The sequence below is a fragment of the Polypterus senegalus genome, chromosome 18, assembly GCF_016835505.1.
Source record: "Polypterus senegalus isolate Bchr_013 chromosome 18, ASM1683550v1, whole genome shotgun sequence".
NCBI lineage: Eukaryota > Metazoa > Chordata > Cladistia > Polypteriformes > Polypteridae > Polypterus > Polypterus senegalus.
Genome location: NC_053171.1, coordinates 43,768,053 through 43,912,231, shown reverse-complemented (window position 1 = coordinate 43,912,231; position 144,179 = coordinate 43,768,053). Strand labels below are relative to the sequence as shown.

The 144,179-nt window shown below is 42.1% G+C and overlaps 1 protein-coding gene across 5 annotated transcripts; it reads right to left on the bottom strand.

The window, feature by feature from the left end:
• Positions 1-81,685: 81,685 nt before the first annotated feature.
• Positions 81,686-142,690, bottom strand: jag2b (jagged canonical Notch ligand 2b). Of its 5 annotated transcripts, none has more exons than XM_039742364.1 (26): positions 142,339-142,690; positions 140,466-140,798; positions 117,697-117,760; positions 105,960-106,214; positions 104,425-104,485; positions 99,815-99,945; positions 99,368-99,487; positions 97,331-97,444; positions 96,912-97,025; positions 96,025-96,138; positions 95,511-95,557; positions 94,758-94,931; positions 92,644-92,794; positions 90,953-91,117; positions 90,523-90,636; positions 90,326-90,439; positions 90,102-90,215; positions 89,860-89,976; positions 88,272-88,299; positions 87,672-87,757; positions 86,209-86,322; positions 85,411-85,526; positions 83,712-83,963; positions 83,495-83,626; positions 83,119-83,266; positions 81,686-82,739 (listed from the first exon to the last, which is right to left on the bottom strand). In XM_039742364.1, the coding sequence occupies exons 1-26, from the start codon at positions 142,399-142,401 to the stop codon at positions 82,255-82,257; spliced, it is 3,726 nt and encodes a 1,241-aa protein (XP_039598298.1). In that variant the 5' UTR covers positions 142,402-142,690; the 3' UTR covers positions 81,686-82,254. The 5 variants fall into 5 exon arrangements, with proteins under 5 accessions (XP_039598298.1, XP_039598297.1, XP_039598302.1 ...); XM_039742363.1 differs by having other exon boundaries at positions 94,758-94,934; positions 142,339-142,689; XM_039742368.1 differs by lacking the exon at positions 90,953-91,117 and having other exon boundaries at positions 94,758-94,934; positions 142,339-142,689.
• Positions 142,691-144,179: the final 1,489 nt, after the last annotated feature.

Below are 144,179 nucleotides of genomic sequence, written 5' to 3'. Positions count from 1 at the left end.
CCGGTTTCTGCGCCACCACCACCACCTATTCAAAGCATCATGATGCTCCGATGGATGGATTAAAAGGCAGAAATCTACGTGACCATCATCATCAAGTTCCTTCCGTGAGAACCCTAAATCCAAAGAGGACTGTTTCATGTATGTTAGGTAGAATGCCCAGAGGGGACTGGGCGGTCTCATGGTCTGGAATCCCTACAGATTTTATTTTTTTCTCCAGCTGTCTGGAGTTTTTTTGTTTTTTCTGTCCCCCCTGGCCATTGAACCTTACTCTTATTCGATTTTAATTAATGTTGACTTATTTTTATTTTTTACTGTGTCTTCTATTTTTCTATTCTCCATTTTGTAAAGCACTTTGAGCTACATTTTTGTTTGTATGAAAATGTGCTATATAAATAAATGTTGTTGTTGTTGTTACAGGGTCACGGGGGTCTGCTGGAGCCAATCCCAGCCAACACAGGGTGCAAGGGAAGAAACAAACCCCAGGCAGGGCGCCAGCCCACCACAGGGCACACACACCCACACACCAAGGACAATTTAGGATCGCCAATGCACCTAACCGGTATGTCTTTGGACTGTGGGAGGAAACCGGAGCACCTGGAGGAAACCCACACAGACATGGGGAGAACATGCAAACTCCACGCAGGGAGGACCCGGGAAGCGAACACAAGTCTCCTAACTGCAAGGCAGCAGCGCTAGCCACTGTGCCACCATGCTGCCCTAGCGAATCGTGAAACAAAAATAAGTTTATTTAGATATTAATAAAAGTAGTATTCTGGAAGTGCAAATTATTAAAAAGTGCATTTTTTTGACAATTAAGTGGAAGAGAAAATGCTTGAAAGATTTCATCAGAATGATGCAACAATAGAAATGGGAATTGATGTAAATTGAAAAAACAGAGGATCGTTTTATGCTAATAATTGGAAGCAGTAGAATAACTAAAGCCCCCATCACTTCACATGACTTTTCCAGTGATTTTCTGTCGTAGCCTTCATTTACATACAGTAACTTTCGCCAGTCAGGGGCAATCGTGACATCCCCAGTGACTTTGAGCCCCCAGGGTTCAAAGCCCAAACAGGAAGGCTCAGGGAGGCAGCAGGTTTCTTATTTTGTTAGTTACGTTGTATTTTATTTTCCTCCCTTGTTTGCTTTATTTTATAACATACAAAACATTTTTGATGTTTGTGCCGTCTAGCTCGGTGAAGATGATTACTTGTGTTCTGTTTGTATTTACCCCAATGAAGTAATCTAATTTTTTCACACCCATTGCCCATTCAACCTAGTTATCTTTGTATTAGAATTGAAGTAGAGAGCATTTCACACGATACTGAGGTCCAAGAAGTTTTGGTATTTTTCCTACCAAAATGCCCAGTTTTGCTTTAGCTCCAGGTTGATGCATAAAGTTCTATGTCATTTGTCACTCTGAGCAATACTATAGGACAACTAACAATTTCTACTTGACCCTACACTTCATTAAAATCTTTACACGGTCAAGCAGCTGAGCAGTGTTGGCCTTTGTCACATATGTCATCTTCCTGGCTCTGCTGAGGTAAGCAGTACCACCTCGATGATGAGATGGGTTTCTCTTACTAACGCTACCTTCTTTCTCACCTGCAGTTCTGACAGACAGCCGTAGGAGGATGCCTAGTGCCCGCCTTAAGTCCGGAGTTGACTCCGCCCCTTTCAGTCAGGACCCAGTAAAAATGGGCGGCTCAATTTTTGCCCAATGGCAATCGAGGCAGAGCTCTCACTGACAGATCCTTTTGTTTATTTGACTACTTTAGTTGGCATCTTAGGCCAAACTTTCGTTGAGTTCCTGAGCACAGAAAGTGGTTTGTGTATTTTATTTGGCTCAGTGGCCACAATTAAATAAAATAGTCCAGCTAGTGGCCCAAGTATTTTTTTCTGGTTCTCTCATAGTCTGTCCACCGGTCATACTTTTCACATGTCAGAGTTACAGTGGGGCTCTCCTGATGACCGCTTCATTCAGTGGCTTCCCAAAGTAAAGTCACTCTGTCCACAGCTTGCCCCTTCAGTGACACTCTGGGATACTCCTTTTGTATCCCTTGAGGGTCCCTGCTTCTCTGCCACATTTATGATCTCCTTTTTTACACAATACCATCAGAAAATATTCTGACTCCTTCACTTTTTTCACATTTTGTTGTGTTGCAGCCTTATGCTAAAATCACTTGATTTTCCCCAAATGAAACAACACTCAGTATCCAAGGATGACAAAGTGAAATTGCCAATTTATTAAAAATAAAAAGCTGAAATATGACACCAAAAAAAAGGATTCAGACCCTTTCCTCAGTACTTAATTGAAGCTCCTGTTTTACAACGATTCAAGTCTTCTTTGGTCTAAAAAGTGCAGCTGGATTTGGGCATTCTCTGCCATTCTTCCTTGCAGATCCTCTCTGAATTGAAATGATTTTAGCACAAGGAAATAACAAAATAAAATGTGTTAAAATGAAGGGGGCTGAATACTTTCTGAAGGTGCCCTATATTATCCTGGACCAGCTCATTAGCTTTCCACAACTGACCACTTTTGACAGGGCACAAACCCAGTAACCGCACTTTTCCTTTGTCTGTAGGCCACTAAATGGCTCTGGCTTGGTGACAGAGTTCAGCGGACAGATTTTATAATCTGCTTTTCTTGCATTCTAACTTTATTTTTCTTTATGTCCGGCATTGAGCAGTGAAATCTGATTGGCTGGTTTCCTTGATGATCTCCCAGAGAGCAAGCAATTAGTTGTGAGTGACGAATGAAGATGAGGAACATAAAAAACTGATTGGGATGGGATGGGATTGGGGTGGGGTGGGGTGTACGTTTATGAGTCCTTTGAAGGCATTACTAAAATATGATAATTGTTGAGTTAGTGTGCCCTAGGCGCTATCACAGGTATACATTATAATGAGCCATTGTTCTGTTAGCTCTTATCTTTATGAGATAAACCAACAAGTGTTAATCATGCCCCCCCTTCCCAGTCCCACTCATATTTTAACTCTTCTTTATTTAATTCCCAATTTGGAGAAGCCCAGATGTAATTAGTTTTACTTAGTTAGTGTTCAGATTATTTTGTCAGATTTTATTTAGTTATCAGACTAGAATAAGTAACCAAATGCTACATAGCTGGAGATCAACAGTGTTTGAGGAGCATGTCATGAGAATTTATAATGGCCTGAATTAATTTTTGGGGGTTATGCTTCACTTTAAGTCCAAAATCCTCACTGCACTGCCGGAGGGTGGAATATGGCAGGCCACTCAGGCAGAAGTGAAGAACCAATGGTTTGATTTATAAAACTTGCATACACACACAAATGTGCATACGCAGCTTTCCACACAAAGTCATAATTTAAAAAAGAAAAATTGACAAGAGCACTTATGTATACGTATGGCAACTCTGACCTATCCACATGCAATATTTTGGAGAAGCTGGGAAATGACGCCACCTTTGATCAAGTAGGGAAATGCAGCCAAACCAGTTCACATGTGTAATAATTCATATCAATGAGCCATTATTCTGACATGACAAACATATTACACCACAGAATTGATGAATATGATGTACAGAATCTACTTTAGTTCCTTTTTAAAAGGGCCAATGCTGCGTATTTGCACTGAAGAACTTTCTGAATTATCGCCAGTTCTCAGGGGACTGGCTGACATGTCAGTCTAACTTCACTCCACTATGCCTGCTGTTCTGGAGGTCATTAACCGACCAACGAAGCACAACGTTCAGTTTTCATATGGTGTGGGTGCACATACAGTTAAACATAATTTTTTTTTGCCAGCATGAAAAGGCAATAGGCAGCAATGTCTGGTTCTCTTGATGTAATTGGAGCAATTTATTGCGCTTATATTGCAATAAGGGCACCTAGTGAGAATGAAGTTGCTTTTGTTAAATATGCCATGATATTCCATGAACGCACAAGATGTGACTAATAAACATTTACATTTCAAATATTTTGAGGGAAAGTAGCTTTGATAGACGTGATGGTGCTTTACGTGATGGGTGACTTGTTCCAAAGGTAACTGGCTAAGTGAGCCCTTAGTGTTTCGTATGGCCAGTACTGTTGTTTGTAACAGCAATCATGTCATTACATGTGCCAGGTGATAGTGGCTACCCGCTCAGATGTTGGTACCTTATGCCATTCTTCAAACCCCAAAATGCAGTGTTAAAATTGTGTACGTGATTTTGCTTGGTCAGTTGTGTAGTGTAGTCAAATACTCTTGAAAGCAGGTGGTGGGGTCATAGTACATCCATAGGGAGGCAGCTCTGCCAGCCAAAGAAGCTGCAGCCTCGTGATTACACCTGATTAGCCTGCTCCATATCTGGTTGTTTCACAGTGGCAACCAGGTGGGGTTTGAGGCACGTTCACATAAGCACATTTATAAGATGATTGTGATTCATAAAGACAAATTGCACAGAAATGTGCATATGGCAGGTTTTATAAGTCAGATTTTTTTTCTCCCTATGCATTTTCTTGTCTTTTGGTGGTGTGCACATATTTTCACACTTGAATCCATGCAAAGTTTCATAAATGGGACTCAAGGAAATGAACACTGTCCTAGTTAACAAGCAGAGATCAAGTTCCAGCAAAACTTCACCAAAATAAAAATAGGAGACAAAAATCACAGTGAAAATAAAGTCCGGCCAGAATTTTGAAACTAAAAGGCTTTCCAGAAATGATCACGCAAGGCAGCCTGACCCCAGCCTCTACTAGCTAGCATTGACCTACATGGGCCTTGAAGGGTTTTTGGCTTTAACTGTGCAAAATCTACTTTAATGTCCCAATAAATATCAAAAATGCCCTTAAAGGGAGAGGAACTGAAGGACAAGGCCTAAGCAGAATCTTGACAAGTAAATATATTTATTTGAAAGGCACAATATGGCAAAAAAGCAAAAGGATTGCTTAAAGAGGTATTCCAAAACAAACAAGTCCAATCCACAGTCAAGTACAGAATTATCCTAAAAACAGCAGCAAGAAATCTCATAACCACAATTAACAAAGAAAAGCAATCCTCACAAAATCTGATAAACTAAAGGACCTGCTCGCCAGCTTCAGATATGCAGACTGAGAGAGGACCTTTAGCAGTAACATCATGGTGGTCCTGCCTCCTTGGGTACTACCCCAAAAATACAAGGAGCATAGGAGAGCAACAACACAAAATCTGTAACAAAACAAAATGTACTGTACATGATTAATGAAAACACATACCCATACATCAGAAACAGCAAAACAAAATGAAAATAAACATAAGCCCTGGAGCAAACCCTGGCTAAAATCTAACATGCCCACATAGAATAACTGTAAATACAAAAAATAATGATACTAAAAATGGACTTTGAAGTAAAGGAATATGTCATGAAATTTACCATAAAATCAGAATAATTAATATGCTTTGGAAAACATGCGTTTCAACAGTAAAACATTTTCAAAATTTTAACACTCATGTATCCAAATGCAATTCAAATTAACCAGAGTGGTGACCCACCTTTCTCCTGAAGACACCCATAAATGAGGCTAGTCCTAAAAGGCACCATGTAAAGTAAGGACAGGGTCAGCACTTATGTTGATTAACACACCAAAGCCACCACATCACATTTACTGCAGGAAATATCAGCATGTAAATAACCTGCCTGTTGTTTTGGAACCCTTGAAGAAAAGTCATATATGGGACCACACCACCACCCACCATTGACAGTATGAAGTAAAGATGAAGAAGCCTCTTGGAGCAAAGGTTACTCTGATGCTTCATGTATGCTTCCATGTCAGGGCCTCCAGAAGTCTTCAACACCTGGAATTGTGCTTTCCCAAATCTGTCCTCTTCTACTCACGCCTTCTCTTAGTGGCTGCCTGGTACAAAGCAAATACACCTCTGCCTCCTATCAATACCCTTCCAGTTGGGTGAGCCACCTTCTTTATTTAAGGATCCTTGGCTCATGGCTTTTTCCACAAATCACCCCAGTCCCCCAGTTTTCTTTGGGTTGTGGTGTAAGGGTTTGTACAAAACCCATGGCTCATCTAAGAAGACCTCTTCCCCCTCTCTGTCCAATCACTCCTTACTGGGGGAATCCCATAACAAATGTCTCCTCTATGGGTTAAGGATCTAGATTACGGTTCCTTTAGGATTAAACAGGAGAAACCTTCCATCTGGTTTCAAGCATAGTGATATTTGGATAGCAACTGATCTCAAAGAGTCCATTTCCCATGTGATAAACTGCAGAGCTGCAGCATTTTTAAGAGTTGGCAACCTCTGCCTCCCTTGTGGCCACAGAGCCCACCTTTGTGCTGCTCCATTGTATGGCCTCCTAGCACCAGAGGCTGCTTTAAATAAATTTTCATCAGTTAGCAGCATAGGCGCCCATACCTGCACGGGTTAAGTCACCTTAAGGGTACAGAGACGAGTAAGCGGCATGTCTCAGCCGGGGCTGGAATGCACTAATCCACAATTACTCTTCAGCATTTACCAACTATCACTTGTTTATAGATTGTAATGAGATCCCAGCCATCTTTAGTCTGAAGGTCTTGGCAAGTTAAGTGGTGCTTTGATCTGCTCAGGGCTTGTCTTTTTATTTCATTTTAACATTGGGCAAGGTGGACCCTGAGTCCGAATGGCCTGGCTCTCTGATTATGACAGAGACTTACTGGTTGGCAGGGAGCCAATGCTGGAGCCCTAATATGTCCTAACGCTAGACAACGATGACTAATTTCTGTGAGTAAATGACAAACAGACAGCATAGCACTTACTGTTTACGGATGTGAGTTTCCACTCTTCAATATCACTAGACCTTAAATTGACTCGGAGTCCAGTCAAGCTACTGAAAGAATAAATGTGAATTCTTCCGCTATTCCACTCAAGATCATCTCAAATCCCCATGAGCTTTCATAAGCTATAGAATAAAAGTGGTCTGGGTAGTTCCCTCAGTGGATACCAGGTAAACAGATGTACTATGGACTTGACCAGTAACTGACTGCAAAGAGTTGACTTTTACCCAACCAGAAACCAGACAAAGGGGTAGAAAGTGAAGCTGGCCCTTAATTGACACCATGATGACAAACAAAAAAGTGGACTCGACCACAAAATAATCTCACTAATGATTCCTCAATAAACACCACATAAACAAGAAAAGAATGGAATTAGTCTACACTAGGACTCAGATAGACGAGGCTTCAAATGATAACAAATTAATGTGCAAAAAGATGACTTAGACCTCACCCAGAACTACACAGATGAGCATGCAGTTGACTTGGGCCTCACTAAAAAACAGACAAAAGGAAGGAGAGTGAAGCTGACACATAACATGGACTAAGCTGTAATAGAAGCCCCACTAAAGGAACAAGAAGTGGATTTCACCTTCAATAAATGCCACAAAAACAGGCCCAGATGGACCTAGCCAACATTAAAAACACAGAGGCAGGTGTGAAAGGAATCCACTCCCACTAAAGACCTCACTAATAAAGACACCGCTGACTTGGCTTTCACAAAAAATATAAAATTAGGCACAACATGTTCAATTAGGGGGTCACAAAGAGTACTCGGCCTGTACGAGAAACCATTCTGGCAAGTATGGAGTGAACTCACTCCCAGTGGAAATGACAAGGACAGGGCCTAAATGAACTCGCCCTTATTAGAAAGCTTACTGGTGGCCATAAAGTGGACTTGGCTCTTGATAAAAATCTCATGATGTGTACAAAGTCCATCTGATTTCCACTAAAACTCACACAAACAGGAATACTGGGGACTCAACCCTTAACAGAAACTCCACAAAGGGAAACAGAATGGACACGACCTCTACTGGAAACCACATGGGAAGGAATGGAGTGCACTCATCCCCACTAGAAATGTCACTAATAGGCACAAAGTGGACTAAAACTTGACTAGAAACCACAGTAAGAGGTAAAGATTGAACTCGCTCCTCACAAGAAGCCAGATAGAAGTCCATATACAGTAGAGTCCATATCCCTTAATAAAAATCACATAGGTTGTTATCAAAATTAAAACCTACACAGATGAGTATGGAGTGGACACAGCATTCACTAGAAGCCATACACTCTTGTAGAGCAAGAATGGACTGAACCATCAGCTAAAACCATGTGCATTGATATAGTGTAGGCTCAGCCATTTCAAGAAACTACATAACTGAGCATCATGTGGACTTTACACTCATGAGCACAGAATGAACATGGCCTTCATCAGATGAGGCTTGAAGAGACAGAACTCTCCCCATAAACCATACAGACCACTGGCTCTAAGCTGATGAATATGGTTGCCAATCCCATAGTTGACAGGGGGCATGAACTACACTTTCATTAATCACATGGCCTAATTATAGAATGTAATGAGACAGATTGACATGACAATTAGTAAACCCTCAATCTGAATACTTGAAAACGGCTGTGAATTTTAGTAATAATAATAATACATTTAATTTATATAGCTCCAGACACTCTTCACTTTGTATTCACCTAGTCATAAATGGTATCACAGTCTATAGGGTGGAATCTTAAATTCTGCAATACTGCTATCATTAGAACATTAGGACAATCCAGATGAGAACAGGCCGTTCGGCATAACAAAGCTCACCAGTCCTATCCACTTAATTCTTCCAAAGTAACATCAAGTCTATTTTTCGCAGTCTGAACCTGGATGTACACATAACTGTTATCAAAAAGCCCAGGAGCGTATATATGTTTTTTTCTCAATTAACTTACAAAGTATAACCTGGATTACTGGCTGTGAGACCAATTCTGCCTTGAGAGCATAAAAAATTTGACAAACAAGAGAAGACCATTCAGTCTGTCATCCTTGTTGGTTTAGCTAATTGTTAAATTAGCTAAACTGTCAAATGTTTTATATATTTAGGTTTTGTGTGATGTACTATTATTCACTACTTCTGTGTATGATGGTGTCATCTTTTGTGCTGTTAGTTGTATTTGTTTTGTCATGTGTATTGATACAACGCCAAGAGAAATTCCTAACAACTATGTTCAAATGGTGGCTGGCTCTTAGGAGATGGGTGTGGAGTGGACGGAGCCTTCAGCCATCACTATACCTTACTAGTAATCGTAAGGAATACAAGGTGAATCTTAAGTGCACTGCTCTGAGTAGTTGGCGGGACCACAGGTAACAGAAGAGCAGAAGTCTGAGGCTCAGTGCTAATTTGTTCATTGGCATTCACAGCTCTGGTGCCAGGTACACTCTCTGTTTGTTCCACACAACCTTCTCCTTTGCTCTGAATGTATTACCTTAGTCCAGAAGGGCCTCCAAATTGACAGAACCCCCAGAATGATTAACGTAATTGGAATTTGAAGAATTGCGCAAATGAGAACTACAAACATATAAAAGGAGATCATTGAATCCATTAAGCTTGTTTAGTTAGCTATGGGCTAATTTCCCTCATTTTCCTATTCAGCTGAGGTCAGCGGTGAATCTTCTCCTGTGTGTGGATTAAATTTAGTCTCTTATGACTTCCCTTTTCTCTCTAATTTTGTTTTCTTGTCCTTTGTTGGCTCTTTGTGATCCACTCTGCCAGCTTCACCATGCAATGTTTTATTTCCTGTGTATTTTGGAGTACTGACTGGGATATGAGGGACTGATTTCTAAAAAATTTGTAAAATCATAAGGAACAAGCAGACCTTCAAGTTCACTGCTCCAGGCAGCTGCTGGACCACAGGTAATAGAAAGGCAGAGCTCTGAGGCTCTACATTAATCTGGTCAGCCACTGTGAGCAGTACTATAGAAAAGAAAGCTGGACTCTTTCTTTCGCTAGATGTGAGTTTGAGTCTACCATCTGCTCTAAAAAGCTCATAAATGTACCGGCAGTGGTCCAGGATGAGCCCAGGCCTGCCACTTCCCATTACTAGCAGGACGCTCCCTTTACGCAAGTGGCAACACTGTGGTTTTGATCTAATATATGCCTGCAGGACGGCATGTCTTCCCCTCAGGCCTGTTGAGTGTGATTCCATCATCCTGATGCCAAATTCCATGTTTGATAACACTTTCCACAAGCCTTCTATCTCGCCATCCTGGCAGAAATCACTCAACGGGGAACATTTCAGCAAAGGGAAATACGTACTTGTGATTCCAGGTCTGTGGGAATTTGGTGTTGCACTTTTATATCTTAAAGTAGGCGGGCCAAGCCCCCTGGCACCTTCAGCACCCAACCCCCAGTTGCGGCCAGAATATTAGTAAAATCTGTAAATGTACAAAAGAAAAATTATTATTTGTTGGAGTCAAAATCGTGAAATTCTATAAATATGTAAAACAAAAATTCATTATTATTTAAAAGAGTAAAAATCATGAAATAACAATAAAATATTTACTCTCTTACTGATTTTAGTATTCCTGTTAAACTGAGGTCCACTATGCTCGATGAGTATTTATAAGAGACTAAATAAAAAACTCCATTTGTTTCAGCTGACATTCTTATAGATAAAAAAAACTTTTTAAAAAAGATGACTCATTTAAATAACAAATGGGCCATCGTAACTCAACCTTCAGCTAACTAAATCACCTAAATACAAACATTGGTGTTATGAAAAGATTTTTATTTTTTAATAGTTTGTTTCTATGAAAGAAAGTTTACTCGATCAAAAATAAAAACCACGACTTTCTTGATATTTTAGTTTATAATTTAAAAGCAGAATAAGAATCTGTAAATCTAACAACATTACATTAAAGATCGATAAACTGAAAAGAATGATACCAACAATATATATATATATATATATATATATATTTATATATTTATATATATATTTATTTATATATTTATATTTATATATATATTTATTTATATATTTATATTTATTTATATATATATATATATATTTATTTATATATTTATATATATATATATATATTTATTTATATATTTATATATATATATATATATATATATTTATATATATATTTTTTTATATATATATATATATATATATATATATATATATTTTATATATATATATATACAGTATAAAGGTCTGAGGAGCCGGGGAGGAAGTCCGCTAACAGAGGGCAGGAGGGGGGTTTGAAACATACTTCAAAATACCACCTTGTATTTAAAAAAGAAGCCCAGAAAAACACAACATGCAAAGATTTGTTTTTTATTCCTGCCGACACCTAAAATTGCCTAATTGGCTGGGAAAACTGCAGGCCTGGCAACACTCCGAGTAAAACTAGTAGTGTTACAATATTGGAAAGAAAAGTAACTAAGCCAAATCTTCATCCATATTTTGAACACTCCTAGCACATCTTGCAGGCCACATTCTTCTCATACCACTTTAGGGTGTCCATTTTGTGAGGAAAAAATTGGAGCTCCCAGAAAAATGGGGAAAACATGCAATCCCTTCAGAGACAGGGGTCAGCCCTTGAAATGAACCAAAGTTTCTCAAGCAGTGAGTTGTTAGCACTAACTTTTGTACCACTCCAAGACCAGTTACTCATGTTGCCAGTCCAACATCTTGAACCCTGGTAAACAATGCGGCCTCCCCATTTTTCCAGTTCTTCTGAATTGTTTGGAGCAATTACTTCTAAGAACAATATCATGCTCTGTTTGTAGAATCAATTCTTGGGTACAATTCAAACCAACGCTACAGATACTATCAGAACAACATAGGCCGCTATTCACATAAGATTACAAACTAAGTAGTGTTACCTGGGAGGAATGTATTCTCCATCTACTCTGTTAACACAAAGGCCACAATCCTTAAGAATTCATGCAGCAAATATCATATCATAGGAACACAGTCTGGGTGGGCAGTTAAACCAATGCAGGGCCAACATCCACATAGATGTACACATAAAATGTGTTTATGTATCTAGTCATCCATTTTCTTAACCTGCTCAACCCAAGCCACAGTCAGCTGTAGCCCATTCTAGCAGCACTGGTTTCAAGACAACAACTACCCTATAATATGTTGCAAGCTCTTTTTGGGTACACTAACTCAAATTTGAAAAATATAGCACTTCTTTGACATATGGAAGCCCCCAAAACTCATAAAGATAAAGGCTAAGGATCCAGTAGTCCCTAACCCTGGTTCTGGGGAACCGCAGTGGCTGTAGGTTCTCATTCTAATCCTTTTCTTGGTGATCAATTTTTGCAGCTAATTAACTCCTCCTTTTCCTTTCATTTTAATTGATTTGTTTTTTTAAGATTTGTTCTGCTGAATTTCTTCATCGTTCCTCTGAATTCCTTCATTTCTTTTCTTACACGGCACACAAACAGAAGTGAAATGTGAAGTGAGTGAGCCAAAAGGAGACCAACTAAGTCATGGCCTGAAACTCCAACCACTTTCAATCCAACCAGTTGCTTAGTTAGGCTCTGAGTCTTGTTGTTAATTAAATCTTTCATTCCATGGCTTGTTGCTGCTCTCATTGTGCAATGGCAGACATTTCCAAAATTGCTAATTTTCTTTTTTCTAAAAGCACTGTTAAAATGTTTTGGGGACCTGAGCAGATTAACATTTCTGAGACCTTCATCTTTCTTTATTTTCAGATATGGTATGATGGATACAGTTTGCTGGTGCTGTTTTGGCTCATTTTGTATCTCACTATTGTTTAGCTGTTAATTAAGGGAAAAGAAACAAGAGGTCTGAGTCTTCAAGAGCAAGTCAATTAAAATGAATTCAAAAAAAAGTTAATTAGAAGCAAAAACAAGTCACTAATTAACAAAAGGATTAGAATGATAACCTGCAGCTTCTGCGGCCCTCCAGGACTGGAGTTGGTGACCCCTGTAGCAGTCTGAACCCAGTGGGCACCATTTCACGGCCACATTATTTAGAGAAGCTAGTTGACCTGACATTATATCTCTGAAGTATGAGAGTAAAATCACTTGAATGAGGGGAGAACATGCAGGCACCATTCAAAAGGCAGATCAGTCCTGGGTGTAATATTACAGGATTAATAAAAATGTCTGGTGGAACTGTACATAAAGTATAGAACAGAGCTTGTTAGGGAAGAGAAAGATCCAGAAACTCCACTCATTCGCCAGCATCAGTGTCTCAACCCCCAGCTGACCAGCAGGGCTATACTGGCTGTGGTGAGGTTTGGCATGCCCTGAAAGTGCTCTTCACCTACCCAGCTCAAGTAGAGGATTGCTGATTATCCTTAATTCCTTATCTCCCTGGCAGGCACTCTAACAATAAACATGGAGATGCTAGCAATTCCCCTGATGAGGTTAGCTCAGGTAAAAAGCCTTCAGCGGAATCCAGCTGCTGACATGCTTACACGGCACACTGCACAAAGGTTAACAGGCCCATCAGTGTGCCCTCCGCAGGAAGCTGCACTTACTAGAGGTCACACTCAGGAAGTGAACTTGGGCCTGACAAAGCCTCTTGGCAGAAGAAAAGAGTCATTCTATGGGGGCCTACCACAGGTAGAAATTCAATAAGAGCTGTGTAAGGAAGCCAGGTGATCAAACACCTAGACTAGCCATGTGTTCAAAAATCCAGAGTGCTTAGCTGTGTAATCTCAGGCTAAAGATAAGCCATTTGCTTCATTCCTCCTACAAAGCTCCCCAAAGCAAACAGGGGCATTAGTTCAATCTACTGTAGGTGGACAGTCTCTGTGATTGGGGTGGATGAGCGGGTTCTAACATTCTAAAGTAAGGAACATCAGTTAAAGGCTTTTTCATATTAGCCGACTAACTAATTTGAAGATCTTTAAAAGGACCTAAGGAATCCAGTGAGAAGTTAAATAGTCCAGGGGCAAAGTTACGAATAGAAAACCCAAAAAAAGATTAGAGAAACAAATAACTGAGCTGCACAATTCTATCTTGAATGCAGAAGCCTTTCTGTCAAACACAAAGCATTTGATCACCAGTTTGATCACCACTGATTTTTTAATTGGCGCAGCCAATTGGTATTACAAGTCAAAAAATTTTTTCAAATATAATTTACCTGTCTGGTAGTTTAAATTCGTCTTATCTGGAAGGCCTAACTTGTGGTCTGTCAGTATGGCGGCCTCGCCTACACAATTAAGACAAAAGAACACTCCGAGCAACACCGTGAAAAGGGGATTGAAAGGCACAAGTCAGGGGATGTAAACAAGAAAATATGCAAGTCACTGAATACCCCTTGGAATCCAGTTAAGTCAATTATGAAGAAATAGTAACAGTATAGCACAGCTGGAAATATTCATTTATGAGGACTACTTGTGAGGGAGGCCACCAAGACACCTATGAGAACTCTAAAGGAGTTACAAGCTACAACAGTAGGACTGGAAAGATTAGGCAGCTTGGGTGCTTCACCAGTTGCAGCTATATTGGAGAGTGGCAAAGAGAAAGCCAGTGTTAAAAATTCACACAGAATGCATATTGGAGACTCTAATGTTAGGTTGAAGAAAGTCCTATGTTCTGATGGGACCAATATTGAGTTTTTGTGACAATCAGGCTAAAGACCATGTTTGAACACTGCAGATTACCAAAAACACACCATCCCCACCGTGAAGCATGGTGGCAACAGCAACATGGCATGGGGATGCTTCTCTGCTGCAGGCTCCAGCCTGAATGAATACAGCAAAATACAGGGGAATCCTGGAGGAAAACCTGATGAAGCCTACAAAATAAACCTGAGCCTTGGGAGAAGATTTGCTTTCCAGCAAGACAACAACTCCATGTATAAAGCCACAATTACACAGGAATAGCTTTGAAACAGGTCGACACAGTGGCACAGTGGTAGCACTGCTGCCTTGCAGTAAGGAGAGTTTGTTCCTGCCTTGCACCCTGTGCTGGCTGGGATTGGCTCCAGCAGACCCCGTGACCCTGTGTTAGGGTATAGAGGGTTGGATAATGGATGGATAGCTTTAAAACAAGAATATTAATGATATGAAGTGGCCAAGTCAGAGTCCAGATCGCAACCTAATTGAGAATTTGTGGTTGGACTTGAAAATGGCTGTTCACACATAATCTCCATGATGCATCACTGAGCTCGAGTAGTTTTACAAAGAAGAAGAAGAATGGGAGAAAAATGGCAGAGTCCAGATGTGCACAGCTGATAGACTGAGACCTGAGCACACAGACTCAATGCTGTCATGGCTGCCAAACGTGCATCTGTTAAATACTGACTTGATGGGGAGGAATGCTTATCAATTATTTAGCATTTCCTATCTGTAATTAATTTAGACCTCTTTGCAGAAATCTGTTTTCACTTTCACATTTAGTGTTTTTTTCTGTTGCTCACCGTCAGTAAAGCTAATTTCAATCAATTGTGACTCAATATTGTACAACAATAGAATGTGAAAACTTCCAAGGAGGTGAATACTTTTTAAATGCACTGTAAATGCTAACTTCATCCAGTCATGGCTTAGCATAACCAGTTTGTAATTTCTGCATTGACACAAGAAACTACAAAAACTGAGAAATAACAGTTTGCTTAATTAATGCTGGGGTCCAATTTAAAAGAAGATTTTGGGTGGGACGAAAACCTGCAGCCATGGATTGCAGGGACCGCACAGGGCTGAACTTTAAAACCTCTGCTCGAGTACAAAACTTGGCTAACCACTCAGCTTTAGGGAAGTGCTGTTACCAAGAATCACAGTGTCATTTTTGATGGAGAGGAACATACTTGAAGACGTGACCAGAGGATGTCCAGATTTTCTTAACCCAGTTTTGCAGAGTAGCAACGTTTCATTACTCAGGTGTCTGCTCGTGAGGAGAGAGCTCAGTCAGGCGAGCAGTTAACATGTTCAGATGTCGCCCGTAGCTCCGGACATAGCTGATTAAAGAGAGTTTGTGGTGCTAACATCCCTGCAGCTTCCCAGACTCTTTTCATCTGGAAGACCTCAGCTGAAACTGACACAGTGGGATCTGTCAAAGTAAACTGTCCGCGAGCCAAAAACATCTGCATGAGTTCAACAGGGGGGAAAAAAAGGGGGCAGAGTGAAGCCCCTGGGGAGTACGTAGGCTTCAGTTGTATCCATAGAGAGGATCACTGCAAAATGTTCTATATTTATTTCAGACAAATTCAGGAATCTTACTTTTTTGAAGTGGCCAAAAACAAAATAAAGTTTATTAAATCTATATTGAAACTTCATTTTACAAAAATAAATCTAAATAAAGAAAAAGGTGATTTTTTTATTACATTTTTTGACATATTCATTAGAGTTTGTGTTTACAATATAATACATATCTACATAAGCACTGAACACATTTAAAAAGCAAACCAAAGTAAATCTAGCAATTAAAAGACTACAAAAGATGTACTTTAAACAAAAATATGGAATAACTGGAAAGCAAAAAGCAAGAAGAGGTTTAAGAAAGAGCAAATATAACCTTCAAAAACACACAGCAAAGATCATCAGAGTGGTGGCGTCAAGCAGTTCCACTCATAGATGAGGCGGATACTTAATTAACAAAAACTGGTCAGTTACAGTAAGATTCCATTAAAGCTCCCTGTTAGACGCATGGATATTCACTGTACGTGACAAAATCTCAATTGGTGGCACCTCATCCTATCATGCTGGATGTTTGGAAGGCCCTGATTGGCTGAAAGAATATGTAGTGTCGATGGAAGCAAAGTGGTGATCACCGCACGCTGGACAGGAAGCGCAAATATCGAGCAGTAGACATGTCATGTTTTTCTAAAATATGATTGCAGCAATTATCTTCCCCTAACAGTTAATTTAAAAAATGGTGTTGATTACTTTCCAGAAGGAACCTCTTCTAATGCCCTGTGCTTCAGAACTCCAGTGCAGATTAAACCCTGGGCATCTTGTAGTTCATGGCTGACCGTAACTAGCATGAGGGAGAGGCATAGACAAGTATGTGAGGTGCAAAAAGAGCTCCTCTTTTATTGCAGCAAGTCAAAAGCCAAAAACAAAAAGCAACTGTTTTCAATTACAAACCAAACCCAAAATAATGGGGAAAAAAACAAGCAAGAAAGAAAAATCTGGACAACTGCACCCCAAAACATTATGCAGTAAAAGAAAAATGGTTTCCTTCTTCCAAGGATTACAAAGCAGTTCTGGTAGGAATCCAGAGGAGAATTAAAAATAACAAATGAACAAACAAAATGCTTCCCACCTCTTCCTCCAATACACCTCCACTTCTCTCAATAACTTGGTGGCCTTTACCGCACTCCACACTCTCTTCTCCAGTAGCTGAAGGCAAAACACCAAAACTTGACATCTAAGGCCACTTTGTCATTTCATACGTCCACAAACAATCCCTTCAGACACTCTCAAGAATTCTATCAGAATTCATATCGTGACCCTTGCTATGCGACGTGTTTCTCCCAGGAAAGGAATCCCTAAAATTGTACATTCAGTGTCCTCCCTCTCCACTTACTAGTATCCTGCTGAACTTCCATGGCCTCTTTATTTCTGCCAGCAACAACTCTCACTGCAATGCTGCTTTTCCCGTAGTGGCAGACAACCGCTGGGATGTCGGTTCCTTTAACCCTGGAGATGTGAAGAGACTTTTAGGCATCCAAGTCCTGTGCATGCTTCAGGTGAGCCTCAGCCAAAGCGTGTCCTTATGCCATTACTGAGCCGTTTTATTGGTGTTCCTCTCTGCATTATCCCATTTCCATCGATGTTGGTCAGAGGGCTAATCCTCAGCCATTACCATGGATGTTAAGTTAAATGGATAGGACTGGTGAACTTTGTTGAGTTGAATGGCTTGTTCTCATTTATATTGTTCTCATATTCTATTCCTGCTTTAACTCCAGGTAAGTGCACTCTAATAATTATTTACAATGTCTTCCTGGCTAACAAACTGAAAATTTCACTGACTACTAATGGTTCAGTGATGCGGTTGATCACAAGTCCTTGTTATGAGCAGACCATTCAGCCCAACAGCACTAATAAATCATAACCACCTAAGTTCTCCAAAATAACATTGAGTGAAGATTTGAAGGTTGCCAAAGCACTAATATCTACCACAATACTTGGTTCCATGAGTCTTGGGTTTTCTGTGTAACCAGTTGAATGACGTTTACCCTTATCCAGTTTTGACCAGTGTCCCCAGGCTCAAGCTGAACAAATGACTTTAAAGTAACAGCTGGGATTCACTCTGCTGATATCTATAAACAGTCTGTCAACACTTCAATCACTTCTTAATCTCCATTTGGTTAAACAGCACAGAGTCTATGAAATATCTTTACTGTGCATTATATAAAACAGAGCGATTTATATGTCCAGGACTATACTCTTTATTAGACAGAAGCACGGGGATAGGAATAACAACTAAAATGATGTCCTCTTTGATTTTTCCAAAGGGTGCCCTGGGACACCTGCCATGCTTCTAAAGTCTGTCTCACAGATGCAGGAGACCAGATCTGAGTCCCAGCCTGGTCTGTGACTGAGGGTAGATAGCAGTTCTCCCCATATCTACCGGTTCTAAGGGTGCACTAACTTAAACACACAGACTCATCTGTGGTGCCCTCAGGAGTCCTCTACATCTTCTGTGCATTGCTGGAAATTCTTGGATGCTGCACTTTTCCAGTGATGGCTGTATGTTAGATTGCAAGAAAAGCAGCCGCTTCAAGATTATGGTATAGCTGGACAATGTGCTGTAACTTTGGGGATGCCAGTATGCTCACATACCCATTTTAGAGGTTTGGGGGCATAGACAGCAGCTTTGAAAAGCTTATAATACTCTCTCCCTCTCTCAAGCTGCACACTAATCAGTTGTCCATTCGCCTGATGTGCTGACCTCTCAAGCCCCCTGGATAATCCAAGACTACACAGAGAAAATGAGAAAGGGATAGGCGGGCATTAAAGAGTAACTGAGATAATTCCCAGCTTGGAGAAGAGGCAATCTGTTTAGTCTAGGAGAGAGAAGGCTTACTAAGGTGTTTAAATCTCCAATCTCTACTCTAAACACTGGCGGCCCTCCCCCTCTGCTTGGCTCAGCGCATCTCCTCGCATGACAAGGAAAGACACAAAGAGTCGCTTAAAAGTGAGAGCACTGAATGACCTTCGCTATGCCCTGTAAGCGGGTATGCTCAACCAGCGCCACAAATACACCCAGGAGGAACAAAAACATTATAGGGTGAACATTCATCATCTGCAGGAGGGTCTCGGGGACAAAGCTAACCTCAGCAGTGACACTGATGGGAAAGAATGAAGTGCTTCAGAGGAACCAACATGGGACTTCTGACTTGCAGCAGTACACCACTGTGGAAGGACCTTTAGTATTTAATTCAGGCTAAGATCCAAAGAAGTTGGATCAGACACAAGTCAGAGACATAAGTTTGAAGCAATAAATGAAGAATTCAGGCCATTAGGAGAATAGAATGCGTAAGCTACAATAGGAACTCAAACAATCTCGATTTGGTGGGAGTGACTGGGGACCGCAAAAGTAATCCATTACAAATTACTAATCTTTTCTGTCAAATTGTAATGGTGTGCTTTACTCATCACTTCCTGCAAAAACAATCCAGTCACTAATTACTTTTATATTCCTCTTTAAACCCATCAAATGTGTACCAACAAGGATAACACCCATACGTCATTTTAATATTTTAAATAACTATTTGAACAAGTAAACTACATTACTTCTATTAACACTGGGCCATTTTAAACATTGGAGCAAATAGAGGCCTTTACTTTACTATATATATATGTTTGTGTGTGTGTGTGTGTGTGTGTGTGTGTGTGTGTGTTACATAGTTAACTGTCAAAATAATGCAAAGAGTACACAAAAGTACTGATTCCAGATTGTGATTCAGACTTCGAATACTATGTATGTAATTACCCCGATGGAGTTAACCACCATATATATTATAATTAAAAATTAAGCTGACTTAATCACTAAAATACCTGATAATAGTGATAACTAAAATGATTGGTGCAAACATGTTTTAATTCCATATGCATCCACCTGTAATTTAGCATTTAAAAATCATTATTGGGGAAAAAAAAAATATGTATCCTTATATATAATTTGATACTATCCGTAAGTATGGTGTTCACGTCAATACCTTGACTCAGTACAAGTTAGAACCATACAATGGGACTCTGCCTCTGTAGTTAGAACATAACATGGCAAACACGGACGCAGTATTTCATGATTGGCTAAGAATGTTCGAATGCTTCAGTGACGCCGCTGGACGGACGAGTATAGTAAGTCGGTGTTGGTTCGAACAGATAACAGTAAGTTCGGCTGGTTTTAGGAACGTTGGTTTGGTGGGGCGTACTTTCTAGGACTAACATCGTCGACTGACTTAAACCCTTCGACAGCTCCGGAACCGTAAGTAATTTAGAATGTATCGCCATTTGCTTGGTACTTCGAAATCTATCTTTGGGCAGTTTGGTTTTGGCATCCGTCCTTCTGACATCTATTGGCAAACCGAGTAATGACGGTTGGGTATCAACCAAAGTCATTGTTTAAATTTTAGCCGATGTCAGATCTAAAATGAGTGACGATCACAATGCAGCCAGAAGAGCAGCGGCCGTGGAAAGTTTGCGTAGGAAACAAAGTCACATGACTGACAAGAACACCGAACCTTTCGATAATCCAATGTATATTGATTGGGATTTTATAGAAACGGTTGTTAAACCAAATGTCAACATTGTGGTTGACGTTAATCAACCATGCACCCATCGGGGACTGGCAGAACATGATCCGCCACACCAACATAAATACGGTTTGTTTTGAAAATTTGTTTGCCGGAAAACATCAAATGAGCTGCGCTGAAGAGCTGAGTTCACATCTCGCAGCCCCATTTAAACAGGAAGCTTTTCATTACATCGGCCTAAAAGGTCTATTTTAAGCACAAATCATCAAATTTTGATAACAAAATCATTTCAAGGACTTAAAAAAACAGGTAGAATTGGTAGTCCGAATTGATCGGGCTCCCAGTCACTAGTATGTATATGTATATGTATATGTATATGTATATGTATATGTATATGTGTATATATATATATATATATATATATATATATATATATATATATATATATATATATATATATATATATATATATATATATATATATATATATAATATCAGGTTAATTTCCTGTTTCATGTAGACTTCTGTTGAGCCTCTAGACTTGTTCTGGTAGTACGATGCACACTTTGCCAATTATGAGGGCAATCTCGGTGATCACAACCCTCAAGATGCATTAGAGACAGAAACATTCTTTGAAGCTCCATGGCACTTGAAAAACAAATACCCTCATCTTCTGCTGCCGGAATGAACAAAAGGAAGCTGCTAGGTTACAGTTCCAGTTTTCCATGTAATAAGATTTTCATGTGGAGAGAAACCAGTGCACGTTGTTGTGTTTAAGGTGTCTTAAAAATAGCCAGTATGTCACGTTTTTAAAAAATGTATCGCAAATCTTCAGTGAAATGAACAAGAGACATAAAGAGAATTTGAAAGAGATAACAGTAGTACCTCAGAACACAAATGGCGCTTTTCCACTGCATAGTACGGCTCACTTTTGGGGGGTTTTCCACTGGGAACAGTACCTGGTACCTGGTCCTTTTTTTAGTACCACCTCAGCCGAGGTTCCAAGCGCGCCGAACCGTTCCCAAAACGTAACGTGTAAACTCTGCTGGTCACTGATTGGCCGGAGAAAATCGTCATTACTGCGTCACTGAACTTGCGACACGAGACACAACAGACCCGCTAGATTTTTAGCACAGCCAGCGAAGGTTCGGACGCACCATTTTGTTTTAACCAAAAATGGCTGTTTCGTGGTCTATTGAGGAAGTACAGACGTTCCTCGCTGGTAGCCGAGGAGCGGATCCAGCGAGAGCTGGATGGGGCGACGCGGCGCAACTATAACGACACATGAATAATCCCGCCCACTCTAAAGCGGTACTAAACTGCAGTCGAAATGCAAACCGAGCCGAACTGAGCCGAACCAAGGTGAGCTGTACTGAACCGTGCTGTGCCGTACTATGCAGTGGAAAAGCGCCAAAACTTCATCTGAAGGCTGATTGAGTTTCGATTTGATTTTGAGTTTTGAAGAAATAATGTAAATAGGATTGATCCATTTCATATTCCCAAATGATTGTTTATTTATACCTACAGTATATACATACATAAATAATGATTAAAATCATTATACAATACAATACAATTTATTTTTGTATAGCCCAAAATCACACAAGAAGTGCAGCAATGGGCTTTAACAGGCCCTGCCTTTTGACAGCTCCTCAACCTTGACTCTCTAAGAAGACAAGGAAAAACTCCCAAAAAAATCCCTTGTCGGGAAAAAATGGAAGAAACCTTGGGAAAGCCAGTTCAAAGAAAGACCCCTTTCTGTGTAGATTGGGCATGCAGTGGGTGTCAAAGAGAAAGGGGTCAATACAATACAATACACAGAACAGAACAAATCCTCAATACAGTATAAAAATAAAAATATTACAACTACAGAGCAGAATTTAACAGTAGATGATATCCCATAATATGATCTGGATTTGTTTAGAGTCCTGGAGACCTCATCCATCAAGCTGCCTCCCCCATTTGGCCATTCCACAGCTGAGACAGGGCTGAGCCAGCCAATCTGATGAAAGGACCCCTCTTTTCCATGATTCCTGCGATCTTCCATCAGGGATGACTTTACCTTAGGCAGGCAAAACAACTTGGCAGATGGGCCGTGGCACCAAGTGCCACATTTGAGTACCGAGAAGTGAAACCGAATAGGTGAGGGTTAGTAGCAAATTATAACTATCATGTTAATTAAGTTTTAGTGCTAATGACTAACAACAGAGATGCAGTCTGTACAGTTAATCAGCAGCTCTAGTCAGGATATGCTAAACTGAAGTAGTGAGTCTTCAGCCAGGTTTTGAATGCTGAGACCGAATATATATTGTATATTATAAAACCATTGAAATGAATGCACAGAAGAGATAAACATAAAACAAATAGAAATGACAATTTAATTGCATGTATCAATCTTGCTTTTCGCAAAGGATTGCCTCAGAATGATTGCCTTCCGCTAGCTGTGACTGGTGAATCCATGCTAACAGTAACTTTTCTACTTCTTCAATAATTGTCCCTCTCTGTTTTGATAATGTTTTGACACCCTTTGCAACATTAACACCTTTAATTGCACCTATATTTTTCAAAAATGTGCTTATCGTCAGCTTTTCTGCAAGAGTAGACACATGTGAACCACTTTCATGTTTTGTTTTTATTTCCCTTTTTTGCTCAATTGTAACATGTATGAGCTTCCTCTTTGCTTTGCTGCTGTTTCTGCTAACTTTCTTAGGAGCCAAAGTAATTACTTTCAACAGGAACCAACATAAAAACAAATAACACGTTCACAGAGAACACAGTTTCAGCATACCTTTACAGCAGGGAATACTGAGGCAGAGTCATAGGCATATACAGTATGGCGTACGTAGGCCTGCAGCAGTTTTTGCTTGAGGTTGGAGGAAAAAAAAAAAAATATCGAATGACCCGTTCGTGTTCTGTATTGCTCAAGTCTGGTGATGTTCGTGTTCTAAGGTTCTACTGTATATGTATTATTAAGATGAGGAAAAAATACAGGCAAATTCAGAAGTGTGAAGAACATTTTAGTTGCCTTTCTTCCACCCATATAACCTCTAAAAAACTCATTGTAGTGAGTTTCAAAATTGCAAAATCACCGGCAAAATTCATTTACTGTGAGTTTCATCAATTGAAACTCACCTGTTCTGCTGACCACTACTTCCAAACATGGAGTTAGGACACAGTATACAGTGGTGTGAAAAACTATTTGCCCCCTTCCTGATTTCTTATTCTTTTGCATGTTTGTCACACAAAATGTTTCTGATCATCAAACACATTTAACCATTAGTCAAATATAACACAAGTAAACACAAAATGCAGTTTTTAAATGATGGTTTTATTATTTAGGAGAAAAAATCCAAACCTACATGGCCCTGTGTGAAAAAGTAATTGCCCCTTGTTAAAAAATAACCTAACTGTGGTGTATCACACCTGAGTTCAATTTCCGTAGCCACCCCCAGGCCTGATTACTGCCACACCTGTTTCAATCAAGAAATCACTTAAATAGGAGCTGCCTGACACAGAGAAGTAGACCAAAAGCACCTCAAAAGCTGGACATCATGCCAAGATCCAAAGAAATTCAGGAACAAATGAGAACAGAAGTAATCGAGATCTATCAGTCTGGTAAAGGTTATAAAGCCATTTCTAAACCTTTGGGACTCCAGCGAACCACAGCGAGAGCCATTATCCACAAATGGCAAAAACATGGAACAGTGGTGAACCTTCCCAGGAGTGGCCGGCTGACCAAAATTACCCCAAGAGCGCAGAGACGACTCATCCGAGAGGTCACAAGAGACCCCAGGACAACGTCTAAAGAACTGCAGGCCTCACTTGCCTCAATTAAGGTCAGTGTTCACGACTCCACCATAAGAAAGAGACTGGGCAAAAACGGCCTGCATGGCAGATTTCCAAGACGCAAACCACTGTTAAGCAAAAAGAACATTAGGGCTCGTCTCAATTTTGCTAAGAAACATCTCAATGATTGCCAAGACTTTTGGGAAAATACCTTGTGGACTGATCAAAGTCTAGTCAAAGTGAACTTTCTTGGTCCAGATCTAACTATGCAGATCCAGATCATCTGGATGACTTTGATTTATACGGGGACAATTCCAGTTCGGTGCGAAGATGATTCTTCATGTCGTCAGTTTGCACATTTCTCGATGGTCCTGGATTTTTTGGGTGATTTTCTATGCAATAAACTTAATAAGTTATAGCGTAATAAAAATTGCATAATTCGATCTGGACCACCCTATACAAGTCAGGATGAAGTGTGAGGGAGACACAGGAGGGAGGCTCCCGAAGATCAAGAACAGTAATCCTGAGATAGGGGTCTTCAGCCTCTGCAGATCCCACCCCTAATGACACCACTGCCTTAGCTTCCCAGTTTCTCAGGGTCATGCTTTATTTTTAGCCTGGCCAGTTGGGTTTCTGGCCTGTTTTTCTGGCTCAGTTTTGGAAGCTTCACATCTCTGCCATTTTTTGAGAGCACTGAGTCATACCATTGAGGGGAATGAAGTTTTATAAGCCAGCATCACGTGCAAACGCATCTGAGATGACACATAATCTTTGAAAAAAACAACTAGTATGAAAATTATTGTTATTTCTTTGTTTTATAACTTCTAAGTATGTGTTCTCTAGCTTCAGATCTGGTTTAGAGGCCTGTCCTTCTGGTTTAGACCTTTCCACATTACTGACTACGTTTATCTGTTATCTGTAACCTGAATTTTAAATCGCATATTCATCAGACCACTAGGACAGCATTTTTTCACTTAAAAATATAGCAAAAGTTAGACCTCTTATATCTTTGAAAGATGCTGAGAAATTAATTCACGCTTTTGTTTTCAGTAGACTAGATTACTGTAACGCACTCCTCTCAGGAACACCCAAAAAAGACATAAATCATTTGCAACAAGTGCAGAATGCAGCTGCTAGAATCCTAACTAGGAAAAGAAAATCCAAACACATTCCTCCAGTTTCGATGTCACTACACTGGTCACCTGTGTCTTTCAGAATTGACTTTAAAATTCTGCTTATGGTTTATAAAGCCTTAAATAATCTCGCTCCATCTTATATATCGGAATGCCTGACACGTTATATTCCAAATCGTAACCTTAGATCTTCAAATGAGTGTCTCCTTAGAATTCCAAAAGCAAAACTTAAAAGAAGTGGTGAGGCGGCCTTCTGCTGCTATGCACCTAAAATCTGGAATAGCCTGCCAATAGGAATTCGCCAGGCTGATACAGTAGAGCAGTTTAAAACACTGCTGAAAAGACATTACTTTAACATGGCCTTTTTATAACTTCACTTTAACTTAATCCTGATACTCTGTATGTTCAATTCATCATAATAACTATTCATGGTGGCTCTAAAATCCGTACTGACCCCAACTCTCTCTTCTGTTTCTTTTTCCAGTTTCTTTGTGCGCCATCACCACCTACTCAAAGCTTCATGATGCTCTAACAATGATGGATGGATTAAAAGGTAGAACTCTACGTGACCATCATCATCAAGTCCTTCCGTGAGAACCCTAAATCCAAAGAGGACTGTTTCATTTATGTTAGGTAGAATGCCCAGAGGGGACTGGGTGGTCTCATGGTCTGGAATCCCTGCAGATTTTATTTTTTTCTCCAGCCGTCTGGAGTTTTTTTGTTTTTTCTGTCCTCCCTGGCCATCGGACCTTACTCTTATTCTATGTTAATTAATGTTGAATTATTTTATTTTCTTACTGTGTCTTTTATTTTTCTATTCTTCATTATGTAAAGCACTTTGAGTTACATTTTTTGTATGAAAATGTGCTATATAAATAAATGTTGTTGTTGTTGTTATCTCCTCCTTCGATGTTTCTTTTGTCCTATGACCTGCTATATTACATTCTCTAACGGTACAGTTAATAGCTGGATATGTAAAATAAAGTGAAAACATGAAAAGTAGGGCAAACTGGGTGTGTCTAACAACACAAGAACAGGAGGCTTTCGACATTGTAAGCAGACTTGTTGTATGGGGGAAGGTGTAGTGTGGTCTTAGTGGCAATGATAGAAGGTGAGATCCTTGAAGCTCTGCAGCTCTTAACTATCAGAATGTGGTCATAGATGGTGCAGTCTCACCGACAGAGATGTGGCAAAGTGGGACCTGAACTGCCCAATAAAACACAGAAAGGTTTACCTGGGTAATTCTGCAATTGCAGACATGTCAAATGCTCAGAGGTTTTTCCTTCCTAGTCACACCCAATGGCACACACTTAAATTGAGGACAATGGTGTTATGTAATGTACAGGAAAAAAGACAACGCTAGACAGTAGTATGGATTCCTTAAATTCATTCTTTATTTTTGCTTCTTGATTCTACCCAAGCACCATTTTATCATCCATTGCTTCCACTGCCAACTACTAATAAGCTATTCCACAAATGGTGCAAAGCTAAAGGTAGCAAGCTAGTTTGCAGTGAGCCCCAGAAAAACAAACCCCCTAGCACCTCACATCTGTGCTTGACAGGCTGGCTGCTGGGTTACCGGAGGGACACTCTGAGAGGCAGCACAAGGCTGTGAGAGGTGCTTCATGACACTCCACTCTTCTGAATGCCAGGGGAGTGCCAGTGTGTGAACTCTCAAGCATGTTCCCAGCATCACAGATCTGTGATCGTATCATGGCGAGCAGTGGTATTGCCAAGGTATTCCCAAAGAGACAGATGGCTTTGACAGACATCAAGCTTACAGAAGGCAAGGAGAGATGTGCCAGTAAGATGTCTATACCACTACGAAATGGTAACCATCTGCATATGTCACAATCTGCCATTCCATTTGCTACATTATTGTGCCTAAAGAGACTGTTCACGGTAGAGTAGCTGAACTAATAACATAGACATGATGCATGGAAGCCAGATACAGGTGTGCATAAGAATAGCTATTGTATCAAGAACATTTACTAAAATTGAGTAGGGATGATTACAGGGAGAGTGTAGGAAACCAAAACCTACACTTTTGGTTGCTTTGGTGTTTGTCCAAGCTTATTTCTTATTTGTGTAATATTTTTGTTGTTAACACAGTATTAGTCTTCACATTTTTTTATTATGTAAATTTTGTTAATATCGTTCTGTTTATTATCTGGTATTTATACTTTGTGCACATACTCTACTTTCTATAGTTCCTTGAGTTTTGTGGGTGGAGCCCCAAAAGGCGGGGCCACCCTGACATCACTGCTGAAGGTCCGCCCACAGCCTTTAAATTTCAGGCTGGAGAGTTAGTCCTTCAGCTGCTAATTGTGAGTGTGGAACTGTTCATTTCTGTAACTATTGTTTTTTAAGGAATTTTGGCTTCTTTCTTTGGTTTTCAATTATTGAATTTCAGATTAGGATTGTTTTACTTTCTGTTTTGCCTCATTTTCTGCCTTTTTTTTTGGCCATTTATGTACTTCTTTTGTGATATACAAATGAATTGATGGATTTTGAATGATTTCTTGTTGGGCTTGCCTCTTCAAGCCAGGCGTTTCATGATTTCTTACGCCTAGAGCGAGTTTTTGTGCATTTTGGGACTTTTAAAATATTTTTGAACTTTTAAAGACAATTCCACATGTTGGGCCTTTACAAACCAAAGCCTGCCTGTTGTTATGATTAAAGTTGTTTATTTAACTTTGTTTTTTACTATTTTTCATATTTTCATAAGTCTGAGTGCTTGTTTTTTTGTCCCTGATTCTGAATCTGGTATTCATTTTTTGGATTGGATCTTTATTTAAGGATTTGTTTGTGCCTTTTTCTCCACTATTTTTGTTATATTAATTGCAGCCAGTTCTGTTCCCCGCATCATTAGGAAAACACCTAATATTGTTAGGGGTGCGTCCTCAGAGGTCATAACCTTTGGTTATCGATGTAACAGGTTTAAAAGGTCATTAAAGGAAGCATTTTCTATCAAAGTTTGCTGACATCTAAACCCTTCTCTGTTGGTCGTTATTCTACTCTTTAAAAATGTTTTTCTAAAGCTTTTTCAACTTGTTCTTGATTTTTGATTTGGCTTTGGTAATGGTGCAGCTGATTTCCTGGATTTCAACTACTGTTTTTTTGCTTAGATAATTTAATGTCTGCTCTCCCAGGTACTTTCAAATATCTCTGTTAGCTTTCACCAGCAAAACACCTGTGGAGTTGGGGTCAGGCTGCGTGGAGTAAGACCTATCTTTAGGGAGGCCAGTGAAGGTCCTGGCCTGGTTTGTGGCTCTTTTGGAGGAATCACATGTTTGTTTGCAATGCTTGTGTCACCTACTCATAACATGTATGTGTATTTGTGCTCGAGCATTATGCTCTACATCCCATTTGACATTTTAATTACATCTTGCATGGATTATTGTTGCCGTCTCACTACAGCACTCACTTGTATTTCCGGACCCGAGTTCAGCCATGCAACGGGTGACACCTCAGCACCACACTAGTTCAGATGGAATGAAACAGTGTGAGGTTTTTTATGGTGGATTCTTCCATCAACCCCCAGATTTTTCCCTGTAGGTTGGCGGGCATACATCCAGGGCTGGATGCAAATAAACGTCATACCCAGGACAGAGCAATTGCAGATTAAGGGCCTTGATCAAGGGCCCAATGGAGTACAGCTACTTTTGGCGTTTTATGGGATTCGAACCGCGACCCTTCTGAATGCCAGAGTAGATTGCCTAACCTCATAGCCACCTCTCTGCTCTATACTCGTAAATTTGTATACTTGTGCGCACATGTGGTTTTGCTGCTGCATAATTTGTATTTCTTTACTCTTGTTCAGAAGCTTACAGATTGTAAAGAACTCTAACAAAGCTAAGCAGGCACAATATTTAACAAATGGCAACTCGTTTTATTCATTTTGGGCTAATGCCTACCTATGCTATGGAAATGTTATAAAGGACAAACACCTTAATACTCAATAAATGATTTGAGCATTAAATAAGACACATTGAGAGATGAAAGGGCAAGATGGAAGTACATTAGTAAAGGCAAAGATCAGACTGTATGCAGTTAGTTTGACATTGAAGCCCGAAGAGTTATTGTCTACCAGAGCAACACAAAATGAAATGAACTATAAGTGTATATACTTTTTCCAAAAGTTAAAATATTCAATTAACTTGCCTTTCTTTTTATTACACTAATATGCATCACTCAGCAGATGAAGTAGTATTGTTAAAATTAACAGCTGTGGCCCTGATGTTTACAATAATAGGTAAGATGAACACAAAAATCACAAGATGAAAAATTAGGCATGCAGGTCAAGACCGAAGTGGAAAGTTGAATGGATGAAAGTTCAGTTCCACAATTTGGAAAATCAGACAGGGTGGAGGGCCAGGTGGGGACTGTAAACTCAAGGAATGTGTCCCATTGTGCAGAACAGGAGTTGGGTCATAAAATGACCTTGTGCACTGCCAGTGGTGACATCTGAGAGAGAGAGAGAGAGAGAGAGAGATGGGAATGGCACCGATAAGACACAATAGACACACAGATAGATCTTTACCCCTTTGGAAGTTTTCACATTTTCTTGTTACACAACATGGAATGGCAGTGGATTTATTTTGAGTTTTTTTACTCTAATCAATAGAAAAATATTCTTTAATAGCAAAGTGATGTAAATTAATTACAAATGTAAAACTCGCACTAATCCATCTCATAAGTATCCCCCGCTATCAAGTCAGGATTTAGTAGATACACCTTTGACAGCCTTGTGTCTGTGTTCACAGGTCTCTCTCTGGGAGCTTTACACCTCTGCACACCTCTCAAGTTCATCCAGATTGCATGGGGGATCGTGAGTGAACAGCCTCTGTCAAGTGCAGCTCACAAATTCTCACATTTTTTTTTTTTTCTTGAGATCTGGACTCAAATTTGGCCACTCAAAGACATTCACTTTGTTATTTTGAAGCCATTCCTGGGTAGCTGTGGCCTTATCCTTGGGGCTATTGTCTTGCTGGAAAACAAATCTCCCAAGGCGCAGGTTTCTTGCAGACTGCATCAGGTTCTCCTCCCGCTTTTCCCTGGGAGAATCAACACAGCCTAACATTGACACCACCATGCTTCACAGTGGAGATGGTGTGTTTTTGCTAATATACAATAAGTCAAACACGTCATTTATTCTGATGGCCAAAAAGCTAAATTTTGGTCTCATCATACCTCATAATCATCTTCCAGTTGACTTCAATGTCTCCCATGTGCCATTTGGTAAACTCTACCATAGATATCATGAGTGTTTTTTTTAGCAATGGCTTAACATAAAGCTGCAACAGGTGAAGAATCTGGTCACAGTTTTTCTATGCACAGTCTCTCCAAACTGTTCTACTGTAGTTAAAGAGTTCTTGTAGGTCTTTTGGTGGTCTCTAGTCATCTTCCTCTTGCTGATCACTCAGCCTGATCTTGTAGATTTCCAGCTCTGCCATACTCTGTGCTTTTCAGTCCCCTTTTCACAGAGTTTCTTGGCATGTTCCTTTGTCTTCATTGTGTAAGTTAGACCACCGTACTGACTCCCCACAAGCTGGCCCTTCCAGGTAAGGTGCATTTAGACCACAATCAATAGAAACTCCATACAGGTGGTCTCCATTGAACTAATTATGGGACTTCTAAAAGCAGTTGATGATTTAGGCGGGTCAGATTAAAGGGATGAATAGTTATGCGAAACACTATTTTCTGCTTTATCTTTAGAATTAATTAAGAACACTTTGGTAAAATCTGGTTTCACTATGACATTGATTTACAATAAAATGTAAAAACTTCTAAAGGGTTGAATACTTTTTATAGGTACTATAGTTTGTCATTATAAATATGATGTACTCACAAGTTTACAGGGATTTTCTGTATAACTATGGGTTTCTTGCAGACTCTTTGGATAAAGCGTTGAACATGCCTGAAGTTCCCAAATAGTGCAGGCCCCACATCTTATAAAACGTAAAAACTTCCAAGGAGCTTTCATAGGCACGATAGATAGATAGATAGATGTGAAAGGCACTACATTAGATATTTTATAGCTGATTTGGATAAACATAGCATTATAATAAGCCAGCATTGCGAAATGTCAGACTGATGGCAGCGCTGCCCCTGTTGTAGCTGTTGACCTCACTGGCACGCTAATAAAATCTCCCAGGCTGCACGGGGTTGATTGAGTGAATAAATGGATGCAATCCACCCAGTGAGTGCGCTCGTGTCAGCTCCAACAAGTATGAGTGAATTGGAGACCAGCCAGCACGTCACGTGACTCGGATCAGTTTCTTTCTCATTCTGTGCAGCCAAAAGTTGAAAGCCTAGAGCATAAACTCAGCATTAGTTAAAAAAACTCCTCATAAATCCACAGTTTAGAAGAAAAGAGGTGTCCCCATGGAGCAGTCAGGGCAGTGAACATAATTATTCACTAATTATTCCAACAGTGGCTGATCATGCATTATTAATGGCAAGTAAGTAGGCGGAGGAGGAGGAGGAGGAGGACACATCTCTCATTAAATGAATCCAGCTTCAGTGTAGTTCTAAACACACACTACACACACTTTACTGCTCTGTGGTGCTGAGAAAAAGCTGACAGACCACCCAGACAGATGCGCCCGTCCCTTGCCCTTTTCTTTGCGTAAACTCCTTTACAGCCTCCTGACATTTTTATTGCATTTTTCTGCCCCTTGTATGCTTTGTGTTTTGAAGGGAATTGTTAAATGGCCACAATAGGGAAAACAGCGCAGGGTATTGTTAACATTGCACTGTGCCACCAGTACTGATAAGAAGACAATGCGCATCTGAAAGTAAGGAGACAATGAGCTCAATTGGGCTGACGTCTAGGGAAGCACACAGTGGAGACCCAGAAATGGTGTCGGCGTGTGGGTATGCACGAGTAGACGCAGTTAGCTTAGAAAGAAAGGTCTTCTGGAGGCTTGTTAACTATAAGCCATCAAAGCGGGCAGAGCAGTCTTCTCTCCCTCAGTTTGAAAATCGTAGCAGCAAGGCCAGTGAAAACTTTGCAGATTTGGAAAAATAAATCTGATTTTAGTTCACCTATGAAAATTGAGCAAATCACTGATCTGTAAGCTTCAAAGATTGTGGGTTCCGTCCTCAGGACTGTGTCACCCCGTGACGGTTTCTTATCTGGCAATTGAAGGCCTATGGAAACAGCTGCATCAGTGTGCTTTGTAAGTTGCTTTGAATAAAACCATCAGCTGAACAATTATTTTAGAAATAATACACAGCACTGAGGAGGATAGCAAAAAGCAGCAGTAGCATCAATCCACCAACATTCACAGCATGCAGGGAACTACCAACTGGAAAATGTAGTCCGCCACGTAGTCTTGTCCAAGGCTTTGGCGTCTGTGACAAAGGACCCTACAAGTGGGAAACTGATTGAAACCGGCATGGAGGTTTGAATCAGTATGTCACACTCTGAATTGGCAAAATTGTTTGATGGATACCTTTACTTTTTCTTTTATGTCCATCCATCTATTGATTATGGAATTCACATGTTACAGAAACCAATTCTGAAAAGGACACAAGTTCATTGAATGGCACATGTGTTCTCATTCCCATTTAACCCAATTCACATTTCTTTAGGATATGGGTGGAAAGCCAGAGCAGCCTCAGAACATGCCAACTCCACACAAAAAGTAACCAAGCTATCATTAATATTCTGGAGATATGAGGCACTGCCACTAGTCAGACCACGTCTGGAGTGTTGTGTGCAGTTCTGTCCTCCACACTACAAGAAAGACATAGCGGGACTTGAAGCCCTGTAGAGGAGAGCAACCATGTGCACTCTAGGATTTAAGGACATGCCATACTCTGACAGACTTGTAGAATTAAACTTCAAGCAGAGGACACCTAATCCAGGTTTTCACAATATTCAAAGGCATTCATGAAGCAGATCCAGCAGAATTCTTTCAATGAAATGGTCGCTGGTGTACTCAAGGACATCAGTGGAAATTATGGGGAAGTGCATTAAGGACTGAAGCCAGCAAGCACTTCTTAACTTTTGGGAATCTGGAACAAACTACTGAGACATATAGTTGAACCTTGACAGCCTTCAAGAAGCATCTGGATGAGATATTGGGATAGCTTAGATATTAACTAAACAGACAAGCTTGATGGACTGAATGGTCTCCTCTTGTGTGTAAAATTTCTTAGGTATCCAGGATATCACTGCCTTATCCATTATCAGTCATATGCAACAGATACAGACCAAGAGTGGGTGACCACCAAAGAGTGGCCTCCACGGACAAGGAGAAAGCTGGACTCCCCCAAATACAGGAGAACCTTTATATCCATTTTAGGTAACACAAACCTGGACACACCCATTGACACTCCTATGGCCACACCTCCTCTCTTCTTTGGTCACACCTCCAAAATGCAGATTTCTCCTTGACAATGTCTCTTAATTAAAATTGCCTGAGCCACTGCATTTCACTGGAAGTCATTTTGCCATTCTGCTGGGTCCATGTCGACACAACTATGTTTTAATTTTAAAATACAGATTTTAGTCTTTGTCTTTGCCTTTGGTCCACACTGCCCCAGTGTTTTTAACCCTTGGAAATAAAGACTTTTGAAAATTGCTCTCAAGAACCATATACTTTTGAAAATGCTGGCTCGACTTTGCAACATAGATGGGGGAACTGAAGACTTTCAAAAACACAGACCCTAATGGTGCTCTGATTTGTTCGTGCTTCCCTTTTTAGATTCTGCCCTTTTACAACGTCTCATTCCCTCCAAAGACAAAAACCATATTCCAACATGGCAGACATAGAAGATTTTTTTATGGGACTTGTTGTGTTGCTTACTTGTATGCCTCTAAAATGCGTTTTGTACCCTTTCAATGCTGTGTATTTGTGCAAAAGACTAAATCATTTGCTAGTCATAAATCATTATTTCTCCAAGGATTTTTCTGCTGATGCGTGCACATACCAGTGTAGGGGAAGAGGCACGTCATAATGCGCTTTTGGTCATTTTAGTGTTGGCAGATGTACTGTTCAAGAGTGATGCAAAAACGCTAGTGCAGGCATAGGTTATATTAGTTTAAAAGCACCATTTTTAAATGAAAACATAGTACTGAGGATGTAGCCTGAGTCTCTTTCTAAGTTTTATTGTCTCGTGTCCTCTCCACTTTACTCCATTTCTTGACTAAATGGTATCTAATGATCTTATTTGTGCTTTGCTGATTTCAATGTTGAGCTCTATTTTCACATATGTCCTTTTAGCTCCTTTTTAATTTTGACCATGTCCACTGAAAAGGAGGCCAAGAAATTGGACAAGAATGAAGGAAGGGAGTTCCTTAACTTTTTACCAAGAGATTGGTAGAAGGTGCCAGCACTTCAACAGGGATGCTGGCATCCTGCAAGGCCTCGATCAAAGATCTGGAAGCGCAGGGGGAGATGATGTATGTGAATTATTTGCTTCCCCAAAAGACAAGATGGCAGCATCCCTGGATGACGGTACCTACACAGTCACCTGCGAGGCATGCTGGGAACTGTAGTCCAATGTACTGGCTCTGTTGCATTGCAGGGGAGCTGCCAGGTGGTGCTGCAGGGCCTTGTGCTTTCTACTTTTGTGAGGCTCTGAGTATTTCCTATAGACAATCTTTTATAAGAGGAGCAGCTCTGCCTCACTTGGACTGAGTCAGCGTTGGGAGAGGAGCTGGACAACACTCACTTGAGAGAAGTGGAGGAGAGAAGAGAAAGAATTCCGCTGCTCTGCTGTGCTGTGTTAACAGAAAGGTAGTCAGTTCAATAAATATTAATGTTTTGAACCTGGGACTGTGTGGTTGTGTTTGGGGTGTTGCAACACCCCCTAGTGGTCACACCACCATATCATTTATAACAATCCACTGTGCCATAATATCCTTAGCCGCTCTCACCCTGTCAGGCACAGACCCAAAAGGGCTCAACTATAAGTTCTGAGGAAGACCTGACCATCCATTTTGGTAAGGGGCTTGTAAGCAGCTGACTTTTTAGTTTTCTGGGTGGAGAAGTCTTTCACAGTGCGATACTAGCAGCAAAAGCATCATGTCATTAAATGAATCGACATGTGCACAGTATGATTGGTGGGCTTCAGCCTGCATGGTGTGGAGTCTTCATGTTCTCCCTGTGTCCATGTAGCCAGCGTAATTGGCGTCACAAATCCTGTTGGTGAGGATTCCTGCTGAGCACCCAAAGGTTAGTTTGTTTGAATATTTTACATTTTCTTCAACTTTGTTCACAAAATATTAACTGTGCTTAATCCGCTTCAAAGTGATGATGGAGGCAACCATAGAGTAGACATCAGTATTTCACAGCGCACACTCACCAACAATGGGTTCACTTAAACTTCTTTTTGGGATGTGGAAGGAAATCTAGAATACCCTCAGAAAAAACCCTCTAGATCCAGGGAATATACAAATGCCACACAATATCCAGCTCAGGATCCAAAGAAGTCTGGTCACAAGCCACAAGTAGCAGTGCCACCCCTACTCAATAAACTTTTAAAAATCCTCTGTTCTGGAAAAAGCAGCCTTGCCAATATACGGTAGCATTTTGGAAGACTAGCATTAATCAAGTCAGTAGTCAAAATAAAAAAAAGAAAGAAAGGAGTAATGGAATGAAAGCCAGTGGCGTCTCTGAAGGGCGGGCTGGAGATCTGAGGCGCAGTTACAGTAGCAAGTGGAACAGAAAACACAGCAGTAACAGTAACAGGATCTCCCAACAACAAACTGGAACAGCAGCCAAGCGTTTCGTTCTGCATCTGCGTCTTCAGGAGATAAAAAGGCCACAGTCACGGGCATACTCAAGAGCCATTCCAAAAGCCTAATAACGGAACGTGTTTAGACTGAACTGTGTTTTAATAATGGGCTTATGTGAACAAACAAGGCTGACGTGTTTTTACTGGAGCTTGAGGTTAACACTTTATAAACAAGCTACCCGGATTCCTCTCCACTAATACATTGCGGATAAATTGACGTTTATATAAATGGCGTATGATGGCATAGTGGACAGTGCTGAGGCCACACAGCTCAGGAGCCTGGGTTTGATTTATGGCTTTCTGGAATTTGAACAGTCTCTGCATAGCCCCTGAGGACAACAAACATTCTATCTATCTATCTATCTATCTATCTAGCCGGCCTATGAAGCTCCTTGGAAGTTTTTACGTTTTATAAGATGTGAGGCCTGTACTATTTGGGAACTTCAGGCATGTTCAATGCTTTATCCAAAGAGTCTGCAAGAAAACCATAGTTATACAGAAAATCCCAGTACACTTGTGAGTACATCATATTTATAATGACAAACTATAGTACCTATAAAAAGTATTCAACCTTTTAGAAGTTTTTACATTTTATTGTAAATCAATGTCATAGTGAACTTGTCAAAGTGGACTTAATTAACTCTAAAAATAAAGCAGAAAATAATTTTTCGCACAACTATTAATCTGACCCGCCTAAATCATCACTGGTGCAGCCAACTTCTTTTAAAAGTCCCATAATTTGTCCAGTGGAAACCATCTGTATGGAGTTTCTATTAATTGTAGTCTAAATGCACCTTATCTGGAAGGGCCAGCTTGTGGGGAGTCAGTACGGTGGTTTAACTTACACAATGAAGACAAAGGAACACACCAAGAAACTCTGTGAAAAGGAGATTGAATCTATCTAATCTGTCATTTTGTATGAATTTTCTCCCAGTTCCACCAAAAAATGCAGGTTAAGATGAGTTAAATCTCCGTATTGGTCTGGTACGTCTGTGTGTGTGTGTGTGTGTGTGTGTGGCATACAATATACTAACAGTCGACCTTCAAGATGGTTTCTGCTATTACAAGCTTTGTCTCCCAAATGAGTCTGCAGAAAATGAAAAGATAGACATGTGTGTTTGAACACTAAGGGGCTTACAAATCACAGTGGCATCTCCGTTTCTCTGTCGTCCCCGTCATGGTGAGTTAGCACATTTTTCCTGTCTCTCTGTGAATTTTTCTCTCCCATCCCAAAAACTCACAAGTTCAGCTCACTGGTTGCCATACACTGGTCACTCACGAGTGAACCCAGGTATATACTTGAGTGTGCTCTATCATGGACCGGTCTCTCTGCAGGGTTGGCATCAGCTCAGTGACACCATTCAGATAACCCATAGAAAGAAGGAGATAGACAAATTCAACAAATGCTTGTATCCAAACTACCTTACAAATGTCAGTGGCATTGTTCACGTGTTTTTATAGCTGGCACACTGGCGGATTGAGTCACTAGCTAAGGGTCCCACAGTCAGATAATGATGGGGATTAGACTACCAAACTTTTGTTTTACACTCATAAGCACCTGGGTAGCCACATTAATCCCCACTTCATCTTATATTGCGCCTTGCCAACACCATCCTAAGGCTTTTCACAGTTACTGGATGTTGCAAATGTTTCCATATTTCTACAATAGCAACAAAAGCACGTAAAGTGATTCACAATTGGGGCTGGTAGAGAAGGAGGAGACCGCTGTGGTACAGAAGCTCCTTGGCAGCCTGGAGGACCTGCAGTACACTATTGGCTTTGCCCTGGGAACCAGAGGGTCCATTTGATTGCTCGAGCAGAAGAAGAAGAAAAGAGTTGGTCTGGGGATAGGATTGAACTGGCACCCTAATGCTTTAAAGCCCCTGAGCCATGGTGCCCAGACAAAAAAAAAAGATCAATGAATTGTCATTTTCTCTGAGACACTATGGCTATAGAATTTACAATATTTGAGCTATGTGCCACTATTCATGCACGAGTGGGTGAAGCAAAGGCAGCCTGGTGCTCATTCCGTATCATTTTAGATGCCTTCTTTTCTCATGAATGTTACCAAGGCCTTTGTCTTGACTCGTTGCTGACAGGAAAGACATGGCAAAGGGCCATTTCGCTCACAGTGAAAGTCTACTGAGTAGCAGCCGTTTGGCACCATACGCATCTTTAAAACATTGCTTTAGGAGAAATATTGTGATCTCTGGACTGGTTATCATGGGAAAGGAATTTACACTGTGAAATAACCCAAGTGTGAATTATAAGATAAAAGATGCGCTGTTTGGAAAATTCAAATAAATGTTTCCACATAGCAGATGCTGTAGCTGGGAAAACTGTTAAAGGCACTGGGCTGCCCAAGGCTGTGCACAATGAACACGTGAGCAACACTTTAACACGAGGGCCAGGGCTTCAAAAGTGATCTACTGTGACATAAACCAGACATATTAGAGTGCAACTTAGTCTTTGGGGTCTTCAGTTTATTTCCTTTTTGGAATAGCTGGCCAGCACCCTTGGTTGTTGGGGCAGACTCTGATGCTCCCTTCCCAAGATGACTGGAGGGATTGAGGAGACAAGAAAGAGTATGTTTGTGTTGTCCTCTCTAAATCGGCTTCTGCAAGGCCGGTGTCTTAATTATCTTGTTGTAATTGTCTTTCTGTTCTTTCATCCCTAAACCCTACCGGCACTTTTCCTGGTTGAGTCAGATGATTCATACCCTTTCCTGTTGACATGAGATATAAGGCAGGAACCAATGATGAACAGGAAACTTGTTTAACATTTTCTAATTTTATTGCACTTATTGTGAAAGCATTTGATCAAGATCCTACATAACTTAACATTCTCAGACCCAATTGGGTTGACTTCAGATGTGGGGCATTGGCCAGAAGCTATCCCAGCAGCATTAAGTGCATGGCAAAAAGCAGTCCATCACAGAACCATCTGCACTCACAAAATGTGGATTGGCCAGTTAACACGACCTGCACATCTCTGGGGTTTTTATGAGGAATACACAAATGGCCACAGGGAGAAGGTGCAAACTTGCCAGGCTGCTATGGAACCCTGATATACAGTAGATCCAATACAATACAGATGATCCCAATGCCAACGGGAACTATAAGCAGAATGTCTTGGAAAAATAGTAACATGCTAACACAAAGAGTTTTTAGTGAATGTGTACAAATTTAGGCAATGAAGAAGTGCTAAAGCTGACCATTATATCATTACGTTAATGACGATACTCGGTGCTGGGTCAAAGGTCTTCATTTCATTCAAGTCAGATCCATGGCTTCAGAGGTGTATGTGTTTTCATGAAGTTATGTTTCCTTTGAGGGAATTTCACAGGAGAGGAACTGTTAATTACCAGCACCAAACCACATACCAGTTCCTTTTAAACGTGACATATATGGGCACATCTTTTTGCTGGTGGCAGTAAGCACTAACATGAATTATATCATCACCATGCACTGTGTTCATGACCTCTGATGACAGGTCACAAAACTGCAGATCAGAACTCCTTTCAAAATACTGAAAGATGTTTGTGAATTTATTGTTCTAGCTTGTTCACCTGCCAGGGGATGGCACAGACAGAACGGCCCCTATCTTGTCACATCACAAGGAATGAACCCAACGGGAGCCATTTAAAAAGAAAGAAGTCCTCACCAGAATCTGGTGATCCCCTCACAGTGCCTGCAAATGCAAACAGAGGCCATCCATGGATTTTAAATCATGTGTGAGCAGAGAACATAGTGAGGAACACCAGGATGGTGAATGAGAGGTCCTGGTAGACTGATACGAAGCTGGAAAAACTCAGCCAAGAAGGTACACAGCAGTTGGTAGATCCAGGAAGACATCTCAGAAGACTGGAAGTTCAAAAATCCCCTTAAGAGCCAACCATGTAAGGATAAAGCAAGTTCAGGGGATCACTTCTTCCAGAGGTGTCTTATTTTAAAACGTTTCTGGTGGTTATTGAGATTCAGAGGATCGCTGTGGAAGTGATGGCTGCTCTTTGAAATGCCTGTATTGTCAAAAAGTGAATTGTGGAGAAGCCTAAAACGACAGAGAGGAAAGGTATGAAGTTAGAAGGTTTTGGGTGAGCGGGTTAGCCACATTCGTATCTGATAACGGTTTATGCTAACCTCCTTTAGCGCACTCAGTTTTTCACTTATGGAAATCTGAATAGATAACATTTATTCTTCTTCTTTTGACCTGCTGTCTCCTAAATGTAATACCCCATCTGATTTTTTTGTATATAAAGTAAAATGCTGTACAAAATGCCTAACTTTATCAGTTTTCTCTAATCACTATTTCTGAAGCAATACTGGCCAGCGTTGATTAAGATATGGCTTATATGTCTAGGATTTTACAAGGAGCTTTATGGAATTCACGCTTAGAAGATCTCAGGGGACAATGAGAAAATTATCTTTTGATTAGAAGTCCAAGCAAGGAATGAAACTTAGCTATTTAGAAAGTATATTGTGGGTCAATTTGTGTTAAGCATACTATAATTTAACTAAATAGGCACATTGGGCACACATACATCTCACGTCAAATTGTCTCAAATGTGTCGAGTACAAGCTCCAGACTGTGCCTGGCCTACCAAAGTCGGATGTTTTAGGAGTGCTCTACTCTCACCCCATTCAGGCCTGCACTTTTTGCTTATCATCTAAATTGCCGTGGATCAATCATCACTCCCACCTCCTTGACTTTAGTGAATACTGGGAGTAGCACCAGCTGGGAGAATATTCTGTTCTTGTGACCCATTTTACACTGCATGCATAAAGGCCCGTCTTGCTTAACTGATTGAATTCTAATTACCTGTCGCTCTTCAATTGGAAGCCGATGTCTTATATTACTTTAAAATGGAAGAAATTAAATTCTCACTCAGAGGACTTCTTCAAGAACTTTTTTTAGAGGGTGACAAGAATGCATCAACTTTATTGTAAAACAGCTTAACTTGATCTTTAGTGCTGTTTTAATATACAAGGACTCACATTTTTTCCAGCTGGTTCTCTGATGTTGATAAGTGAAGGAGTCTGTGCGTCATGTTTTTTTATTAATTTGATAGAATTTTCTTGTGCGTGTGTATTTTTTCTCTTTTTCACCTGAACTGCTCTATTGGTAAATGACAGAACTGTGCAGTACTCTTTCTTCTTCTTTCGGCTGCTCCCATTAGGGGTTACCACAGCAGATCATCTTCTTCCATAACTTTCTGTCCTCTGAATCTTGTTCTGTTACACCCATCACCTGCATGTCCTCTCTCACCACATCCATAAACCTTCACTTAGACCTTCCTCTTTTCCTCTTCCCTGGTAGCTCTATCCTTAGTATCCTCCTCCCAATATACCCAGCATCTCTCCTCTGCACAAATCCAAACCAACACAATCTCTCCTCTCTGACTTTGTCTCCCAACCATCCAACTTGAGCTGACCCTCTAATGTACTCATTTCTAATCCTATCCATCCTCGTCACACTTCAATAAATTTAAATAAAAAAAAAAATGGAACACTCTTCTTCTGGACTAATATATTGCAGATGGAGAACATCTTCCTTTCCTCATTCTAAGATTGAGAGATTTTTCCATTTGAACTAGATATGCAAGACATGATTATTTTGTTCAGCATATTTGAGGAGTTACAATAGTTTTCTCTCCCTTAAATTATACTGAAATTGGGGCAATCTTGTTTCAGACAGAGCTGTGATAACCACTCATTTACAATAATGAACATGAGATACATTTTCTTTGCAGTGTACTAGGGGTCCTCAATCACGGTCCTGGAGGGCTGCAGCGGCCTCAGGTCTTTATTCCAGCCGGTTTCGTAATTAGAATTCAGTCCTTGCTGAAAATGAAACTTGGTATTTAACTCTATTTAATTCTCATTAGCACTTTCATTCATCAAAGACAAATTTTAGTTACATTGTAGATCAGAGGTCCACAACTACAGTCCTGGAGGTCCACAGTGGCTGCAGGTTTTCACTTCAACCAATTTCTTAATTAGAACCAATTTATTTATTACTAAAGTTATGCATTTCTGGGCTTAATTTTAGTTATCTTACCTGTTACAATTTATAACCCTTAATTGCCTATTTTAGTTTTTAGCAGCTGTATTTCAGTTTTAATTGTTGCCTGTTTAATTAACCAGATGTGAGTTATTAATGAAAACCAGCAGCTTCCAGCTAATGTGTTTCCTTGTAAACCTATGTATATGCACCATGAAATATCTGTGTTAAAAATGTTTAGAAATAAATGAGAAGGGAATTATTTAAATCTGTTCTGGTCCAGAAAACACATGGATAATGTTCTCAGAGAAGGAAACGCTACAGATGCAATTACAGTTTCTCTTGGATGAACGGAAGCTCTAGAACATTAGAACAATCTTGATGAGAACAGACCATTCTGCCCAACAAAGCTCGCCAGTCCAATCCACTTAATTCTTCTAAGGTAACATCAAGTTGAGTTTTTGAAAGTCCCTAAAGTTTTGCTGTCTACTTGGTAGCTTATTCCAAGTGTCTATGATTCTCTGTGTAAAGAAAAACTTTGTAAAGTTTGTGTGAAATTTACTAACAAGCCAAATGGCTAAACACCAAGTTTCATTATTAACAAGGACTGTTTAGGAAACTAGCTGGACGGACAACCCGCAGCCACTGCATTTTTATTACTCTTTAATTTAATATTGTTTTTTGTATCAGTATGCTGCTGCTGGATTATGTGAATTTCCCCTTGGGATTAATAAAGTATCTATCTATCTATCTATCTATCTATCTATCTATCTATCTATCTATCTATCTATCTATCTATCTATCTATCTATCTATCTATCTATCTATCTATCTATCTATCTATCTATCTATCTATCTATCTATCTATCTATACAGAAAGCTCTTCTTCTAGTTAACAGATTGAGGGGCACGTCCTGTTTGACAGAATGAAGCCATCAGTCTTTCGATCGAGTTGTCATTCTGAGGACGAGGAGCTCTCCTGTACACTTTGACCCCCCCCCAACCACACACACACACACACACACACACCCACACCCACACAAGCTCTGTAAGCACCTCAGTTGAAAGAAGACACGGCACTCCTCCCTCAGTAAATGGATTATAAATGGGGCAGCCTGCCTCCGTCTAGCACATCAGAGAAGAGAAACACTCCACGTACTTTAGATGATGGGAGCTTCCTCTCCTTAATCCTCCTATTAAATTGAATGTCATCTTTTATGCTTAGGGTCAAATCAAACCCAGCAGCTAAAAAAACAAGAAAATGGTTCTAAGTGGATGTATTTTTTCAGCTTTAATGAAGAAGTTTTAACATTCTCCCGCTGAACCGCACAGTTCTTTAAAATGTAAGAAAAGCAACTCACATTTTCTGCCATCCATTACCTGGCTATTATTATAATCATCACAAACAAGAAAACCTTTCATTCCAAACGTTTTGCCTGAACAAATTGCATGTGGCCCTGCGGTGGACTGGCACCCTGCCCAGGGTTTGTTTCCTGCCTTGCGCCCTGTGCTGCCTGGGATTGGCTCCAGCAGACCCCCGTGGCCCTGTAGTTAGGATTTTATGGGTTGGATAATGGATGGATGGAACTGAATGTGGCAGACTATCTGGAGCACTTCAGTAACATTTTCTCCTAGTTGTCCTAAAATCTGAAAAGAAACTAAAATGGTACCATTGAAGATCGAGACATTTATTATGTTGGATCAAATTGACTCAAATCAACTATTCCAAAGTTTCAAAACAATTTTATACATCAGGATTAAAAAAATATTTTAGATTCATAATAAACATAGTATTCAGTGACCACAAATAAGTAAAATATTATATATAAGTAAAATATTACTTACTGTGAAAGTGAAAAAGCAGAACCAAACTCCTTCACCTGGCCAGTGATGATGGAAAGCCAGGGAGGAAGTGACAAAATCTCCTTTCCATGGCAGGACCCAGACATGGAAGGACATGTGGATGGGCCGGTGTTCTAACAGCCACTGAGCGACACCCAGGATGGGCTTGAAAACCAAGCAAGACGGCACTGTGGGTGACCACCTGCTATAGGCAGAGGATATCCCTGTACGCTGGGTGCCAGCATCCCATCTGGCAAGCCCCACTATAGATGACTGCAGGGCAGCATGGGAGTTGTGGTCCCATGGGCCAACCCTGTTAGGATCTTTTGGGGCCACCATGGCAAGCTCTCAGATACGATACAAGGGCCATTGTGGTCCTGCCCGATCTGAAAGTGCTTCCAGGAGGCAAAAGATGAAGCACCAGAGGTATGCCCAGGTCTGGAGTTAAAAGAGCACTCCACTCAGTGAGAGAGGATTCCATTAGGAGAAAGAGGAAGGAGCAAAGGGGGCGACTGATGGTATTATTGAGCTGTACTGTGGTTTGAGATCTGCTATGACACAGAGGAAAAGAAACCTCTAAAAGGTACACGTTATTATAAATAAAATACTGGATTTGAACCCGGACTTTGTGTGTGTAGTTGTGTCTGGGGTTTGGGGTGCTGGTACCATCCCTAGTGGCCACATTACATAACTGTGAATAATGCTATTGAGAAGAACTGGCCATCTGATGAATCTTCTCCATAGCCCAGTCGTCCCTTGCTGAGAGTGTCAGTGTGCTTTTGTACTTCTTACATTTTACACATGTGATGCTGCTCTCATTGTCATTTTAGTGGGGACAAGTGTGGCACGTTTTCTGTTTGTAGCTTGAACCACTGGAAGACTCGACATTTGAATGTCTCTTACGATAGACACAACAGCTAATGTTCTTAGAAGCTGTCATCTTCTCTCAAGGCGAGGCATTACTAGGGCTTTACCCAGCTGCTGCAAGATGATCCTCCTTAAATTCAGTTTAATTTATTTTTATATAATGATGGCATCACAGACACTCACATCAATAATGTTGTAGAAAAGAACAAGTGAGCAATGGGCAGACTTGCAGTGGTAGGCGTATGTGGCTCTGACCTGATCCAGGTTGTCAACACCTCCCCAGTTGCATTGCCGTCCAGTAACGTCTGCCTTGCCTGCTGCTCAGGGTGTCACTTTGGTGCAGCATATTTTTCTGTTGCACGTTTTAGTTTTTTTGGGGCAGTAGGATATGACAGTAGTGCTTTTAGCGATGGCAACCTTGGAAGAAGTTACCTTTAGGCCTTTGAACCAAAGTCACGTGGAGCCCATATGTATAAAAACGGTGACTTTTCAACCCGTTAATCCCACGTATCTTTTATTGTAGGAGTTTGTCATGCTCTCCGCTAATCAAACCTTATTTGTGTGACGTCAAACCGTCTGATCCTCTATGTAGCTAGTAATATGGGCCTGCCAACATTGGCATTTTACAGGCTTGATGATGTCTTCAATTTAACTCCAGCTTGTGGGTTAGCTTTTGTTTCATAAACTTATTTTGGGATGGTCAAATTTTCCCGTTCTAAATTTTTATTAATTTATTTATTTACTAGCGATTGGGAGCCCGATCGAATCGGGCTACAAATTCAATGTTTGTGAAATAAATACTTTCTCTGCAAAGAATTATTTGTTTTGTTAAGTCCTTGAAATGATTTTGTTATCATGGCACTGATTTGTGCTTAAAATAGACCTTTTCGGCCACCGCAAGGCACGGGCTTCTCGATTTCTTTCAACCCGGGCTGCATTTGCTTCTTCAGTCGCTTGTGCACGGCTGGCACGATGTCTGTCAGCGTTAGTAGCATTCTGTAGCGCATGTTCTTCATCTGTCCTTTGTGTCCGATCTGCACCATTTATTTCAGCGTTAGTAGCATTTGTAGCCGTACGCTGCTCATCCATTTGTTGTGCTCGTTGTGTACGTGTGGTCGCATTAGGAAGTCTACGTTCCGCGTCAGTCATGTGACTTTGTTTCCTACGCATCCTTCCCATGGCCGTTGCTCTTGTGTCTGCTCGAGGTATTGCTGTGAACACCATACATACGGATAGTATCAAATTATGTATTTATTTATTTATTAATATGGGGAATCCAATTGTACCTTTATTTTCTGTAAGTAACTTATTTTTAGAGTTACTGCTTTATTTTAGCTGTATGTTTTGGAAATCCTGTGATGCCATTTTGTTGTCTTGTGAGTGCCACCATTTTCTGGCTTTGTTACCTTATTACATGCAATGATCAGTTGCTGGATGCATCATGGTGTCATTGATGTGATATTATTTATACGGACATCATGCCATTATGTGTTGTTCGTGATTGTGGATACGTCTCTGACCTTTTTGTTCTTGTGCTTCCTTATAAACCTTCAGTTTATGAATATAACAATCTGTTTTTGAGTTTGTCTTTGGTTCAACAATGTGCCTTTGACCCACGTTAGAAATGACTTCCTGGTTTCAACTCTCATTTTGTTACATTGACGACTTTATTCAGCTCCTCATTCATTTCTCTCCTCTGCTCTATACCTTGTAGCAGTACAGAGCCAACATCATCAACTCAACGTAGGCTCGTAAATATGTGTGATTAAGCCCTTCCCAATTATCATTATCTGTTTATCTCCCCCTATAGACTGGTCATCTTACAGATGGTCTTCTCTACTGAAGGCAGTACGGACCATTCAGATGCAGATTTGTTGTCTTGAACATGAGAGACTGTGTATCTGTACATTCTGAAAGAGACAGATAAGTTATTTTCATGAAAGAAGACCAAGAGATAAGTGTAGTCAGATATTGGGCCAAACATTGTAACCAGGGAGCCAAACAGCACAGACATTGAAGACTGAATACTAACCAAAAGTCAAAGTCTTTAAAATATAAAGAAATATTGAGAAACCAAATATATCTCAACTAGAATTGCTAACCAAGCATGCATGAAGTTTATCTAAATCCTGGATTATTACAGGCTGCATGAACCAGCCTTTATATGGTCACTCTGATAACATCACACCCAGAACATGCCTGGGTAATTCCAGGGAAGGTTACCATGACAACAACCAACATGAAAGTACTGAAAATGGCGGCACCCACTGTTATGATTTAAGTGCACGACTGTAGCAGACAGTGCATTGGCCTTCTAAATCTGCACACAATTCTTTAATATTCAAAAATATAACACCCAAAATATACAAAAATGCATCCATCACATCACATCTTTACAAATCCAAAAAATATTTAGAAATAATAAAAAGAAATAAAAAGAAAAAAAAAATACGAAAAATAAGGAAAGAAGGCAAAAAGAAAAATCTAGAGCAAACAATTCCCAATATGTAATCCAAATATCCAAATCCTACACAAAAGAAGAAAAATCCAATACTTACACATGTCTCCACTCATTGAATGTCAATGCACCACTGAGCTGTCTGCTTCAGAATATAAAGGTGGAAGGCGGAGCTTCAGTAGTGACATCAGGGTGGCCTCGCCTCTTGGGGTTCTACCCACAAAATACAAGAAATATACGAAGTCTGTACACTGAAACTAAAAAGTAAACAATAAAGGCAAAAGTAACAAAAATGTATAATTACAAGACACATTTGAAAAGTAATACTTCCCAATTAACAAGAAGACACTGAAAAAGGAAAATAAACAGAAGCCTGGGAACACACTCTTGCTGAAACAGTCAGAACAAAACAAAATGGTAACTCAATATAAAATGTCGTCTTTACAGAGACAAAGCAAATGCTACCATTGAATTTCTTGAATATGAAAAACCCCAAATGGATGTATACATTGAATAAAAAAGGTTTCTGAATAAGAATTAAAATTCAAGATCACCTGATCTCGGCAGCACCATTTAAACACAAAACCCACCTCGACATTCAGAAGGAGATTATCCAGGACTGGTTCGCATGCAACGTGCCAGGATCTTTTCAATCGTAGGCACAACGGTATGGGAAATGTTTTATAAAGATTAAAGATTGTATGGCAAAGTGTCATTAGAACCACTCAAAAAAAAAAAAGAAAACTTCTTAACTTTCTGTTAAGTGTTTTGTGTTTTCTCCGTTTTTTAACACATATGTGAGGCTGGGAGCAAAATAACCCCAAAAATCGCTTGTGATGTGAGTCAGTATGCAGGATGTTGAAACATGTTGGTTATGTGTTTTTATTTTTTAAACCTCTGCTGTATCCAGTTCTTTTTTTTTTTTATATATGTCACACACAAAATGGGATCAAGTTGACCCCTAACCTACTTGGAGGGTTAAAGCTTTGCAGGTATTCCGTTTTAAGCCAGCTTCTTTGCCCACAGTAATAGCCAATCTTAGAGAGTTAATGTTAATGTTAAATTCACATCTAATTTCAGTAGAATAGCACTTTCTTTTAGTTACACAGATGATGGTATAGTTTTTTACCACCTGTTATGTACAGAGCCAACATCATCAACTCATTGTTAAAGATAAAGTTCAAGTTAACATGAAAATGAACTTTTGTACTGTTAATAAAGTTCGTTAGGAAATGGTCTCACAGCTAGTATGGCCTGTTAGATACGTTTACAGATGGGAGATGGGCATGCAGTTTTCTGACCATTCCACACATAATATGACTGTATGTCCAAACTTAGAGAGTGTGGAGGTTGGCCCGGACACAGACAGACAGACACGTTCATTTCACCCAACACACCTTTATTTACACTATTTACAAAAGTCATAAGTGCCACACAAACCCCACAAGTCCCCAAAGTCCTGGCCACAAAATGCCTTCACTCTCCTCTTCAGGCCGCCTCCTTGCCTCCTCCAGCAAGCTCAGTCCACTCCGCTCCCGACTCTCACCTCAAAATGAAGGGAGGCGGCCCCTTTTATTCACACCCGGCTGTGCTCCCCGGCAATCCTTTACCAACACGCCCCCATGTGGCGGAAGTGCCGGCAGTATCCCCGGAAGCACTCCGGGTGTCCCTGCTCCTCTTCCCAGGGCTCCAAAGGCACGGACCACGGGCCCCTACAGGGTGGATCTTCAAAGCTCTGTACCCGTGGCCCCCAAAGGAACCAGGGCGGTCGCCCCCAGATGGTCTGGGGAAGGCGCAAGCCCTCCTCCGGTCCTCCTGGGCGTCCCGCCCGGTCACCACCCCAGCCACCTGCGACAAGAGCAATGAGCCAAGATAAATAAGCCTTAAACAGAACTTTCTTTAAACGAGAACATTTCTTTTCCTTGTAATATCATGTTTTTTCTCTATTTTGGTGTGAACTGTTTTGCTTTGAATTTTACTAAAACTTTGCAAACGAAGATATCTGGATTGTGGAATTATTTGAAAACGTGTCCAACCATTGCCTATGGTGCAAGCTAAAAGCTGACGAACTTTGGTAATTTTGAACAAGCGCAGCTACACCCACAAATCACTGAGGAAACGATTGGCTGCCTGGTGCTCTGAGGAAAATTCCGCATATTAAAATTCACCTACAGCAAAAAAACCGTAGTGGAGTAATATGAAAATGTTAGAGCTTGTAAAGTAATCATGTCAAGGTAATGTTTTATGAAGGTTTCAGAAGTGTGCATGCAGGCATTTATTGTGAATGAGCATGAGACAGAAGGTAATTCAACAGTGGCATGTTGTATGTATTAGATAAATATAGCTTTATTTCTTGATTTAGTCTGACTCACCCATTGAGGAAGTCTGCGTTTGGATTTTCTTGATCTGTGCTAGTGTCTCTGTTGATTCTCGATGGTTTAATCATTAATGATCATTTCAGTTGTGTGGGTGGCGATGTGTCTCTTTATTTTGTTGCAATCACGTTAGTATGGCATGGCAGGAATCCCAGACTCCATGTGTTGCCCAGGCTGACACTGTCTTGAGAGGTGTGAACATGACTCCATCCATCAAAATAAAGATTGTGCAAGAAAGAGTCTGTCTTCAGGTGCCGCATGTTGAAATATTAGTGGGTAAGAAACGTTAAGTAAAGGCTTTCACTTTTTTTTTTTTTTAAAAAACTATATTCCATTTATTAGCATTGTAATAGCTCAGACTGCAAAAATTGTAACAAAAATCAGACAAAGTGATGGCCCAATTTCTCTGTTGTTGGCAACTGCAACTTCCTGGCCAAGCATTGAAGCCGTTCCTAAGAAACGCAGAACTGGAAAACAGGTGGGACGGCATCCTGGATAGGGCTACTGGCTTCTCGGGAGCATCACAAAATCAGCAAATTCCACACCAATTATTCATCCTCTATTGTGTGTGGTGATTGCATTTGCACAAAGACATGTAAGGCCGCTTTCTCCCTCCATGAATCAAAACAATGAATTGAGATCATTGACTGAAGGAAAAACAGGAAAAAACAATAAGCACAGCGTGGCAGGGTGAGCTAGAAATGGGCCCTAAATGAGCAAACACCGCTCCCTTCCACCCTCCCAAGGTGGACTTGTTGTAAGAGTGAAATATGTTCTTAGACGGAAACAAAAACACAAGGGTGAAACAATACCACTTGAGGAGTTTTTTTATTTTTTTTATTTAATTTTTATGAGGTAGCTAATAGGCCGAAACAATACGAATCTGCTCGAGCAAACAGCATTAGCAAATAAAAGGGGCCTTTCTGTAAGAGAATGTCAAGTAGCATTTCATCACATGCTGTCTGACTTTCATAAAAAAATATTCATATAAGCTTCAGTGTATAAGATAAAATCTCCAAACTTCACATTTCTCTGAATGGGTGTAACCCATAGGATTGAAAAATAAAAAAGAAATAGATCTCCTTAATATATTTTTCCTTTCTCCAAGACATCCATGAGATCAGAAAGAAATAAGATGGCGACCCTCTCATTTGTCTCAGACTTCTCAGATTTTTCTCCAGTATTCTGACAAGTGTCTACCCTCGAGTTTCAGCAGAGATCTCAGTAAACTCACCCAGTGGGCTCAGATTCTCAAAGTAGTGCATTGACATTTTATATTACAGTTTGAAAGTATTTGCATTGTGTGCTCAGTTATACAGTATATACTGGAATGTATGGACAGTGGTAATGAAACACCTCACAGAGATTACGAAACTGTAGTCTTTGCTTCTGTATCATATTATTAGCTGTTCTACTTTATATTGCTGTGCTCCAGTTACGCCATACTCATTCTAGAAGAAAAGAGTGGCATGGTGGTTAAGACTGCAGACATCAAACCCTGAGGTTGTGAGTTCAGATCCCACTTCTGACACCAATGTGGGGCTGTGATCTTTATCTGCCTGTGCTCCCACTGACCAAAGAAATGTAACCAATTGTATCTCAGATGTTGCAAGTCACCTTGGATAAAGGCATCAGTCTGATAATAAGTAAAAATGAGAGGTAAGAACAAGACTAGAAAGAGTTCTCACAAAATAGAGCGTGCTTTTCAAACCAAATTCTCAAGTTTGACTCGTTTTACCTCAGTTGTATCCTCACGTCTCCTTTGTGTCACGAGCTGTTTCTTCTAAGGAATTTCAGGAGAAGCTTCTGTGGCAAAGGTGATTTTTAAATGAAGCATAAATGAGAAGTCTCATGAGCCATCAAAGATAAACCTTTGAGGAGCAAAATCTTCTTATGGGAAGAGTTTCAAGTCCGACAACACACTCAAGAAGAAGAGGCGTATGAGACATACTTTAATACGTAAAATACAATTTTGCCTGGAGGACAGCATGTGCAGTTTTAAACTGTAGAACCATTTCCTTATTATTATTAGTAGTAGGCGTACATATTGTAGTAGTAGTTGTTGTACTACTGACTCCTCTTTGTTTCTTCATACAAAATATCTTTATATTTGCAACACATACAATAACAAATCGTTGCATAAGTTGCGAGTAACCAATGGAAGTCTCCAGATGACTGGTCTCTGCAACTGGTTCTCTCAGCCTTTCAAAGTTTTATTCTTAGATGTTATTTAAGTGTAAAAACTACCCTGTGGAATAAAAGCATCTCTGACGGGAATTGTTTTTTTGCCTCCTGAACAAGGCCCTAGATATTCTGGAGTGATGTAAGGACCTAATAGAGATTCAGCTAAAAATAGGCTTTGTTAATAGCATTATTTAAAGACTACTTACACTTGGGACTGAAAAATCAGAAAGGCCACTTAACAAGCTGAAGGTCCCACCGCTAAGTAAAGTTCAAACAAAAGATGAGCAAAAGAAAAAAAAGCAAGTCAACTTTAAAGGCGTTCTCCTGCAGTCACCATTGCATTATCTAACAAACTATTAAAAAGTAATTTATTGTTTGTGTCAGTTGGCATGGATTCCAAATCTAATCCTCCTGGGTCTGAGCCACATTTAAATTCACAGCTGTTGCTATATTTCCGAGGTTTAGTATTACCTTCTTCTTAATGAAAACAGGCAGCTGCCACAAAGGCTCTGTTTATTATTTTTTTGGACAGAATTTGCAGTGAGGAATTAAGGCGATAAACAATTCTCCTCTTTCCTCCTTTTGACAGAGAAAACAAAAGACGGGCCTTTCCCCGAGCTTTGGTGAACTCTGGAACTTGCTTGGTTTTATTTTGCTGTCCTGATTTTGAAAGAGTAAAGTGTTGTCCTGTGTGGGGAAGGCGCAACATGGGGTCAGGGGACGGCAAGGTTGCCACATGGGGTGTTTAAGGCCCCAACAGTGAAGCTGTACACTCTACTCTGGAGAAATTAAAGCAGCGTAAGAATCTGGTAGGACGGTGGCCTTGGTCCTCTTTCCTTGTTGAGCTTGCTGCCTTTGGGTCTTACTTCTAGCGCTGCTCAGTTTCTGGCAAGTTTAATATACCCCCACCCTGCAGTGGGCTGCACTCCTCATTCCTTCTTTCTCATTTCATCTCAAGCACTTTTCCTGGTCAGGCTTTCAGATTCTTTCTTTTATTATTAAATACAAATCAGGACATTGACGGGGTGCTTTCCTCTGGCTAAAATGTTCTGCCATTTGTTTGCTTGCCCAGGATTCACCTGCACTTTGCACTTTCTGCCCTCCTAATCCTGCTATGCTTCCCATCTCCTCTCTACAACCTGATGCTGTCATCACAGTTGTTTTGTGGTGAGATGTTGTTGACTCAGTGGTATCCATATGAAGAGCTTGCACCACATTTTATGCCCCAGATCTTGGCAACACAGCGCAGACTTTGTTGTGCCCGCCTGTTAAACCATTTCAACACATGTCTGCAATATCATTTACTGTACATGATTGATCTCCAAGTACATGTGAGATTTTCAATGAGCCATTGTCAGCAATGGCTTCTTCTTGACACTTGCCCAAAGAGAGAAGCTCTGCTGCATGAACACTGGCATCAATGTTAGACAAAGTGCTTTATAAATCTTCACAAAGCCCACCCTATCCATCCTCTTTGTACGGCTGCTCATTTTGGACACTTGCCCAATCTGCGCAGGGACCAGACACTGACGCACATCGCAATTCTTAATGGCAGACTCACAAAGACCCTTATTAGCACCAATGTTTATCCTTAATAATGGAATTGGGTTTAATAACCAGAATTTAGTGGCACCTCACTTGCTGCTGTTCGGCCTAACTGGTGTAAATTTGTGAAAATACCAAACATTGAGGGGTACTGTCAGTGGGTCCTCGAACATCAGAAGGAGCTCAGGAGAGCAGAATAATAAAACAATTAATTATATGGTGGGTGTTAAGGATGGTCCAGTGACTGTGAGAGAGGGAGAGACCCTCCCAGCTGCTGCTTTGATGAGAAGTCAAAGGTCCGCACACCCACTTGTGCAGAAGGAGATCTTCTTAAGAGCCACTGGATAAGTGGCTCAAAGGATCTTGGTCTGTGGGCATGAAATGAAGCGGGATGGAGTCCTGAGCGATTTCTCACCAGTGAATTAACAAAAGGGAGGGATCAATAAAAGTGAAGACACAAAGCCCCCAAATAAATATACTCCCCCAAACCCAGTGTGGTGGCTTATCCACTGGTCTATTCAATAAACGATACACAGTACCCCTATATTCCTTCCTCCTTTCTTTCTCGCACTGTCTGGCCCATCACTTTTTCCCTTCTACCTAACGCTTCCCTCAGCTCAGTTCCCAACTTGGAATTGTAAAATGGTGCTGGGGTGGCTTTATACCCCACCCCAGGATTACTTCTGGAGTAGCTCTTACAACCACTAGCAGGATCAGAGATGTCCTCAGTAAGTCCTGAGGTCATCTCTATTGACCACTCTCTAGCAGTCCCAGACATCCCTACACCGACTTATTTACAGCACGGAGTCTCAAAAACAATTTACCAGATTCTGACTCTCTTAGAGCAGTGCCACTGTGCCTGGGTGTTGTGATTGCCAGGCTGAAACTCACAAAAGGCATCAGCTTTAAAAACTAGGCCTTGAACTCTAAGAAGGCATAAAAACACAAAATAGCTCAAATTCTGGAACTCCAAGGAAGTCTAGCTACCTAGCCTGCTCACTCAAAAATGGTCAAGTCTATAAATCCTAAAAGGGAGAGGAGATCTGTGAAACCCTTGGCCCCAAGAAGGAAGCAAAATATCACAAAGATGGCTGTAACATTGGGAATGACTGCTACTGTATCTAACCGGCTGGAGATAGTGCCATCTCTGGAGTTCCCACCCTGGTCAGTTGGCAGCACGATGATTTTGTTGTGATACGGTGCTTTGCAACAGAAGATCTTCAGTTTAATAGTCACTTTGAGAATTCCGAGTACACAGAAGAACAGAACAACAGTGTTGACTACAAATGCATTGAATATTCTTATTTCATCAGACTTCTGTAAATTTAATTATTCATCATACTATGAAAACAGGCAACACCTGCTGCCATGCGCCAGCTCTCGAGTTGCTGATTTTTTTCTTTTTACAGAGGCCTGCTCCAAGATCCTAAGATCCTCCACAGCATCAGGGTCTTGTGTGAGTTTACTGCCAACTGATCTCAGGGCATAGTAGTGCCACCCCTAGGTTTTTCCCAGCCTGACCCTTGCTTCAGGTGAAAAGGTTTTTGTAGAATCGAGCGATGGGTACAGCCTTCCCTTACTGCTAAAAAAAGATGAGCATGAATATTTCAGTCATGTAAAATGTATTACATTATAAAGATCTCTAATTTACCCTGACTGTAATGTGTACTTAGTCAAGCAGTACCGGGCATCTTCTGGAAATAACCTGACTGCAGCTACAAGATGTTGTGGAAATGTGCCTCTAAATTATTTACTTAGGTGTTTGGTGGAGCCGCAAGAAGAGCTGCTTCTGCTGAGGCACACAAGTGCTGTCTTATCATGAGGAGGCTGAACAGAAGCTTGGCGTATAGTAATCATGCCAGAGACATGTCACACATGCTCTACAGGCAGATCTATGTATTTTAACACAAAGATATGAGGATAGCCTTTCAGACATGGGCTTGCACAGAAGGACTTACACACACACACACACACACACACACACATTGCACAGAGACGTGCATGCGTATTGACATACATACATGTCTGCACTCAAAAACAGACAGACATGCAGGTACATCTAGGCTGGTGATTCCCAGAGAGGGGCAGTTTGATTTTTTAGGCGGGCAATTTGAGAATTTAGGTACATTAAACTATTTATAAAATGAAAAAACAGAAATTCACTGTTAAAAATCATAGAAAAAATAAACAAATATTTTTTATATTTATTTTTTACAGAGACGTTTATAGATTTCTATAAACATAGAAGGGATGGTGAAGAACCCTTTTTAATTTATGATTTTACAACCAGCTTGGGTTTTTCTACTTAGAAATCATTTTTACCATTAAAATAATATGAATTTTAGCAAAGATTATAAAATTTTGCAATATAACAAAAAATATAAAATAATCAAAATATTACAGAAAAAGCTGTCATTAAAGTTATTTTATACTTATGAATATCACGTCTCTTATTCTATGTTTTCAAAACTGTATTTTCATATTACTTCAGTCAGTCAGTCATTGTCCAACCCGCTATATCCTAACACAGGGTCACGGGGGTCTGCTGGAGCCAATCCCAGCCAGCACAGGACACAAGGCAGGAACAAATCTCCAGGCAGGGTGCCAGCCCACCACAAGGCATACACACACCCACACACCAGGGGACATTTTCAGATTGCCAATGCACATAACCTGCATGTCTTTGGACTGTGGGAGGAAATCGGAGCACCTGGAGGAAACCCACGGGGAGAACATGCAAACTCCATGCAGGGAATACCTGGGAAGCGAACCCAAGTCTCCTTACTGCGAAGCAGCAGCGCTAGCACTGCGCCACCATGCCGCCCCCATATTACTTCATATTATCCATCCATCCATCCATTATCCAACCCTCTATATCCTAACTACATATTTTTTTTATCAATTTCTTAGTGATTTCTTTGTCAGTACTTTAACTATTCTTTCCCTCTTTTGTTTCCATGTTCTTTGGAAGCTTGTTTAGACCAAATTACTGACGTTATGAGCTTCCTCCACGTGAGTAGGTGTTTACTTTTTGAATAGGTAATAATAAGAATAAGGTATATGTTACAGTGGGGGACATCATGATATTAGAGAGGCCTAGGTGGGCAATGGCCAAAAAAAGGTTGGGAACCACTGATGTAGGCAGACTTGTGCCCACACGGGTGCTTATGCACACATAACATCAGTCATACATGTGCACAGATGCACATAAACTTACAAAAGGGATACAAATTCACAATAGGTCAACCGCCCCGGGCCCCAAGCCTAAGGGAACCTCGCTTTTGAGATCTGTGTGTCCTGTTCAAGTGGATTTGTCAGGTTATATTCTCCAGTTATATTTTGATAAAGTCTGCGTGTTATCTTGCAAAATGTAGCTGAATACTGTAATGAGAAAATCCGGTGTATGTTAACATTAATTTTTTTAATTCTTGTGCAAATTTATACAATCCACACATACCGGTAACAGCGTTTGATGTAACCGGCCCCGTGTGGGGTTGGTCAGCCCTGGGCCCTGCACACTCCTAAGGCCGCCTCTGCTCATGGCCATATTATCTGCGCATTATTATTAAACAACGAACGTTATCAACTTGCAGCTGAAAATTACATTTTATTTTCAGTGTTAATTTTTAATTAGAACTAGCTACAAAAATATGTCATTAATTAACTCTTTGATGAAGAAACCAAAAAGTAAAATGCTTCAACTTCCATATATGTTGACTACATTGCCGAACACATCTGAACATCACACCATACATACGTGACATAGTGCAATACATTCATATTCATACAAGGGCTTATGGGTAGCTCGAACACATACAGCACAGCACTCTGCCGTTAGTCTAGTTGAAGCCAAAATCATCTGAACATGGATGTTGCGCTGTGGGATTGCACAAATGTTGAACAATGCGCCACAGTGAGATTTCTTTCAGCAGAAACAGTGAAACCTGCTGAAATTCACTGAAGGATTTTGGCTCAGTATGGAAATGAAAACAACGTAACTCCGCCAAAACTTTAAGAATGGGTAGAAAGGTTTAAAGTGGGAAGAACAAGTCTAATCATGTAAGGTTGATCTGGTTCACCATCAACATCGTGCCCACTACTCCACATTGACATGACGAATGCCTGCATCAGAGAAGGCCACAGAGAAGATTACATGTCTGCTGTTGCCGTACATCAGGATATCGGCTCTGCACACAACATAGTGCATGAAGAATTGAGGTACCACAAAGTCTACACAAGATGGTTACCCAAAGAGTGTACTGACCTGCACAAGCCAACATCCTTCTGTGAATTTCAACAGGTTTCACTCCCTCTGCCGAAAGATCTCTCACTATGGTGAATTGTTCAACAATGGTGTGATCCTGCAGCTGAGTATCCATGTCCATTTGACCTAATGGCAGAGTGCTGTACTGTGCATTCTTGAACTACCCATAAGCCAATGTGAATGTATTGTATTGCATCAGCTTCAATCTGTTGTGGTTACCTTGTGATTTTCACATTGTCTTTACTTTTTGATTTACCCTCATATTAGCAGATTTCTATATCTTTTATCATTTAGATGTCACTTTGGTGTCATCTTTGGCTATCATTTATTTTTTGTGGTTGTTTTCTCATGGTGATTTTGTTTATAATGGGGCTGCTTACATGGTTGGCACTGTTGCAACGTGTGATGCCATGATTTAGATTTTATGTAAGATACTGGTGTACAGCATTGAGTTACCAAACATCCATCCATCTTCTAACCCGCTGAATCTGAACACAGGGTCACAGGGGTCTGCTGGAGTCAATCCCAGCCAACATAGGGCACAAGGCAGGAACCAATCCCGAGCAGGGTGCTAACCCACCGCAGGACACACACAAACACACACTAGGGCCAATTTAGAATTGCGAGCCCACCTAGCCAGCATGTCCTTGGACTGTGGGAGGAAACCGGAGCCCCCAGAGGAAACCCACGGGGAGAACATGCAAACTCCACACAGGGAGGACCCGGGAAGCAAACCCTGGTCTCCTAACTGTGAGGCAGCAGCGCTACCACTGTGCCACCGTGCTGCCCTTACCAAGCATCATACCTTAAAAAAGAACTTAGGAGGATTATAGATAAGGGCAAATAAAAGTGTAAGGAGCAATAAAAGTGTAGCAAGTGTAAGGAGTTTGCAACATTTCTTTGGACTTGGATTTGGCTCGGGCTGCTTGGCTTGTATGGAGATCGAAAGAAAAAAATTAAAAAAATAAAATAGTAGTAGTAGTAATAATAATCTGCGGTGGATTGGCACCCTGCCCAGGATTGGTTCCTGCTTTGTGCCCAGCAGACCCCCGTGACCCTGTGTTCGGATTCAGCGGGTTAGAAAATGGATGGATGAATAATAATAATAATACTAAAATATAATATCTCAAGAGAATTGAGGTTAAGAAGTGAAGAGCAGTCTCAGAAGGACGATCTGGCCACCTGGAAGCAGAAGGCAATACGAGCTGGTGCCTCACTAAGTAGGGTAGGCTGTGGCGCTCTAGGGGCTGGTTTGCCCCACTGAATATTTGCGAGGAGTGGGGTGAGCATGGCGGATGGCCTCCCTATGGATCCGAGGAATGACTGCAGGTGTATGAAGAGCCGAACTCGGACAGTCTGGCTGCATGGTTTGAGGCAGCCAAGACTGGGGTCGGAGGAGTGAAGTTCATGGCTGCCGAGTCCCCGCCGGCTATGTGGCTGATGGGAGATGAAGAAGGAGGTGGGCTGAGAACGGAAGGAGTTAATGACTGCATTTTAATGGATTTATTTATTATGGATTTTTATCCCCACTTTTCACTTGGTTTTTATGGATTTATTTAAGTACTGTTTGTAGAACACCACACAGCGGACATTTTTGGTTTTGTTTTTAATAAAAGCACCTGAGCACTTTCCACCATCCCCTTGCTCCATGTGATATTTTTTCAGCTCATCCCAGTCATAACTATCGATGGTCTTGGGTTCTTGAGGCTCCTATATGTGAAGAGGGAGTCTGGAGTGGACCCACACCGTCACAGAATTGATTTCAGAAACAAGCAGGGATTTATTACAGAAAGATCAAAAACTCCAAAGCTCAAAAATTACAGTCAGATAACCAAAGCCAAGAATCCTAAATACCTTGAAAACATTAGCCTTCAATAACTTAGCCCTCTGATGATTTGTTTAGCCACAGATTTAGGAGCCTGCACTTGTGTGTTGCCATCTTAAATGCATTACATGACGGTGATTGTGAGGTAGCATCAATATGGCTGTGGCTCCACAGAAAAACATAAAATTGTCTGTGATCAGGAGCCGAAACCATCAACGAAATGACAGTTGCACAGTAGATCTAAAAGAGACGCTTATCACGCAGCAGTGACATGTGAGATTGACACATTTGGGGTGCCCTTAGATGTCCAGGGCTGCATGCACACTACACTGAATGGGTCAATGTTGGTCTGACTGGTGCTGAGAGGGGTGGGTCAGCTATTGAACCCCAGTTCATGATGGGAAACAGGGCTTGGAATTTTTACCCATCAACAAGGAATTCCCAGTAAGTACCTAAAAGAATGTAATAAGTTCCCATATTTATTAAGTCCTTACCCTTTGTACACATTACACACTGCTCACCACTACTACCAATTGGATGGTTTAGTGAGGTCCTCGGACCGGCCTTGCCACGGTCATTTGGGGCTTCTTGCAAAGTGCCGAGAAGACTATCACACTTGACTATTAAGAAGGAGTAGAAACTGCAACAAGGCTTCTGTAGGTGGACCTATGGATGGATCATTTCTGAACCTTGATGGGCCAGAGGGTAGGGGAGAGATCCTAGTCCGGTATACCCTCACCTACCCGCATCATACCCCACGAGTCCTGGCAAACAAGTTGGAATGGTCATAATGCCTTGGCAATCCTTGTGAATTCCACTGTGTTAACAAGTCTCCACGTTCTGATAATATACCATGTGTTTTCAGTGCTTTACTCCATTTTTCTGATAAAAGTATTACATTTCAACAACGGCACTTTGCAGACACTTTCAATCACACACAAGACAGACACGTACACACACGTCCGTTTAAAGTTCTTGTTGTGTGTGTGGTTGCATGTAAGTACTACGAGAAAATGACAGAAACTGACAGACCCAGACAGACTTGTCCACTTGATTGAGCTCAGGTATAAATACATAAACACATCAAGTCAGTCATGAGTGTGCACAGAGTGAGACGATTACTCACATTTCCAGCCAGACAGACAGCTGTTCAGCAGGCAGACACATACGCTTGCACACACACTTTCGTGCACACTTACTGTATTCCATGTCTTGCTACAAGCAGGCATTGAGCAATGCTGCACAACAACACCAATCTCGATTGTGCAAACAGATAGACATACACAACAAGACAGACAGACACAACACACTTATTTAGGCAGACACTAATGTGTAGCTGTTGGGACCTCAGTGGTCAGTCCAGACAGCCAGGTCACCAGCTGTCTGACCACTCAGTCTGGGTGATGACGGGATTCTAAACAGCTGGGAACGCTAATTTTAACAAAGGAGTAGCGGCCTTCAGACTGACAGCATGCCCCCCATCACTGTGAACATTTCATCCCAAAGCAGGAAGCCCGGCCGGCCCTCACATTGCCTGCACTGACAGGTCCAGATAGACAGCATGAAGGCACCACGTCCATACACCATTGTCCAGGAGCAGTGGGGGTGGACCCTGGCCACTCCTTCACACCTCCGGCATTCGGCTCCAACCTGGCTTCAGCGGAAGACAGCCAGCAGGGACATGAGAGTGGTGTGTCACCGAGAGTTAGCACGACAGGACATTTCTGATCTTGTTTATGCAACCGCCAAAAAGCTTTTGTATTCACAATCGCTGAGCAACAGTGCAGCGCCTTGCATTGTTTCCACACAGAGCACTTCCAGGCGCATTCCGTGCGTGCTTCTTACCATTGTCTGAAGAAACAGTCCCAGCAGGAAGTGAGAATCCAGAAAGCAAGGGGCCACGGGGCGCAGAGGGAGTCCAGAGAGTCTTAAAATAACTTCTGCTCAAACCACTTGATGCCCACTGTCCCAGCATGAGGCTCAGGGGGTCCTGTAGTGTGTCAGGAACCAAGGAGGGAAAATGGCTGATGGATATGGTGAGCAAAGGCAACGAACTGAACTGGAAACTGAGGTCAGACAAATGAGCTGTGCAAGGCAGCCTACCCCAAAGTGCTGGGCGACGCTTGACACAGAGCGGCAACAGGGCAGCCACCCCGTATTGTCGTCATCTGCAAAAAAAACACTGAATGTGCAGATGGTGTTGGCATGGTGGTGCAGGAGTCTGGCTTCAAATTCCACTCCGGTTTATTTAGTGTGTTCTCCCATGTCTGTGAGGGTTTCTGTCTGACTTTCCCAGTTTTCCTTCCACATTTTAAGCCTAATGGGCAAGTGTAAATTACCCCCAATGTGAGTGAGTGCCCTGCGATGGACTGGCATTCATTCCTGCAATAGATGAGTGAACGTGAAGAAGGTGACGAATAAAGGATAAGGCATTATCATCCAGTGATCTCATGTTACACACTTGCTAGTCAGCTCAACATCTTCAGTTCATGCTTTCTAAGTGTAGCCATACTGCATGTATTTGGGAACACAGTAACACAAGATGGGGAGCGAATGAGTCGAAAGGTAAATTTAACGTCCTGGCCACCCACTGGTGTTTAGAGAGGGTCCCAACCATGATGTCGACTGATTGTGGATCAACCATCAACTTTATAATCCTCAGCATTTGTTTGCTTTGTTTCTTTTGCCAATCACAAAGCTTAAAACTTTGAAGAACAACAAGTTAAATGACTGGGTGTGTGCAGTGCCAGCCCTGCAGGTGTAGGGTAGCGATGTCTGCTTTGTGCTTCTCTCCAAACGTTTAATTACACTCTGTAAACTAAGTGGGCGCGCTTGTGACTTCGGCCGTGACCCTCTCTTGGTGTCGTACATTTTATAGGGATAAACAAGGAGCAGTTGATCTAGGATAGCTTGGTAATGGAAAATGTGTGATTTAAAAGTGGCTGGCACTGGAGTGTGGAGCACTGGCACCACCGCCAATCCCTGCATATAAAGTCTTGGCTCACGTTCACATTCGTTTATATAAAGTGAGTTACAAATCACAAACACAATAGGAACAAATTTCCATATTTCTACCGTTGCAAACCTGGAGGGGTAAGTAACTTAAGAGATTAAGCCCACAGTTTTGATCTGCCTGCCTGTAAGTGGGAGAACAGCGGCTTCGTAAAAACTAAAGAAAGGACCAAAGATGAATCAAAATCCCGTAATGAAGTAGAGTCAGACCAGAACAGACTGCCATCTACCATCCAAACCAAAACACTAGGCACTAACTAATGTCAAAACGGTGAATTGTAAGAGACCAGAGCCCTAATAAAGCTAACATCACGTGTGAAGTTGTTATTTTTACTAAATCCACAATCCCGGACGCCAAAACCACGTCACCTACAATGCATTGTGGTAACTAGTGAAGAGAGAAACGATTCACGTGAAATTGAATTTGTGGTGAAACTCTGTGCTTCACTTCAAATGTACAAAGTAAATCACCCTTGGCTTTCAACGAAATTTGAGTCATTTAAAGAAGAAGAAAAAGCATTTCATACCTGTCTGGAGGCGTCTTCATGAATTAATTCTGAATTCATATAGCTGTAATTTTATTTTTAAATATAGATCTCTAGTAAGAAAGAAAAAACAAATCACCAGAGCCGTGCATATCCTCACTGGCAATTCCCTTAGACGAGGGGTTTGGTAGCAGCGGCTTTTGTGTAGCGAGACTTTCCTGAGGAGAGGTGCATGATGGTGTGTCTGTTTGTGGCAAAAAGGCAGCGTATGACATTTGTTGAAAACGTACTTCACTCCTCCGTGGTGATGTGAACAAGAAGCACAAATATAATTGATTTTACTGGAGTGTAACAAATGACGTGCTTCACGCAGCTAGCAGAAAAGAATATGGAGGTAGGTTTTAGGCAAAAGTATTTCTTGTTATCAACCCAAAAAAATTCTTTAGCGGGTTCTACATTTTGCTATTTCAAAATTGCTTTCAAAATTCATTTTAGTGCCAGTTTTGCAAAACTATTTGTAAATCAAAAGCTTCTTGTTTTGCTCATCACCAGTGGTAGCCATAATATAAAATGGTGGCTGTCATTTCGTGGACTCAAAGGGCAGTCTGGGACAAGAGAGCTACACAGGCCAATAACTCTAAGGCTGTTCCCAGAAAGTTTTAAAAGATATGGACTGTCCAGACACCAGCATTCCTTGCAATAAAATACAAGTCGCCTGGCCCTAGCCCAACTGGGGAGGTCTACATACATGGAAAAGAATTGGAGATCATCGATCCCAACTGGGGAAGTCAGTACAAATACTGCCTAGCCAAAACACTCGCTGTCTTTACCGTAACCACTCCCTGCACAAGCAACTTATGCCTAAAAGAACCCTTAATAGGGGCTGCCTAAGGTTACAAATGAACCCTAACAGAATCAGGGAGTGGATGGGGAAGGAGATGAAGCCAAAAGGAAAGACTGCAAAGTAGAGTGGAGACTACACAAGCAACTGGGTGGCTGGAGTGGCTAGAGAATATAAAAACCTATCGAGATAATGGAGCTGTCATTCTGGGGTTTATAAAAGTCTAAGAATTGATTTGGGTGGCAGGGGTAGTGCTGCTGCTGCTTTACATTTGAGAGACCAGGGTTCACATCCCCAGTGGACCCTGAGTGTTGTCTATATGTTCTTCACATGTCTGCATGGGTTTCATCATGCAGTCCAAATACATGCATGTTTTTAGTTGGACCGGCAGTTGTAAATGAGCTCTTTTGGGTTAATGGACTGGCACGCTGTCCTGGCGTTTCTTCGTATAATGATTGCTGTGATGTGCTCCAGCTTCCCTGTGACACCCAGCCCTGGATAAGCAGGTTAAGAAAATGGATGGAATTTACCCTGTGTTAGGATATAGCGGGTTGGATAATGACTGACTGACATGTTCATACAAATGATGTAGCTCAAAGTGCTTTGCAGGATGAAGGCAGAGAAAAAAATTAGACAATAATCATTAACATACAATAAAAGTAAGGTCTGATGGTCAGGGAGGACAGAAAAAAACAAAAGAAAACTCCAGCGGGCTGGAGAAAAAAAACAAAATCTGCAAAGTCACACAGCATCAGTGTTGGGAATTGAACCCACAACCAAAGGTTCAAAGCCATAACCACTGCATCACACATCTGTCCATCAGCTAATTGTAGAACCACAGCCAGATTGTAGAAAAGGAGCCTTGGAGACCTTGGCCAACAAGCCGCCTCCCCCTACTGGCCACTCCGATGCCAATCAGCCTATTGGATGGAAGGACCAATCTACCAGTGCACCTCTATCCCTATATATGACTTTTCCATAGGCAGTAGAGTAATTTAATGTGTGGCCATCTTAGTTTGCTGTTCATAACGCAGGTTTGCCATGCTACTGCTCCGCAGGACCACCGGAGTGAGCGACATCTGATGTCTTTATCGTGATGGAATAAAAGTCAGTATCATCCACTGTGCGAATGTACAAATCGTGTAGATAAATCAAAACAAAACATCCTTGTGTCGTTGATGTTAAAACTCTCTCTAGGTTACAACTTCTTTTTTGTTCTTTGACTTTGATATCTTCTGCTCTGACTTTGGCTACATGAAATTCTCTGGTTATTGATTCTCGCTCCCTTTTGCCTCACATCTTTGTCTTTGTTTCCTTTTTTTTTTTTGTATTCGTGCCCTGTCGGTTATGACCTTGGCTTGTTGTTACAATTCCAATCGACCTTCTGATTCCATCTTACACCCACAGAAAACAAGAACAATAAAACAAGAGCAAAATCCACTACTGATTCGAAGAAAAGTTTAATCCAAATGACCATAGAATCAGAATCCCTGATATCCAAAAGGCCCTAAAAGCAGTATTTGAATAACAGAAAAAACATATTTAACCCCAAAAAAATGATGTACTATTTCTTTGTCCATAACAGGCTTGTTGCGCAGGACTCCATATACAATCAACTATTTAACAAAGCGCCTTTAATCCCAAACAACAAGAGAAATTACACGTAAAACATTTAATGGCCCTTCTCCACCTCATTCACAGGCCTGGCAAAATAAGGGAACACTAATTAACATAGGATAAAAGTAAGGTCCGATGGCCAGGGAGGACAGAAAAAACAAAAATAAAACTCCACACGGCTGGAAAAAAAAATCTGCAGGGGTTCCAGGCCACAAGACCACCCAGCCCCCTCTGGGCATTCTACCTAACATAAATGACCTCAATCAGTCCTGATTGTATTCAGGGTTCTCATGGAAGAACTTGATGATGACGGTCATGTGGATTTCTGGCCTTTGATCCATCAATGTAGGGACAACACAGTGCTTTGATCAGGTGGTGGTGGCGCAGGTCACTACCCCAAAAAAACGGAAAAAGAACAGAAGAGAAAGTAGGGGTTAGTACGGATTTTGAATATGAATACCATGAATTATAATAATAATTAATAGAATATCCAGAGCATCAGGATTAAACTAAGATGAAGCTGTGAGAAAGCCATGCTAAAGTAATGTGTTTTAGCAGTTTTTTAAAGTGCTCCACTGTATTAGCCTGGAGAATTCCTATTGGCAGGCTATTCCAGATTTTAAGTGCATAACAGCAGAAGGCCGCCTCACCACTTCTTTTAAGTTTAGCTTTTGGAATTCTAAGCAGACACTCATTTGAAGATCTAAGGTTACAATTTGGAGTGCAAGGTGTCAGACATTCAAATATATAAGATGGAGGGAGATTATTTAAGACTTTGTAAACTATAAGCAGGATTTTAAAGTCAATTCTAAATGACACAGGTAACCAGTGTAGTGACATCAAAACTAGGGTGATGTGCTCGGATTTTCTTTTCCTAGTTAAGATTCTAGCAGCTGCATTCTGCACTTGTTGCAATCGATTGATTTCTTTTTTCGGTAGTCCTGAGAGAAGTGCGTTACAGTAATCTAGTCGGCTAAAAACATAAGCGTGGGTTAATTTCTCAGCATCTTGCATGTTATAAAAGGTCTAACTTTTGCTATATTTCTTAAGTGGAAAATTCTGATTAATATGTGATTTAAAATTCAGGTCAGAGTCAATAGTTACCCCTAAATTCTTTACCTCCATCTTGACTTTTAATCCTAATGCATCAAGTTTATTTCTAATAACCCCGCCTTCGGGTGGGGGGAAGGGTCCTGACTGTTGTTTGTGCGTATGCGCCGAACAGCAGTTTGGAGTATCCACCCTTTTGGAGTCTCTGGAGAGGTTGCTAGAGGGCATACCTTCTGGGATTCCCTTGTTTTGCTGGGAGACTTCAATGCTCACGTGGGCAATGACAGTGAGACCTGGAAGGACGTGATTGGGAATGGGCCCCGATCTGAACCCGAGCGGTGTTTTGTTATTGGACTTCTGTGCTCGTCATGGATTGTCCATAACGAACACCATGTTCAAGCATAAGGGTGTTCATATGTGCACTTGGCACCAGGACACCCTAGGCCTCAGGTCGATGATCGACTTTGTGGTCGTGGTCGCCGGACTTGCGCCATATGTCTTGGACACTCGGGTGAAGAGAGGGGCGGAGCTGTCAACTGATCACCACCTGGTGGTGAGTTGGCTTCGATGGTGGGGAAGATGCCGGTCAGACCTGGTAGGCCCAAACGTGTTGTGAGGGTCTGCTGGGAACGGCTGGCAGAGTCCCCTGTCAGAAGTAGCTTCAACTCCCACATCCGACAGAACTTCAACCACGCCCCGAGGGAGGTGGGGACATTGAGTCCGAATGGGCCATGTTCCGTGCCTCTATTGTTGAGGCGGCTGACCGGAGCTGTGGCCGCAAGGTGGTCGGTGCCTGTCGTGGCGGCAATCCCCAACCCGTTGGTGGACACCGCGTGAGGGATGCCGTCAAGCTGAAGAAGGAGTCCTATAGGACTTTTTGTCCTGTGGGTCTCTGGAGGCAGCTGATAGGTACCGCAGGCCAAGCGAACGCTGCTTCGGTTGTTGCTGAGGCAAAACTCGGGCATGGGAGGAGTTTGGAGAGGCAATGGAGAACGACTTTCGGACGGCTTCGAGGAGATTCTGGTCCACCGTCCGCGCCTCAGGAGGGGAAGCAGTGCAGTGTCAACACCGATATGGTGGGGATGGTGCGCTGCTGACCTCGACTCGGGACGTTAGGGTCGGTGGGAGGAGTACTTCAAGACCTCCTCAATCCCACCAACATGCCTTCCATGAGGAAGCAGAGCCTGGGGACTCTGAGGCGGGCTCTCCCATCTCTGGGACTGAAGTCACCGAGGTGGTCATAAAACTCCTTGGTGGCAGGGCCCCGGGGTGGATGAGATACCGAGTTCCTTAAGGCTCTGGATGTTGTAGGACTGTCTTGGTTGACACGCCTCTGCAACATCGCATGGACATCGGGACAGTGCCTCTGGATTGGCAGACGGGGTGGTGGTCCCCTCTTTAAAAGGGGACCGGAGGGTGTGTTCCAACTATAGAGGGATCACACTCCTCAGCCTCCCTGGAAAAGTCTATTCGGGGTTCTGGAGAGGAGGGTCCGCCGGATAGTCGAACCTCGGATTCAGGAGGAACAGTGTGGTTTTCGCCCTGGTCGCGAACAGTGGACCAGCTCTTCACCCTTAGCAGAGTCCTGGAGGGTGCATGGGAGTTTGCCCGACCGGTCTACATGTGTTTTGTGGACTTGGAAAAGGCATTCGACCGTGTCCTTCGGGGAATCCTGTGGGGGTGCTCCGGGAGTATGGGGTACCGGACCCCCTGATAAGAGCTGTTCGGTCTCTGTACAACCGTGTCAGAGCTTGGTCCGCATTGCCGCAGTAAGTCGAGCCCGCTTCCAGTGAGAGTTGGACTCGCCAGGGCTGCCCTTTGTCACCGATTCTGTTCATAACTTTATGGACAGAATTTCTAGGCGCAGCCAGGGTGTTGAAGGGGTCCGTTTGGTGGACTCAGGATTGGGTCACTGCTTTTGCAGATGATGTTGTCCTGTTTGCTTCATCAGGCCGTGATCTTCAGCTCTCTGGATCGGTTCGCAGCTGAGTGTGAAGCGGCTGGGATGAGAATCAGCACCTCCAAATCCGAGAGCATGGTCCTCAGCCGGAAAAGGGTGGAGTGCCCTCTCAGGGTTGGGGAGAGATCCTGCCCCAAGTGGAGGAGTTGAAGTATCTCGGGGTCTTGTTCACGAGTGAGGGAAGAATGGAGCGTGAGATCGAGAGGTGAATCGGTGCGGCATCCGCAGTGATGCAGGCTCTGCATCGGTCTGTCGTGGTGAAAAAGGAGCTGAGCCATAAGGCAAAGCTCTCAATTTACCAGTCGATCTACGCTCCTACCCTCACCTATGGTCATGAGCTATGGGTAGTGACCGAAAGAACGAGATCGCAAATACAAGCGGCTGAAATGAGTTTCCTCCGCAGGGTGTCTGGGCTTTCCCTTAAAGATAGGGTGAGAAGCTCAGTCATCCGGGAGGGGCTCAGAGTAGAGCCGCTGCTCCTCCGCATCGAGAGGAGTCAGATGAGGTGGCTTGGGCATTTGATCAGGATGCCTCCTGGACGCCTCCCTGGTGAGGTGTTCCGGGCACGTCCAACCGGGAGGAGGCCCCGGGGAAGACCCAGGACACACTGGAGGGACTATGTCTCCGGCTGGCCTGGGAACGCCTTTGGGATTCTCCCGAAGAGCTGGAAGAAGTGGCCGGGAGAGGGAAGTCTGGGCCTCTCTGCTTAAGCTGCTGCCCCCGCGACCCGACCTCGGATAAGCGGAAGAGGATGGATGGATGGATGGATTATATCCATTATTGCCAATCACTAACATTTCTGTTTTCTCTTTATTTAGTTTGAGAAAATTACTACTCATCCACTCAGAAACACAAGTAAGACACTGTGTCAGTGAATCAAGAGAGTCGGGGTCATCAGGTGCTATTGATAAATACAGTTGTGTGTCATCAGCATAGCTATGGTAGCTCACATTATGCCCCGAGATAATCTGACCTAACGGAAGCATGTAAATCGAAAAGAGCAGCAGACCCAGGATAGAGCCTTGTGGAACACCATATAGAATATCATGTGTCTTTGAAGTATAATTACCACAACTAACAAAGAATTTTCTACCTGCCAGGTAGGATTCAAACCAATTTAAGACATTACCAGAGAGGCCCACCCATTGAGTAAGGTGATTTCTAAGAATCTAAGAGGATGGGAACAGATAAACAGCCTCTGTCTGCATTTACCTGCAAGTCATTTACTACTTTAACAAGTGCAGTTTCTGTACTGTGATTTGTTCTAAAACCCGACTGAAACAAAGAATAGCATGTTTATTGAGGTGGTCATTTAGCTGCATAAGAAAGGCAAGTTAGAAATAGGTCTAAAATTTTCAAAAGCTGAGGAGACAAGATTATTTTTCTTGAGTAGGGGTTTAACTACAGCAGTCTTATGACAGTCTGGGAAGACCCCAGTATCTAATGATGAGTTTACTATGTCAAGAATACTATCAATTAGCACGCCCAATAGTTCTTTAAAAAGACATGCTGGTATTGGGTCGAAGATGCAGGTGGAGGGTCTCAGTTTGTTTTATATAAATCAGGTAAATCTATCCTGGTGAAAGAATTTAATTTGTCTAAAATGGAGCACCATGGTTTAAGAGGATCAGTATTGGAGAGATGTACTATATTATTTCTATCATTCATTTTTTGATTAAAAAATACAGCAAAACCCTTACAAGTTTCACTGGAGATTTTTTGGAGGCATTCCATTGAGTGACCTGGATTTAGCAGGCGATCAATCATAGAGAATAAGACTCTGGGATTACTAGCATTGTTATTTATAATTCTAGAGAAATAGCAGCGCCTCTCAAGACGGACTGTGTTGTGGTATTCTGTTATTTTAACGTTCAATATTTCATAATGGACAGTCAGTTTAGTTTTTCTCCATTTACGCTCAGCTCTCCGGCATGTTCTCTTAAGATCAGACACTCTTTGGGTCTTCCATGGTATAACAGTACTAGAAGATTTTTTAACTGCCTTTTTAAGTGTGACTATGTCAGCAGCAGCTCTCACCTTCATATTAAAATTTTCCATCTTACTATTTACAATATTCTCACTATTGTAGTTGGCACTATAAACGGACTGATTGCTTAGAATGTTTGTAAATTTTGAAGATGTTGATGAATCAAAGAAGCGTTTTGTAACAATATGCCTCTCGTGAATATTTTCTATCATTATTTCTATATTAAATAGTAACAGAAAATAGTCAGATAGATCAATATTAATGATCTGTGTCACATTGATTTTCAGTCGTTTGGTAATTACTAAGTCTAACGTATCACCTGCTTTATGTGTAGGCTGACTAATGTGCTGGCTCAAATCAAAAGAGCCCAGGAGGTTCATGAATTCTTTTACTTTCACGTCACACTGATTATCGATATGAAAGTTAAAGTCACCAACTATTAGGAATGTGTCATAATTTGTAATTACAATTGACACCAAGTCTGAGAATTCCCGAAAGAAAGACGCATTGTATTTAGGAGGTCTATACACAGATAATACTAGAAACTGACAAACTCCACAAACAACAATGGCAAGATACTCATCTTTACACTTTAACTGGCTCGAGTAAATGTTTGCTAAACCGCCGCCTTTCTTACCATGGCGATCCGCATGAGCAAAGCTGTAATTCGGAGGCGCAGATTCAATTAAAACAGCCGCACCATCAGAGTTAAAGCAACACAAGCCTTACAGGGTCTACACCTGCTGGTGCAACAAAACAGCCAGACACGAATCTTAAGGTTCTCTTTAATGCAGGCATGACTGACTTCCAAATGAAATCAAATTGGTCATCCCCCATATTTTATAGTTTCTTCTATCATCCGTAAAAGAGCAATGGAGATGTGCTCCTCAAGTTACACAGCACTTGAAACGCGAGTCGTATTGCTATTTATCGGATGCAGAAACACCGAATGAAACATCAGGGGTGACCGATTTTGTTTCATGCCACGTTTGAACCCAGGACCGTGGATCTATGAGGCAGCAGAGAAACACCTAAGCTACAGAGAGACTCTCGTAAAAAGGGCACGGCCTCTGTGGAAAATCTAGGCAGTGAACTCTTTGAGATCCTCATATCAACACCCCATCTTTTTGTTTGCTTCATTCCTCCCATCTGGAAAGTCTTCAGATACAGTGGGCAGCTCTGTGCCCTCCTACACCAAAAGACACAAACAAGAGAACATGCCTCACATTTTGATTCCTGGTAGGCAGTTTGTAGCTGCTTGGCATGGCACACCGGTCCACCAGTACCTCTAAAGGTGTGGAGTTAAGAAAACATTTTAGCTAGACACAGGTACGTGAAGAGGCAAGTGGGTTCTCCTCCTTTTTCCCTGCAGCCTCCACTGTTCTGCAGGGCTGTGTGGTTTCGTGACTTCACAAGTGTGGGGTTGCTGTCTCCAGGCCCATGAGCTTAGTAATTCTGTACATAGCCGAGCCTTTAATCAGCTCCGGTCTCAGGAAGGTCCACGCTGGAGGCACACAACACTGCAGCTCCTGCTGACGTCACTGGCACCTCTCCATCGCTCTCCTTCTATTCAGAATGGAAAGAGGGAGGATCTGGAGTACAAACCTCTCTAAAAGCTGACGAAATGTTTGTTTTTATGGCCCCCATTATCAGTCATTACCCTTTCGCTCACTCTGTAATAAAAGTGCAAGTCACTACTCCCACCTCCACCCCCATTCCCAACCCCACTATTCTGAAAGCTTTTCTGACACTGAACAGTGCAGCTTTAAGGACAATCCGCCCAGTCAGCTGCCAGTCTTCAACCAGAATCCTGGCTGGCAACCTAAGAAAGTGAGATGTACCAACATGCAAGGCTGGCATCCCCTAATCCCCATCTGCTAGTGAAACAGTTAACCACAACCTCAGTCCCTCCTTTGAAGACAGCCCGAGGCTAAAATTTGTATCTTGTTACAGGCCAAGAGTCCCTCGAATCAATTGTTATCAAGGATAATGAATTTCTGTCAGTCGGCCAGGCTCACATGAGCAAAGACACAGGAGCCATAAAAGAAGTTCAGCTCATCGAGACAGCCTTCGGAATGCCAGCCTGACTCGTGATGAACGAGTGAAGCAGGAGGAGGTTTGTCTGCCATTCATTCAAGGGCAGTGAGAAGTCAAGATCGTCAAGCAAAGGGTTGACAAAGGAAGCCGCGGAGGATGAGGGGAGGCACTCAGAGCCATTTTGTACTCAGGGTGAGGTTGAACAAGAGAAAGAAAAGGAAGTAAATCACTTTGAGCATTCAAATTGGAATAAAGCTTCCATTGCCCTACATCCTGTGGTGGGCTGGCGCCCTGCCCAGGGTTTGTTTCCTGCCTTGTGCCCTGTATTGGCTGGGATTGGCTCCAGCACACCCCCGTGACCCTGTAGTTAGGAAATAGCGGGTTGGATAATGGATGGATGGATGGATGGATTGCCCTACATCACAGGTGTCGAGCTCCGGTCCTGGAGGGCCGCAGTGGCTGCATGTTTTCATCCTAACCATCTTCTACATTAGTGAGCCATTTTTACTTCTAATTACCTTCTTTTGCCTTCATTTTAATTAACTTGACTCAGGCCCCTTAGTTGTCTCTTTTTCCTTAATTAGTAGTCAGACAATAATGAGACATCAAACAAGCCACCATATGACCAGCCCATCTGTGCCCATCACATAATATCTGAAAATAAAGAAAGGTGAAGGTCTCAGTAAGGTTGATCTCTCAGGTAACCAAAACGTTTTGATGGTGTTCTTAGAAAAAACAGAAACATCAACAGATTTGGAAATGTCTGCTGTGGCAGAATGAGAGCAGCAACAAGCCATGAAATTAAATAACGGACTTAATTAACAGCAAGTATCGGCTTCTCATTAAGCGATTGGTCAAAGTTTGAAATCCCAGTTTAGTTGGTCATCTGTTGGCTCGTTTCACGTCTCATTTCTGTTTGGCTGTCATTTAATGAAGAAATAAATCCATTCAGAGGACTGAATCCTTAAAAACAGGGCTATTGAAATGAAGGGAAAAGGAGTTAATTAGCAGTGAAAACTGGTCACTGATGGGTAAAGGGTTAGAATAAAAACCTGTAGGCACTGCGGCCCTCCAGGCCCGGAGTTTGACACCCCTGCTTACAGCCATTTTCACTCATTGTCTTCACTTACAGAATTTGACTGAGCTGTGGACCTCCAGTCATGGAGTATTGTGACATCCCTGACAAAATCAGACCCACAAGTCAGATGGAGGGGCTACTGTGTGTAAGCCAGTTGATGATCAACCAGGTGAACAAAACATACAAAGAGAAGCAGCCAACTGAGTCTGCAAAAAAATGAAGAGCAATGATGGCATCAATATATGAAGACAAATGAGCATTGTGGACTGTGCAAAACAGAGAATGGACATGCAGGTCTATTCAAAGGTCTCATCTTCGCTGAACTACAATACGGTAGAACAATAAAAGAAGTGATCTTCCCCTTTTGGGGCACAATAGGAAGTTTGAAACTGTGTTGAGAAATTGATAGATGGTTGTGTAAGCTGCCCTCTCCCATTGTTCCTAGTCAAGTAATCTGTCATCCCCAAGGACAAAGATCCAGCAGTCATTAAGTATCAAAGTTGTGTAGCATGATGCCAGCCCTAAGCCATTTCGATCCAAGGAGAAGTTAACCAAAACAAAGGCCAACTAAGAAACCATTTATGAATCAAGTGTGCTGTTCCTCAAGAGGATGAGGTAAAGGACTCAGAGTAAGCAGGCGCTGAGGTGATGCAGCTGAATAAGAACAGAAGAAGGAAAGACTTTGGGAACAATGCATCCAAAAGAAAAGCCCAGCCATTTTGCAATAAGGAGGAAACATTCAGAGAAATGAGCTGAGGGACACAAAGTATCAGTGCAGGAAGTATCAGGCCATGAACTGAGCATCAAAGTCAGCCTGCTGCTTCACACCGTTTAGAAATACACACGGGCCACATCACACCTGAAGGGATGGCAGAGCTTCCTAAACTTAATGAAAGTGGGCCCCAACGAGGCTGGCGTCATCATACTAAGTTTTTAGAAATTAGGGTGTAAAAGGTGATGGGACCTAGTACAGAGGAAACATATCAGACAGCAAACATCTCACATCTCACGAACTACAAAGAGGTCCCAGAAATTCCAAGCGTGTTATGAAATCTTGGAGTGGTACCAGAGACCGAGCGCTCCAAATCATACACGACTGGGTGAGAATTTCCATTTGTAAGGCCTGGGTTATACTTGACACTCAGAACGCTTACGTGCACACTTCATGGCAGTCGCGTGTTCCCAGCACTCTTTTGGTGACAACTAAGAAGTTGTCAAGTTTGCTGCATATTTGCAGAATAAAGTCCAAACACTGCTCCTTCAAGTGCTAGAATAAAGTTCTCTTTGCCCAATTCTCACCAGCCTGCCTTTTTTTATGTAACACAGAAGTCCAAACGTGACATGTGGTACCAAAAGTGGGGTGTTGCACAAAAAGATCCTTATTAGCAGGCAGTGGCAGGGCCAGTTCTCTCCTGCCCAGTGGCATAGGTAAGGGTGGATCTGGCTGGGCTCAGGCTCACCCTGATTGGCCATAGGCCTAGCCAATCAGTTCATTGTATATGATGAATTTTCTGTTAAATTGTCTAATTGATTGGGTTTTTGCTATTTTAGCTTTCCTTTGGTTTCGAAGTGGTATGTCAAATCCCATTGGTTTACTGAATTTTCAATAAATAAATAAATGGGGCTGTGTTACGGTGTATGTGTAACCTCATTGGTAGTAGTCATTAGACAGCTAACAGAACCTTGAGTTGCTGAATTCGACAAACATAAAGAGATAGTTTCATATTTTGAGTGATTATTTCTGACATGGAAATATCACGGTTTTTCAAAAAGCCTTATTTAGATGAAGAGGAATGCCCGGGCACAAATGAGACAAACAATATGCAACAATGTGCAGCTGAGAAAATGACTGGAGCAAACATCTTCATCTGAGGAGACTCTGGCTCTGGTGGCCCTCCAGGATTTCACTTTGGAACCTTTTGTTCTGCAGAGCGTGTTGCTACTAACCTATAGACGGTGTCCAGTGTTTTCATACGTTGTAAGAGGTAGCCCGGCCACAGACAGACACGACAACGCAGTGTCCACAACACACACGTTTATTCACAGAAATAGTTACAACTACTATTTACAGTGCACAATCCTTGGTTCGTTTGGCTGCCCCCACTCCTGTCCTGCAAGCTCCATCCTTCTTCCACCCGACTCCAGCTCCTCTTTTATCTAGCCCCGGATGTGCTCCAGGTGCCTGATGATGGACTTCCGGCAGCACTCCCCAGTGTGGCGGAAGTGCTGCCCTTGCACCCGGAAGCACTCTGGGCATAAACCATCCATGGTCTGTCAGCACTTCCTGGTGTCCGGGAAGTGCTGTCTTCCAGGGATCAAGGACCGTTCAGGTGCCCAGGGAAAAGAAGTGCCACTCTACCGTTCCGTCCTTCCTCCAGACGTCCCGGAGGGGCAGGATTCCTGGCCGTCTATCACAGAGCGTATAGATTGATTTTCTGAAAAACTGAAAACTGTCCAGACCTTGCAAAGGTGTATACACCAAGTTCTGAATCCTGCACAAACGGTAAAATGAAATTCTTATCATTCTTTTCAGTGATCTACACCAAGCAAAGCATCACCATCATCAAATCCAAACCCATTGAATCCAATTCCAGTGTCACAGGGGACTGCAGCTTACTGGCCCACAACAAGGTGCCAGTTCATCAGAGGGCAAAATTTGGAATCACCAGTCAATCTTTGGAGACACGGGAAGAATGTGCAAACGCCACGTGAATACTCATCCCAATTAGAAGCAACACAGGCGTTTTCATCAGGGGGCTGAATCTTTGGGGATGTATCACATGCAGATATACTTCAGTGGAGACCCTTGAAGTTATCTTGTAGCATGAAGCCAAAAAGCACCACAACCCCAACTACGCTACACCGCTATCAATGTGCGATATGAGGTACATGCCAGGCCGGCTCATGCCATCTTTCTGTATTTTTGTAATAGGTAGGTGTGGTAATAGGACTGGCAAGAGACCAAGTGTACCATCCTCACAGAAAAGAATCGGGGATGAAGCAGTGATGAGTAAACGAGCAGTTTACCCTAACCCTAAAATCCTCTTCTCATGTGATTTTTGCAGTTGTGGAACTCGCTAAAATGAGATTTCATAGAGTTGTTTTTGGAAATTTCACTACCTAAGTGTTCCTCTGTAGTTGAAATCATCCTTGCGTTCCTTGGCAGCCCCACCTCACACCACTTATCTAGTGGCAGGTAACACCATCTGCGGCCCTCAATTTCTCCAGCTCTGTGAGCCGATCGCTGGTGGCCACATACTCAGGCCAGTGGATTATAGAAGTGCTTGCAGCCACGCTGCCCTTCCTGTGCTTTACATTATAATAAACTCTTCCAGACTTTTACACGAGGAGAATAAGGCAGGAGATTTGATGAAAATTTCACGGCTCAGATATCGTTTGTGGCAAAGCATAATTTAATCTGAGAAATGTTTTATGAAGCAACTCTAATGGCTTTGCTCCTCATTAGTGTTAATGTGGTTTTGCACTCATAGTCTGTTTGCTCAGTGCTGAGCATCATGGTGGTGCAGCAGGTGATCATCTCCCAAGGTAAGCAATACCACTCCAGGACAAGAGGGGGCACTCGCACTAACTGTCACTCTTTTTTACATTCGCAGCTCCCAGAAGCCACTGAATGAGGGTAGCTGGCCTCGTCCCTTCCGCTCAGGGCTCAATAACATCAGTTGGTCCCTGGAGGATGGCGTCTCCTATTGGACCTGAAACCCATCCTGAAGCTCATTAGAGCTTCCAAATGTGGCAAGCGATTCTATCCATTTGTTTTGTTTCATTTAACTTTATTAAATACGGGGACACCCGGCTGGTGGCCCAACATTTCGAAGCGACTCATGCAAGTCTGTCCTCCAGTCACACGAGTCGGAGACGAGTAGTTGCTTTGTTTCAATCTGCAATTAGTTCATTCGCAGTCAAGAAAAGTGGAAGTGACAATAAAAGACCCCGTTGAGGATGAAACAAGCATTTCCTGGGAAAAGTCATCCGGAGGGTCAACCCTGGTTGTGCTCCACTACATTTTCAATAATTTAATTTTATCTCAGCTCAGTGAGCAGGGTGCTTTATATCAGCGTCTGATCATTTTCATGAATTCTTCTGAAATAACACATTCAATCTGGGTGACTCCATAGAAATGGACAAGTTTCACCAAGGGCAGAAGGGGATATGATTCAATTTCATTTGGGCAGTAGACATATCGGGCAAAGGGCAGCATGGTGGCACTGCTGCTGTCCTGCAGTAAGGAGACCAGGGTTCACGGCCTGGCTCCTCCCTGTGTGGAGTTTACACGTTCTCTGTGGGTTTTATCCCACAGACCAAAGACAAGCAGGTTAAATGAATTGGTAATCCTAGATTGGCCCTAGTGTGTGGTTTGGGTGGGTGTGTGTGCCCTGCAATGGACTGGCACCCTTTGTTAGCTGGGAGAGGCTCCAACAGACTGTTCACAACTAAGCAGGTTAGAAAATGACTGCCATATCAGGCAAGTTTCATTCTGCTGTAATTACCGACTGCTATGGCAAAGCACGATTACCACAGCATATACAGTACATATTTTACCCACAATGCACAGTATTTCCCATAGTTAGATTGGTCTTGCGTCAAATCACATTCGTTAACTTTAGAGTTCGCCCATAGTCTGCTGGTTATGGCTGTTTTGGTCCTCGTCAGAGTGCGATTGGTGGGTTCAGACTAAAGGCTGCACATGAAAACCAGACAGAGTGGCAACAACTTCTTGGCTGGCACAGTAAAGGAGAGAAAACGCATTAGAGTTCCTAAATCTTCACTTGGCACGCTGATCGGGCCTACCTGCATGCGTCTGGCTTCCATGAGCAAAATCACCAAAGTATTTTTTTTTGGAGCAGAATAGAGGAGCACATCTCATCACATTTTCTCTCCTTTGCTTTGTGAATACTTTATGAAAACCTTCCTAGAGCTGCGGCGAGCTCCAGGTTGGCCCATTTGAAGTGTTTTTATTAGCATTCCATCATTTTCCTTTCTTAAAGAGAAGCTAATTAAGTACAACAAAAAAAAAAAAAGTGAAAATGAAGCAAAATGTGTGGAGTGTGGCAGGAAACCTCTGCACATGAAAAGGTGTGAAAATCATTTCCTGCAGAATTTCAACCCACACTGAGAGAACGTGGGCAGAGTCATGTTATGGAACTAAACAAGAGGATCGGTGAAGGAATCTGCAGGAGAAGACCAGGGCCAATTATATGGGCGCCCATAGAACGAAGACAGACAAGGACGAGGCCAAAAGAACCCATAAGGAACGCAAAAGTTGCAGGACCTGAATGAAAGGGAACAGACAAGTCTTTAGGGGCTCCAGAACATACTGTATGTTAACATCATGGGTGTCTGTCTGGGTTCAGACTGTACAACGAAGCACAGAGTGACCTAAAGGGCATAGACGGCGAATGTCCATCCTTTAGTCCAAGTGAAGGCCCTGAGGTCTTAGTCAATCCTGGATGTAATGGCTCTAAATGAGGCACCAATCCATTTTAGAGTTCAACCACTCAACAGTCGGATTAAACAAAATGACTTCTTCAAGCTCCACCAAATTACACAATTTCTTTCGGGGAACTTCAGTTGCAGATTTAGTTTATTAAATGTTAGCTAGTCAGAGGTAGTCTTGGCACCCTCCTGTGACCAGCAGGCGTGTAGTACAACATACCCAGTGGCTCAGTCCAACCAGTCTGTGACCCACCTAGATGAAATCAAAGAGGTAGAGGTGGGCTTGTGTACGTGTACAAGAGTGGACAACCACTGAGCACTCAGCCAGAAGCACAAATGCATATAAAAGCAGTGATGAACAACAGGAAACTCTGGCGGCATTTCAGACTTGTCTGTCTGAGGTCCCGTGTTTTATGGACCACAACCAAATGGGGAAAAAAAAAAACGAGAGAAAAGACCGTGGGCTGAACTTGCCATACTTGGAAAGCACTTGTTCGGCACTGGCATGGTCAGGGACTACATTATTAGCAGCGACAAAAAGGAGTGCGCTCGAGATATCTTGGGGGGAAAAAACCAAAATATGCATCACAGTGTCACATAATTTGACATACCCTGCGATTTCTAGTCATCTACTCAAAACATCCCGAGGTGAGGTGGTCACCAACTTTAATGGTCAAGTATGGCATCCCCTCCGACTAGATGTTGGTGGCTTTAGGATTTGCAATAGTGGCAGTGTTGTGAGTGCCAAGTACAGCAACACCAGCTCTAAACACATCACACCACTGTCTGGCACCAGGACAAACTGCATTTAACTGAACAGAAAGCACGAGCCCACTTACCAGACAGTTAGCTACTGTATGCTCCCAGTCCATGACACTTTGTTAAAGCAGTGCGAGTAAAATCAAAGCAAAGAACAGAAAAACATTCCATTACATCTAAAGTGGAGGTGCTCAGTTGTACCGGCATGAAGGGAAGACATGCACATTTAAAAATAGTGACCGAGTGCACATTTGAAGCAGCAGTCAGAAAATCAAAATGGTGGGCGAAAGCTGCCCACTTACTGTCTCCTCGGGGGTTGCATTAGGTCTGAACTTGTAGGGGAGCAACGAGAATGGCACAAACGCTGACAAATGGCAGGCTGTGTGGTGCAGAGGTCAGAGCTGTGGACTTCAAACCGCGCTAGTGACACTGTGTGACCATGCGGAGGTCACTTCACCGGCCTGTACTACTACTGATATGAAAAAGAAAGAACAAAAGAAATGGAGTCCGCGGTATCTCGAATGTTGTAAGCCATCTTGGGTAAAGGGGTCAGCCAAATACAAAATGGGTACATGCAGTGCTGGGCAGTAATGGCAGGAGAGGCTTTTCGATAGCCCTCACTGGCCATCTTCAGAGGATGGTGGGCCGACCGCCATCCGAGTGTGGCAGTGGGCACCGGTCGGCATTCCAGAATGAAGCCAAACCCAGCAAACGCACGCGTCCATCGCTCTCGCGTCACATGCGCGGTTAAAGGCCACGGACCTCCGAACAGATCAGCACACGCAGGAGTGACATTGTTATAAAATGCTTTAATAAATATTTTTTCTTTTTCTGTTTGTTTTTTAAAAAGAATTTAAAGAACATTTCAAACAAAATACACTAAACGAACCAATGACTTCAAAAAAAAAAAAAAGCAAGTATCTTTGTACAAAATAATTACAATTTTACACATTCAGTTTTCTTTACTACAAATTCCCATTGTTTTCAGTTTTTATGGGAAATTTGTTGAATCAACGTTACTGCTCGGGGGGGAGGGAAACAGGAGGGAAGGAAAAAAAAAAATAACACACACACACACATTAGCTCTTTTATAGTGGTAATAAAAAAAAATATATTTTTATATAGATATTTATGTATAAAAAAAGCAAACTCCATATCATTTCACTACCACTTCTTATGAGGTAGTTCATTTTGAAGGATCCTGACCCAACTTCCTGCTATCAGAAAAAAAAAATAAATTAAAAAATAATAACCGTTGAATGATTGTTCCCTTCATTATCAACAACAGCGATTTTCAAATACACAGTATCACATTTGACAAAGTCAACCACTTGCCCCTAAGCCCCCGCCCCCCCCAATACAACAACTTATCTATAAAAGTGAAGCAGGACTAGAACATGAGATATAAAGGCCAGTGTGAAACACACATCTGTGCGAGTCCTTATATAGTAAATATATAACCTCACACGTACAGTCTTTCATGCACACACACACACACACACACACACACCCTACAAATGGAATACAAAAAATGGCGGATCATTGATTATATGTAACAATAGCTTGCAAAATTGGTTTAACTGAACAAAGTGTAGAACGGTTTAAATTCTCATAAAAACTTCCTTAACAAACATACATAAATAAAAAGGAATGACATTAAAAAAAAGTGAATTGACTTAAGTTAGTAAATTCAAATATACACAGCGATTCCTTAAATATATACACATATATATATATATTTACACACACATACATACATACTCGCACGCGCGCACACGCACACTGGACACCCCCTTTGTTCTGTGATGAGGAAGGCAGTCGCTAGAGAAACTGTAAACCTCAAGGCACTTTGCTACAAGCATAAATACTGCGAGTCCTAGTCAGGAATAGCTCTTTTTGCTTTAAGAAAAAGAAATCAAAGGTCACTTTTGCTTCAAAACTGCAGTCTCCACTGTGGTCAGACTTCCAACAGGCACCCCACCACAAATAAGGCAAATCCAGTTAAAAGACAGTAAATACACAAAGTGCAACAAAACTGCTCTGAAGCTCTGAGGAGGTTTCAAGCTGCTATATATTTAATAAAAATATATATATTTATATATATATATATATATATATATATGTGTGTATCTGTAAACAAAAATTGCAGGTTTAGTCTATACCGCAGGTTTCACGGCCCCTCTTTTCCGTTAGGATACATTGCGACATGAGGGGGAGGAACAAAAAAAAAAAAAATTCACACTTTACCTCAGCCTGTGAAAAATAAAAATAAAGGATGACCCCCTCGTGGCCTCATCAACTAGTACAAATAAAAACAGACACTGAAGACTTGGATGGGGTACAGCAGTGAACGGGCATGTCGGAAGTCCTCGAAGAACGGAGGCCATCTGCGGTGGGGCCTTCTTTTTCTTTTCTTTATATAAACAATTTTAGTAGGCACAGAGAAAGTTTGTGTTTTTTTTCCCCCATTTTAACCCCCTTTCATACATAAATGTCTTTTACATTGTCATTGACAGCTGCATTTACATTTTTACATCTATTGTCCTTGGAGCCGTAGGTGGTCCGATGGGGCTGCTTGACTGGGCTGCTGCTCGCAGTGTTCACCCCGTCCCCCTTTGACGGCAAAAAAGTCTTAGTGCATTTGTAGGGGGGGCATTTGTCAACCTGCACGCCCCCCAGCTGCCCCCCCTCCTCCTCCTCCTCCTCCTCGTCACCCTCTCCATCACAAGTTCTGTTCAGAGGGGACATGAGCTTTTTACATTCATGCTGAATGTCTAGGTTACTGCATGGCCCATCAAGTTGGTTCCTAATGGGATTCAACGCCGCCAATTGGTTGTTTGGACCCTCCTCCATCACTGGCGGCCTTCTATTCCTCTTTCTCCGTTTTCTGATCCACCAGATGCAGATTGCAATACAGAAGATGCAGAGAATGCTGAAGACCACACAGAGTGCAGAAACCAAGTAACCTGGAAACAGGAAGACAAGAAAATGTAGGAAATACCACAGGCTTGAGAGAACAAATGATATTTAGGCTGCTAGATGTGTTCAGGTAAGCTATGGTCCAGCTCGATTTCTACAATACAAGGTGGTGTAAGAGCTTCCACCAAAATCCAAGCTAAGCATTGGGACTGCAGGAAAGTTTGTGGCAGATAAAATCCTCTACACTTTGGAAATGAAAATATTTGCAAGGCCTATCAGCTTAACAACTTGACCCCGGTATATGGCTAGATGCATCCATGGAGACTTGAAATGCAGAATCACACAGAAAGGCTATGGACACACAATTCTCATCAATGGCCCAAAAGGACAGCAGAAAACAAAGAGGTTTAAAAACAAGCCCCTTACCTGGTGAAGTCCCCTGGACATGTGTCTCCACCTTCACCTCCACGATAGCCAGCATGACAGTGCTGTTCGGTCTTTTGGACAAGTTGTTGGTGATGGTACTTGCGGCGTCCTGAATGAGTTTGGGATCTTGATCCTCGCTCTCAAAAGACTTGGGGTAAGCAAACACAAAGACAAGGGTCACATTCAGCTTGTGTGGATACAAAACGCCACACCACAAAATTTTTCCTTGGTGGCGATAAATATCATGATGACCCAGAGATTGGGTCCAAGAGGAACAGAGAGGTGCCACAAAATCGAAAAGCCCACTTTGGTTTACTACAAGATGGATACTTTGGAAGAAAAGTCCCACCACAAGAGTTAGCTCAAGACGACTTACTATGGCAACTTCAATGGCGTTCTCATTTGAGTGGGAGAGGTTACATAACATCAGCAGTGACTTCTCTGTAGCGAGCATCCTGGTTTCTGGTAGATATCGTAACTCTGTGCAGATACCTTCCACAGTGGTGCCCTGTTTAAAAACACAAAGTTCAACTAAAGCAGTCCGGCCATTGCTTGTCCTCAGCAGGCCCAGTGAGATATGAAGGAAGGCTTACCTGCGGAACCTTTTCCTTGTTGAAGATCAAAGTGATTCGTGCACAACTGTTGTCCAAGTAGCCGGTATTTGTGCGGCACTTTGTGTTTACGACATGAAGGGGGTCTGGAGCACTGCAGACACCCCAGTCATGGCATGGTGGAGAGAAGCAAACAGGTGCTGGTGACTCGAGGCATTCCTGACCCATGGGACACGACTGACTTTCCTGCCCAGCTCGGAGGCGTAAAAGGCACGGCTTTCTCCCGCAGAGAACCTGGAGATGAATGCATGGAGGGAACATACTGAGGAAAAGAAAGGCACAAATGAAGGGTCACAAAGACGCCGACACTTGTGCTTAAACCACTTTATGTTCACTTATCAAATAATTGTGGTATTTAAGAGTTTGGTGTGGAGCAACAGGTTAGGAAATAGGCGACTGCTAAAAAAAAAAGTGTCTGGGCTCAAAATTAAACAAGCAAGCTTTGGAGCTCCATACAAATAAGCCTTCTAGTTTTTCAGGGCCTTAAAGCATTCAGAGTGAGTGTGAGGGGGGGGAAAAAAAAAAATCTATCAAGGTTTGCACCTCCTTCAGTCACCTGGACGGGAGAAAGTGGGCACAGCCGTCCAGTGGTGAGACACCCTAAATCTGCCTTCTTGCCTCTTCACGAATAAATCCAATGACGCATGTCCAATTGCAGACACAAACCTCAGTAACCACAGCGGCAGCAGTCTGAGGCGCCTTGCGAACAAGCCAAGGTGGGGGCCCACTATTTATCTGGCAGCCGCCTTCACCCAAGGCGGTCTAAAAGATTAGGATACATTTTAATTGTTAATATTTTTTGACATATGAAGTACAAGGTTGGGGGGTTAAGTGATTGGCTCAGGGTCACACAGACAGCTGGAAATAGGATTACAGCCACCAGCGACCAGACCACAGTGCCAGCACAATACATAGGCTCCTTTGACTAGGAATTAAACACAGGCCTCCTACGTGGCAAGGGAGAATTAGACCACAAAACTACCAGTTCTAAATGGCCACTTGGCTGTACCTGAAAAATGGCTAGCAGTATCTGCAAGCCATCAGCTTTTTTCATATCGGTGCCAAGGCAGCACACACACTTGTTCGTTATTTCACAAGGAGGGGCCCCTGATTTATCTCAAGCTCGGTAACTAATAAATACACACTTTGTAAAGCTGGTCAAAGCTGTCATAACCACCTTGGCACTCAGTCTTGTATGAACATGCCATCTATTCAGATCTTTTGTTTAACCCTTCAACGAGGGAAACCCACCCCCCCCAGAACACTCGCACTCAAAGATTAAACTGTTTGGCTAACACTGTGGTGTCAACCACCGACAGAAATGGCACACAAGTCAAGGTGATAATGGCTTTGTGCAAGGAGGTGACACAATGTTCTACAGAGCACTTCTCTGCCCTGGTGTCAGAAGCAGAAGGCTATGATCAGGGCCTGGACACAAAACATGTTCATCAACAGTGTAGACAACAGTACCAGTAAGCAACATCATATCCTCATTGCCAGTGGTACCAAAAATCTATGGCTACACTACAGTGGAGTTGTGCAAGTACTACCAAAAGTCCAGTTACACCAAGCAAGAGGACAATAAAGGCAGAAAGGCAAATCATAAAAAGCAGCTGGCCCAAATATGAGGAGAAGTGTTGCAGTGTCTGCTCTTTACATTTCCTGAAAGGGCACTACTCACCTTGGTGCAGGCCACATTGCCATTGGCGCACTTGCAGGTGTTACACTCCTGCTCCCACCAACTGCCATGGAGAAAGTGTAACCCAGCATACCAGCATGGCTTTCCTGTTTCAACAACTGCAAGAGAGGGGAAAGGAACTTTTGGTCATAAATTTGAAGAGAGTGCGATTGTACTCGCGTGTAATTCAGTGGAAATTAAGGTGAAGTGCATTTAAGAATGACACTAGGAAGCACTTCTGTATGAAAGAGTTGTGGGAATCTGAAACAAACTACCGAAACATGTTGTTGAAGCAGAAACCTTGACAACCTTTAAGAAATGTCTGGATGAGAATTTGGAAGCTTAGCTATTTGCTAAACAATTGAGCCTGATGGACTGAATGGTCTCCTCTCGTTTGTCAAATTTCTAATTGTTCACTCACAAGCAAGGTGCTCTCATACAGTCCAACTCTGGCTGCTAAATGGGTGATGAAGTTAAACTAACAAATTTAAATAAATAAAATAGCTTTATGGGATTTGATGTTCACAGCACCAATAGTGAGGCAAAAGGCTACTGAGACAATCTGATACAGTTCTCTTTCCTAACCGCTAAATTAGCTTTGCCAGATTAAGTTGTATAGCTTTTTTTAGGGCTTAGGTCACAAATTATTGCTTCATAATATGTAATGTCTACGTTGTCACTACTTGACCATTAGTGTTGACAAGGTCTAAAATTGAATAAGTTTATCCAAAGAAACACACACACACACTTCAAGCAAATAAATAAAACTCTGCTGGCCTGTTCATAGCCACAGGATCTAACCTTCTTGGCACCGGGAACCTGCTCTCCCAGGAAGACAGATGCATCTGAATCCATTTATTTCATCAATACAAGTGGCTCCTGTGCCACATGGTGAAGACTGACACTCATCAATATCTGGTAAAAAACAGAAAAAACAAAAACACTCATTTATTGAAACTAACTTCAAAAGGTTTTGTGAAGCTCAGACAAAACCACCTGCTGCACTGGTTGCTTAACTGGAAATGAAGAACCCCCACTGAAGAGCATCCTCATTCACATATTCTGGTAAAATTTAGAAACACCAGTTAACTTAATATGTACATTTTTGTATTATTGTAAGGAAACCCATGCAGTACCACAAATCGTATCAAGCTGGGATGCAAAGTCAGTGTCCTGGAGCAGCGAGGCAGCATTGCTAGCCCCTGCACCACTGTGACAACCTTACTGACAACAAATAAGATTAATTCTGGAACATTTAAAAGAAAAAAAAAAAAACAAAGTCACACACACACACAAACTCTTCACATACCATCTTACAAATGAAGGACAATAAATAAGTTTGCTTTATAAAATTACATACTGCAGAATACCTTCCATTGCAGCTCATATTATATTTCATTTTAAAAATCAAACCACCATAACCTCCGTTATTGTGCAAGTGTGGTACACCAACCATACACTGCCAATCGAATATTTCTACATTGAGGTGGTGAAGGCAGCCCAGGGGGTCACTGGGACTGAACTGCCAAAACCTGCAGGATGGGTACACTCGCCAGCTACGTAAGGCTGCTTGCATTGCCAAAGACCCAATACACCCTGGGCACTGTATGTTTGCTCCTTTGCCATCTGGCAGAGAGTACATCCTATATACGTATTATGCTGGCAGTGTGGTGTGGTGGCTGGTGGTCATCCACACTTCCACTCTACGCTCCCAAAATCATAAAGAGATTTGAATGTGCCTAATACATCATCATCATCATCTTTCTTTCCAGTGCCGTTAAGGATTGCTTAATGCACATTTTATAGTGGAATTAGACCACAGAGTTTTATTATTTATTGCTATATCTGGTTCTATGTATTTTAGATTCATATTTCTGCTATATTTAGTATTTTGTAACTTTTATTTTGTATTGGAGTGTCTTAAATTTTGTATATTGTGTTTTACATTTTATTACTCTTTTAAAGGTCTATTGCTACATTTTTTTGCCACTGTAATGCATTCGATGAAAACATATCTAACTAAAAATAAATGAAGATGTGAAACTGCTGCATATCTCTAGGCACTTCATCCAACGTGATGCACCTTCCTTCGACCGAGCCTAACATAAGGTAAGCAAACCCACAAGGCCAGGGGTCAAGCTTCACCTTTCATCCTGTAACCGATGGGCTGCTTTTTGTTAAAAATTTTTTTTTTTTTTGGGGTAAAACTTGCACACTTTGCAGCTATGAACATTTCAGACCAGCGGGTCAACGTGATAACTTACTGATTCTACAGTCAGGGCCAGCAAATCCTGGAGCGCATTCACATCGAAACCAGTTTATGCCATCCACACAGATGCCACCATTGTAACTGCAAACAGAGAAGTGATTTCCATTAGAAAGAGTGAAAGAGACACTGGCAAGGTCTGCTAGCAAGTAAGAGCAACTGGATCACCACTTGAAGGAGGCAGTACTATCATGGTGACCACATCTCACACTAAGTTATTACACGTGTCCAAAGGGGACGGGGTAAAGATCAACTGCACCCAACAGAGCGAACAGAGCAGACTACTAGGGATTTGGGAGGAGGGGGTCCACTAAGCACATCACAGCTCTGATCCACAAAAATACACAAACGACTCTTAAGGATACATTACAGGCATCTGCATTTCTAAATGACACTCGATACTTGACTTGAGCAGAGGCCATCCGTTTCTACAAATACAGCTGCATACCTACAGATATCTGCTTGCTCTCACATCAGAGTCAGCCACTACAAGCAGAAGGCTGCTTCTAAAATAAAGGTAATAAAGCTGTCCCAGATCTATTTTAAGGCAAAAACAACAAAACACACATATAGCTGTATTACAGAAGAAGCAACTTACCAAGGGTATGGATTGCAGTCATTGGTGTCTAGAAAAGAAAAGTGGAGAGTGATGTGAGTAGGGTGTAAAACGGAGGCAATCTAGACCATCATGGACAGTGGGTTCAATGCAAATTAGAGAAAAACAACAACAACTGCACCACAACTATAAGACAGCCCCCTCTCACAGGATAAAAAGAGACTCAAGATGACAGCTAGAGGGTGTGTGCTGGGCCGTACTTTAGTGACTTGAGCAGCAATATATTTACTCCTCTTGCTGCCTCATATCCTAAAAAAAGGTGGGTGGGCAGAGATAGTGTGCGGCTCCTGTCTCATCATGAATGACTGGTTGGAATAGAGCAGCTTCATATTAATCTCTGGTCACCTCCTTAGAATCAAGTTACCTTAATTGGCTTGAAACACTATTCCCATTTCACAATCTGCCCCCCACCCGTACAACTTAAATCCCTCCTGTAATTTAGTGCTGGTTTAATGACTTCACTGCACGAGGAGCAGACAGACTTTAAGGAAAGGGACTCAACCTTCCTAATGTAGGCTGTAATACAAATCTCCATTTCATTTTCCTTTTAAGGAGATGACCAAAGTCAAGAGCTCAAAATAAAAATGCATCCTTATCAAAAGTCAAAGGTGCTGTGACAAGGGCCCATAAACACACCCTCAAGCAGTCCCTGAAACACACTGCTGACTTCACGGCACATGTGGTGACGCAATGTGCCCTGGACTATAAAAACGCAAAGGGAGCCAATCGGACAGCTGTGCCACTGGTGGTGTGAGACTGTATGTTTTCACTGAACGTGACAGCTCAGTTGAGGGCTAGAAGGGAAGCTTTGCACACAGTTTTCACTGGCTTGACAGACACAAAAAGAAGAACACTCCTTACTACTGGTCACCAATCAAAAAGGGTATAGGCATTACTGTATTTATGGTCTTTATGGAGGATGTGTATTTGAAGCATCTCCATCAGGTGAGAAGGCAAATAATCGTTGCAGGTACTTCAGTGTGACAAGCATAGTTTCTCCCCATTTTTGTGGGTTTCTTTCCCAGTACCTCTATAGAATCAAAACCGTGCCAGTGATGGGCTGCTGTCCCATCCATAGCTGGGCTCTCAAGTTGTCTCACCGAGACAGTGATGCTGCACAAGAAACTACAAGCTCACAAAATAAAGTTAAAAAGCAGACTTCATGGTCTAGGCATACATGTTCTACTGGATTTCTCTTTCTATTGCTCGTCATAACATGAAGATTGCAGACACATTTTCCGTTAAAGATTTTCATGGCAATACACCAAACATTAATTCAGAAGGTCAAAGCAGGATTATGCACTTGTACTCATGCTGCTAGGCACCACTTTCAGTGGACATACACAACAATCACTGTCTGTAGAGACAACACCACCGTAGAAAGCAGGGTGAAGGTGAGCAAACAGAAAGCAAAGGGGCCAAAGGTAAAGACGTGTCAAACTGCAAGAAACTGTCGAAGTCTAAGAAGATGGCCACTCGACACTGGATTTATATTACACCTCAGTATGCCAGAGATGGAAAGTACAACAAAAATCCCAAAACTTGAAGCCAAGACAGAAGGGACTCTTACTCTGAGTGCACGTTGGCCCTTCCCATCCTTCTTTGCAAATGCAGGTGAAGTTGTCGCCACCACCAACACACGTTCCATCATTGTGGCAAGGATTGGGCATGCAGCTGTTGTTCTTGGCTAATATAAAAAAACAATCAGTGACATTTTTAAATAAATTCACAATGATCAATGACTTCAAGTACTTAGTACAGATATCTGCAAATTTAAATGAGGTGTACAAACGCCACCGGAGAAAACCTTACCAATGTTACACGTGCTCCCTCCCCACTCAGGGGGGCAAGAGCAGCTGAAGGCATCACCCTCATCATAGCAGGTCCCGCCATTGCTGCAAGTGGTAGCATCACACTGATTTTCACCTAAAAACAACAAGTGGAAGGTACCGGTAAGAGTTATAAAAGGCTCTTTACAACAGGAAAATGCTGCCATGCAAAAATCTTCTGAGAGCGCGAAAACGGTATTTACTCACGAGAATGACATGTTTTGCCTTTCCAGCCGTTCTGACATTCACAATAGAAGCCATTCACCAAATCCAAGCATTTCCCATTGTTCTTGCATGGATTATGGCTGCAGTCATTCACATCTGTTGAGGTTAAACATGTAAGTAAAGGCTTTACGTTTCACGCAACTTCACTCAAGATGCAGTAAAGGCAAGTGTTCACTTACTGAGGTCACATAACACTCCTTCCCACCCGTCAGGACAGAAGCACTGAAAGGAGTTGACACCATCGATGCACGTGCCTCCGTTCTTGCAGGGTCTTGAGATGCAGTCATCCACATCTGCAGAAAGTAGACAGAAGGTGAAGAAAAGCAGCAGCCGGAGAATTCGGGACCAGGCACTGTGCCCATCAGTTAAGCTCATTATGGTCACATATGTCTGTTAGCAAGTAGGTCAGCAAGAGAAAACAAGTTGACTCTAATGCGGCAGGCGTCTAGACACATCTACAGCCTGGTTTTACCGCCTCTGACCCTGCTTTTCAAACAACACACAGTGGTCAAGGAGGAGAGGTTGGGGCACAAAGAGCCACCAACCCCATCAGCTTTCCCTGACCCACATTCCCCAAATGTTGCTCAGGGCATACGTTTGGCTGCTTACTCTCATGACAGTAGGTTCCAGTAAATCCTTTTGCACAAGCACAAGTGAAATTCCCTCCTGGCTGGCTGACACAGCGTCCATGTGGCCCGCAGACACTAGATAAAATAAGACGTTGTCCATCCTCAGAACCGTTGGTTGTCACCGCTATGGTGCAACTGTCAATGACTACAAGACAGGAAGACAGGAACATGATGGGAAAAAGGAAGAGGTTAGTTTTGTGTTAGCTGGGAAATGGTTATAAAAATGTCCAAGAATGGCAAAATCTATGGAACAAGTCAGAATCTGAGGAAACATGGCAGAAGGGCAGTAGGAGCATTGCTTCAAAAGGCACAATTTGTACCTACATTTTATTCTAATTGCAACTGAAGAGTTATGAAAATAAGAGTATCTAAAAAAACAGAAAATTAGTTTTAGCACTGATACTTGCACATGGGATTCTGTGTAAGCAAAAAAAAACAAAAAAACAGACCCAGAAGTCATAAAGCAGTTAATGGATTCAGCAGCAAGTCTGAGCTTTGGTTTAAGCAAATGTAACAAAAATCAATTAAAATGACCAAAAAGAAAGCAATGGCTATTAAAAATGTATCAGTACGATAAGTTAACATGATGTGTTAAACGTACAGTTGGATGGAAAATGAGACTACAGACAGGAAAAGATTTTGCACAGGACAGGGATCACCAAAGACCTAGATGACGAAGAAAAGCAGCTAAAGGCAATGACATCATGTCATACCAGTTCAGGATGATGCCTTTCTAAACTACACAGCACACTATGGGACAAAAGGAAAGATCGTCAACACATGTGGGAGAGAGCTGCATCCTCAGATGGCGGCATGTAATCTCTTCCAAGATGCTACAAAGCAGGCAACTAAGCAGAGGCTGGGGCGTCTCATCTCCTAAGAAAGTGATTAACGCAAGAGTGGCTAAAAGGACACAAAGGGCCCGACTGAAATATAAAGCCATTATGCTCTCCCTCTGACCCTGCAGACAGCTAAGGAGCTTCTTTAGAGCTCTAGCCCTTAAAAGGAGGCCAAACTACAGAGAAAGAGAGAGGTGGTTGAGCAATATTTTCAAATAGGCCATCCTACCCAGTAGACAGAGTCAAGCAAGAGGTGGTGGTTTTATATTCACTTTTTTTACTTTCCATTTTTTTTCCCCACCATAACCCTGTAGTTATTTTGTAATAAATGTATTTTTGCTTGCTTTGTTTTACTTGGTGGACATTCTGAGGAAGGCACCAATAACCCTGGAATATCAAGAAACCACGCAAGTGTAACAAAAACTTTCCGTATAGTAATGTGTGAGGGCTTTGAACCCTCCTACATCCTGAAAATCTGGTGAACCCTCTAAATTTGAAACACATCATTATATTGAAGAAAATATGGGGTGTTTCATTTTGCATTCCCATCACACTGCCAACAAGCCATCAACACAACCACATTAACAGGAGTGGAAGAGCAAAAGGGAAAGAGCCTGGATTTAAGTGGTGGGAATCAATTAAAACCAAAATATACCAATAGTCAGACTGTTCAAAATAAGAGCAGTTTTTAAAAATGTAACAATTGGATTTAGTCAGTTCAAGGACTTCCATCACTCTGCTTTTACCCGACTCTTAGCCTAGATCCAGGTATTAGCTGGCGTTTCCTTTCTAAACGTCTTTTAGGCATTCAAGATGTCCAAGTGGCTCTTACCTTCACATGGTGTGTTTTTACAGTGGTCTTTGAACTTGGAGCAGTTTTTCCCTTCATAATCATCTGTGCAGGCACAATAATAGTCCCCTTCAAGGTTTAAGCAGGATGCTCCATTCTTGCAGGGATTTGGGAGGCACAGGTCACGTCTCTCCTGTATCACAAGAAGCCCAACGGTTAGCTTTACAAATTGCACACATTTTCTGCAAAAAAAAAAAAAATGTGTGTGTGTGTACTTTGTGTACGTGTTTGCGTTTATTTACCTTCCTGATGTACTGCTACTGAGAAAATGCCCACAAATACCTGAAATAAATGAACTTGCTTGGATGTACAAGCATAGCACTTGAAAAGCTTTGCCCCATGTGGCCTATGCTTGCCATTTTAATTGTTCTACAAGTAAAAAGACCTCCTTTTGGGGAATGGTCTGGAATTACCCTCTTTCACCAGGCCAGACACATACTGCCATATGCTTATTCAGTCAGACTCAGAAATACATGTAAGGCGGCACAGAGAAGGGCAGTCGGCCAAGTAACTCTCGTAAAACCTTTACCTCCTGCAAGCTGAAGAAAAACCTCTGCAGGTTATCTCGTTAAAAAGACTACTTGTGTTACAGCCACAGATAAGTAGCATGTCTCTGCAGAGAAAACTAGTGGCAAGATGCCACCTTGAAAATGACACATACCGTAAATGTGAACAGGGAGGCCACAGATGACTAGATGTGCTTACTACTAGGTAGGATTTAGCAGCTCAAACGTTTTTTGGTAACAATCCATTTTGAAAGCTACATAAAGGGACTATAGTCTATCAGGTGCAAAGCAGGCACAAACCTAGGATGACAGAACAAAGCTATACACTACACTACCATTACACATTATGGAAGACTCCGATACCCTAAAGAAATCCACTGCTGACAAAAATGTGTGGACTCCAAAGACAGTGACCAGACTCTAGACTTCACTCATCACTACTGATAGATGGATAGACAGAACTTCATTTATCCAAAGGGGGAAATAAGGCTTTTAGTTGCAGTATTGTAACAAATGAGGTGTATACACAAAGTGTGATTATTACAAGCGAAGTCAAAGAGATGAACAGTCTGACATTTCCAGATGAACATCATTACCTCATTACCCATACCTACTCATGCTCACACTGCCACAACAGCCTTCTATAGCACTTCTCAGTGCAGATAAACAGGACACCAAAATATTTTCCAATAGTCCAATGTGGGGTGATGCTTGAATAGGCTGCAGTCCAGCAGCAAGTAACATCAAGTGCAATGCAGTAATCAATCCTGAACTGGCCACCATTCTGCTGTAAGGTCCACTCCCCCCACATTCACACAGGGCCAATGTGGAATCACCTCTGAGCAGGAGAATATGGAGACTGCCGACAAACCACTGGGAATGGAAGTCGAACCTTTCCTCCTTGAATAGATCTTAACAACAAGAGCTCTTCTACAGAAGTTTGTTTCAGTCAGTGGGTCACGATTCACTTTCAAGTCATGGGCTGTTGCTGTTGGGTCACGAGTTGCTATTGTTTATAATGGATGATCGCACTTGAATCACCAAGGGGGATAAAGGCTCTGAAGAGGAGGTTCAAATCAAAGGGTTGGGGACCTACCCCTGCTTGGACAACCATGCTCACTCAATTCACCAAGTAGGACAATCAGTAGGTCACAAAAACACTAGTGTTGTAGAACCTTTAATATAGGAAAAACTGGGTCACAGTATATAGCAAAATGACACAGCACGCCATTTTGAGACCAGAATACTATCTTTTGTAAAGACCGTGCACCAGCAGGAGCTGGATAGTTTAGTGAATTGGATAGTGTTGCAGTTCCACTGTTATTTTCTCAAGAAATAGCAATCTATCATGTTAAATTGCTGGCAGGCACTTCATGAGCTGGGTTCTTTAAAGTAATGGGTGCGCAACACACTCAACTCAGAAGATATTTTAGACATAATCCCATTATGGGATAACAATGAAAAGCAGTCACCCCCGTAATGAAGACTTAAGTGATCAGCCGTTGGCATCTGTAAAGCGTTCCTCACCCACACTGCATAACAGACCACCTTCTTGGAGACCAACCGACAATTTTAACGGGCATCTCTTACCTCACAGAGACGTCCCATGAAACCTTGGGGGCACTGACAGTGAAAGCCATCCTCGCTAATTAAGCAGTGCCCTCCGTTCAGACAAGGGCTCTCAGTGCATTGGTTGGTTTGGATCTCACAGTGCCTGCCAGCATATCCTGGAAGACAGAGGCAGTGATACCCATTCACTTCATCCTGCTAGAAAGGAGAAAAGGGTGGGGGAGAGAGCAAAGGGAACAAAGGGGGGGAAAAAAAAAAAAAAGTATATTTAGAAGAGGGGAGGAAGTTACACGATCGGTGGAGTGTCCACCACCAAAAAAGCCAAAGGGAAATAGTGATCTTATTCATTTTAGCTGAGAGTCTATGCAACAAAAGCCGAGAGGGAAGGGAATTTAACGAAAAGCAGAGAGTGAAAATCTAAATTTGGAATAAGAAAATATTTTGGGGAAGACAAACAATCCACTGCACACAACTTGATGTCACACTACAAGTACACTGAAATGAATATAAAAATCATGTGAGCTTCATTAAAGCCAATAGTTGAGCAAGGCATATAGAAGACTCCTGCAAAAGGGAAAAAAGAGCTGTGTCTCACCTAGCACCAACATAAAGTGGAAGGGAGCAGCATTTAGCTGACACTCACCCAGTTGAACCCACATCACATTTCCCCCAATACTATACTATAGCAGCTCTGATCTACAGAGGGCCAGTTTTGTACATTTAAACTTCCAAAGGTAACCTTTGCCAATCTGATGTTTTGGATCCCAGACTCACCTCGCATGACCCTCCATGCTGGCACTGGTTGTGGCAGATGTTAATGTCTAGAGAGAGAAAGTAAAAACAGAAGATACATGAAAGGTGTCATTTTAGGAGGGCTAAAAACACACACACAAAACACAAAAGCAATTTGTTTCAAGATGCAGGCCATCTGCAAACGTCACCATGCAAAGAAATGACCAAGGAAAAGCAAGTCGGCGCTTAGTAAAAGTGGAGTGTTTTAATATGGGTGACAAATAATTTTTTTTTTTTTAAATATGTAAATGAAATGAATGGTGTTATCCAATGGTGAAAGAGAGGAAACTGACCCCCTACACCAGAAAGGAGGCGAGAGAGAGAGGAGAGTCCCGTCACCATATTAGGCAGAGTGTGAAGTGAGCTAGAAGGGGGATAGAGAGGACCCCTCCCAAAAAATGAAAGTGGGTTAATCGCCCCACCAAAAACAAAAAAGGGGGGTGGGGGGAGCTCAAAAAAGCACTTTCCAGCGAGCGGGAGAGACAGCAATACTAACTCAAGTCACAGTTGCGGCCGAACCATCCTTGAAAGCAGTCACAGTAATATCCACCAATAAAATTTTTGCATGAGTAAGCATTAAGGCAAGGTTTCCCCAAACATTCATTAGCATCTGTAAAGTGAGAGGACGAGAGAGACAGAGGGGAGGGGAATATTAGAGAGCAACCACCACCAAAACTGTTACTCGACATGCGTAAACAGACTCAAAAGGCATGGTCATGGCAGAACGTGCAGGGCACACCCTCTGGTCACGGCAAAACCCCAGGGAATTCACCCTCAGCCTCATGGATTTTCCCCCCAGCCTTCCTCGCACAGGCTCTGAATATTTCAGGAGAGGCCGTAATCATAGAGCTCTATCAATATGCAAAGGGTGCTGCTGAAGTGCACCTGTGCTTAAAAGAAACTTAACCTTCTCCCTCAGACATTAATTAAAAAAAAAACACACACAACACACTGCCAACACGGGGTGCGGCACTGGTGAAAGCCACCCTCCTCCAGCACAGCATTCACCCTGGAAACGGCAGCAGCCCCCCAGTCAGCAGCAGCACATTGCTCCTCAGAGTTACAAGGAAGTGGGCCAGGTTCACACAAGCCAGCGGCTTACATTATTCATACGTCTCCTCATGTCACTAGCATTGAGTTTCATTGCCTGTGTGGCTCTCCCTGTACACAAAGGCTCTGAAACCAAAAGCATACACGAGGGCATTTATGTTTAGCACAAAAGTTGAAATATGCAAATTGGAAGGGGATAGGAGAAAGCATGCAGGCCAACTCTATCATAAACCTAAAAAGGCTTAAGGTTCATAAATCAATTATTATGCCCTCACTATGGAAGGGGCATACTCAGGCAGCTTATGTTCACAAGACTCTGGCAGAGAGGATTACCGATCAAGCAGGTCTTCCCAGTCCATTGAGCAGGGCAGAGACATTCAAACCCACTCACACGGTCGATGCACCTTCCTCCATGGGCACAGGGGTTGGAGGCACATTCATTGATATCTGAGAAAAGAGAGAGGGAGAGGATGAAGATAAAAAAAGAAAAAAACAACACACTGGTGCCAATTGTTTGCAGAAAGCCCCCTTTCTAACACCTACTCATCTTCACGCCTACACCATTCAGTGCTTCCCTACAGGCAAACTGTGCAGTTGACACATCAAAATGAAGTCATCTCTCAATGAGCTCAGGGGCAGCTAATTCCTGGCTGCTTGTGATGGCATACCAGCATTCATCACAGGATATCCTTTCATGTGACGCTCATGTTTGAGGGCAGGTTACAGCAGTTAATGATAAAAACACCACTCACCAATGGCACACGTGGGTCCGCTCCAACCAGGTGGACAGCGACATTCGAATCCAGATGGAATTTCATGGCAAATACCACCATTGGCGCAAGGGTTTGATACACAAGCGTGCTCCGCTTTAAAAAAATAAAAAAATTCTGATAAATTATTGTCCATTTTTTTAACGTGCTTTTGTCAATATAGCATTGCAAATGAATTGGATGTAAGGCAAGAAGAAACACTGGACAGGATGCCAATCTATCACTGGATTCAATTTAAATATATACATCTTTTCATCAAATATTACAAAATTCTGTGTAAAGTTTTCGATTAGCATTGTTTAGCTTGGTTAGTGGTTAATAGGGGCTTCTAAATCAGCCCTGTCAGTGACTGGGCTCTGTTGAGCTACAAGTCCTGCCTTGAACCCAGAATAACCTTGGAGAACATCATAAAATGTGATGAATTGATTAGCAGAAAGGCAATGATGATGGGAGAGCAATACAGACAAGAAAATTAACAGCTTTTCATTTTAATCTGAAAGTGAGAAATTGCAGTTTAATATGTTTAAAAATAAAACAAAATACTGTGTCACACCTCAAAGAACACTAGCATACTAAAAACGCAGCAGTTTGCAGGATGCAGTGCAGCTGCCTTGAAATTAAGAAGGCAGGCTTAGTGTGTAGTAGAGTTCAACAAAAGGAGCAAAAAAAACAAAAATAAAAGAAATGCAGTGCAGCCTATGAACTATTGGGAAGGAAACAGCTAGGCTTAGGTGATGGGATGGGGATTGGAGCGCCTCACTGCTCTTCAACTGTGTGGTGGTCTAAATCTTAAGAAAGGCCCTGAAATCTGCTGAATGAAGGCTCATCACATCAGGTTAAAGGGTGCAGACAGAAGAGTTTGGGCCATTCTGCAATTTAATCAAACTTGGAAAGTTTTATTAAAGATGTACAGGTCTGCCTGTTAGAATAGCCAATAAAGCAGTGTGTGTGTTTTTTTTTTGTGGCACTATAAATATACACACAGAGGTCATATACAGAGGATTGTTTTAATGAGGTCCAGCACACTCCAAATTTAATGAATGGAAATAATTACAAGGTAAGTTGCCAGAAACAATCTGTTTTTTGGATGATCTCTCAGAACACAAACACATCTTGACAAATGGATCTTGTTGAATGTTTACTGATGGATGTGATGTTAACTGGCATTTCTAAAATGGCAGTGTCTGTGGGAATAAGTGCGATACCTTGAGGTTGCATTTTATGAAGTGGAATCAGTCCGATTTTCATTCTTAATGAACAGCTCAGTGTTTGTTGCTGACCCCTACACCAGAAAGGAGGGGAAAGACTATCACCATGCTTTTTGACAGGTCGCTACACTGCCATTTTCTAATATATTTGATTCAATGCTATTTCATACTCCTACTGGATTTATCTAGCCAACTTCATAATCAGGTATAGAGCTACAGGTGGATGCTACTGCACATCAGTGGTGGGTAAGGTGGCTCCCCACTCTACATAAAGAACAATATAAAAACTATTTCTTCTAAAAGAGGCAAGCCTATCCCAGCACAATCAATAAAATTCAACTTATTTCTTTATAGCGCTCTTCACGGAGCACTACAGCACTTGGCACAAGGCAGCAACCTAACCCAGATGGGCCACTAAACCCATCACGGGTACCACTAAAACAAGACCTATTTATAGTTGTCGGTTAGTGCTCAATTCATATTTTTATTAAACAAGTAGCAGTCTACAAGTCATTGTCTGCAAGGTGAAGCAGGAAAAAATTCACACAGATATGAAGAGAACAAACCATACAATTTAACATAGGTCAAGAAAAAAGCTCTATTAGCCCCCCTGATGATTGCCTAAAATGCAGGCATGCAAGAAAAAAAGCTATTCTGGTGGCAATGAAATGAAAAAATAAATAAATAAATAAATAAATTGCAAACAAAAATAAAAAACTGCTTGCATTTTGCCATTCAGGACTGCCATACATACTGAACAGTACCCCCATTTTGCATTTAATCAAAACTTAAATCCTGGCCAGTCTCTTACCGATTTCGCAGTTCTTTCCAGAGTAGCTATCCGGGCAGGCACACTGATATTCGTCAGGCTCAGTATTCATACATGTGCCTCCGTTCACACAGGGATGATGAGTGCCACAGTAGTTCAAATCTTTTGACAAGGGATGGGGGAAGAAGGAGGGAGACATTAATATCAACTGAAGGGGAAAAAATGATGTGCGCACAGACAGACACTCTCAATCACAGAGAGCTCAAGCTGTCAACACCAGGCTCGCCGGAGTGGAGACATAATGCAGTCAATGCTAAGTACGGGAGGCTCAAGTCTTTGGCAGCTATAGTCTTTCAAAAAAATAAATAAATAATAAAAATTGTTCTCTTAAACTTGGCAGGGCACAATTAACCCAAACCCCACCTCAGAACTGAACTGCATTTACCAAGAGGCACCTGGAATACCAGAAGCGGACAAATGCACACCCACCTTTGTTGCACAGCAGGCCCCCCCAATTCTTCTCACAGTTGCACTGCCAGGGCTTTTCACAGGTCCCATGATCACAGCCTGGGTAAGGGAGACATTCGTCACAGAATTGGCCTTGCCATCCATACTGGCACCTGCAGAGAGACAGCAAAGATCATAGTGGCTCAAAATAGCAGGTTCAGACTAGAAATACCAAGCTGCCCCTTCAGTTCCAAAGTCGCCTGGGAGGTAGGTGGCTGGAGGTTAGCAAATTTGTTGTTGTAGGGCGGCAGACTGTTATTTCAAGGCCACAAGTGTTCAAAGTCACAGCTGCCCCTGTCAATTCTTCCTGGGTTATTTTAAGCCACCTTTCCCACAGAACAGAGCTATTCTGCTCCAGTTGTTGAATGAAGAAGAAAAAAAAAAAAACACACGGCAGCTTTCAGAAGTCCACCATTCAGACAGCAGCGGCTTTAACTGCTTAAAGAGATGCTTAAAAATGAGGCCGACACGGCAACCACCCAAAACTCACCACACACTGCAGATGCAGCAGGGAGTTCAGCCACTTGCAAAAATGGCACATAAATAAAGGACCAGTTTTTCACATTTGAGTAGATCGAGTACCACCAGCCGGGATACATGTGTGGGAAGGCAAACATGAAAATAATCATACAGCTCTTAGCCCACTCACCAGAGACCAGCTCCAGAAAGTGGTGGAGATCTCAACTCTTTACAGTACCTTTCATGGTGCACACACTCTGAAGTACTTCAAACAATTCACATTAATGCACATGAGCAGGTGGCGAGGTTCAGCAGCCATGGCGTTGGAACATAAAACCCCTTACTGTCACAGGTTCGGATTTCACTGCTCTCTCACTGTGACACACTGAGTAAGTCACTTCACCTGCCAAGATATTTACTTTGTGCAGTGATGCTGGAAGCAATTTACGATGGCATTCACAATGAAAGGCATTATTAAAATAACAACCTAAAGCACGGGCAGGTTGAGGGATTTGCAGTGTGAGCCAGTGGGGAGGACTTCAGGTTGTCCCCATTAGACATCACTGGAGCAAAATTGAAGTCTGGACACAGAGTGCTATTCTGCCCCAAGGTCTTTCCCTCAACCTGGGACAGTCAGAAGGCCACCATTATCAATATTTCTGCATAAACAGAATGAACTCATCCAAGATCCATTTTTAGCAGCTGGCCTTTGGTCACTTCCTGCAAGACCGGACGTCCTAGTGGCGGAAAGCTTGCTTCACCACAGGATTTCAGTTTTGGATTTTAGTAAATTAAGAAGAAGAAAACTAAAAAAAAAAAATCTAAGCTGGCATAAAACACCACATCTACAAAATTCCCTTACATACTTAGATATTTACTCAAATGGACATGTCAGATTGCACACAAAAAGAAAGTGGTGGCAGGTTCAGCATTGCTGCAGGTCACAGGGATTTGATATTGGAGATGAAATCAGCATCATTGTAATTTAAAACTGACTGCTAGGCCATATATGGAGCGAATACATCTTGTGATGCTTCTGGCCACATCTTCAGTGAGGTTCCTAAGGCGCTTCAGGTCTCCAGGTGACCCATCTGAGGTTGATTAGGTCTCAGCTTGTGACCAGGTAGCAAATAGGCTACTTCAGCCCCATAGATCTCCTCTCATGAACCACAGCCACCTAGAGGCTTTCTCAGCGGTTTGGCGATGTTGCAGATGGCTCTTCTCCTCCTCTCTTCTTCAATGCCTGTGAAGCCCCTTCATCGTACCACTACCAGTAAAGCACCTTGGTCTCCAGCCGTCTTATTTGCATTCGCAATTCCATGTACTTGGCAAGTTTTCTCTCAAGTCTTATGTACATGATCTTAACATAGGGCTGTCAACTCCAGTAGAACAACTTGTTTGTTGGCTTCTGATGCGAGGACAATATCTGGCCTCAAGGTAGCGAATGCTTTATGCTACAGCAGAGAAGACCTTATGAGGCCTTTAGGCACAACAAGGGAAGACTTGCTCAGGTACTCTTGGCAAGCATTAAACCAGCATCTGGGTAATTTACTGACCAAGCCATAGCCTCCAGGCCACATATGGTGCTTGTTTTTTTATGGTGACTGCCACCCATAGGCTCTTTATTGTGGACATGAATAATTCATAGTGGGAGCACAGGATGGGTGTACTTGCCCACCTATAAACTGCGAGTCTATAAGGAGGATTAAACAGAACTCTTTATGGTTTACAGTCTGCAAGCCCTAATCTTCACACCTTGGACAACTGACCCCAAGCCTACCAGGGAGTAATCTTTATTAAATATGGACAGATCTTCTCTTATATATGTATAGCAACTTTTAAAGGTTAGAAAAACAATTCATTTGAACATCACTGATAGGTCAGAGGCAGCAGGAAACTGTAGGGTTACACGGAGAGAAAAAAAAATGTGTCCAAGACATATTCCCAGGGGAATTCACCCCTTCAGCCAAGATAGTGTGTTTACTAGGTGGGATGCTTGTTGACGTCCTGGGATTCAGCGGAAGGGCTGAATCTGGCCTTCCTGTGCAAGAGGAAGTCTTGTTGAATCCACGATTAACAGGTACTAAAACATCCAAGTTCATGCTTCCTGGCTGCAGTAGCTGCCGAGAAAGCAGACAACATTTATAGCTCAGAAGCAGGCAGCGACACCCCGCTGGCTCCCTGGGAACAGAGAGATGGGGTGGGGGAGGGAAGCAAGCGCATTGCCTGCACAGCCATCTAGCTTGAACATCTCACTTTCAATATTTAATGATCAGCTCTCTCGTTGCCTGTTCCTTATTTCATTCTCTTGACCCTTGCGGGAAGAACACACCTTGAAACCAAATAGATCCAAACAAAATCTTCAGTAATGCCACCAAGGTTGAGTACATAAATGCTCAGACAACAATGCATGTCGTATGCTCATACCGCCGAGACAGAAGCCACCCACACACAATTTGCCTGTTACGCTGGCAGACTGCAGCGATTTCTTCAGCCAGTCAGCTCTTATATACACACACCAACTGGCAAACTAGCCGACATCAGTACATGCAGTTGGCGTGGGCCTCATCTCCCTCATTTATACTCAGTCCATCACTGTACATCTTATACAGGGCACTATATGAGGCCTAATTAGTTCCTTTTAGTACCTCCATTACTAACTGCTTCTTCCCCATCACTCATCTAACAGCCTTTAAAACTTGATGAGAACAACAACATTCTTGGGAGATCCGGAGATTAATTTAATTTTGGAGAAACGTAAGATGTTCCACTCCTGACTGTACCCAGTTTATGAAGTTTAAAATAAATAAAAAAATCCAGCAGCTGCTAGGAAAGATCACAGACTTTAAACATACAAGAATGTACAAAGTTCTTCCGGTCCATTAATAACAGGGACTTCCTCCCTTCAGGTCCACCTCCAATCAAAGGAGAAGCCAAAATAATCGCAAGACAGGAAAAGAAAAAAGTTCAGACATGGAGATACAAAAGGAAGGCAAATGAGGGGAGGAGGGAAAATGTAAAGAATAAGAAACAAGAGATGGCTTATGAAAACAAACAGAATGATGTCAGAGCACATTTTTTTTTTTTATTGGGGTGGGTAATGGGGCTACATTTCTCCATTCAGGATCTTCTTCAATCAATCAGTCAGACAAATTTAGTTTAGACACACAGCAGTCAATGAGATGAGGAGAAAAAAGAGACTGCATATAGCAGTCCAAGTCCTACTCAAAGGAGCTTACAACACCATACAACACATCATGTTTCTGGCCCTTCGAGTTAACTGGGCAACATCATCCCCCTTAATTGTATTATTAGATAACTTCAAAAATATAAAATGCAAAGTAAAATGTGGCAACGCTTTCCTATCCTTACCATGGGGGACTTCATTCAGAAGCAGCAACACATGTAGCTACGATGCAAATCGCTTTACTAAACCTGCATGACTAACAAGGAAACAAACTTAAAATGATGCATACATTTGGGAAGTTTGGGAGTTGGGGGACCAGGTGGCGGCAAGGAAAATGCACTTTCTAGAACAGAGGACAATGCCCATGGAAGCACTACAAACTGCCTGAGCACCCTACAACTGCTACTCCAGCCACCATTTTAATATTATTCTGTTTCACCATCTTTGTTACATACTCTGAATTCTCCTGTCCTTCATTAAACAAGACCAAAACATTACAAACAAGAAGAAAGGCAGCGGAAACAGTCGACCCAACCAATTCACAATGCTACAGGAATTCGGACAAGCTCACCAGCAGGTGCTGTACCACTAACCACCACATGCAAATTACTGTATATTACCTGCATCCAGCACATTAAGAGAGCCCACTTAGTCACAAATTCCTTTCCAAAGAATCAGAAACAGAAAGTAAACCCAAATTAACCATTAATTTTAAAAGAAAATACGCAAACAACCAACCATTAGCACACTTGGCTTACTCAACCTCTGCATAATGCTGTTTGAGCTTCATACCAAGCAGCTAACAACATGTAAAATTGCTTTCCATGCTTCAATAAACCCACCGCAATTCAATACTAGTCCAGCTAAGTTAAAACCCAATCTGGCCACAAAGACCGGGCAAGCTGGAGACTCCACTAGAAACACCAGAAAAACACCACACACTTACGTGCAATCGCCAGGCTTGGCGCAGGAACCATGCATCATGTTGCAGCCTTGCTTGCAAATTGCTAAAAGATAAGAAAAGTAGAAGAAACAAAAGGTTAGAATCTTTACATTTATAGCTGAAAATAGTTTGTGAAGGAGGAACACACTTATCCATTCCATAAAAACACCCTTAAATGCCACTGAGCAATGGAATTTAGCAGGGCACCTATACTTAAAAGTCAAAATTAGCATGGAGGCCACCTGCACTTCAGAACAGGTAATCGGCCTGAAGGTAAGCATGTGGAACTTAGATGAGAGACCAACTAGAAAAGCTTGAATTGCTGCAGTGTTGCTGGGTGTTGGTGAGCCCATCAGGGGCCACTTACGTTATGGTCTGGGGAGACCCCACTGTGCCATTACAGTGACACTGTGCTGTAAAAACTGTAATTTTTTTACATGAGAAGTAACACAGAGGTCCTGACCATCTGTGGCCATAAAGGATCCTTAGGCATCTTTCCAAAAAGAGTAGGGTGTACCCAGATGTCCTGGCTAAATTATCAATACAGCCTTGTCTATTCTGACCTCTAATCATTATTAGCCTCCAACTGGCTTTGTCTCTCACTCCATCATCTGACAGTTCATTTGTGGCGCGAGTACTGGTGCATGAATGGCTGCCGTTGCACCATCGAAGTGGATGCTACAGAATGGTGGTGGTTGAAGTGGCTCCCCATTGTCCATGTAAAGCACTTTGAATAGCTACAAAAGCACTACCTAAATGCAAGTAGTTATTATTAGGAGATCATCTTTGGGAGTTGGCTTCAATGTATGCTGCCATTTCAAAACATTAGGCTACCATAATGCATTTACATGGGTGAAGACAAGAAAGAGGCAACGTGCGACACAGGTGGTGCCAAGAGTCAAGAGGAAGATAACCATCTCAAGGCTATTTAGGCGATTCGCGCACCCACAGACTTCAAAATGGATTCCTACATACTTAGAGAAGTGTATAGCGATGGTGAAATCTGAGCAGCACAGTTATGAAGGAGTCAAATCTAGCAGGTGGTAACAGAGCTTCTAAACAACACAAGACCAACAGGAGTAGTGCAGAATGAAGAAGTGTCAGCAGAAATCCTGGTTATTCCTAGAAGGAATGGGCCATAGAAACAATTCAGTGTTCACTGTTATTTTGCTTTTGTAAGTGGCAAGAAATACATACCATATTAGAGGGGGGCCTAGATGGAGACTAAGTATGTCATATAAAGCAAAGACACAGCTGATACACATCATACTAAACATCACTCCATGTGGATTACAATGGGTGGAATGTGAGGGAAAGTCACCACTTTACTCTAATCAGTGTCTTTTGCAGGTTAACTGGTGAAGTTTTCCACTATCCTCTTGCCAAATGCAGCCTATGCCAATATGCCACACTACAAAACAGGCTGTGAACTCCTGCTATTTAGCACCATTAGCGGCTCTAGGGAGCCAACATAAGACATTTAAAAAAAAAAAAAAAATCAAGCTCAAAGACTACCCCATGTTTTTGGTTCCCCTTACCTTGCTTGCAATCCTCGCCCATCCAGCCTTCCATGCAGGCTTTGTTTCCATTCAGGTCACAGACAAAATGGCCAAAATAATCATCCCTGGGCTTGCAGTGCTTTTTACACTGCGATCCATAATAAAATTCGTCACACTTGACCCGAATTCTGTACTCGAAAGAAGCCACAGTTCCAGGGTGCCTTAAAGTATGCCCATCATCACCAGGGTTGATCATGCCTGTGTGGGAGGCACGCTCAATGAGGAGGTCTGGATCTAAAAAAAAAAGCAGAGACAGAAGCATGAGAAGGTACCAAAACTAAACACAGAAACACAGGAAAGGCCAAGAGGTGAATAAGGGCAACAAGGAGAGACTAGACAAAAAAAAAAACCACACCCCACACACACACACACCACACACAAACTGGGCATCCCATCAATGGAGGAAACAGCAGTGGGAAGACCCTCCCCTATAGTTAATAAGTAATAAAGTCAAAGATCTGAGAACCCTGAAAAGTGTCAAATCTTAAATGTTAGTGCCGTCCTCTTCTCACGTACTGAATGTCTCAAGACACACAATTCTGCACTTTCATCTCTCCTAAAGCAAAAATTATTACACCGAATTACCGAAATTGTGGTATTAATGAGAAACCAACCAGACTGCCACCTTCTGGTACCCACAGTCTCCATCATAAAAACCTGGTTGTCCCTGATCCCCCCTAGGACTTACCCCAACTATCTGCATTTAAACAAAAGTAAAGCTAAAACTCCTACATTATTCACCATGCCATAAGGGCAAGATGATAAAATTCTAAACTCCTGCCAACTGGTACCAAATTCCTTTATAGTGCCTTTTCACATGATCTTAAATGCTTCTTTTCACTTTCTTGGCAACCAAACTGTGACAAAAGTAACACACTGTACGGTACAATTTATTTTACACATATTTTATGCCTTCTTCAAATCATGGGCAACATCAAAGAAGGGTCCCTTGGCAAACACTAAAAGGTCTGGATGGTCAAATTTACATGAAAGCAGGGTGAACAACAATCAAATACAGGAAGGAGATGAAGGGTAGCAACAGACAACCAGCACTGTGTTCACAGATCTTTAAGCAATAAAACTGCGATTTACGTCACAAAATATGCACAATCTTGAGAATTACAAAGGTCACACATTCAGAAACTGACGGTTCTACAAAGCAAATTATAACCATAGACACAAAGGGGTAGTGGACCAAGTAGACCAGAAGAACAAAGTTCAGAAACAAGGAGATGGCAGTGAAGCAATGAGCAGTGATGGCAGAAATCATGAAGGAAAACTTTGTCAGAAAATATCCAACTAACTTTAGTACAAACTCCATAGGTCAGTGAAAGAATGGACATTTACTGAGGTGCACATGCAGTCCTTAGAGGATTTCACAGACTTGGCCCCCCCAAGCACCATTTCATTATTTATCAACTAAGGCGTTTGAATGTCTGCAAGATTCCACATTTAAAAGTGGTAATAACACCTAAAGAGGGGATGTTGTGTTGTACAAATAAGGAACCTTCTTCTCATAAGTTAGATCCATCCCCTTGGGTTAGGATTCCTAACCCATAGTCAATCCCCATTCAACTGATGAAGCAAGAACACACACAAACCGGCAACACTGTGGTAGGACAATGTGTTGTCAAGCTGAATGTGGATTTTTCTCTCTTTGGCTTCACAGTGTAACCCCCACCCCACCAACAGCCCTTCCTGCCCTGTAAACAGTAACACAGAAGTCTTCCTGCTCGTCGCCACATGCCGACTTACTTAATGGCTTCCGCACAATTCTAACTCCCTCTTGATTTAGAATAAAGAAGGATGCAACATCCAATACCATGGAGAGGAAACTTCACCTCAGAAAAACAAGCCAAAAAGGACAGGCAGTGTGAGGCACAGAAAGAGCAAAGTCCAACCTTCTTCTTTGGTGCCATCCAAATACTAGAAGCAGACAGAGTGACATGTTCACCACTATAGGGTGCATTACCAAAATAGTCCTTACTGGTGACTTAGTGCACATTTCATGGTAAAGGCAGTGCCACAGGACACTATGCTGACTGGATCAAGAGTGATCATGGCGTTTTGGACATCAGCACCTTGTTCACTCTAGGCAGTTAGCATGTGCTACACCAGGAGAAGTTGTTATCAAATGCAAACAGCAAGATTAAAGCAAAAAAAAACTATGGGTCCTTCTCACAAATGCAAATGTTTGCTCTTACTGTAAGAAGGCAGCCCTCACATGTTGGTGCATTTCACAACCATGGTAACTGAAGTAGTTCTTCGACACAACACTAACTGGACACAATTCAAGTAAAGAACTAGCCAGATCTGTAAGCCATGCAGATGCAAGCGCGCCATAGCCGACAGGCCGGACAGGCTCCCCGGGGTAGAGGTGGGGCTAGTGGCTCCCAGCAGGAATTGCCCGTCTAGATTAACAAGCCAACGTGTTGACAAAGAAAACCAACTAGTGGTCGCCAAGGAGAGAATCGGTCACACCCTTCACCAGGGTCCCCAACAGTCAAAGAGGATGATCCAGGTATTGCAGATGAGCCACTTCACAGTAAATTCCACCCTAGACACCACCAAAAAATAATTCCAAGCTTCAGTTGACACCTGATACTCTCCTAACTGTTGCAAAGTTTCAAAAAAAGCAGCTACCTGTCGTGTATACTGTAGGAGCTGATTATTTTTAGCTTTTAAAGCAGCTGCTGGTACTGAAGTAGTCTTAAACCCCCAACCCTTCAGAAACGAAGGACAGCAAATCAGACTCCCCTCCGTTTACACAGCCGTTACTATGGCAACATCAGAGAAGCACTTTTGTTAATGCAAACACCTGAGGCTGCCTATCAGAGGAGTGTGTCGCTCATTCACCAGGGAGGCGCTCCTCTTCAAAACAGGGAGGTCTGCATCTGCACCGCGCACGAGCCACAAGACTGCGGCACTAATTTTAGCATCTCTTTCAAGGCTGGAGGAAATCTGGGACACGGCAGACACAGCATATTTATGTTGTGCGCCAAGATGGGAGGGGAGAGGAGCTTCCCCTCAACTCCTATTACTAGCCATGTTTGTGGTGAGCCTCAGCTTTGGGTGGGGGCTGGAGGGGGTTATACTGTTGCTGGTGGGGACTAGGCAGAGATGGCAGCAAGCAGACATTAGTGGAACACCTAGGGAAGACGACAGTTTTCTCCAGAGCATAGCAGTAGCCCCTGTCCAAGCAGCTCATAGGCCACTTCTGTAATAAAGCAGGTGTATAAATCACAGGCCTCTCGGGCTATCCCAGTTTCACCCTGGGGTGTGGCACAGCAACAAGTTAGCAGACTAAATAGTTTTAAAAGATTCACTCAGGAAAAATCTAAAAAGCAGCTCCCAAGATTACGGATTTCCAACAGTTTAAAGGATTTCCCCACCCCACTTCATGCCTATAACATTTGGGAGTGCCTCCAACCTGAAGGAGGATTAATCCTCATCTAAACAGTTGGCTAGAGTGAAGTGAGGTCAGCAGCTCCCATTACACAGGCAGCATACTAGGACGCTGTGCTAAAACTGATTGATGGCGAGGGCTGCAATTATAAAGGAGGCCGCACACAGCCAAGCAAGAGCTCTAGTGTTAGGAGGTTCACGGGCCAAAAGGGTTCTCTGGGCTTTTAGAACAAGAGACGCAGTCTTGCAAAGCTCTTGTAACAGGTGAGCGGGTAAAGTGGTAGAAGGGATGTACGATGGGCAGATCCTCCGATAGCAGCTGGAAAGCCCACATCTCGCTTTGATATTAAAACTGCTAGAAGTAGGCAACCCTTATGCAGTAACACTCATTCACAGACAGACCAGCTGTTGCATGTGGGGGCACCTGCTCTGCACTATTTTAAGAGCTTAACGGAGAAGTCTAATCTTACAGAGACTGCTAGTTTCACCCAACCAAGGTGTGGAGGATTTGCTAAAGCATACCTGGAGCACTGCTAAAGAACAGAAATGAAGCTATAAGCCAGCCACCAAAGCAACAAATTAAAATTGCTGTTGGGGGAGATTTCAAAGACCTCAATAGACCAAGTCAACATGATTGATGTACCCATCAATTTCTTGAACTTGTATAATCTCAAGAAACAGGAATCTACATCAGAGTATTCTTAGACACTTGCACTAGGCCGGTACAGTCACCAATGAACAAATGATGCACTATGGGAGGAAAACTAGACACACCTGGGGGGGTGAGGAGGGTGGAGGAAAACGCATCACAACAATAAAGACCCTTAAGGCCTAATCTGTCAAGACTGTTCTGAACAAACTATACATTTTTCAAGATTCGCCACATCGTTGATAGGCAAAAAGGCATCCCACTGCCAACTTCTACATTGATGCAAAGCCGCCTGTTCAATGCAATACCACTTCCAATCATTAGATCGCCTCCATTCAAAACATGGGCACAACAGTACATTTTCCACCTCTACAAATATTTTGTTGCCACTCACTCTCATTTAGTGAGCACTGTAGCCAATGCACCTCGATGTACCAAAGCATCAAGCTAATATTGGACACCTTTCAAAAGATTTAAGTTGAAGCATGCAGTCCATTGGATCCAAGATTATAACAGATCTGGCACATTTTCAAAATTGGTGCCAGTCATCAAATGATAAAGGGTTCTGCATTAGAAACGTCAGCAAGGTCCTACACATTGTATAAATGTCCAAGTATTACAGGCAGTATTCCACCCACTGCAAACATCCTAGGGTTGAAATTTAAACTCTGGATGCCTCTGTCAAGTGAGAGTTTCCTGCTAGGTAAGGTGTCAGGCAAAAACACATTCAATTAGATATTTGTAAAAGAGGTGCGTCTACAAGGTTTATTTAAGGAGACAGGACACACGCTGCCCCAGCAGACTGCTCCCAACAATGGCCCACCGCACATTAAATGCATCTCACCCTATTCCAGCAACCTTAACAGTTAGAAGACAGCAAGCAACCCAGGCTCATTCAGAGCAGCACCTGCGAACATCCAGTTACACGTGCTAAGCGGAAGCCAGCACACAGTAACAGGGATGATCTGAAATAACATATCGAGTATCATGGATTCCAGTGATGTAACACACACATTCCTCTAACCCAGTGGATTTCGGCGTGCATATTTGCTGGTGTTGATAACGCATCCTTTTGGTGCCATGATCGGCAGAAGCTTTGCAATGACAATCCAACCAAGGAAAGACCGATTGAGCTGGTAAAAGGCTCCAACCAACTACATTTCTTAGAAACTAGCATCGCACCGTACCAGATAGAACGCCTGGGTACCAGTTAGAATAATTAGGGTACTTAAGTATTTGCACATCACAGGATGCAATGATGAACATGAACATTACAAACCAACTTCCACCACTTTTCTAGTCCACTTACTGAAACTGCAAAGAGGAGGAGTTGAAGCCTATCCCAAGAGGATTAGGAACAAAGCAGAAAATAACTCTGGATGGCACAACGCTGCATCACAGGACACATGTACACGTGACATTAGAAAAAAAGTGACAAGAACAGACCTTTTAGCCCAATAAGACTGTCCATCCTATATACCTAGGTTGTCCAAAATAGTATCAAGTCAAGATTGGATGGTCCCCAAGTCCTACTCTCTACCACATTACTTGGGCACTTATTCCATGTGCCTTTCTGTAAAGAAAAACTAACATTTGTGTAATATCTGCCCTTAAGTTTCCTTCTGTGTCCCGGCCCTCTTGATGCAGAGTTGATCTTAAATTAACTGGGATGTACTATACCAATTTCTTTCATTATTTTAAAAACTTCAATCATGTCCTCATAATTTCCATTTGCTTAAACTGAAAAAGGTTCAACTCCTGCAAGGTCTCCTCACAGCTCAAACCTCTTAGGCCCAGAATCAGCCTAGTCACCTCCTTTAGTGCGGCGGTCTCTTTTTTTTTGTAATATGGTGCCCAAAACTGAACACGGTACTCCTGGTAAGGGATTGGTAGTGTACTGGATAACATAACCTCCCTTAATGTCTATAATACCCCTTGTGATATATAACTAGGTCACTTATACATCATATAAATAACTAGTCAATGAAATTCTACCTCCAAACTTGTCCTCAAAACTACACCGATACCATTTTGATCTCGGCTACCAGCCTAGCCCCACTTTCAGAAAATGTGGCAGTAAACCTGAGAAACCAATCAGATAAGTGGATTGCATGCAAACTCTGTATAGTGGGAATCCTGAACTTTAAATAGTATCCTCCCGAGACATGGCAACACTAAGGTTAATGTTGCATATCCAAGTACCTCGTGAGCACACTTTTTTGCACTTCTTCCACTAACTTTACTACTGCTTATAACTACATTTGCAAGTTTTCACTCACTCACATAGTAAGAGGTTCTCATATTTCATTCTATTACCACACTGGAATCACTCATTGCAAAACATACACACTCTCAACTGAAATAGTAGGAGCATCCAGAATGTTACAACAGCAGTGGATAGTGGTTAACCACCCCGGGCTCAGTGTCATACCCAAGCCAAAATATCAACAGCAGGGCCCTGCAAGCTACTTGGAATAAAGACTTGAGTGGGCAAACCTATTATGGCCAGGCTGCACAGCTTACTATCATATTTTGAGCCATTTATCCAAATAACTGGTTTTGGACGGTGGGCTCCTGGGGAACCACACCGCCTCAACATACATATAGGCTCTGATACTTGGCATATTCCCAGCATTTCCATGTCAGTCATTCCCCACAGTGCAGCAGCACAAACAAGCAACAACTACCCTCAATGCTCAAAAGTAAACCCAACGTAGTGCACTATCATGGCAAATACAAGAACTTAAGAAATCATCCACAAGCATACATTTCACAGGCTGGAAAAAAAAACAAAAAAAAAACACAACAACAAACCTTCAGTTCTTCTCACATGACAAGCTTTACTCCACTCAAGAATGAGATTATATCATTTGTGTCACAACCACATCCAATACCTCTAACTTGGTAGTAGGCTACAGATTCAACCACCTTCACAAACAGGGACGCATACTGCCACATACACGTCCTGCTGTATATGTGACCATGCTACGTGTAAAAGACAAACCTGTCATCTAAATATTTTCATCTCTCCACCAGCTTCATAAAATATAAAAATCTTCCCCACCAGTCTGGGGCGTTTAACAGTCACTGAACAGTGCACGATAAGCGCTAAAAAATGCGTCACATCTCCATCAAATAACTTTAAATATGCTGACATTCTGAACACACTATAAACTTTGGAAGGACTTATGGCTCAAATGCACATACAGACACCAAAACTAAAAGACAGCAGGGAGGGACAGAACTAAAAAAACAACAACAAAACATAATCAAGGTCTTCGCGATTTACAAAAGACAACAATAAAGCTTCTCCACTAGAATTTTTTTCCAAAGTCAACCAATATTCAAGGGCACCTAGTGTAACTCTACAGAGCATTGCATTTAACACTGAAGGAGGAAGCATATCCTCACAAAAAAGGGTGTGGGAATCCACAACAAACAAATGAGCTGTGAAGATGAAGCAAAAGCACACACTAACTTGAAAAAGGAGGAGGAGAAGGAGATGATGATGATGATGATGATGATGATATTGGGACTATTAGTTAACCAAACACACACACACACACCCCAGACTGAATGGTCTCCTGTTGCTGATGAAACTTAATGCTACTTTCCATCTGACTGATGCTTTATCCAAGGCAATATACAAGATCAGGATACATTACGATTGTTTACGAGTATTATTTACAGTTTGAGCTACGGCAGGTTAAGTGACTTTCACAGCAATACACAGTGATGCAGATGGGAACTGAGCTAGTAACACAAGTTTTAAGTGCAATGCCTTAGCTATTACACCAAAATGGCCAACACAGACTAAATATTAAACAATGAACTTCCAAAAAAAAAGTTTGATCTTTTATTAAAGCCATACTTAAAACTGGTTTTCTGTACATATATTTTGAACAATCACAAGAGCAAAACTAAAATTGACATACAATTTTTGTATTTGACAGCAAAATGTAATGAATTTTATAAGCACATTACACACACTCCATGCACACTTACTACATAATACAAACCCCACAATATTTATTACTTTATGCACTTACACACAAGTACACATTTCAAAGTGGTTGCATGCGACGCATCAGGTGGAACATTAACCACTCTTAACAGTACATATACTTTATATATCTTAGACATGTACACTGTACATTAAACTATTTACACTTTATAATGAAAAGCTCACATGCTCAATTAAAAACCGAAGACTTTCTGCAATGAAACACATTGGCTACATACGGAAACATCTACTGTACATTCAATATTGCCGTAAAACGGGGTATCTGAATACACACATGGGGTTTCAACAAACATACAAGTCTGTTCTTGCCTTCTGTGGATCCAACCAAGAGCGACAGACTGAAATCTCTCCTTAATGAGCTATAAGCCAGTACTAAAGTGTGATGAGGGACCAGTGAAAAGTGACAAATGATATGGGATATGGAAAAATTTTGATGATTCAAGAGCGTGGATGGTAAAAGTGTCATAACTTGAAAGCCATAAGTCTACATTTTACTGTTAGGTGTTTCACTATACAACAGACACATCTCAGTATACAGTATAGAAGACAAAAATCTCACTAAGCAAGAAAGAATTCCACTGTATAAAATATTCCTTGAAGACAATCAATACAAAATATCAGGCTCAAAGCAAAAGTGCAAACTTAAAATCTAATAACCACAGTAAAGAACACTAAACACAACATTACATCGACTAGATTCACAGTAAACAAGGCACTTCAACTGAGTGAACTAGTGCATAGGACAGGCGAGTAGCCTTATTACCTGCAGGTAGAAACAACTCTGAAATCTCACAGCCTGGGTGTTAATAGTGCTATAGCGCCTCTCTGATGGGAGGAGAGCGAGAACAGGGTGACCAGGGTTCTTTATGTATCATTTTGCTTTTTTTTTTTTTGGATAGTGCCGGGCAAATGTGTCCAGCAGAGATGGTATCCGGGTGAAAATGATGATCGGTGCAGTTTTCACCACTGCCAGCAATGCCTTGTGGCCCTTGGCTAAACTGTTGCCATACCAGCACACCTTGCCACCTGTCAGGATGGCCTATATAATACATTTATCAAAGCTAAGGAGCTGCTGCTGGTCATCAGATGCTTGAGGCAGCACCGTCGATGCTGAACCTCTTTGATAACCGCCATAGTGTGTTCTGTCCACTGAAGATAAGTGATGGAAACCTCTAGGAATGTAAATATTAAATTTATATTGGGCTTGACTGTAAAAAAAAAAAAAAAGTGGAGTGTCATTTACATGCTGCTTCCTGAAATCAATGATCATCATCTTAGTCTTGTGGATATTCAAAGAGAGAGGTTACTGTCCCAAATTCTCTCTGATAGGAGCCTAATCTCCTCTAATGGTAGATATCTCATCATTGTCCGTGGTCAAACCTACGACTGTAGAATTGTCAGCAAACTTGATGGCCAGATATAGCTCCAACACTATCATAGAGTCATGGGTGGCCAGAGAGTAGAGCATGTATTTCAGCAGACAGTGTCGTAGCATAGTGTGTATGTACTGTTAGGAATGATTTAAGCCTCATTTGGCACCACAGAGGAGCCTGTATATTTTATATATGTGGATATTTAAACCCCATATTTTATATATAGCGTTTATATTTGTATTGACAGACACACAAACCAAAATACATATAAACTGCTTATGTATGATGCACTTCGACACAACACACATAAAAACCATTCAAAACTTGTAATTGTTGAAGTCAGCACACAACATTGAGTGTATACCAAGTGGGTCATGAAGTTAAAAGAGAAAACTAGAAAAGCCAGCTTTAAAGACTGGGATGCTTTAGGTTTCTTGTATTTTCTCAGGATCCTAATAGGGCGTGTGCTTTTTGCTGAAAGTTTTACTAGAGACCACAAAATAAATGCAAGCCTCTGCTTGTGGCATCAGCACTGTTTTATGTTAAGCTTTACATGCATTTATTTTTTTTACTCTCACACCCATGAAAGAAAAAATAAAAATAAAGTGGTCCATTTATTGTTGTTGAAAAGGAGTATGAAACAAAAAATTTCATATTCATCAATATGCGGGAATGAAAAAGTGATGGATTATAGTCAGACACCTGATCACACTAGCACAAAATCCTAATGGTGGAATAATAGAATATGCTGGCAGACAAGACTGAAAACTGCCATTGAAGGATAAAAGCTAGTCAAGATACTATGACTGGATTAATGGTTGGCAAGCATCTACAGTCATTAAATTATCCTGTGACATATTTTTGGTAGAACTGAATGCTGACTCAATAAGATAAAACCTTTAAAAGGGTACAAGTTAAAAAAAAACATTGGTACCTTCTTAGTATACAGCAGTGCTAGGGGGACATGAAGATCATTGACATCCTCAAAAGCATGCAATACAAACATATCAATATGTAAGCATATCAATTTAGAAGGAAAAAAAAAACAAACACACAGATACAACAAGCAATAGAAACCCATTATCCAACCCGCTATATCCTAACACAGGGTCACGGGGGTCTGCTGGAGCCAATCACAGCCAACACAGGGAGCAAGGCAGGAACAAATCCCGGGCAGGGCGCCAGCCCACCACAGGGCACACCCACTCACACACCAAGCACACACTTGGGACAATTTAGGTCCATGTTTTGTTCATTCCATCACCTTAAAAGAATAGCAGCATGCAGAGAGTTGGTTTGCTGCGATATGCCAGGATGAAGGTTACGGTGAATTGCTTTTCCTCAGAATTCACAAAACAAATCTTCCAATTTTCCATTCCTTTTGCCAAGTAAACCCTTTGCCCCGAGTTGTTATGCCAGGGCTTAACCACTCCGTTTAAGAGTTTCATCATTTTTTTTTTTTTGAGGCCGTCACTTTTCTTTGTATCACAGGGATGGTACTGCCATATGTGATGCATTAGGGGATATTTTTTTTTTTTTTGCTATGTAGACCATAGCTGCTCAACAACAAGGATGACATTTGTCAAAAGTCTTTTCTTACGAGTAGGCTCACTCACACAGACGTTTGCATGCACCCATCTTTTAAACACTAATTTAAGCATGTCTGATAAACTGTGGCTCTGGCTTCTGGCATTCTGCACTGCAACAGGAGCAGATGTCAGCATCTCCTCACACAACACTTTGTCTTTAGGGATGCCCAAGTGTGCAGTGACAAACTGGTGGCACACGGGACAGGCCTCAAGTGGCCCATTCTCAAGATGATGGATTAGCAGGGGTGAGATTTGAGTGGGTGCGCGGTTGCCAACACAGCTGCATGACACCTCAGCAGAGGGAGAGAGGTAAAGAGACAGAAATACCAGAGAAGAGATACGGGGCGACTGGTTAAAATCAATTAAATCTATATAATGGAGGGAGAGGTTGTATCTAAACCTAAGACACACCATTTGTTGCCACTGCCATTCAGCACCTGACCTTCCAAGGCCAATGACATCCTTAAACTTCAAACCTTCACCTTTTACTCCTTCGACCCTGTTATTTGCACATCAGGCACCCCTTTGAAATTCACAATTTTTACAAGGCGTCCTAAACAGCAAGGCTGACTTGATTTGTACAGTCTTTAAAAGACATTTAAGTAATAAAAATTGTAAAAGAAAAATTATTCAAACACCCGCCCCCAACCCCAACACACACACACAGAGTACTCACCATTCACAACTGTCCCGTTGATATAATCCAGGTCCCAGGCTTCCACGATTAAGGTAAACCCCCGCTGTGGAATAAAAGAGGAGAATACATAAACCACAAATGCCAAAACTCCAAGTGGTTACCATGCGAGCTGGTTACATGTATGTGGTATAGTGGTGTCCAGCGGCATTTATGGTAAACTAGTACAAGACACCAAGAGTACCCGCACTCACCCACCTGTAGCTAAACTCATAACAAGATACCGCCTCTCTTCCCCTAGAGCCCGAGTAATACGACCCCTTCATCTCATCTTACCCAAATTATGCTTGTACTTCTCAAAAAGGTGCATAAACTAGAATATTTCACATAGTGACTTTGAACCAACATCACAGGAATCTTTATAAAACAAATAGAGCTACAAGGAATAAAGTAAAACACCAGTAGATAACAGAGTATCCAGTGAACACTTTCAACAGAAGGTGCTTGCCAAAGCCACATTGCACTGGCACTCGAGCCCAATGCTAGGGCCACACCGACATCTAGCATTTTATGTCAGACTACCAAGAACTGCTTTTTTCCCCAAGCAAGACTGCTCTGTTCTATGTCCACTGATAGAGTGCAGCTGCCACCAGCATCCTATATTAGTTTAGAAAAGGCACCTACAAGTGTTTAAATTGGGACACCATGACAGCCGTTAATGGAAGAGAAAGAAGTTTCACAACATTGACAGAAGGTACACATTGTCTGACATTCCTCCACTCAACAGCTCACACTTCAGGACTATAAACAGGCAATTCATTCGTACAAGGTAGGCAAAGACTTTCTCCCCTTGTCCAAAATACACCATTGAGGTGACCTACATGACTCCATTTCTTAAACCTCACATTCATATCTACTTAATATCAGACCGACCAACATAAAATTAAGCCCGTTCTAAAAACTTTAAAATCTTTGCATACTGTGCTTTTTTTGATTCAAAACATGTCTGTCAGTGTTAGGACTGCATATCAGATATCAAGTAACAGAGGTGGCCGAACACGCTACAGGGCTAGTGGTGGATCTCCTATACAAAACGATAGAAGGAAGCCAATCTACAAGCCAAACCAATCACCACTCAGGATGAACCATAAATGTTCCACAGCCATCATGTTGAGCCTCTCATTCTAGTTCCATAAAAGTGGACTTTGGCTATCATCTACCTTGCACATCTGCACTCCGCATGACAGCAACTCTCAATTAAACAGATTTAAATCTTACATCCCTCCTGCAAACAAAGCATCAACCATCAGCAGAAATATGCAGGCCATCTAGGCTTTCAGAGAAAAGAAACAACCCTATGAAATCTGAACACACAAATTGTGATTCCTGTAATTTCATTTTAAGAAATAAGTTCACAAAGTTATGTCTGACTTGGTTTAGGGGCCAATGAGGTTGGACTAATCTGGTATTTTAAGGCCCTACATCGAAGTGCAAAGGGACAACATATGAACTAGGTAATCATTTATTCTAAAACTGGGGCAGACTTTCTGTACTATTTATCCTGTACAAAAAATAAATTTATACATGCAGATCAATACCATAAACATGTTACTTTTGGATATTTATAATTTTACAACCTACACTATGCAACAAGCAAACATTTTTTAAATTGTATATAAAAATTAAAAAGCTTGAGAGAGATTAGTGTCACTGCCACTGCCACTTGTGCTATTCCAGCCAGCCTTTGCCACTTTTGTAATGATCAGAGGATAGTCTCACTTCATCCACCAACACAACTAACCAAAATTAAAACAGATAGAAGAAAAACAAACAACAAATTATTAAATAAACACTGTCCACTTCCAATGACAAGTGGGCACAAGAAAACTAGGCGGCATTAGAGTGTGACTGTGTGTGTGTGTGTGTGTGTGTGTGTGTGCGCACGTGCGTCAGGAGGAAACAGAGCTTTACTTTTTCACTCTTCACTTGGCCATCACACTCCACAACCACCTACGTTAAGGGATCTCTGCTACAGATGCCTTGGACAGGAGTGTGGTGATGCTCCAAGGGGCTGAACAAGCTGGTTTTTCCCCCAGAACTGTTGGATTCTGTGCATAGCGGCTATTGTTTGTTAAGTGCAAAAACACTGAAGGCTTGAATGCCCATGGTTGACTACTCAAAAATCCAAAAATTATGCCACAAGTACAGAGTGTTACTGCAAGAGCTCCTCTGGTCAGAACGGACATAATAAATGGGTACAAACCTGTTGCTTTCTTACCATAGGCATGTCAAGCAACCCATTAGCACCATAATAACAAAAACTCCTTTCCATTTGTATATTAAATTTTGGAAAAAGCTCTCTCTCCAAGTCTACCAAATCCACACACATTCACCTACCATACAGTACAAGTCCCCACACACCAGTTTGTTAATGTTAACTAAGAATTTAAGGACATTCCCGACTCTCCCTTCAGCTACCCTCTGAACAACTTGAGAATTCCTTATTTTGCCATAACGGCACCTAGACGGAATCCGGCTACCCCGCAAACAACTGCATACTCAATTTTCAAATCAACATCTAGACTTTCCCTGTTATAATCGTAACTGTATTCTCACAGACCCTTAAAGAAAGGGACAAAAAAAACCCACACACATCCATCCATTCTCTGTAACAATAAAGGCCTCTTACAGCATACTCACGCGTGTGGTAGAAAGCTGCGACACTATCCTGTAAGAGATTTCAAAGCTTAATCTGAAAAACATACAGCAGATGTCCTCACTAAGAGAATGTGAGCTATTGGGATTTAACGAAAAAAATGGAACAAAGGGCCAGTTGCTCAAGATACTTGGATGAACACACCAAAGAGAAGATTCCTTTATAAAAAAGTAAAGAAAAAAAAAATCTGGTATCCTGAAAGATAAGGAAAAACGAGCTGGGGTTTTAATCCCATCTCCCTGGAAATGGAGGCTAATCTTTAAGGGCTCTGATCATGGTGACTGCACAGTCAGCAATTCTCAACTCTGTCAATTCCCAAGACTAGCTAGTGCCTTAACCACATCCTAGGTACCACTGTGGTCGATGGATTTACAGTATTTTCAACTAGTTCCTTAATTGCAAGAGAATTCACAGCATGATGGGGACATGCACTTGGCTAGCAACAATTCCTAGCTCCCTTCCAAACAAAACTTTGTAAAAATGTGTTCAGACCATTCCCTCCTCCCCAAAAAAGTGTTCCTGGATTACAGAAGATACTTGTGCAACTCCTCGTCATTATTGCTTTCATGCCCAAGATGAAAAATGATAGTGAAAATCTGAATGCCAAAGATGGATTAACTGCTGTTTGCCCAGGTATTCAGATATGTGAAACTCTGGTAAAGCAACCCAGTCTCCACAAATCTCTGGTCACAATGTAAATTTTAAAGGAAAGGTAAGGACATGATGTCTAAAAACAACATCCTTATGGAAATATGAAAGTTTAAATGAGCTGTTTTTCCTAAACTACTCAGAAGTCAGTGAAAGTTTGGGTCTGCTTTGAGATTTTTGCCACGAAAAAAAAAAGGAAGCTTCCAAACAACGCCTAGAAAAGGATGTTCCTCAGTACTCAGCATCCGACCAAGGACGAGAGCTGTGGTGTCACCTTGTAAGACCTACAGATTTCAGGGGCTGAGACCGCAGTAAAGAGCAGACCTGTATGAGCGTGCATATATATATATACACACACACACACACACACAAATCGGTTAAAGCCAGGCTGGGGTCTGTGCAACACCAAACCTCATGCTTTATAATGCACGGCCCTTACAGTTACACTTGGTGGTTGCAGTGAAGGTGTAGCAAATGTTCATTTACAAGGACCATTACAGCAGAAAGGAAAATGGATGAAGCATTATCATGGAAAATAAAGGCAAGCTTATTTCATCCAGCTAAAAGTTTTCAAGCATAGGACAAGGACTCCAAGCAGAGAGTCAGTGAATCACTAATAAAGCAAAGAAGAGTAAAGAAGAAAAAAAAAAAAAAAAAACACTAAGACTTAAGGCTTTAAGAGTAATAAAATAAAAAAAAAAAAAAAATTAAAGACACAACCACACACAACATCACCACCAGGGCAGTAATTTCAAAAAATATGCTGAATAAAATCCAGGAAGGATTTCTTCACACAAAAGCATCATGGAACTCTGGAACAAAAACTGCCAAGTTGTATATTTGAAGCAGAAACCTCAGCAAGGTCTCCTCTTACTGGAGGAGTTTGCTATCAGACTCCTTATCTGATTGGCTCTTATCAGACCTGTCAAGCTCTTGAAATTGAAAGTCCTTCAGCAACACAAAGTTCTGCCCACATCCAACAAAAAGTCCTAGTTTAAAAATACCCGTGCATAAGTATGGTGTTAGAAGGCTGAACCTGTCAAGATAAATGGGCTAAAGTCACTTCTGATGAGTGGCAGACCTCAATCTGGAACACTTAAAAGGTGCAACTATGGCTCAACTAAGTATCAAAGCGTGGGTCCTGAATTCATAGGCAGTTTTAGACTTGAAGATTCTTGCTGAAAAATCACCTCCCTGGTCTTTGGAAGAAGCAGTAATAAAACTATTTTTAATGTTAAAGTGATATGGAAGTTTTTGCACAGTTGTAGATGTATGTTGGGAGTACAATTTTTGATTTCACGGAGTATCTTTCTGCAAAAAGAGCCTTCCCTAAAGGTGCTTTATAGGTATAGAACTTGAATATAACCGTCAGGATAAAACGGCATTCCTCAAGCTACATGGAATAATGACACAAAGTTAATAGCACTACTGTTGGCTGCCTTGTTAACTGGCAGCTGGTGAAACCATTAAGGGCTTTGACTCTTTACAAGCAAGTGAATGGAAATGAAACAAGACTGAACACCGGCCTCAGGGGTACCGAGGCCTCGGTCTGCCTACAGAGAAGTAAAACCCACACTGCTGGTTATCTGAAAGTGCAGACTGGAAGGACAGAACATACCATGTGGATCAGCGAAGCTTAACCTGCCGGTGAGTCAAAGAAAAATTCCATTTTTAAAAGTTTTATATGTAGGTGTTAAGAAATGTACTATAGTATTCAACATGAAATTAAGAGGAGAGGCTAGCTTTTCCATAAGACAGAATGAAAGTCTGGTACCACTGTTAGTCTACCCCAGAGATCAGGGAGGGACAGGCGTCGGGGGGGGGGGGGTACTGCAAGATTGAGCCCTCTTGTCCGTGCCTTAGAAGTGACTGAAGATAGTATAGATGCTGGAAACACTTCAACAGCTTGGCAAGGTAGGCACTGCGCAGAGCACAAGCAGCAACAAGTGCTATTTTCTGTACCGTGTGAACTTTTACGATAAGGATTACAGCAAATCCGTAAACCCCTGTCAGACAGACAGAGAGAGAGAGACTGCCAAATCTATTAGTGGGTGTCTCAGAGGATACCTTATCAGCTGACTAGAGTCGAGAACCTGACCAACACCGATAAGTGGATTTCTTTCTTGCCTCCAAGTGGCCATCACCAGAGGCAGAAAAACAACACTTTGACAAGTCGCTGCCCCAGTGGCCCACTTAAACAAACAAGCCTTCACAGATGTGGGTCTCCTTTCAAGTTTCCATTACAGTAAAGTCTGGCATGTACTGGACTATCGCCTAGTCCATCAGAGGCTGGAACACTAGAATGGTGTGAGCCTAGCTCTTTGCAGTATGATGGATTTGCCGATTAGGCTAGGACACAAGTCATACCAACATATTACATAGACATACTCCTGGGCTGTGAATTAAAAGTGCTAAACACTGTGCCACTAAGCTTCCCATCTTTGTGGATTATGCATATTCTCCCCAGACACACACTTCGTCTCACAACCCAATGGGAGCATCTTGGATATAAGTGGCAACTTTCAACTGGCCAAGTATTAATGAAGGCCACACAACCAAACATTTAACCCTTACTTCTTTCCACAGTGTTTTTGAGCTCTGCAGATGACTGGTACTTTGGCTAAGCTCATTTCTCATTTTGTGCCCAATGCTAAAGAACAGGATTCTGACAAGTCAGTGCCCCATGACTGGATTAAGACAGACTGACAGTGGATGGATTGACACCTGTTTTCATGAATTACTTAATGCTCTGAAGTAACCCTAGAAGTCAAAAGGCACAGCAGGACACTCTTAAGTTGAACCAATTAGTAATTATTCCTACAAAAATACTTGAGATACACCACGTGGCAGGTTAATAGAAAAAATAATGCTTTTTAATCACCAAAACTTTGATGTAAAGATTAAGGAGGGACCTCACTTAAGAAACTGAACCAAGCTTCAAAAGGCAAACCTATGTACAGACCTTTAAAACAGAGCAACGCCTCGAGGAGAAAAATCACAAGGAGGATGGCTATCTACATCTCTCTCTCTATATCTCTATATCTGGAATTTAATTTGCTTATGCAATCATAGTTTTATAATCCAAACTGGACCTTAATCCCTTTAGCAAAAGGGCATACATCTCAAAACAAATTGGACAGTTATGCACCAGTCTATTGGGGACTTCTAAAAATTCCAGAAGCACACAGCACGGGACTTAGGAGGATCATCTGCACAGGAGCCAGCACCAGGAAGGCTTCTCTTTCTGCAGATTGTCATGTACTAGCTCGTTTGACTGACTGATGTATTTGCTCTACATTTTTGGATGTACATCACCTTGAGACTCCCCCCCTAACCCCCACGAGGGTATACGTCAAATGGAAATCCAGTTACCCTGTAGCATATCAATTCTGGGGCTTACACTAATGGTTGAAATTTTAGAATCACACAATTAAGTACTGGTTACAGAAATGGATCCTTTAATATAAAAAGATAAAGAAAATCAAGGTTCTATTAAATTCATCATATAGCCAAAGCATTAGTTTTGCAAATGGCTATTATTGCTTGAAATTTATAAATGTGTTCACATACGATTGCAAGCCCAATTTTCATTTAGCCAGGACTTCAGTGCCCTAATCTCTTAGCTCACCCTTAATTCTGTTTCAATGCTAACTGGTTATTAGAGAAACCCTTGTAATTGTATTAGTCCAGTTGAAATCCATTATCATGTTCAATAAAGCAAGTAAATGGTCTTTCCTGTGATTGTAAAGTACCAGCATTCCTAAAGTTTAAAAATGCCCAAAACAAAACAGCCATCTCAACAAACACATTAGTCCGTTTTGTCTCTCTTTTTTGTAGAATGAAGATTCCATGTGACACACTGAAAGAAACTGAAGATTTCATAAATTAGAGGAGGAGGACATCAGAGTCTGTGGTTTGACAAAGAGACACTGTAAAAGGTGCTCAGTTGGCTGCATTCAAAAGTAGTTCACTCCAAATGCAGGTGTCTTCTGCAATAGTTAAAAGATGAGTCCGGTATGCTGGCTTTAGAGGCGACTCCTTCACTGAAGCTTACATCTGAAACTTGCAAATAAAAGGAAACTGTCACAATGGGCAAAACTTTGGAATCACCTGGAAATCTCCCCACACCAAGGCCTGCATTCTTTTGCCCACAGAGGACCTATAAGGAGTGTCATAATTAAACTACACTCGGATGTTCTTAACCACTTGTACAGTTACAAACCCACACCTTCCCCTTCTTTTTCTACCCTGGTCAGGTACAGTTTGCCATCTTCCCTCAAGACAGCGCTAGACACTTTTGCATGAAATATTCAAGTACTTGGCAATCTGCTGTAAGGAATAAGAATCATTTCATAAAAATTCAACAGACTGACATGGTTCCTGGGAAAACAGTTTTACTTTGACCAATTCTGAACCTAGAACTGAGCTTCGGGAATGCCAGTACTATGTAACCCAGGAGAAAAACACTTTACTTGCTTTATTGAACAGAATCACCAGTTTCAACGGTTCTAACACAATCACAAAGGTTTCTCTAATAATCAGTTAGCATTTAAACAGATTTAAGGATGAAGAGATTAGGACTCTGAAATCATGGCTCAATGAAAATGGGACTTTGCAAGTGGTTTTTATGCTTGAAAATTCATTATTCACATATGACTGCAATGTGTTTAAATCATTTTAATGGTAAGCAACAATTTCTATCAAAATGCATGAATATGTCGTCTGGAGTGATCAAAACCTTTGAACAATAGTGTGTACAAATATATGAGCATCCCCAAGTCTTCATGGAAAGCTGAAATGACACACAATTACCTTTATTCAGACAGCCATAAAGAAAAAGACCCTAAAAAACATTGAGAGGCAAGACAAACAGCAGAGACAATTTGCTGACAATGTTTGCTATTGGCTGGATTGCATCATGCAGATTTAGGTTCCTAGCTAAGCCACTCCTGGGGACATCAAAAAGACTGAATTTGTGTTGGAGGAGAAACGTACAGAATTTCTGTGGGAGGATCACACTGCGTTACCATTTCATACAGTGCTTTGGCGCACAGGTTTTAAAATATGCAAAAAATAAAAAAATCCAAAATTAAAAGTAACCCATTGTTGTTTAAACAATTTATTGTAATTTACCTATCCATGTTCTAAACTTGTGGTCCTCAGTACAGGACCATGATGACCTGGAGTAGAACATAAAAGGCAGGACCAAAGCTTTAATGGGTCTCCAGTACAACAGAAGGATCATTCACATCCATATTCCAATCAACCTAACCCATGAACATCTATGCTGCCTTGGAAGCAACCAAAGTACGTACACATCCATCCATATCCTGAACCCAGTCAGTCAAATTATAGCACTGCAGAGACCTAATGCCTACCATGGGAGCACTGGACAAAAACAAACAGACACCAACCCTGGACAAAATACTTTGATTCATTTATGTAAAAAAAATAAAATAAAAAAAAGGGGTGGGGGCACAAGCTCACTTTCAAAGAGGAGATGCAGCTGAAAAGTGTCAGACCCCCTTTACCGTCCACCGCACCCCACACATAAATACAGGCATAAGTCCACATTCCTGAAAGCCAATTCAGCCTTTAGCAGTGGTCAATCATGATCAACAAACCTGGCTGGCATCCATAAGACTGACTCTCCATCACTGAATCTCTGCACAAGTGACCTCACTGCTACACAAGCTCTGGTTTTAGAAACGCTCAGTTAGAGAGATTGAAGATGATGTTCACATTTTATCTGACTTGGAAGGTCAGGACATGGAATGTGAAATACCAATCTTCTGCCCCAGTCCTTACTGCTTAATACCACAACAGTGTCTCCAAGATGGAGGCAGCATGGGATATTCAAATTGGACTAGCGATTGGCATTTCCTTCAGATAAAATATAAGCTGGCAGTGCAAGAAAAACTGAGCGCTGCAAAAAACGACACCCTGCAGGTTCACAGCTCATTTAATACACTTGCACTTTATGGCGTCATAGGGACCTTGCATAAAAAGGTCACTGGAGCTGACCAACAGAGGGGAATGATGGCATTTCTAGAGATCTACAGTATCACAGATCTGATTTAAGCAAAGCATGAACCAACGTCTGCTGCTTTAACTTGGCTCGTCAGTTCCTAAACCTGCAACGACAATTGTATTCTCTCTTTGTCCAAATATGTCATTGCATTATACAAATTTACATGCACATACACTAGATTTTAAACTTGCCTTACAGTGTATATACAGTGTTTAACTGTACATGATCTATCTAGATTTCTCTCATATACACACACACACACACACACACACATCAGACCCTTCAGGTCTTTCGAAACCTATGACCAGAGATCAAATTACATTAGTTTAAGGGTGGAAGCCCAAGCAGAAAATGGGACCCTCCAAACTCAAAACAAACCCCTAAGGCCCTTGTGTCAGGTAGAACTGAAGTTGGCAGTCACTTTGTGCTTGCTTTACACACATGCCATTCAAGTTTTCTCAAGTCCAATTATATAGACCCCGGCGAAACAGCCACTGTCAACGTGGGCCAGACCACCCATGTGCCTGCAGATTTCCTTATTGCTCCAAAGATTTGACTTAAGCAGCTGTAGATCCAACATACAAGAGAACCGGCTGTTCACAAAGCAAATGTCATCACAGGGTTTCATCTCACCTTTTCCTAGCCTCGGTTTCACTCATCCAAAACTCAATTTCAGTGTCTTGGCAGCAGCAAAAAATTAAAAAAAAATAAATAAATAAATAAAAAACCCATGAATAAAAATTAAAAAAACACAACACACATGCTCCATTTCAAAGTGGAGGAAGAGCAAAAAAAGACTTGTACATGAATAATTTCTATCAAATTGTCTATGCAAGGGTGGCATCGGAAGGAAAGAGGAAGCAGAATCTGTATCCAATGTGATCTGTAAAGGATCCGACTGCAATGGGCTGCTTTTCCCAAGGTTACCCTGTCAGGATTTTTGCATGTGCAATTTTGCTGCCCTAGGCTTTCGCAGCGCGCAGCCTACTGCGCCGAGTTGCTCCCACCAGTATCGAATGACACTTCTTCTCCCTAGCGAGCCCTGGAAGAAAGAGGATGCTTTAATGTTGCAGAGGCTCTTGCTGCCCTTTCCTTTTTTCCTGTCTGGTGCTCTCACTTCAGAGACCCGACTCCATTACCTTGCCAGCAACATAAAAAAAAAAAAAAGCCCTGTATGCTTATATTAGAATGGACAATTAAGCATGGCTTTCACTGTAACCACAGCCCAAACTATTGTGGAGATTTTTGGAATCCCCAACTGACAACCAACTCTGTGACACTCAAGGTGCCCCAGAAATCTTACCACCTATCAGGACAAATTGGGGACTTTTTGAAACCATGCCAGTTGCCAAGGACATAGATGCTCAGCTGTGCCCCTCAGTAGACAAGTCTGCCGCTCTTATCCCCCTGGTTTAACACTTCACAGCAACGGGTAAAAAAAAAAAAAAAATGACAAAAAGGGACAATGTGGCCCTCCAATCTGGAAAGTTAACCTGGGATTGCACATTACAGAAGTCAGCTTCTACAACAAACATTCCAAAAGTGAGCTGAAGTAGTTGAGGATAGCCGTGTATGAATTGTGCATGTTCTCCACATGTCTGCGTGGGGTTTCAATCCAAGAAGTCTATTGATCCTCCCAAATTCATAGCACGTGCAGCTTATCTTAACTGGTAATAATATAGCAGTTTTTTTATAAGCGACAGTGGTGGTGTGCCAGTGACGGATGTGTGCGCCGATCCCTAGGATTGACCCCTGTTGCTTCATAACCTTAGGGAGGATTAAAAAATAAATAATTAAATGGATAACTGGATGCAAAAAAATGACAAGCTTACAGATTAGAACAGAAGTGCAGAGGCCCGTTGTCTCAACTCTGCCACAACTATGAACACATTGTTCTCTATTTTAGCCCCACTGCAAAGTCTCTCCACACACCCACAGTTTGTGCTCATATACAAAGAGGCTCATTTGTATAAAATATTCCAAGGAGGGGCATTTTGATCTGCGCCATCCACAGTTAAGGATTTGTTTAATCAATCAAACCTAAAAAATACACACAACAAAAGGATGGTGCATTTCAAATGCAGATGGAGCTGACCTCTCAGTGCTTCACATGGGAACATCAGCAGCCGGGACAAGAGACCAGCTCCAATACCAGGGGCCCAGTCAAGCAGGACAGCTCTGTTCACGGAAGAAAGTGACGGCTTGGTCACCGCACAGACGGCCAAACAAAAAGCCACAGCAGACACGTTGACATACTTATCCAGGCCAACACTTTATTTTGAACCAAGGGCTAGGCTAAGCTGCAACCAACTACAACAACTTGTGCCATAAAAGAGCGACGGGAGTGTCGCATGACAGTTTCACGTGACACCTGCCTTCTCCAGCAGCAAATAATTTCACGCAATTTGAAAAATTTCCAAACCTGACAAGTGGGCAGAAAGGGCAGACTGTTTTCTACCACCATCGATTGGTGGGAGGTATATGACAGGACAAAAGCGGCTGGGGAAGGACATTTAAGATTGCATATCACAATGCTTAATTTAAAACAAAGGCCAGGTCTTTTTATTTTTAAGTTTGGCATTCTGGTCTCCGTTGCCAATCCAAACAGTACATAATCCCCTTAGGTCAAAATAGAATTCTGGAATTTACAGGGAATTGGGGGAATTAAGCAGCAAAATGGAGCTCAGCAACTCTGTGCAGAAGTGTGGAGACCAAATAAACTGGCTGAAGTGAGGCCCCGGCATTAGATAGGTGCTGCTGGGATTATAAAGATCGAGAACAAATCCATCCCTCTCACCTACTCCTCCCCTTTTCCATTATTCTTCATCTGGTTTAAAGACTAGATTATACCTTTTGTTCAGACTGATCTTCCCAAGATCAGAATTTACAAAAGAAAGCCAGTTGGTGGGGACAGGGTGAGGTGTTTGGTGGGGGGGGCAAAATGGGATATGTGGAAAACACTCTTCTTATCCGTGTACTTGGTGATAAGGGGGGAGGGGGAGTGGATGAATTCAATTGTAGCGTGTAGTAAAGTGGTCAAAGTAACACCATTCCCAACAAGGCACTATATAAACTGGCTTACAGTGAACTGCACTCCAGGACTACATTATCTGTTCAGACGCAATCCCTCACCCTGCAAAATGAGACTCTGTCAAAGCTGCTCTTTATCGGCCATTTTTCCCCAAATACATCATTATGCAAGGGGCTATACTGAGGGGGGAAAAAAAAATAAAAAGTCACGTGAAGGGCTCCATGATGCTGTTCACCATAGATTGTATCAAGTCTCTCCCAAATGCTGCCTCGGGATGGAGAAGCATGTACAACAAGCACAAAGTGGTCCGTGACCGGGCATGGCACCTTCACAAAGGGCTGAAAAGAAGCTAAAAGGCTTACTCTTTTGGACATTCACCGCATCCAGCCTGAAAACTCTAGGGTGAGTGAACACAGCTTTGGCTTGTGCCAGCGCACGACAACAAGAGGGTATGTTCGTCTCATGTGGTCCCCGCATCCCCCCATCTCTAAACCGCACGCAAAGCGGGATCAGATGTCAGTAGACCTATTTTTAACCCGTTTTCTCCGAAGCGCTGACTTCCCAACATTTTGGTCCAATTAAAATCTGGCTGCTTCTCTCACAGAAACAAGTGGCTAATGGGCTCTAAAGAATATGCCAAGTGGGGTGTTGGTAAAAATAAATAAATGTTTCGCTTCAGGTGCCCCTTTACCTATCTACCCGCTCACCACACTACGCACCCTCGCACAGAATGTTCTGTTACCAGGTGAATAAGACAGGGCAAGCACAGTGTTTGCTTTTAAAAGTTTCACAAACAAATCAAAACACCAAGACAAGGCAGCGTCAACTATGGGTCAAGAGCCTCTCCCATGGAGCACAGCACAACAGAACACCCTCACAAGTGGATTGAGGACAGAACCCAAGACTGTCTAAAGGGTCATATAGCACCCGACATTGGAACAGCCACCACCGAAACACAAGGTGCTCAAAATTTGCTCCTTGCTGGGTGCAAGTATAACTCCAACCATGTAGCGTGTCCTCTGCCCACACACGCTGCCGGCTACACTTGCTTTTTATGCATTTGGTGCCTTGTAATGCATTCTTGACCACACGGCTGCCATGCCAACCAGAAGAAATTAACATAATACAAGTGGCAACTCCTCCCTGTGCTGCAGCTGACTAACTGATGAGCGCAAACTGCACCTTACAGTGCGCTGCTTTAGCGAGCCAGAGCTTTTATCTTGAAAATTTGGGGGCTAAACACATGCCACATTAGTCTGTTTTCTCACCGTCTGTAGGCCAAAGAGCTGCTGGTTCACTTACCAGGCACAGCACCTTATCAGACAGCCCTTACCTTTAACCATAAGTATGTGTACTGCTACACTTCTTCAGACACTTTAGCCTGAATGTCTGTAAGAAAGAGCGCACCTCTCCCAGTACCCAAGATGGAGCAAAAGCGGGACAAACAGCATACCCGCTTATCTCCACAAATGGTGGCCCGTCAGTCCCTTAAATATACTATATTAAGCTAAAATGTAACGGTTAACATTTCATGAAAACATGATCTTGACATATATCTCGATGCTCCGATTGGTCCATCAGTTCTTAGGAAGTCTGCACTTTAAAGAAGAACATTGTTTAGTGTCCCATCCTTTGTTTTATCAATGCTCTGCCACCTAAGTAGTTCAGGGTGTCCGTTTCCTTTGCTGTTAACCGGTCCATAAGGATATACCTGGAGTCCTCGCTTCACCCCTGTAGGTCACGTTTCAGCTTGTCTCTATATTCTCAACCTTCATAATGATCTAGCTTTGAGCTAAGCAGCGGGCCAGTCAGCTATGCATTTATTATTCCATGATCACTACACATGGAATCCAAGAACACATCTTCATGCAGAGCAACCTACACTCCATAAAGTAGGCCAGGATTTAATGTCATGGCCAAAAATGGCCACGTCTCTGGAATTGCTAGAAACATATTTCAATAATTCACAGACTGGATATAAAACCCATGGTGGCAAGAGGTCACTGCCAATGAAAACAGTGGTTTCACCTACGTTATGAGAAATATCGGTAAGATTGAACCCTGCACAAGCACTCTCACCCAGTCTATTCCAGGTAATTTTTTTTAATGGGGCTTATAGGGTGGAACATACCTCATATTCAAGAAGTTCTTCAATAACATAAAGGTTTGGGTGCAAGCTCAGCGTATTAAAATGCAAGGTGGTAGTGAAGGAAGTAGGTCAAGTTTATTGCCCCATCAGGGTTTGAAATGCCAAGTTGCTGGAACAAGTCCTAGACGCTGCTCTCTCTGACCTGAATCCCCCACCTGTGCCAGTGTATCGTAACCCTCCCCATATCTAGCGGTTTCCTTCCAAATAAACCCAAAAAACAGTGAATAAATTATCTTCAGTACTGTTGCACAAGACTGAAAATGTCCCCATCACAGGGCACCCCCTTCAGGCCATATGTGGACTGAGCAGGTTCCCCCAAGAATGTTAATAGCAGCCTACTGGGGTCTGCACATTCTCAAACAGTCTGTGCAAGTTATCTTGAGGCATCCTCAAACATCTTAAAAAAAAAAAAAAAAAAATCAGGTGTTCATTTAAATCGGCATGGTACGAGAAAATGTGCACATATACCTTGGCATCAAATGCACACTGTGATGCTGCTTCACTGTGGCACTGTAATAAAAGAAAGTTCATACAACAGATGGCACCCTAAAGTATCCATTGCTCAACTAATTAAATGGCAAAATCAACAGTACAGCCAACTAAAGATGATAAAGGGAGTAGGGTAAAGAATTTCGCTCTATCGATCCATCTTCTGAACCCAAAGAATGGAATTCAGAGCCAGGGAAAGCTTAAGCCTACCGCAGAAGACCGAGTAGCTCTCACTCCACAAAACCGTCCAGGGAATTTATCCTGGATGGAGTGCTAGTATATCACAGGGCACACTTTTGCTTGGATGGTTGTAGGCCACTTGTCTTTAGGATGTGAGAAGGAAGTCCACGTGGATCGTAAGCAAGTCAAGGTTAACTAACCACCTCTTGTAGAAGTGAGGCTAGCACGCTGAACTGAAATGTTTAAAGTTTACACGAGAAAACATGAAATGGGCCTTCCCGGTTGCATCCAAAATTGACTACACAAGAAATGGAAAAAAAATAAATAATTTTTTATAGATAGAGAAACATTTCAACCCTTTAAAAACTACTATTTGATAGCTAGTTCTGACAACTTAATAAAAGACTTACTGTATAGGTTAAAACATTACAGAAAGTAAACGTTACAAAAGCATCAAAACGAATGACAGAACAAAACATACATCAGGTAAGAGTGCGGTTATTGCAAAATTAAGTGGAGCTCATTTTGTGTCTCACACACATACCCCTCCACATAGAATGCCGTTTACTTTCTGTTACAGTTTACATTATGTACAGGGCACCATCAAGGCAACTGTTATTCTTGTGCATGAGAAACACAAAATCGGCATAATGCCACATCTGTAATCAACACGAGAAACCCAACGGTGGGCAGAGGTAAGAGGCATGTCTGTGTGAGAAAACGCGACTTTAAAAGAAGAGATGACACCCCCACCCCATCCCCCAAGAGCGACTCTACAGGGCTCGGATGTACCCACAGTCCCTTGGGTGTTTGTTTCCAGCCTTGTTCCTTTCTAATTTCAAACAAGTTCAGCGGTCAAGTGGGAATTAAACTAGCCATGTAATAATGTACTTTAATTATCACTCTCAGCCGCTGAACACCTGCACTCATACAGAGGTGCGGGCATGATGAAGAAAAAAGAAAAATCTTAAAAACACGGCATTATTAGTGTATGACTATTAATCCAAAAAAAAAAAAACACCACTCCCCACCACACACGTGAATAAGCTGCATCTGTTGGGCGAACAAAAAAAAAGGTAGTGCTGAAAATAAAGAGCGCAGGAGAGACGGACACACTGGCTTATTAGGCACATGGGACACACCAAGAGGCTACCTTCTACCCTCAAAAACGTATCCCATCTGTGTGCAGAAGGGCTTTAGCATCCGTCTGTTTCACAGGGGATGGCATAAGGGCTGGTTCTAATTAGTCAATACAATTGCACTCGCCGGCGCACAGCTGGGAGGCACGAGGCCAGAGTGCTTACCCAATAGGAGACATGTTTTCGGAAGCCAAGAAAACATATGCTTGGTGATTTCATTTGTCAGAAAGAGGGTCTGCCTGATTAGCGTCTGAACACTTGCTCGTGGCCTGTAGGCAAAGTCAACACAATCCAGCAATATGTTGAGGGTAAGAAAGAGTGAAGTTTCACAGCTTTAGCCATGAGAAAAACCGACCACATTAAAAGTGTGCCATTGTAGTCAAAAAGATGTATGTTATTATCCAAGGACAGTATCATGCTATGGACTTTAAACTATAAAAACACAAGTTCAAATTAACACCCCTGACAAGCGTATACCCATGAGATAGCCGTTTAACTGGCTCAGCATCAACTTGGAGAAATATGACCATCGCTGGGCACTTTTGACTTAACAGCATCAAATAAACTGAATGCCAATATAAAATCCAAACCAGCATGTGTCTAAGGCTGAGCACTTTCCACTTCATCTACATTATGAAAAATTTTTTTTTTGTCCAATCTTAGCAGGAGTTATTGGGGGGGTAGGGTGTTGGGGGAATTGTTCTGCAATATCAAACCGCACTTTTGCCCTTTCACTCACACATATCTAGCGATTTGTACATAGTTGCGTCACATCACCACATCCATTTCTGCAGTCATGGAGCCACAGAATAACACACCGAATAAATGATGATGTCAGACACCAAGACGGATGCCAAAGAAACACAGGAAATCTGGTGCTGACCCAACTGGTACAGCAGTAAAGGCGCTTCCCCAATGAGGAAGGAGGAGGATGAGTGTCTCATTTCCTGCACCTCAAAGATGCCTCAAGTTGGCCCAAGCCAAAAAGCATATGATCCAACCCAAATGGCTTTCATGTATTAGATACAGCTTTCTCACCACAGGAAACTCTGAAATGAGCCAGTTACAAATTCCATCCGAAATGAAGCTACTACGTGGTCACCGTTTCCACATTTCAACAAATGCCTCAGCGCTCTAAGGGGGGCACAAGAACACAGATGATGAAATGAGGACATTGTGGCAGATTCCCAGTTGGCATGGAACAGTTAACTTTTTAGAAAGCGAGACCAGTCGGCTGGGACTCAATGGGTCACGTGTTTTCCCGCAGTTTGATTTACATGAGGCAAGAAGTCCAACGGCACAGGCTGCGTTACACCAACATCATCCAGCCAATCCAAGCCCTAGGCGACTTCATACCGTACTGGGGTGTGCCGAATGTGAACCCATCCTAACAAAAACACACTGGTTTTTTGGGGGGAGCGTGACAAAGTGAGGTGCCATTCTGGCCAGGGTGTACCAATTCCCATAGGCTTCGGAACATCTAAAAAATGCCCAAATGTGCCCATGCCAGCTCCAAAGCAGCATTCTAGTTAAGACCACCCACCCAGATTGGTGGAGCCATTAATCAACTGAACATTAAAGAGGGGCATATTGTCACAGGACAGAGATGTTGCCACAATGGCACGGAATAGGAGGAAACCAAAGTGCTTCTCCACAGCTTATAAAAAGGCTGGGGTGGCTTGAGCCAATATGAGGAGGAATAAATGGGCTTTCAAAGTTAGACTGAAATCCAGAAAACTCTGGATCTGTCTGTGCTCCAGCGGCCACCATGACGACATACTGACTGCAACTGAAGTGAAGCCTGCCAGACAAACTCCAATTTGTTGGCACACAGGTGGGGAGAGCCATCTAGAAACAGCCCCACCCCTTCCCTGGCTAGACCAAGGTCAACTTAAAAGATTTCACCACAAAATGCTGGAACATGAAGCAACACAACAGAAGTTTCATCTATGTGGTTTACACTAGCTTAAAATAAAATTAGATTTACTCACAACAAAGATGGAGAAAGGGGGTCATCTAATTTGCTTTTCCACTGCAGCTGCCACATGAAGAAAGCATTTATAAACAGAAACATGTCCAACTCAAACCCAGGTCCCAGGGGACACCTTGCAAAAAGTACCTCCCACCTAAAATTTGGGGGGTGCACATAATTGGTTACTAAAGGACCATTAATCTGTTTCCTAGCAACCTCCTACTATCCTCCAATAAAGTATGACTGAAGCTGTCATTTAGCCTTGAAGTACTATGCGGCTCCATCTAATGCAAGGCTCAAACTGCTATTACTGCCAGCAAAAGGGTAATTTTCACAGATAAAGTGTACGCTGCAGAGAGACACTTCCCAATGTAGACAATAGTGCCAGAAGAAGCCTTTTACTTGGAGAGCGCTGTAAAGATAATAAAATAAGCAGAAAACATTCATCAGTTGCAGTAGTATCGAATGATGCTTCAGAGCAGTCACCTTTAGGAAACCGGAGGCAAATAGACGTTTTAAAAATATGCTGTGGCACCTAAGGGGTATGGAAAAGGCGTGATCAATGGAAAAGGGAACATTCAAGCAATATAGGTGTCACATTACGGGATGTCGGGGGTTGGAAATGTGCTGACTATCGTAATAAGAGGGAGAGAGGCTTGAAATGCCCCCTACTGCCTCCATGCCCTTCAACTGAATGCCACAGTATTTACAGTTAGCCGACAGCGCGTCACCCAACAAGAGCCACACTCATCACTTGGGGCCATTTCTCACTTGTCTAATTGAAAGTTGCATTTTACGCATACAATGGCGTGCACAGGCACCAACAGGCTGGTCAACAAAGGCAAAAAACAAAACACAAAAGGGAGGCGAATATGCGAGGTGTCCTGTAGCACACGTACGCAAAGTGTTCGCCTGTGGCACACTTCGCTCCCACATTAAACAAGCCAGCTCACACAGCACTAAAACAGAATGGAGCAGCCCACCACAGCACCGCCATCACTTTAATATTCAAATTAAAATATTAAGAAAAATATTCACACACAGGAAAACAAAGGAAAATATTACAAAAACAGATTTAAAACTACGATGACCCATAAAAGAGTTACACAGAGGAAAATGATACAGAAATATAAAACAAACTAGGTAGAGTAATCACAAACATGTTTAAAGGTGTATTCTGAACCAATAGTCAAGGGCAAGAGGAGACGGCCAAAGTGAAAAATACAATTAAACTCAAAATATAAAACTAAACTTATGGGAAAGGGCAGCAGAGTGACACAGTTTGCAGCAGTACTGCCTCAAGAGCGACGGTCTAGACAGCACAAGGACGGAGTCCCCTTCTGTCGATTAGTTCAGTTTCTTTCCAAATGTCAAAGACCAGTTCACCATTTACCATAAGCTGGTAAGGTATACTACCACAACAACATCTAGGATGAAACGTTGCCTTGAGCTAAATGCTGCTAGGAAAGCCACAGCTCCAAAAGGGCAAGGTAACAAATTAAGCGTGACCTGGAAAAAAGCAACTCTCCCAAAAGATCTAGCTGTCAAAAGCTATTTTAATAAAGGAATATAAAAGTAACCCACTACCACACCAAAACATCATGACAAGTTGAAAACCTCAATTTGCGCACTGCTCAATAAAGGCAAGGGCAATGCTGCCAGTCGTGCTATCCACCTAAGCCGATTACTATATATGACCTGTGAGAGATCCCCACCCTCGTAACAGAAACACGCACATCTCTCCCAATACACATCTTCAAGTCCGTAATCCAATTAAGTTCAAGCATCTGACCCCACCCCAGAGGTGCTGGGCATTAGCCCTACATCAAGTCGCAAAATGTCAAGAGTCAGGGCTTCCACAAGCAAGGTTACCCAAAGAGGTCTTCATTCCCAACATCTACTAGGGTACTTTACATTTCAGGGACAAGCCCACGTCTAGCTGCACACTATGCCATGTAAACCAACTCCCCATTTCTTCCCGTCAGGATTCATGGAGGAATTTTTCCATCAGCCAAGGCTATAATGTTTCCTTCCACAACACACTAGCCTGCATGTTCTCAATCACTCGACGCACTCTGAAAACGTGCATACTGGTGTAGTTTCAGGGCCTGAAGTTTATTTAGATCTGAAGAATGCAATTCCAAAACCCAAACCTGATGCAAAGAGAGGAGCAGTCTGCACAAACCAGCCACTATGCAGCAATTCCCAGACAGTCAACTAGGCAGTAATGCTACAGCACACACTAGCATGTCAAAGTCAAGCTTCTCCCCTGCTTTTGAACACGGACGTGGCCGAGCAGCGACTTTCAGGAGCTGCATGCTCTTACTGCATTGGTAATAGGCTGACGACAGGACAGAAACAAGCATCTCGAACTCTAGCATATTAAATATGACAAACGGTGCCAAAAGAAATGACACCTTTTAAAAAGTAAAAAACTGTCCACATGTACAGTCAGACAGGAAAATGCACAAAGGACAGGCAAGTAACCAAAGGCAAAAAAAAACAAAAAAAACACGACACTAAACGATAAATATAGAAGACCCCAAAATTGATATGCAGGATTGCCAGGCAATAGAGGAAAATAAATAAAAAGCATGCATATGATCATATACAACAAGTAGAACTGGAGTCCAAAACAGTTGTTTTTTTTTTTGTTTAAAGCTAAGACATACAGCATATCAGTGCAGTGGAATCGGCAAAACCCACAAACATCTTTTGAACATTGCCATAGCCGTTGACCACAGAAACCTTAATACAGGGGCGGGCAAATTCAGTCCAGGCTGCAGGATTTTACTCCAGCCAATCAAATGACCCCATGCTAAACTAACCCGTTGCTCAGTGTTCTTTTCAAGTCTTTTACTACAAGTGAGAGTGCAGAGAAGTCGTCCTGTAGAGATCACTATTATGTTTTAGTCTTTACAGTTCATGGCACAAATGAAATAGTAAACTACGATGTTCACCACAAAACGTATGGACAACATAAGCAGCTCTAGCATGTCAAAAATAATACAAATGTAAACAATATTTTAGAGCATTCCAAGTGTTCCTTTATAGGAGGCACTGAAAAAACAAAAGTAGAAATATTGTATGTACGGAGTTCCATCACAAGGTCAGCATAGCTGTAAACTGTCAGACTGGCATTAGCGGCTCTCTGGAAAGGAGTCTGTACAGCCTTACCCTAACAGAACCAGACTTAGCTCACCAGTCTAGCCAGACTGGAGATGAAGCGGTAAGTGGTGAGAATAAGCTGGACCGGTGTTCCTGAACCAGGAAGAGAAGCAATTATCATTAGTAAGGGCCAGTCTAAACCAAAATTGAAATCGCAACATAAAAAGACTGGGATCACAAAGCAGCTATTAAAAGCATCTCTTACTGCATACAGGAAAAGCCATGAAAAGCTGAAAAACAATGTCTGAATTCTATTTCTGGTCAAGTCAGGATATGATAAACAAACAAAAAAGCTAAAGCTGCCTAGTCTCGACAGCAGGTACGAGCCAACACAGAAAGTTACTGCACAAGCTTGCCCATCCGTGTCTACACGTGCAACTGTGACCTACGTCCCAGTGCTCCGACTGTGCGGGAATAAGGTTGAAAGTCTGATTGACTTAGAACCGTGTAGCATGGACTTCCATTAGGCGGCAGTGCTCCTCCACATGCAGTAATCCCTCAGGATAATTTGTGAGGCATACAAGTGTGTTGTTTCAGAAGTGGTAGGAGACCTCAAATTGGCATGGCTTCTTCCTCCCTCTCCACCCCCAATATGAGAGGCCTTAGCAGCCCACAAACTATCCACTACTCTAAGAGAATTTAGATTTTTCAATATTGCTGTACTTGGAAGACAGATAAATTCTATACCTTTACAGGCAGTGTGGTTTTAAAATCCAGCCCCAAACAAATACAGGTATTAAATAAAATGTAACTGCACATGCATGTTTTGCATTATAAAACAACAATATAAGCAAAGGGCAGTAATATGAAGCCAAATTGCTAGCATTGCACAGAATAAAAGAGCAGCACTGCCTTCTTTTCAGGGGACTAGTACAATGTCAGATTTCTAGCTGGAACTACTGACCATCTCCTATGCAACCCTCCTTGGACATTACAGTATACAACAGTCCTGTTCACTTCGTTTTCCAGGATAGACAACTGCACCTCCTCAACCCAGTTGGGTCCAGGGATTCCCATACTATTGGATCTGTAGCCCTTATCAGACGGGAACTGTATATGTGCAAGCTATACATTAACTGGACACACCTGGCTCAACTCCTACAGATATTCTCCAAACTCCAACTACACGTATTTGACATTAATCGTACGGAATTGGGAACCCAAACGTCAACACCCCGAAAAATCGATTTAGCATGAACGACTACAGCATTCTTTGTATGTTCATTCAAAGGAAACCAAATTGAGCACAGTAGCTCGGCACGGTTTAAGATACATGGGAAGCACTCACCAGCCAGGCAAACTGGAACGGGATGACGATCTTGCCAGCTTCGGCAGCCTTGTTCTGCAGGTGTCTGCTGCCGACGCCGCTGCTCTTTAATGAAATAGTATTCCCACCAATAACTTGAGTAGATCCCGACCCGAAGGTGCACGGGCCGCCGGTAGCGACATTCGCCTGGTATTCCTTGAGACAGACCTTGATATAGGTGTCGCACTCGTCGCGGGTGCAGCGGCCCTCCAGGGAACTCCGCGTTCCGTCGCAACATTCTCCGCTTGCCAGCTCGCCGTTCTCATTGATCACGCTGATCATCTGCAGCTCGAAATAACCAGCGCACTGGGCCACCTGGAAAGACAAGGCAGCACAATATAAAAGGTTGGCCCCAAACACGAAATGACAGAAACCCGTGATTTGTTTATTTTTGCCCCAGTCCCTCAAAATTTGAAATGCGGTTGGAAAACGAAAGAGGTGAGCATTCCGGAGGAGCAAACAGTCAAATCCAAAAATGTATTCACGAAAAAAAAAATAAATAAATAAAAATCTTAACATACACAAATATAACCACGTATTGTGTGCGAAAATATAACGAAGCAGTAGGTCAACCCCAAACTGACCGGTCTGAGGCAATTACTACACACGCAGAAGTGTGGCCGTCCCATCCAGTACTGGCTCTAGATTTGAGCTCGTACCCGTCGATTAAGCCCCAGAGAAACCGGACTATGAAAATGACACATTCGTTTCTTAGCGGCTCGCATTTTATAAACTGTAGCTTTATAGTCTACTTTAGATACAAAACAAACTGAACCAAAATAATTGCATAGGCAGTTAAGACGACGGACTCTACGGAAGAACTGAAATATCGTGTTTACCATACAGCGCCAGTAAAGACAGGCTGTAAGAGCGCACTTGTCTGGGAATGAAGCTGCGGGATTAGAAAAAAGGAAAGAAATGGAAAAAACAAGTCTCCTAAGTTAACTACAGTGAAGGAAAACAGAAAACAAGTAATTATCTCCGACATAAATTGTATCCCTGAATGTTTTAGCACAGAAGCCAATTTGGACTAAAGGGGGAAGGTCAATAAGGAATGAGATATTTCGCAAATCTTACAAAAAAAAAACTTTCCTAACACAAATAGTGTTGCTGTTTAAAGGCACACGCGTGTCTCGTGAAATTGGACTTGCACGAAAAATGAAATCGCGTTACTCCTACAACCTACGCACGTCAAAGGGTGCTGCGCTCTTCCAAGTGGATCAGCTTTCAGGGTTCTTATTAAAAAGGGCAGGAGAAATAGCCGAGGCAAACGAAGTTTCCCATTAAGGTAAAAAAAAGTGAATACCAAGGAAATGAATGAGGAAGACTGTTTGAGACTGAATGTCGCATACGAATAAATTAAATAAAAAATAATTGCTGTTCGTGACATTTGCTGCAATGTTTAAAAGCAACGTCAAAAACAAACGCTGCACTGAATCACGGGCAAAGAAGTGAAAAGGAAACCAGTGTCGCGTAAATAAAAATATGCATTTACTTTTTTATAATTTAAAAGACTAGCGTTACTCGCTGTGCTGGTGCAACTGGCCAGAACGTTCTTCATATTAAATATTAAAATATAATTAAAGTTTAGAACGGGGGTTCCAGGCAGACAGATATCGCTAAGAACGAGCTTCCCAATTTCCCTTGACGCGTGCAGATGGCTAGAGCGGACTGCAGGACGGCGGCCTGCTCAAGTATCCACAACCTGCCGACCACCTTCTTCCACGCGAACTGTTTGTCAAGACGATGCAAGCTTGATTCGACACAAAGTTGCCGGGGCTGCAGAAACCGCCGCGACGTCTGAACGCTATAAAGTTGCGGTTCACGTTGCACGAGGTGCGCTCCTCTGGCTTACCTGGAGAAAAGAAAACAGCGAGCACACGATTAGGAGGCAATTAACCCAGATACAATTCCACATGCCTCCGCTTTATTAGTGGGTCATCAGAAACAAGTGAAGGGGTGCAGCACTGCCGTGGAGCGCCGACAGTCTCCTGTGCTCCGGGCATGCAAGGTTCAACAGCTCCGTCCGTGTCTCAGTCGTAGAGCCAAACAGAAGATGCCAACAGAAAAAAAAGAAGCAGCGACAGCAACACCCCAAAGAGAACAGCAGTGGTCCACAGCCGCAGCCGTCAAATCGCTGCACAGCAACTGAAGAGCGCCTAGCTGCTATGCGTCACCTGAAGGCAAGGGTGCCGGGAATAGACAGCATACCCAACCATTCAGCGGTCGAAGTACCTCGTACATGTTAATGAGACGGTTGGGAGCCAATGAGCAACATTTGTGGGCGGATCCGCTCGGATCAGCAGGCTCTTTGTGAGTGAGTGTGTGTGTGTGTGTGTGTATAATTGTATGTATGTATATGTGAGTCCCTGTCCTAGCGCTCTCGTTCGCTCAGAGCACGCAAGTTATTTTACTAACTGAAATTAAAGGACGCCGAAAAAAGAAGAACGGGACATGCGACCAGAAATAGGTGTCGATTTGCTGCACGCAGCCTATCAGTTTTCAAAAGGACGAAGCTAATGTACCAATACATTTACACTTTTGTCCTTCCACTAACACCATTTCAAGGACACATTAATTCACAATTTAAATCGTAATCGCCCGTGGGTGCAAACGATTTCCAAGAGATACGCTTATTCTATGGAAACTGCACTTGTTAATAATATTATTACCACCCAGGGCATGTGTACTGTAAATTTAATCTCGCGCTTGCAATATACGCGCAATGAAGTCTGTTTTGAGTCCTTAGAACTGCGACTAACTAAGGGAAGCTATGCTCGGTTGATGTAGACCTAGTGACCCGAATAAAGCCCATGTTTCATCCATTAAATAAATAAAGACGCGAATAACATGTTGTGTTTGTTTGTTTGAACTAACATAATGCGTTTCCTGGTCATTTTTTTGTTGTTATAATATTCATATAACCGAGTCCATATGTATTTGTGCTGCAAGATTGCGGCTTGAAAAGCAAAAGAAAGCAGCGTATCAGACGCATTCTTAACTCAGAATTGTTGAGCTCCTCTTTGCAAAAAATGTGGACTACAGACACGGCTCCTATAGCTATAATATAAAGAGAGACTATTCAATAACGCGTACTTTCGTAATGATCTGTAGAGTTTAAAGCACAATTATGTAAGCTATGAAATGCGTAGTTATTCCAGATCCACAGCGCCCCCTACAGTACAGTTAGAACAAACGATCGCACATTATAGCTAGTAATCCTCACAATGTTCTTGAATTTTAACACGGGCAAAGGCGGCTTGTATTATTACTGTTATTATTTAGCTCACAGCTCGACAGTCGATTGCCGGTCCGTTCACTCTTAAAGAGGGTTTAACACATTCTCTTCTTCTTCCCTTGTATTTACGTCTTCACTCTCCGATTTTTGGAAGCATTTTTAGAAATAGGTTCAAAACTGTTACGGCCCTTTAAGCATATTATCATACCGGGGATTCCTTACAGCATATTTTTTTTTATTATTTTGTAAGTAGCATTGGATAAAGGCGTCAGCTAAATAAATCATAATTTTCGAACCCAGTTAAACAATTTTAGTTCAGTGGAGGAAGGAATCTATTGGGAGCAAACCAAAAACCAACCCTCCAATGAGATTTCAGTCTACCACAGAACATACCTGTGCTCCATTATTTGCTTTACTTTAAAGGCGTTCGAAAATATGAAGACATGTGGAGACAGAAA

Coding starts and splice junctions, on each gene's coding strand:
- jag2b (XM_039742363.1), bottom strand. CDS start 142,401: ATGTGGAATTGTATCTGGGTTAATTGCCTCCTAATCGTGTGCTCGCTG. Junction 83,964..85,410: donor GCAATGTGGCCTGCACCAAG/GTGAGTAGTGCC, acceptor ATTCATCTCCAG/GTTCTCTGCGGGAGAAAGCC. Junction 83,267..83,494: donor ACGCCATTGAAGTTGCCATA/GTAAGTCGTCTT, acceptor GCTTACCCCAAG/TCTTTTGAGAGCGAGGATCA.